The following is a 144,179-nucleotide window of genomic DNA, read 5'->3' on the forward strand; positions in this document are numbered from 1 at the left end:
AGTACAGGAGATGGTCAGAGACTGCAGACATAGTATAGGAGATGGTCAGAGACTGCAGACATACTACAGGAGATGGTCAGAGACTGCAGACATAGTACAGGAGACGGTCAGAGACTGCAGACATACTACAGGAGATGGCTAGAGACTGCAGACATGCTACAGGAGAAGGTCAGAGACTGCAGCCATACTATAGGAGACAGTCAGAGACTGCAGACATGCTACAGGAGACGGTCAGAGACTGCAGACATGCTACAGGAGAAGGTCAGAGACTGCAGCCATACTATAGGAGACAGTCAGAGACTGCAGACATGCTACAGGAGATGGTCAGAGACTGCAGACATAATACAGGAGATGGTCAGAGACTGCAGACATAATACAGGAGACGGTCAGAGACTGCAGACATAATACAGGAGACGGTCAGAGACTGCAGACATAGTACAGGAGACGGTCAGAGACTGCAGACATAGTACAGGAGACGGTCAGAGACTGCAGACATAATACAGGAGATGGTCAGAGACTGCAGACATAGTACAGGAGACGGTCAGAGACTGCAGACATAATACAGGAGACGGTCAGAGACTGCAGACATAGTACAGGAGACGGTCAGAGACTGCAGACATAATACAGGAGACGGTCAGAGACTGCAGACGTAGTACAGGAGACGGTCAGAGACTGCAGACATAATACAGGAGACGGTCAGAGACTGCAGACGTAGTACAGGAGACGGTCAGAGACTGCAGACATAATACAGGAGACGGTCAGAGACTGCAGACATAGTACAGGAGACGGTCAGAGACTGCAGACATAATACAGGAGACGGTCAGAGACTGCAGACATAATACAGGAGACGGTCAGAGACTGCAGACATAGTACAGGAGACGGTCAGAGACTGCAGACATAATACAGGAGATGGTCAGAGACTGCAGACATAGTACAGGAGACGGTCAGAGACTGCAGGCATACTACAGGAGACGATAAGAGACTGCGGACATAATACAGGAGATGGTCAGAGACTGCAGACATAGTACAGGAGACGGTCAGAGACTGCAGACATAATACAGGAGATGGTCAGAGACTGCAGACATAATACAGGAGACGGTCAGAGACTGCAGACATAGTACAGGAGACGGTCAGAGACTGCAGACATAGTACAGGAGACGGTCAGAGACTGCAGACATAGTACAGGAGACGGTCAGAGACTGCAGACATAGTACAGGAGACGGTCAGAGACTGCGGGCATACTACAGGAGACGATAAGAGACTGTGGACATACTATAGGAGATGGTGGTGTTCTCTACATGGTTAACCCTTTCACTTAGGATATCTTCTTTTTTGTTTTGCTATACAGTTCATCAGATCAGCCTGCATGGACACTCTAGGGGAGAGTAGCATATCTTTTAATACTGTATCTGACACTGGCTGGCCAGATGTGGGAAAAGCAGCTATAGGGTCTGAGAGAGGCCTGGATGCTGCAAAATCTGCTCCTACCTCATCCTGCATGGCATCCTGAGGGGGATGGATCCCTGATAAGTTTAGACTTTGCTGGGCTTGAGAAGGTAGGAGTGGATGTATCACTTGTGTCACCAGCGGCGGCCAGGCTGGCCAAGGGAGAAGCTGCAGAGGCATACACTAGAGGGCCGGCCGCAGACCGAGTAACATGCTGCCGCCATCTTGCCGAGGCTCTCAGGAGACTGGTGGAAAGAAGCCCGAGAGCTGACTGGGTTGCAGCGCTTGCTTCTTTCGTCAGGTGGACTCGGAGGCGCGCTGCTAAGCCGCAGGGTGCCCACTGCCCACGTGTCAGCTGACGTCACTGGTTCCTAGATGCGGGACGGCCCTACCGTAGCAACCAGTTCGGCAAATAATTATCAGGGTGGCGGACTGGCGGTGTGTTTTTTTTTTTCATTCCGGGACACTCTATTGTCCCGGAATGAAGGTGCCCGGGACACGGGACAAAAATCAGAATTAAGGGACAATCCTGGCAATCACGTGGGCACCCTAGGTGAGGAGCACTTTTCTTTTTCTTTCACTCCCTTAGCTTTTGTTGGTTAGTATCTTCTTTTTGAAGAAGGGCTGCATACATAATGGTATAATGGTGCGGGTTTGTTTCTTGACTTCGCAGGTTTGTCTGGTGTAGTGATGTGTGTTGTAGTGAGATCATAGGCGTGCGCACAGGGTGTGCCGGGTGTGCCCAGGCACACCCTAATCACCCCGTGCACGTTAGTGTTATTGTTCTGTATAGGAGCAGAAACAGGGGAAAGATCTCCCTCTTACCGGTCTGCCATAAGAATGTGTTTATGCTCTTCTCTTTCACTGTGTCGGCAGGGAGATAAATGTGCCAGGGTCATATATATGTAGACACCCGCACACGCATGTGTTTGAGCTTAAGGGTGCACACCCTAATGCAATAGGCTGCGCACACCTATGAGTGAGATTTATCTTCCCCAGTAATGACATGATTATTTGAGATATTTCGCTTTTGCTGTAAAGTCTTTCTTTGAGAGCAGATTTGCTATATTTATTTTAATCTTTATGTAAATATGTATATACTTATGTATTTTATATATATATTGTTTTTATGCTTATTGATTGCAAGACTTTTAATAAAGAAAAATTGGGTCTCGTTGTGGTGCGGTGACTTGCACTGTGTAAAAATCCAGCCATGCTGCAGCACATGTATGGTGAGAATTCCTCAGAGTAACATGAGATGTTAGCAGAGAATATGAAGTTGCAGTTAGCAGAATGCCCTGTAGGGGCGGTGTGCTGAGCTCTCGGATTGGCTCCCTATAGTCCGGACTCCGGCTCAGCCCAGACTACAAACAGATGTGAGATGTCTATCTGCTCCGCACATTATTCACACTCCGCACTGAGAACAAGCAGCTGTGGGAAAGGAAGCTCATTGACTTGTAGCTAAAGAATAACCCGCCGAGCACAGGAAATCCCAGACAGACACAACGTGTTACTCTCCAGTACCATGAGTGCCGAGTCCTCCCGGGACACTGTACGCTCGGCTCTCAGGACTCTCTATGGGGCTCTCTGTACATGATCTCCATCCAGAAGGAGGCTGCTCGCTGTGATCGGCATTAGAAAGTTCTTGGTGTCTTCCCATCTCTATCCTCATTGAGTGTCTTCTCATCTCTATCCTCATTGAGTGTCTTCTCATCTCTATCCTCATTGAGTGTCTTCTCATCTCTATCCTCATTGAGTGTCTTCCCATCTCTATCCTCATTGAGTGTCTTCCCATCTCTATCCTCATTGAGTGTCTTCTCATCTCTATCCTCATTGAGTGTCTTCTCATCTCTATCCTCATTGAGTGATCTGAAGATCTCATCTGTGGACTTGTATAGAGGAATGATGGATAGAAGCAGCCTGGTCACCCAGACACTGACCATCATCAGGACTGAACCCTTCAATGACAACTACAGAGTGGTGGGCAAGGAGCTGGGCAGGTAAGAAGGACATTGGGGGTCATATACACTTTATATACAGTCATGTGTCACTTTGTTCTGTATTTTCATGATCAATTTTGCCTAGTTGGTCACACCTGGACCATCGCAAATATTGGCCATACATAGAACGGTTTTATATAAAATCGGATGGTCATTTGAATTACTGTTCAGGAGAAGGGTAAGATCAGCAGATCCAAAAGATCCTTCCATGCACCATACACTTAACCATATTGATCATTCTATTCGATTTACCGATCAGAATGGTTTTGATGAAGACAATCGGCTTTGTGTCTTTTCCATAATTCAGAGATTTGATCACAGTGTCTGATTCTGTGAAGAATCGTTTGATAAGACTGTTATGTGTATGGCCACCTTAACAGGACATGTTAGATCTGCTCTCAGGAGGACAGATAACTCAGATCCTGCCTTTTCTTAACAGGGTTCATCCAAATGTTGCTCAGGATTTTTTGAGTAGTGGCTTTCACACCCACCATAGATGTTAGGGGCAGAATTTTCCCCTGACTTACAATGTAAAGGCTCGCTTTTGCATTGACCACCAAAGTAAAGGGTACAAAAATGACCATCAATGCAAGGGGGGCACTATAATGACCAAAAAAGTAAGGGGGCTCTTTAACAACCTCCAATGCAAGGGGCACTGTAATGACCACCAATGCATGGGCACGGGGGGGGGGGGGTCACTATAATGACCACCAAAGCAAGAAGATATTGTAATGACTACCAGTGCAAGGGGGTAATATAATGACCACAAGGAAAGGGGTTACTATAATGACCACCAAATCAAGAGAGACTATAATGACCTCCAAAGTAGAGGGGCACTATAATAGCCACCAAGGCAAGGGGGCACCATAATGACTACCAAGGCAAAGGGCACTTTTCTACTTATCCCCAATATAAGGGGCCCTTTTCCTATTGGCTGTAAGGGGCTATTCTACTGACCTCTGATTTTGAAGGACATTTTTCCACTGACCTCCAATGTAAGGAGACATTTCCTTACTCAATATTAGTGTAATGGGGGTATTCTTTATCTGACCTTGGTGTAAAAGGGGCATTTCTCTACCAATCACAAAGGTAAGGGAGCATTTCAAGTTTCTTTACTGGGTCTTTTTACCGTCTTTTACTCTTGTAATGAATATTACTGAAAATCATTTTGTCGTATAGAGCAAAGGGGTGTTAAATACTAATCAGTTCTGGGAGTCAAATACTCTACGGACCCCACATGCTTTATTATTTTCTGCATCTTACTGATTGCCCTAATGTGCCCTGAGCTACAGATATCATTTTCAGTAGGGGCTCCCTGAGACCAAAAAAAGGTTCCTCTGGGGTTAAAAAGATGGGAAAGGACACTATAATTATCTGGTTAGATCGGAGATTTTTTTCTTTCTATTATTGTGTTGGAGAAATCCCAAAACACGCAAAGTTGGGCTACAGGTCACACCTTCTTTGCCAATTATTAACAACACGCCATCAGGAGATCATAGTTTGCTTCATAAATGCTATTATTAAAGCGTTACTAAACCCAGTAATATGAAAATAGTTCATCTGCCCCCCACAGTGCCCACAGCTTATAAATCTTCTTTTTACATTAAAACATTGCCACTATACACCTTTTTGGCTGATCTGTGTACTACAGTCACTGATAAACTGCAGAGTTTCTCCAGTGCTGAGAGTTCAGATAGGAGGAGATTTCCACTGCAGCCTGTATAAACGCCCACATGTGTGATGTCACTATCATATGACCTGGCTTTCTCTGAGAACAAGTAACTGTTCTCTCCAGCATAAAAGACACAACTGAGAATGTGCAGGTCGGCTACTCTGCCTGTGCTAGCTGGCCTTCCCCAAATAGACAGTGCAGGAGGGGAAGGATCTGTGCATACAGGATAAAACAGCCTTTTTCCATATTGCAGAGGATTAACCCCATAAGTTCCACATTGAGTATAACAAGCATGCTATGCTGCATATACAGACTGATTTGACTGTTGTGAGTTTAGTAACACTTTCACACCAGCATGCATGCATTATGTTTTATAAAAATGAACCCCATCTGACTTTTTTTGGTGAACTGAAACAATAGGATAGGCGACGTGCTTTGTCTATGTGCTGGGATTGCACTGGGTGATACTGGCCAACAGAGGCCAACAGGGCTGGTATGAACAAAACCTAAATGAAAAATATCCCAATCTGAGAGTGCATAGATGACTGACTCCTATATGCAGAAAAGGAGTTGTCTGGATATACCTTTTAGTTATTCAGGCTTGGGAACAAACACTGGGGCAATGTTGTTAATATCTGGGAATGTATGTGTGGACATAGCCATGATCAAGGACTACTCTGTCCTTCCACACAAGTCCTCTAAGGGCCAGTTCACAGCATAGAAACGCAGTCCGGATGTGTTCCAGGTGCTTTTCTGCATGCGCGTTTTTGATGCAGTCCAGTGCTTTTTTTCCCCCTCTTTTTTCTCACCCTTAAATAAGGACAAGTGTGTTCCAGTTCATTTTTGATGCGTTTTACAGCGTTCCAGTACAGTCCAGTGCAGAAAAAATGCAGCATGTTCCAATTTTTTTTTCTGGAACTGCAAGCACTGGTGTAAACTATGCCATTGAAAACCATATAACCTACTTTCCATGTGTTTTTGATGCAGAAAAAAAAAACGCACTGGACTGAATGTGGTGTGAATTGGTTCTAAAAGTGATCAGTTTCTAAGATATAAGGCTTACTAGAAGTGTGAAGATATTTGATGATGAGAGTGTAGTTCTCAGCTGTCCCCGATGTCCACTCAGCTATTGTATGTGAGTGATGATGATGTTAGAAGGGATTACAGAGAACACAACACTATTTGTGGTGACTTATCACTTGGTTAATTCACATTGTTTACTGCTGCTTGATAGACGATGGCCATTTCTAAACAATGTTATTAAATTAAAGACTTCTATATGGAAATGCAGAAAAATAGTTTGATAGTACCCCTATAGACTCAACAAATTTCATATGAAAACCATGGGAACATTTTGCCCGATTGATTCCATTTGATTTTGCAATGCACATGGACATACAATATTTACTGTATGATTTTTCCAGAACAAAAAAACCCGCTCACACTTAATTTGCTTAGAAAAAATGTTTCATTCTTCTCTTTTGATTTTCCTCATCACCAGAAATGATCCTCGTTTGGTCCTATTAAATATTTGAGAATAGAACAAACATTCTGAAAATGAATTTTTCATACAAATTTGAATTCCATTTCTGGTGTATTGCTAGCTTAAGATTCTACTGGCATGGCTTCACTGCTGCTGGACAGATGTTTTATTCTGGTGATGCCAAGTTACAGATCCAGTTTAGCCAATTGTTTCAGTGATCATGGTGTTGGGGGAGCATGGGAAAAGTTTACCATTCTAGTTGTGTAGTTAAAAGCTGTTGCACATCCAGCAAACATTTTAGGACACATTTAAATATGTGGCAGCCCTTCTTGACCAGAGGCTGGGAGGCAACATGATACCTCTACACCACCTATTTTTTACTCTGAAAAGCCCCAATTGTGCCCCAAACGGGTGCATTGCTTGAGGTTGTGGAGTGGCCCATTTTCTGGAATAGGTCACATCTGGTGGTGGTGATGAACACGACACAGCGTATAATTTTTTCAGTGGCAACGGATTCAATGCATCGTGCTGTGGCATATGTACTACCACCTCCAGCCGCTGTGTAAGGTTGAGGGTACAGTCAGGTGGTAAAACTGCAAACCCAACCACCTATTTTTACCACCATCCCTTGTAAACGAGGCCTTAGCTAAGGTAACCCAAGCAGTTCAACTTTGACCACATAGTCTTCTATATATACAGTATCTCACAAAAGTGAGTACACCCCTCACATTTTTGTAAATATTTTATTATATCTTCCCATGTGACAACACTTAAGAAATGACAATTTGCTACAATGTAAAGTAGTGAGTGTACAGCTTGTATAACAGTGTAAACTTGCTGTCCTCTCAAAATAACTCAGCACACAACCATTAATGTCGAAACCGCTGGCAACAAAAGTGAGTAAACCCCAAGTGAAAATGTCCAAATTGGGCCCAATTAGCCATTTTCCCTCCCCGTTATCATGTCACTCATCAGTGTTACAAGGTTTCAGGTGTGAATGGGGAGCAGGTGTGTTAAATTTGATTAGATTTTTATCGCTCTCACTCTCTCATACTGGTCACTAGAAGTTCGACATGGCACCTCATGGCAAAGAACTCTCTGAAGATCTGAAAAAAAGAATTGTTGCTCTACATAAAGATGGCCTAGGCTATAAGAAGATTGCCAAGACCCTGAAACTGAGCTGCAGCTCGGGGGCCAAGACTATACAGCGGTTTAACAGGACAGGTTCCACTCAGAACAGGCCTTGCCATGGTCGACCAAAGAAGTTGAGTGCACGTGCTCAACGTCATATTCAGAGGTTGTCTATGGGAAATAAATGTATGATTGCTGTCAGCATTGCTGCAGAGGTTGAGGGGGTGGGGGGGTCAGCCTGTCAGTGCTCAAACCATACGCCGCACACTGCATCAAATTGGTCACCCTAGAAGGAAGCCTCTTCTAAAGATGAAAGCCCGCAAAAGGTTTGCTGAAGACAAGCAGACTAAGGACATGGATTACTGGAACCATGTCCTGTGGTCTGATGAGACCAAGATAAACTTATTTGGTTCAGATGGTGTCAAGCGTGTGTGGCGGCAACCAGGTGAGAAGTACAAAGACAAGTGTGTCTTTCCTACAGTCAAGCATGGTGGTGGGAGAGTCATGGTCTGGGGCTGCATGAGTCACTGGGGAGCTACAGTTCAGTGAGGGAACCATGAATCCCAACTGAAATACTGAAGCAGAGCATGATCCCCTCCCTTCGGAGACCGGGCCACAGGGCAGTATTCCAACATAACGACCCCAAACACACCTCCAAGACAACCACTGCCTTGCTAAAGAAGCTAAGGGTAAAGGTGATGGACTGGCCAATCCCTAAACCCTATTGAGCATCTGTGGGGCATCTTCAAATGGAAGGTGGAGGAGCGCAAGGTCTCTAACATCCACCAGCTCCGTGATGTGGTCATGGAGGCGTGGAAGAGGACTCCAGTGGCAACTTGTGAAGCTCTGGTGAACTCCATGCCCAAGAGGGTTAAGGCAGTGCTGGAAAATAATGGTGGCCACACAAAATATTAACACTTTGGGCCCAATTTGGACATTTTCACTTAGGGGTGTACTCACTGTTGCCAGCGGTTTAGACATTAATGGCTGTGTGTTGAGTTATTTCGAGGGGACAGCAAATTACAATGCAGCATATACAAGCTGTACACTCACTACTATACATTGTAGCAAAGTGTAATTTCTTCAGTGTTGTCACATGAAAAGATATAATAAAATATTTACAAAAACGTGAGGGGTGTACTTGCTTTCGTGAGATACTGAATACCAGGGGTGTGTCAAACAGAGGGGAACAGTGGACTGAAATATAGGGTGCATTAGACCTGTTGAGGGCTGCACTTCATCCCAAAAATGTTATAGCCCATTGATAATTGATATAAAACTGCAATACCAAAACCTGGGTGAAAACCTTAAAGCTGGCCAATTATCAGACAGTATATGGCCATTGGTTTCCCGTTAGACATCTTACTGGTAGCTGCTTCATCCCTGGCAACACTTTTTTAAAAACACATTAGACGTCCTAGTAAAATCATTAGAAGGAAGCTTTGAAAGACACATTAGTCCCGTAACATACAAACAAGCTAGATTATTCTGTGTCCCTCTGTGCTCCTGATTGCTGTTGCAAAGAGATAGGACTTTCGGGAGCTGTACCTATCCAGTCTAGGAGGTGTAACTCAGGACATTGCGATGAACAAGGACATCCTTGTTTGGCTGGGTTCTTCAGTTAATTATAAAATACACAATTTCACAAGACAATTTTATTTCCAATTTTGTGAAAAATAAAAAACATGTAGAGGGTGAGTACACCCAAAATCTGTATGTTATTTTTAGATGTATGAGGTGAGAATCAGCCACCGGCTTGTGTTATTTGGCTGGGTCTCTGGTGGTAAGGACTTCCTTAGACCTCCACATTTTATTCAGTATGCAAGAACAAACTGTTAATTTACCCTTCTGCTATCCACCCATAACCAGAATACCAGTTTTGGGTGGATTGAGCTTTTTTTTAGTAAAGAATTTTGAATCTGACTTAGCAGTTTTGTGTATCAAAACATTATTAACACCAACAAACACATCAAGTGTTTCTGGTGAATGCTATTTGGTTTGAGCAGATTGCCTGGCATGATACTTTAGCATATTGTTTAGAAAGGATGTGATATGGATGATTGGAAGTGGTATGTTGCATAAATCGACCAAAATTCTGAAAATGAATTTATCTTTAGTATGTGATCTGTTCAAGAAAGCAGCAAAATTGTGATTTTCTTGTTCTCCCCGCGGAGGTAAATGCAAGAAATTTGAAGCGTGTATGGCCAGTGGCCAGCTTCACAGTTGCTTTGAGAAGGTTCATTTTAACAGAGAAAATACCTGCCGGCTAGAATACACCACTCTATATGTGATTTAGCACTTTAAAATGACACTAAACTCTGGTTTAAAGCTGGCCATAGATGAACTGAAATTCAGCCAATTCAGCAGGAGCCAGCTGAATTTCAAGTCATCCACTGTGGGCAGCACAGTGGTTAAAGTAGTTGTATACCCATTTTTTTATTTTTACCTACAGGTAAGCCTATAATAAAGCTTACCTGTAAGTAAAATGAATATCTCCTAAACCTGTACAGTTTAGGAGATATTCACTTTGCATGCAGCCGCTGACGTCAGCGGCACATGCACTGTGAATGCCCGGCTGAAGGTCTGGCAGACGGGGTACTCTGGGTACTCTGGTTTCCTCTCACAATATAAAGACATGCTGGTAGGTTTGTTGGCTCCTGTCTAAATTGGCCATTGTATGTGTATGTATGAGCTAGGGACCTTAGATTGTAAGCTCCCTGAGGGCAGGGACTGATGTTAATGTATAATAAATATGTAAAGTGCTGCGACAAAATAACAGCCCTATATAATTACCTGCTATTAAAAGAAATCTATGGGCAGGCTGGTTGTACTGAAGTCGATCTATCGATTGACTTCAGTACAGCCAGACTGTCAGGTGTTTTTTTGCAGTCACTGCCGAAGCTAAAGCTGGCAGCCGTAATCATTGTATTCTGACAGTGGGGAAACCTCCCTCTGTCAGAATACAATGGTTTTGCAGGAGCGATTCCCCCATCAAAACTGACTGTGCTGGTGGGGAAATCAAGCGATTTTCTCTGCATCAACCAGCAATTGAAGGGGAAAAAATGCATAATCTACAGCCAGCCTTTAAAAAGGAAATAATTTTCAAGTATGTATTCTTAACTCAAAAAAGTGCCTTCTACTTCTAAATTAATTTTTTGGTATTGTGATCCAACTTCCTGTTAAAGGGTGGCTCTGTTTGTTCTCTGTGGTCTCAGTCTGTATTAATGTAGCCACCCTCTCTTGCTCGCTACCAAAATATACTAGGGACTATGGCGTATGGGATTTGTAATGTACATAGAGCAGTGCACATGACCACACAAACAAAAGTGAGCAGGATTAGGTGAGGCTTGGGAGCTCACAGTAAGAAAAAATTTCATGAAAAATAAAATACAGAGCCATTTACATTTACTAACCCCCTGTATTGGTATTAGGACAAGCCTGCACCCCATGTTGTGGAACACAGGGATATGCTTTCACCTCTACTTTGAGCGGTGACAAAAGCAATCAAACAGAGCCAATAAAGAGGTTGTAATCCCCCGTTGAGAAAAAAAAAACCTGCAGCACCTAGGCATAATGAAATGCTTACCTTACCTTAAAGAGAAAAGAGGTTTCCACTGTCTCAGAGAAATCAATGTAGTGGCCACATCCCTATGCTGTATACAACAAGAGAACTATTCCCCGTTGAATGGGACTTTGAAGGCCACAGACATTGATGTCCATAGAAAAATGATTTTTATTGTTACATAGAACAAGTAGATCAAACAGATGATCAAACATTAGAAGACATCTGATGTCCAAAGTTGAATGATAAAACAGACATAATACAAAACAAAGTGCAGCAGTACATATAAAATTACACTAGTATTCTCCAGTGGATGGTAATCCCTGGTACCCAACGCGTTTCCAGTTTAACACCTTCGTCAGCGGTAGAGAGTAGAGATAAGTATGGTCAAAAATAGTTTAACTCAATCAGAGTGACTTCATGTCATGAGCAAAGGAGGCAACTGTCAGGATGGGGGTGCAGGTATACGTCACCTTAAGATCAAAGTGGGTACAAAACATTGGATTCCCAGATCTGTTGAATAACATGAGCAGCAGCAGCTGAATTCCAGCGGTTAGGTGCGGACTAGCATGTTTTCGTTTCACCGCTGTGTGCTCTGACGATCAGCGGGAAAGGAGCTAGCCAAAACTTTAAAATAAGGCTCCCAAATCAGTGGGTAACCAGATAGTCCCTGTCTTCCTGCATACACCATGTATAATGGATCATACTCTCACTGCAATGCCAAAGGCTAGCTCCTTTCCCGCTGTTCGTCAGAGCACGTCTTCCAATGTTTGATCATCTGTTTGATCTACTTGTTCTATGTAACAATAAAAATCATTTTTCTATGCACATCAATGTCTGTGGCCTTCAAAGTCACCTTCAAGGGGGAATAGTTCTTTTGTTGCTTACCTTACCTTAGGTCGAAGCCCTGCAGTGGCGACACGGCCGACATCTTCCCCGGTGTTTCTTCTGGGTTCATGGGCTCCGGCGCTGTGATTGGCTGGAGCCGTGATGATGTCACTCCCGCACATGCGCGTGGGAGCCGCCAGTCATGGCACAGCCCCTGAAGAAACGGCACGCATGCGCCGATGACGTAATAGCCGGCGTATATAGTAAAAATCTCCTAAACAGCGCAAGTTTAGGAGATATTTACAGTACCTATAGGTAAGCCTTATAAGGTATAGGTATGTATGTGTAAGCTTACCTATAGGTATAAACAAACAAGGGGAGTTTTTTGGAGAATAAACATATCATTTTGTGTCCCTTAAAGCGGAATTTTAGTAATTTTTTTTATATTTCCATCTATTAAATCTTCTGCACTTGTTGTTTCAACTTTGGATAGTAAAACATTTTTTGTCTGCCAGTAAATACCTTATACAGCCCACTTCCTGTTTCTTGTTTGGTAAAAAGCCTAGGCTTATGACATCATGTACAGCTCTCTCTCTCACTCTCGTGAGAGTTTGCCAGGAGGGGAGGGGGATGAGTCAAAAGTTGGCCAATGATAGCTGCAGAGCTGGAGGTGTGCCTCTGTGTGTCTGTGTAAATCCAGGAAGTGAACAGGCAGCAGCTTCAGCTGCCCACAGTTAAAATGGCTGCAGCCAGACACAGTGGAGGGAGATTTCTGCAGCATATTTGGCAAGTACAGAATCACAGTATATATAAAATAATATGCAAAGTGGTTGGAGGGAAGCTTTAGAATGGCAAAGATGTTTTTATTACATATTATGTGAGCAGACTGCAGTTCCTCTTTAAGCATGACGGATAAAAGAAAAAAAAAAATTCACAACAAAATAAACACCCCTCCACAATACAAATCAAACTTGTCGGTCCTGCAGCTTTGCCAGTCATTACCCTCTGTGCCTCTACAGTGTAGTAATAGAGCCTTGTGTAATTTATTGTCACATACCTGCTGTGTGCATTTCTCAACTAATCATTAGTAACCATGATAACATGTTTACATAAGCTCTCTACCCAATTATAGCCTTTCTTCAAATAGGTTAAGATAATAGTGACACTGTCTTCCCAGGCATTCTTTTATGACTACCCTTGAAGCAGATGTATACTCTGGTTCCTCTGTAGAGATTCCTTGGAGTAACATTACTCTTACTGAAAACATCCTCCATAATTGGGACTTGTACAGAAAGGTGTGTCATCATCGATGTGTTATTCCTACATTAATATGCTTTGTGTATTTTCCAGTTCTCATGTGCTAATTACATTACTTATCCAGGCTAAAGCTGGTCATACAACATTTTTAGGATGTTCATTCAATTTTCTAATTGATCCTTCTCCACCATGGTGATGAGAAGGTTTTAAGGAGCAGAATGAAAAAATCTCCACAAATTCTAAAGCTGGCCATGCATGGATCGAAATTCAGCTGGTTCAGCAGGGACAGACGAATTTCAATCCATGTATGGCTACTCTGGTTGTACAGAAGTTGGTTTTGACTGGTATACAACCAGCCTGTTGGGTTTTTTCAGAATGATTAGTGCTGCCGGCTATAGCAAGGTTCCCTGCTGGCAGAACACAATAGCACTGTGGGGGGGATTCCCCAATCAACAATGACTGTGTTCAAGGGGGAATCAAGCAATTTGCTTTCCTTCCATCCATGGTGACAGGATAAAAATTGCATAATCTATGGCCTTCCTCAAGCCAGCCATACATTCGGAGGATACCAGCCAAAATTCGATCAATCTATGGGCAGGCTGATTGTACCCAAGTCAATCTATCGATCGACTTGGGTACAACCTGCCTGTCAGATTTTTTTACAGGCAATTACTGCATGTGGCAGTTATTATTGTGTTATGCCAGCTGGGAAGGCCCCTGCACCCACTCCCATCTTCTCACCAACAAAACACAATAGTGCTGTGGGAGGCATTTCCTCATTAACAATGAATGTGTTGATCGGGAAATCAAGCAATTTTTTCCCTTCCACCCGTGGAGGTAGGAAAGAAAATCAAATCATCTATGGGCCGCTTAACTGTGCAGCAGTTCAGCGATCAGTATGGCTTCCGGGACAGATCAGAGTGATTCTGATTGGTCAATGCGTTGTGGCCGTCTAAATAAAATAGCTGGCAGGGTAGATTCCTTCCTTTGCGCTGTTTAGCATGGGTAGGAAATCTAGTGATTTCTCTCATTCAGCCCCTAAAACATACTGTATATGGCTAGTCCATCTGACTGTTCATATTCATAAATGATATTCATGTTTATCTTCCAAAATCAGTTTTTCTTAACTTAAATTATAAATCCTTTATAGCACAGATGTTTATCCTAAATAAGCCATTCTGCGGATTTTGCTTATCTCAAATAATTCTTGGCATGTACATTATTATGTGTGTTTCCTGTTTGTGTATAAAGATTTTCAAATGAATCCCATCTGCTCTTACATAAGTACCATATATTAAATTGAAGTTGCCTTAAAATGTATATCCCAAAATGGACAATTCTTATCTCTATTACAAGTATAAGCATGTTAGGGCTAACACATACAGAGCCCTTGTATATCCTAACATGGACTTAGCAGCAATAAATCCATCACTAGTGCCATTTGCTTGAGTGAGATATTCAGTTATCACAAGATGCAGTCTTAGTTGTCCCACATTAAAGGGAAAACTTCAATAGTCTTCTGATAAAGATCTGGCTGCTGAGTGAGCAAGACCTGTGTCTCATGATGTCAGCAATCACAAGTACAGGCGGCAGGCCACAGAGCCCTGGAAGTGATAGGAATCAAGGGGTTAATTCCACTGGCCATCCTTCAGTCACACTGCTATGCTACTTCTCATGCACAGTAACTTAATGAGTAACACCAACCCTACAAATTCATCCCTAGGTTTAAATTACAAAACTAGGAGTTGTTAATGGGTGTTTGCCCAGCCGGGAGACCACACAACACAGTTCATGGGATGATTTCAGAATAGAAATACAGTTGCGGAAAGGGTATTAAAGGAGAAGTCCAGCCGAAGCTCATTTGGCTGGGCTTCTCCTATGGATCAGAGGAGTGCAATTAGTTTTGACCCATTTACAGCAAAGAGCGGGCTGAAGTCCGCTCTCTGCTGACGTCACAGAAATCAGTCCAGGCACCGCGTCATCCCGACAGTGGGAGTCTGGATTCGCCAGGTGCCTGGACTGACACCCCGCTCAGCCTCTCAGCGGGCCGCTGAGAGCCTGAGACAGCCACTCCCCGCCCCTCCACAGCTCAGCGCTCCAGTAAACGAGGAGGGAGCAGAGCGAAGGGCTGCTGAGTGACAGTCAGCACCTCTCTGCTTGGGGAGCTGAGAGAACCGAGCCATCGGCGATGTTTGATCGGTCAGTTCTCAGTGTAGATGTGCTGGGGGACAGATGTGGCATTGGACCAATGCTGCATCCACCTAGGTAGGTATGAACCTGAAAAAAAAAAAAACCCCTTTACTTCTCTTTTGAGTTCTTATAGTATACAATTTTTTGCGACTTGTAATACTTTGCAGTATAAGCAATGTATATTAAATCTTAAAAATATCTGCCTTGTTACATTGTCTTTATAGGCTAACTTCACCTTAAAAAAAAAACAATAAACGCACCCATATTTTAAGCAAAAAAAATCTGAATTCATTACTTTTGTGGTTTGCAACTGTGATCAGTGGATCACGGCTACAATGCAAGGCTCTTGCAGACTCTTCCTCCAGCTCCTATGTCCATCAAGAGGTACCAACTTTCAGTTACTGAGCTGGAAGAGGTGTCAATGGGTAGCGAGTGCGGTAATCACTGGAGGCGGGGTAGGAGGGGGGTACATGCAAATCATAGGTGTAACGTGGTCTAAAACCGTTTTTTTTCAAACTTTTTTGTCTTGCGGTGCACCAAAAAGATCTACAAATTTTCACGACACAAGTGAAAAGATTTAACAATTTTTGTGGTGAAGAACTGATTTATTTTTACATATATATTTCATTTTATATTTAACGTGAAGGATGTGCCGCATCGAGAGCAAATATAATTAGAGCGATCGAGTTCTCCCGAGATCTTGCACAAGTCTCGCATTACGAAAGGCACCAATGAATGACAGACTGACAGAGATTGCATTTTTATATATGTTACTTTTTTAACTTTTGCAACATTGATTTATCATAAAATTTTTCAATATGTTCAAGGTTTTAAATGCTAGCAATTTTCAATATTTTTCAATACTTCGATGGCACACAGTTTGAGAATCACTGGTCTGAAAGGTGGTTTCAGCCTTTAATAAACGTGTTACATGTCAGAACTTTAGCCTGATGCCAGTAGAATGACTGTTACATCACCCTGGTATCAGGAGGCCTACATTCTACATTCTGCATTCTTGCCAGCTCCGAGAGGGAGAGCTGAGTGGTACACAGACTTTGCTGCAAATTACAAACTGTAGATGCTACACTGCTTTGAAGTAAAAAATAATGCTAAATGTATGTGAGCGGGTATGATGTTGCTGTTAATGTGAAGTTGCCTCTGGGTGTAAAGTTATGCTTTAATAAGAATTAAGAATAAAAGGTTGATTTAGATGCGGTCTTTCACTCAGTTTGTGGATACATACAGTATGTGGCCCTTGGGCCTTGTTACCACTGACCTAGGGTATGCAATTGTAGCATCGGTTATACATACACTGCAAAACCAGCGTTTTAGAGCAGCCTGTATAATCAGGATCTATGCTAAATGATAATGAATGAACAGACACATTCCTAATACAGTTGATAAACATATTCAAACTGCCTTATGTGCATAGGATTTGTGATTCTGTCAGTTCAGTTTTGTAATTCATACACCTCTACCTGACAGCTCAGCCAGGAGGGTGATCTGACTTTCTCTGTTAGAATTTGTAGATCAGTGGTGTCACCACTTTGACTGTATACCACTGTGTGAACAATGAAAGGGCAACAACAAAAGTTACCAAATCTATTCACTTCGCTCTCTCCTACTATTTCTGTTTCCTGTCATATTCAAGCAGCGGAGTCTGTTAAGCTCCTAATGGACCTCTTCCGCTCTCAGGAGGCCCATATTAAAATGTAAAAATTCATTTAATTATTTTTAAAAGAACATCCAAATACCGGAAATTCAGCTAATTTGGTAAACTTCTTTTACTACCAATCCAGTGTGTGGGTCTTTACTGTAGACTAGGTGGATATTTGAGGAATATAATGATATTGTTTGTTATTCATTTTGCTTACTAGGTATTCTCATTAATGTTACAATGTGGTATTACTGATGCAAGCTAATCAAATCGGGACAGTTTGTGTTTAAAGTGGACCTGTACTTACACTAGACAGTACCAGGCATAGACAGCTGAGCAGACACCACAAGTTTCCTGTTCTTACATTTCCAGTACTCCCCAACTGCCAAATGTTGAGGCTCCAAAAAAAGGGGAGCACACATATATTATATTCCCATAATTAAGTGACAAGAGGCAGCAAGGAGCTCTCAGATCTTAGTGACAAGAGGCAGCAAGAAGCTTCTAGACCTAATAAGTGACAGGAGGCAGCAGCAAGCTCCCAGAATTATGTGACAAGAGGCATCAAGGAGCTTCTAGACCTAAGTGACAGGAGGCAGCATGGAACTCCCAGAATTTAGTGACAGGAAGTAGCAAGGAGCTTCTGGAACTAGGTGACAAGAGGCAATAGGGAGCTCCCAGAATTAAAGAGGAGCTCCATGCTCCCCAAAGAAATTAAAAGTCAGCAGCTACAAATAATGTAACTGCTGACTTTCAATATAAGGACACTTACCTGTCCAGGGATCCAGCGATGTCCTCACCTAAGCCGTTTCTTCAGGCTGGGTTCACACTGGTGCACATCACATGCGATGTCTGTGGGATACAAAATCAGCCGCACAGTTTGTATGGCTGAAATCACATCACATCGCATTCGCACCATAATGGTGCGGGACCCTTTTTTTAGTTTGCACTGGAGTTGGATCTCATGGGTGTTCAGACCCAATGCGTTCGTATTCCATCCCATTCTACAGTTTGTACTGTTTTCTGTGAACCAATTTGGCGGTGTCATTAACCTTATATTGACACCCGCAGCGGTTTGCAGAGAGCAGTGTGAACTGCCTGCGATTCAGATGCGATGCAGAAACCCGCACAGGAATCGCTGTGGTTCGCACTAGCGTGAACCCAGCCTCAATCAGCTTCAGGTCCAGGCACCAGCATCGTAAGTAAGGGAAACAGGCAGTAAAGCATTGCAGGTTCACAGACGGTTTCCTACTGCACATGAGCGAGTCACTGTACACTTTGTTAATGGTCCCGTAGTCTTCTGGAACCTGTGATGTGTCCCAGAACACTGCGGGGGGAGGAGGTTGGGCCAAACTTCCAGATCAGATTGTTGTGGTGCATCTGACCGGAAGTGGGGGCGAATGTACCCGTCAAAACCAGGTACCCGCTCCCCCCAAAAAAGTGTCAAACTTGGTGGGGGGGGGTGCAAACAAGCGGAACTTCCCCTTTTGAGTGAAGTTCTGCTTCAAGTTACAGAAGGTTAACCCCACTACCACCAAAAAAGTGCCAAATGTGGCAGTGGAGTTCCACTTTAAGTTACAGAAGGCATTAAGGAGTGCCCAGAATTATGTGACAAGTGGCAGCAAGTAGCTTTTTGACAATCCTGTTGATTCTGGGTAAAACAGTAGATTAAAGTGGAGCTTCAGCTAAACAACTCGGTATACAGCTTGAAACAAAGATGTGAACTGTTTTAACTGCCAAAATATTTGTATTCTCTTCAATGTAAGCTGTTTGGGCCCAGGGGCGATCATCTGTCTCTATTTAACAGGTAATTACTGGCTGCATGATTCCATCCAAATACTGCCTGTCAAACTGTCATTGCTTTGTAAAAGCTCAGCTCCATCCACCTGTACACCCAGCCACTGGATTCTTTCCTCAGATGGAGCATTTTTGCCCCAAATGAGGTTTAAAGTGGATGTAAAGCCATTCTCATCCTTTCTAAACTACTGCCATAGGGGTTATCTATAAGGATATACATGCCTCCTGCGTGTATCTTTACCTGTCAGATGTCTCCCCTATAAGCTGCTGCAGTTTTTTATTTTACACCGGTCATGTACGAGGCTTTAAGCTCTGACAATGTTTTCTGGTAGGAGAAGGATCGACAGGAAGCCTCTGACTTAAATGTGTTCATGAACAGTTTCTCATAGAATAGGATTTGTGACTGTAATTCTTGCCCCATGTTTACCCTTCCCATAAAAATAGAGCTGGACTTCCTCTCTCAAGGTCCCTGCGGTTTTGCTGGAGCCACAGTGAGCATATAAGTGAACCACATAATGAGAAAACATGACCTGCAGTCTGAGAATGCTAGCACGGGATCAGAGACTGGTCAGGTGCTGTGAGTGTGCCCTTGGATTTTTAGCTATACATTTACAGCTGCAATGATATCCTGGCCTGTTTATACCAGAGCTGTGAGCTGATAGATTGGAATTCCAAGCTGCCTGCCCAGGTCAGACAATGATTACATGACCTATCCTTGTTTACTGTTAGGAAGCAGCACTCCTACTTTGTGGTTGGGGTACCTCACTATAAAAGCTCTCAGAATGCTACGTTGATCCTCAGCGCACAAATGAATGGATACTCAGTAAAGGCAGTTGATGATGTTAAACCTTTGAATTAATTGATTAGCTGTATCAAACCACAGAGTGATCCAGTGTATACAGTAACAGTATGAAGTGCCACGTCCTGTAAATTTTAGATTATCAAAAAGAGAGATGGGGCTTGGACTTTTTAGGCACAGTCGACAAATATTTAATACAAAAAATACATTTTATTTGAATAGATCACATAAAAAATACATATTCTAAAAAAATCCACATTAGCAATAACATACAAGATATATACAATACCGCTACTGCATAGAACCAGATAGATCTACAAGAAGACAAAGGATGAAATAAAAATCATTCCATATGATATATATGTCCACGAGTATGGTTCAAAAGCAGATAAGGAGTGTGATGATGTAAAAAGTAGTTTGCTCTGCTCTACATGCTGCGCGCCATGTAGTGCTTCTTCAGGAGCATATGAATTAGTTGGTAATGTGGAGTGATTAAACGCATACAATTTTCAAAAACAACACGGTATAGCAACCACGGGGATGCAGCACTAATGTATATTCTCCTGAAGAAGCGCTACACAGCGTGCAACATGTAGAGCAGAACAAACTACTTTTTACACCATCACACCGCTTATCTGCCTTTGAACCATACTCGTGGACATATATATCATATGGAATGATTTTTATTTCATCCTTTTGTCTTCTTGTAGATCTACGTTCTATGCAGTAGCGATATTGTATATATCTTGTATGGTATTGCTAATGTGGATTTTTTAGAATATGTATTTTTTATGTGATCTATTAAAATAAAATGTATTTTTTGTATAAAATATTTGTCGACTGTGCCTAAAAAGTCCAAGCCCCATCTCTCTTTTTGATGTTAAACCTTTAATTCTGTGGCCTGCACATTCAATTGAAGTAAAACTTTTGCATGATATTCCCTGGACTATGAAAGGCCTCTGAACACATCAACACATTGGCTACTTCTGTACATTACTGGGAAAGTCTTGAGGTGAAGTGTATTTTTCTTGAACGCCATACTAGAATTGTCCAGGAATGGTTAAAAGGGTCCAGCAATAATTTCAGACTGCTCACGGTGCAAAACATGGGTAAGATATACGCTATATGCCTTCACATCAACTAGCTTGTTTCAATGCGCTAAGCTCTTTTTATTGTATGATAACGTAGAGAAGCAACATTTGAGGACCATGCAAGAGCCTTTTATCAGGCATATTAAAGGAAAAGTACAGCCAAAGCTTGTTTGTCTGTGCTTCTCCTATAGATCACAGGAGTGCTGTGCGTTCTGCACTCCTGTGAACCGTTTTCAGCAGACAGCAGGCTGAAGCCTGCTATCGGCTGACGCCACAGAGCTGGTTCAGGCCGGGGAAAGATCGTGACAATATGGTCTGGGTTCACCCATATATCTGGACCAGCACCCGGCTCAGCCTCTCAGCGAGCCTCTGAGAACCTGAGCCAGTTGCTTCCGCCCCCTCCACAAACCAATGCTCCAGTGAACGCGGGGGGGTTTTGCAGAGCGGACAGAGGTGATTGACAGTCACCCGCTCTCTGCTCAGGGAGCACAGAGAACCAAACAGTGGTGTTTGATCCCTCAGGTCTCAGTCTTTGAGCCAGCGGGGGACAGATGCAGCATCAACCTAGGTAAGTATGATTCTTAAAATTGTTTTCCCATACTTTTCTTTTAAGGGTAAAGTCCACTCAAAGCTGGATTGGAAGCCAGTATAAATTTGTAGGGTAAAGTTGCCTCTCTATACCCTCAGATTTTTTTTATTTTTTATTTTTTTATCTTAAATTGAGATATTTTTTTTTACCTTCAAAAACTCTGTCTGATTTCAGATGCACCTCTTTTTCATTGTTCTTCAGCTGTGCAAATACAGAACCAGAGTACACATGGCAATGCTAACAATTTTTGGTAAAGGTGGCTGTAGATGGATTGAAATTCAGCTATCGATCAAATTCTGTACAACCGTCTTGTCTGAGAAAAGCCGCTCAATCAGCGGCTGCAGCGCTGATCTGTGTATTCTAACAAAGGGGGAGTCTCCCCGCTGTCAGAATACAGTAGCACAGCAGGAAGGATTCAGTTCAGTTTTTTCATGCTCCCTGTTGTCTTTGTTGTGCAATGTGGCTTTGTTGAGTGACACTTTCGTTTAGTTGTTTGAAAATTAATATACTCAGATACCAATTTACAAGAATTTATAAGATAAAACACTAAAGCCAAAAACAAAAATCTTTAATACAGTGGTTCTCAACCTTTTGAGAACAAGGCCTTTCATGCCCCAACAGAAAAAATAGGTATGGGAAAGCAATAATGTATTGAAATACTGGTAATCTCAGGGTGGAGCTGGGTGTCACTTTGGGGAAGATGGAGGCTGTGGAGTAGCTTAGCAGAATCTGCAACAGATTTGGTGGCCCTGTAGGGGATGAAGTTTTTGTAGGGGCTGGGGGGCACTGTGGGACACAGTTGGGGGCACTATGGAGAGCTGGAGACTCTGCACCAGGCTGGGGGACACTGTGGGAGGCACTCTGGGAGGTTGAGGGGCAGTGTGGAGACTGAGGAATCTCATGGGGTCTTGGGGCACTGTGGGAGTTTGAGGGGCACAATGGAAGCTGGGAGACACTGTGAGGATGAGGGATCTGCAGCTGGCTAGAGGCCAGGGAGAAGGGAGGCCAGGCCCAGCAATAGGTCATATTCCTGTGCTTGAGAATGACAGTTCTAGTATATTGCTGCACAAGCACCCACTAATATTTATTGCTGGGTCATCTACAGTTATTTTTTTTTCTTTTCTTAAAAATGTAACTGTTTATTGTAACATCTTTCATATCTGTTTGATAAGTGCACAAAAATACCTGTTGATCCTCCCAGTGAGCTTATAACTTGATAATTCTGCCTTTAATGCCTGGTTAGATCTGCCCAGCTCACCTCTGTGAACCACAGAACACCTTCCTCGATGTAATAAGATGTTAGGAGTGAACAACCTAGAGTGAAAACCCTCCACAGATACAGTACAGTGAGTGGGTGTGGTCACCCTAGGACAGGAAATTTGTTAATAGTGGAATGCCAGGTAAAAATAAAGGAGGTGAAAGCCTGAAAAGGGGAAACTAATTCAGCTACTATATCTAAGGTGGAGTAAAATTACATTTCTGTTCCTTGTTTTAGGTACACTTTTTAAATTTAGTGGTGCACTGAAATTAAATTAAATTAAATTGGTGCCAGAGTGCTCTCCTCCTTCCTCCTCCTCCTCCTCCTCTCCATGTCCGTGTCGAGAGGCGGCTCTCCCCGCCAGTCGCCGCCACCGTGTTTCCCAAGCCCGTCTCCCCTCCCTCCTCCTGTCAGAGGAGGAGAGCGAAGCAGCCGGTGATCGGAGCGGCTGTCTCTGTGTGGAGAGAGACTATCCGCGCAGTGACGTCGCTGAGGGGGGCGGTCCGTGCCTGTAGTGAAATATGTTCTCCTCCTCCTCCTCTCTGTCTTAACTCCTGCCTGCTGCGATCTGCTGTGATCTGTTCTCCACCTGTTCTCCCATCTGTACTAATGGAGGGGGTGGTTTGTCCTGGGGTAGTATCGCTGGGTCAGGTGAGAGGGCCGATCAGCCATTATCTACTAACGTCAATAGGAACTACAGCCTCTGATCATCTCCTGTACTATGTCTGCAGTCTCTGATCATCTCCTGTATTATGTCTGCAGTCTCTGATCATCTCCTGTGCTATGTCTGCAGTCTCTGACCATCTCCTGTACCATGTCCCCAGTCTCTGACAATCTCCTGTACCATGTCCTCAGTCTCTGACAATCTCCTGTACCATGTCCCGGTCTCTGACAATCTCCTGTACCATGTCCCGGTCTCTGACAATCTCCTGTACCATGTCCCGGTCTCTGACAAGCTCCTGTACCGTGTCCCCAGTCTCTGACCATCTCCTGTACCGTGTCCCCAGTCTCTGACCATCTCCTGTACCGTGTCCCCAGTCTCTGACCATCTCCTGTACCGTGTCCCCAGTCTCTGACCATCTCCTGTACCGTGTCCCCAGTCTCTGACCATCTCCTGTACCGTGTCCCCAGTCTCTGACCATCTCCTGTACCGTGTCCCCAGTCTCTGACCATCTCCTGTACCGTGTCCCCAGTCTCTGACCATCTCCTGTACCGTGTCCCCAGTCTCTGACCATCTCCTGTACCGTGTCCCCAGTCTCTGACCATCTCCTGTCCTGTACCATGTCTGGTGTGTACCATTTTTTGAGTCACATGACCTATAAAAACCACGCCATAAGCAAGGCAAAATCGCTGGTGATTTCGGTAGCCAATATTGCCACTTTTTTTTTTTTCGGCACAACGATAAAAACCCTATTTTCGGGAGCCGAAATTTTCAGTGTATCACTACCTTAAATTGCTTATAAACAATTGCCAGTTTTTATCAGTGTGTCCCAAAGTGTGGTACATGTACCAGTAGTAGGAACGTTCTCATTCCAGGTGACATGAAGCAGAGCTGAATTGTTTATTATTGTCAAACTGTAACATCTAGGTCATAATTCTGTTAGTGTTAGGCTGGCCATATATTGATGTGTTTTTTTTTTTCAATCAGCCAGGGGACTGATAAAAAAAAAAATACAAAAAAAAAAGCATTCCCCAATCCATACAAGCGAGGTGGATGGAGGAATCCCCCCACTGTGCTATTGGTTTCTGACAGCAAGGACTCTCCGCTGTCAGAATACACTGATCAGCAGCTGCAGCCTATTGTTGGTTGCAGCCGCTGATCAAATTTTTTTTTACAACAGATTGCTCAACAAAAGTTTGTCATTCGATGGGCTGCTATTGAGCAGGAACAGCAACACATTGATCAAAATTTGGCCGGTCACTGCTGAACCAGCCACATTTTAATATATCTATAGCCAGTTGCCCTGCTTTGTTAGTAAAGATGAACTTCAGTGCATTGATCAACATTTTAATACAATGCACTGCACCTCAAGGCAGTGTTTTGGTGTGAACAGGGGGACACAGGCACATGGAAAACAATTTCTTTCTAAGTGCCCTGGCGTTGGACCTGTGTTGATCGATGCAGATTAACTGAAGAAGTGTGAACAAGCCCCTACTTTTTTTGTTTATTATGGCAGAGTTTGAACCGCTTCTTGTTTTTATTGGAGGCGACAACCTTGAAAGGAGAAAATAGTTTACTTTCTCTCCTGTCATGACAGGGCTCTGCACTAAATATCCTGCTTCCTCTTTGATGTGTAATCTCTATACATTCCTATGGAGAATGGTCAGTGACATATAGAGAATGTACTCCAGAGACCAGGACCTGTCTGCTAAGCTCTGGTTACCACAGCAGGATCAGCTAGTTCTTGAGAACCTACTGAACGTGTACAGGGAGCATAATCTATTTTCCATTATCCCTGGTCAGGCAGTCTGCCGACACGGACCAGGAGATATGAAAGATTAGAAGCTTGTTAAACATACCTGGCTAGATTTCTCTGGCTCAGCACGTAGGCTAGGAGCGAGAGATAATCAAACAATTCCCCAATCCATGCTAAACAGCATGGATGGTGGAATCTCCACTACCGGTTATTGTATTCAGGAAGCCATGTCACCCTTTCCTCTCCCTGCTTAGCACAAGACTTTATCACATAACGTAAGTAGTTACGTTTTATTATTTTAACTTTTTACTTTTACAAGTATGGATTAAGTATAAGGCTGGATTCACACCTCTGCATTTTTAGTGCTTTTTGCATTTTGCAGATTTGCACTACAGTCCATTTAACATGGTTTCCTATGGAACAGGGACCTTAGATTGTAAACTCCTTGAGGGTAGGGACTGATGTGAAAGTACAATGTATATGTAAAGCTCTGCGTAAATTGACAGCGCTATATAAGTACCTGAAATAAATAAATAAATAAATAAATAAACATGTTCTGTAGTGCAAATCTGCAAAATTCAAAAAGCACAAAAAATGCATAGGTGTGAATCCAGCTTTAGTGTGCTTAAAGTGTTTTTAATCCAGAAAAACCTGAGCTGCAATTTCTGAATAGAAAACAACTAAAATTTTCATTTTGGGTAGATGCTGTCCACTGCACATTTCTCTCCTGTTGTGCTTCCCCTTTAAATATGTGTATCAGCAAAAGTCCAGTAAAGAATCAAAATGTACCAAAACTCAATACATAATCTCCAACTAAATAGATAACAATGCACATGTATTCTAAAGTGGAAGTGCGCATTCGTCTAAGGCTTGCCAGTTCCTAAATGTCTTACAGGACATGGGTAAGATGGTAGACGCACCAACTAGAAACAAAGCGTTACTAGACCTACTGTTTACCAACAATACAGACTTGATCACGGATGTGGAAATATGGGGGCTATTTAGAAAACAGCGATCACAGGTCAATTAGCTTCAGTATAAATCACACAAATAAGAAACATAAGGGGAATACAAAGACACTGAATTTCAAAAGTCAACTTCCTTAAACCTTGCTAGAAAATATAAATTGCAATAAAATTTTAGAAACAAAGAAAACGGAGGAGAGATGGGTTTGCTTTAAGAGCATATTAAATAAGGACATTAGCCAGTGCATCTAATTGGGAAATAAATTTAAAAGAGCAAACAAAAGTCCTGGATGGCTTAACTGCAATGTAAAAATGCATATAAAAGCAAAGGAGAAGGCCTTCAAGAAATACAAGGCTGAGGGATCATCAGCAATCAGACTTTACAAAGAATGCAACAAGAAATGTAGGTGTATCTGGATTTTGCAAAAGCATTTGACACAGTTCCCCATAAACAGGTCTGTTGGCATGGACCATAGGGTGAGTATATGGATTGAAAACTGGCTACAAGGGCGAGTTCAGAGGGTGACGTAATGCTGACATATAATCACATACATAGGTTGGACTTGTGTCTTTTTTCAACCTCACCTACTATGTGATAAAGGAGGAGTAAAAGACATGGAGGAGGGGGTAAACGGTTCAATTTCTGAATTTGTGGATGATACTAAGCTGGGCAATAATTTATCCGCAGGATGTGGAAACCTTGCAAGAAGATCTGAACAAATTAATGGGGTGGGCAACTACATGGCAAATGAGGTTCAATGTAGAAAAATGTAAAATAATGTATTTGGGTGGCAAAAATATGAATGCAATCTATACACTAGGGGGAGAACCTCTGGGGGAATCAAGGATGGAAAAGCAGATGAGAGGCACCAGTCCTCAGGAAGGATGTACTGGAAATGGAGCGAGTACAGAGAAGGGCAACAAAGCTAATAAAGGGACTGGAGGATATTAGTTATGAGGAAAGGTTACGAGCACTGAACTTATTCTCTCTGGAGAAGAGACACTTGAGAGGGGATATGATTTCAATTTACAAATACCAAATTGGTTACCCCCCCTATAGGGATAAAACCTTTCTGCGGAAGGGAGTTTAATAAGACACGTGGCCACTCATTAAAATTAGTAGAAAAGAGGTTTAACCTTAAACTGCATAGAGGGTTCTTTACTGTAAGAGCGGCAAGGGTGTGGAATTCCCTTCCACAGGCGGTGGTTTCAGCGGGGAGCATCGATAGTTTCAAAAAATTAGATAAGCACCTGAATGACCGCAACATACAGGAAAATACAATGTAAGACTGACATATAATCACACACATAGGTTGGACTTGATGGACTTGTGTCTTTTTTCAGCCTCACCTACTATGTAACTATGTATATATACTTGTTAAAACAAACTACTCACAAGCATAGGTTGTAATAGTACTCATCAGGCCACTCTCTGTGACTTTTTTTTTTAACGCTTCTAAACGCACACGCGGTAAAACGCTGGTAAACGTGGCAAAACGCGACATTTTAAACGTGGGTTACTATCTGTCAAGTTAAATAGTTCAGGAGAGTTTGTAAAAACGTCCCGTGTACATGAAGACTTATACCTTTAAAACAATCCGTCTTTATTAAAAGTTTAAAAGAGAAGTATTTATTTTTTATTCATACTTACCTATGTGGATGCAGCATCAGACCGATGCTGCATGTCTCCCGGCATCTCTGCACTGATAACTGAGCCACCGAACATTGCCAATGGCTCCATTTTCACAGATCCCCGAAAGGAGAGCTGCTGACTGTCAGTCAGCGTCTCTCCTCTCTGGTTCTCCACGCTCATTGAAGCGTTGAGCTGTGGTGGGGCGGGGAGGGGCCGTCTCAGCGGCTCGCTGAGCCACTGAGACTGCCATCAATAAAGGCAGCTGGCAGATCCAGATTTGGGAAGTTGGGATGACGCGCTGCCTCTACTGATGGCAGTGACGTCAGCGGAGAGCAGCCTGTAGATCGCTCTCCGCTGAAAAACGGGTCACAGGAGTGTATAACTAATTGCACTCCTGTGACCCAGAGGAGATGCCCAGCCTAAAAAGCTCAGGCTGGATTTCTCCTTTAAGAACACATTTTTCAGGCGCTACCAGCGCACCGCTCTGTATACGCTAAAATATATATGATCTTGCTCTCCGCAAAAGGTTCCGGGCGCCGTGCCGTCCTGTTGCCCCTCCCCTACATGTTACATCACATCAGGGTCTCGTGACTTCCTCCGTGTTTAATTTGATTTATGGATATTTGTTTACTTTTGAAATTTTTTTTGCACACACATAATAAGGCAGTGTAGTCGTATGATTGGAAAAGGATTTATAGCGTGGCACATAGATTTAATGTAGGTCACCGTGGTGTGTTCTGGCGGGGCCATGTTTTTCCCCCTTATTTTCGTTCAGCCTACTAGGTTGAAGGTGGTGGGCATAATGCCATTCTTACAGACCACTAAACTGATAATTGGTGCCATGTTTCTGGCTTTGCCAAATTACACTGGTAATGGAGCTGTGCAGGCACCACAAAGAGGGAGGTCAGTTAGCCACAGCTCAAGGAACCCCAGTAAGGAGGTACCCTAGGATTTAATGGAACCCTGATGAGAATAGATACTCTAAAGTATATGCAGGGTCCTATGCCATGTTGATTCTGGATAATTGTGCTATTTGTTTTTATCAAGGCGTTACCGATGTCATTCAGACATCTAAATATTTGCATTGTTTAATTTGTGGAACCGCATTCATAATTAACTGGTAAACTTGTTTTAAAAAAAAAGAGAAGCCCTGAAGATAAAAGCATCCATGGTGCTGTGAGGAGAACACACAACTTTTCATTATCAGGCTAGAAGGAGGTTTGGTGTAGAGATGTGTGGGTTAAACCTTTTATGACCTAGAAAATGTCCACTTTATCAAGAAGTGGGGACATTTGTATACAAACAGTGTATCATGTAGCCAGCATCAAAGCAGAAAAGACAGACCTACTAAATATCAACTCACCACACTCCCTATGATTTGCTTACACAAGATAAAAATATATGTCTCACACAGTAGTAAAGGTCATTTTACACAAAGGACCCTGAGATCATTGTTAGTCCTTTCAGAATGCACATCCATGGGATATTGCTAGTTATACTAGCAAGTTAAAGTAGAATTCCAGTCAAATTCTACCTTAAGCCAGCCATAGACAGATCGAAATTCGGCCAGAGCAGCAAGAACAAATCAAATTTCGATCCATCTGTGGACAGGCTCGTTGTACTGAATGTGATCTATTGATCAACTTCAATACAACCAGCCTGACTTTTTTTGTGTGATCACTGCTAGCGGCTATAGCCAGAATACAAAAGTACAGCTGGAGGGATTCCCCCATCAACACTGACTATGTGGATGGAGAAATCGAGCGCTTTTCTTTCCATCAATCCGTGCTTGAGGGAAAGAAAATTCCATGATCTATGGCAAGCCTAAGGCTAAATCTACTTCCACCCCCATTCTAAGTCTATTCTATCTACCCTTTAAAAACATTATGCCTATACTTAAGCCTAGTACACACGGGCCAAATATTGGGCGGCATTAGAAACCGGACGACGTTTGGCCCGTGTGTACTGGAGTCGGCCCGACAGAATGACCAAAAAAGGTCTGTGGATCGGCTCCTGATCAGCGAATGGCTAAGAGGGCTGACCGGAGTGTACTGGCAGGGGGTCCGCCCCCCTGTCAGAACACAATAGAACAGCTGGAGAAATTGCTGTACTAACATCGGATAGTTAGCACAGCGGCTCCTCCTGAGCTGCCAGTTTATTTCATTCAGCCCTGCTGGGCTGAACGAAACAAAACTACTAGTGTGTACAAGGCTTTACCTAGTCTAAAGCTGCTTCGGTCTGGTCACATGATTGGGTCCCAGCACTGGCTTCAGTGTAAAGGAGAGGCAGCAACAATGGCTGTAGAGCCTGGGCGATGACGTCACCCACAGGCTTACTCTGTGGTCGCCGTGACTGGCGCTGAAAGCTGGTCATGTGTCCAGACCAGAGTGACTTCAGAATAGGTAAGTATACACATCTTTTCATTTTACAAAGTATTATTAATAATATTATACAGGATTTATATAGCGCCAACGGTTTGTGCAGCACTTCAAAATATAAAGGGAGACAGTACAAAAGGACAAGAGGGTAAGAGGGCCCTGGCCATAAGAGCTTACAATCTAATTGGGTAGATAGAATAGTCTTAGAAGGGGGGTGGGAGTAGATTTAGCCTAAGTTAGAATTTCCCTGGAATTACATTTTAAACTGGTTCTGGCCATCTGAGTAGATTGTTCTAAAAAGGGTTTGGATGTATTCCTAAATGCACAAAATACACCAGGGGTAGTTGATCCAGGGAATATGTCTCTTGGGGGATCAGGCAGGAATCCCCCCATGGAACCATGCTTTATTGTTTTGCTGTTTTTGCCTTTCCCTGGTTCAACTGTGGGTATAGGATTCTGTACATGGAGGTTTTCTTTGTATTCTTTTTATTTATTTTTTCTATTGGTTGAACTAAATTTACTTGTGTTTTTTTTTTTTTTTTTTTTCAATCTGACTAACTATGCAGCTGTTACATGATAAGCTCTCTACAACGTTGTACACATAGAAATGTGAAATGCTTTCAGTCCCTGCTGTGTGGTCACCCATAGATGGGCCTGGTTGGTTAGATGGGCCTAAACAGTTCAACCAGCCTCAGCAAGCTCCTAACTTCCTGTGTACTTTCCCTTTGCTGCAGTGAAATTCCAAGGTGTGTTATCAGCCCTGCCTTGTTCTCCCCTGTGAGTACAGAACATCTCCCCATATGTTATGATGACGAGGAGTAGGGGAGGTGTTCTGAAGTCTATATTGGGAGCTTTGGACAATTACCGGTCCCTCTGAAGGTACAGTACAGTGAAAAAGCATTGGCAGTCTAGGATAGGAAGTGTGTTACTGGAAGAATTGCCAATAAATGGAAAAAAGGCTCAAAACTGAAAACTAATGCAGCCACCACATCTAAGGTTTGGTGAGCTGCAATCTATGGCTTTTTTGTTCTTGAGTTTAGATACACTTAGGAACACTCCTGCTCGTGTAAATGTAAAGGGGAGAAACAAGATAAGGGGTACTGGCAGTTGCTAATGACCTCACTTTCCATAAACATAAAGTGTCCTTATCTCTAGTAGAGGATATTGAGAAATGAGTGTCAGGCTCAGAGGAGAGCACTTTAGCCAGTAATCAGTTTCTGTTGACTGAAGGTAAAGGTATCCATAAATATCAGTAGACAGACTATTTAATTAGTAGTTTGGCATTGCCTGGGATAGCTATGACTGCCAATGTCCCTCTTTTGGATTTTCTGGCAAATAGTTATTACTCCTGTGAAATGGCATTGGCACCAGGGTGTCTATTGAGGACATTAACACCTATCTGCTAAAAACACTGGATAAAATTGTTTGTGTGTCTCCATTTTTAACAAAACTCTAAAAATTAATTTATCTTATTTTCAAAGCGATGGAGGAGAGTAGAGAATGTGAGTATAGGTGGGTCGGCGGGTGCACTTGTTAAAGGCTCTGCCACTATGCCCTGAATAGTATGTTTAGACGTTAGCCAAATTTTCTCTCAAATCCTTTTTTTTTTTTACCTTGTTACTGTAGCAAGTATCACCTTTGTATGCTAATTGTGACCAGGCATGTAAAAGTCTTGCAGGGGATATTGCCAGGATGACATAAACACACAGGAGCTTTGTATTCCAGCACTCAGAGCTTACAATGCTGATTGGGAATTTATTGCTGAAAATGCACTGGGTTGTCATCCTAAAGTGAAAGTTTGGAGCACACTGGATTTCTAAAAGGTCGACAGGTACTTTCTGTACTTGCATCAACATAAAACTTTCTTTTTTTCTCTTATTTTTCCCTGACCTATACTTTAAGAATGATGGTATGATTTATTTAATCAAGCCCTTTCTATATAATGACTTGGAGAATTCTTTAAATGCTGAAGTTTGGAGATTAGATTTGTAACTGGAACGTCCCTGCTCCATGACACCTCATAAATACACAGTGGACTCATGAACTATATGGTATTTGCAGACATTTTGTACATTCCATCTGTAAAGTATGGATCAAAACTTCATAAAATAATCAAAATACGTTAGATTGATGCAGTGGTTTGGTACAGGCTGTGCTTTTTTACTGCTCTTTAATCCAGGCCAGGTTAGCAATGAAAGAATTGTGTGATCATTTCCAATTGATCGTGAGTTGTTGCAGTACTTGGTGAAAAGTAGGCAATATTAAAGTGAGCTGCAAAATCTGTTCACCGATTGGGCTGCCTAGAGACCTCAGATGGCAGCCAGATGTGCTTCCAAAATTTGCCTGAATGATCATTTTTAGGGAAGATCAGACCTGTTCACAGCAGGCGAAGTTTATGCTTGCCACGTTTGGAGAAGGAAGAGCTAAGACATCATTTAAAAACCAGAAGTAAAATGCAGTAGTGAAAATGGACTCTTATGCTTGTAGTATGAGTGTGCAGAGCTGCAGATTTCATTGTCCAGCACTTTACACTATCTATCTATCTATCTATCTATCTATCTATCTATCTATCTATCTATCTATCTATCTATCTATCTATCTATCTATCTATCTATCTATCTATCTATCGATTAGTGGTGCTGTTGAATACAATGAATACCAAAGTCAACAAAAACAGTATCAAGGGTGAACCATTTGGCAGATTACACTGTTTTGGCTGCATGCATCAGCGACTGTTCTATTGGTTTTCGGAATGCAAGCCTGTTCCGCATTTTTATACTTATATGTACAGGGTCTTAATGTTATTTTTTTTATTGCACTGCAATATATCTATGGATATATTTTGAGGTAATATTTAGATAACTCGCAATTCTCCTTTAAGATGTTTTTATCTGGTTAATATCCACTTTAACTCTGTCAGTAGGCACAGATAAAGTTAACCAGAATCATCTGTATCCAATATATGTCTTGGCTTGCTTCTTGCATTTGTAAACTACAAGTCTAGCAAGTGTCAGCAGCTGAATTTATTTTGCAGTCACATAAATCTGTCAAACTGGGTAGAACCTAAAGCTGTCTGTAACTGAATTATATCATTTATGTAACTGAAGTTCCAGGTACAAATAGAGGAGGGAATGTTTTGGTAATATAAATTGTTCCAGAACAAAAAAACCACAGCAGGTGAAAGGGTTGGAAGAATGCAAACTCAGTAACCAGCTTCTGTGTGCGTAATCGGACATTTTCGTTTGTGTTATAAATTTCACTGTTCTATTCTTGGCATGGGTTCAGATACAAGCCTGTTCCAAATATGAGACAATATGCCTGGCTCTCCACCTCTGCTAGGATGGAATTTGAGGAATCCCACCCTATTTGTGGAATACGTCTTCACTGTCCCTCTGACTGACCACCTTCCAGCTTCTAACAATGAACCTCTTGTCTTAGCATTTTTCTTTGTCTGAAAAAATCCTTCCCTCCACAACATTATTGAATTCCTATGTGAAGGAAAAGGTCTATAAAACAGCATGTCCAGTCTGTCATCTTGCATAGAAATGTGCTGGGGTTGATTAATAAAAAACGAGTGTAGTCAAATTGCCTGTAGCAGCCATTCGGGCACAATTCACAATATTTATGGTAGAATCTTTATTTATTGCGAGATAAAAAAAATGTTACAGATATATAAAAGATATGGTGACACTTTATCTGGAATAGTCATAATAGTCATCAATAATCAAACAAATGTTGTGGCAATAAACTCTTAGGAGGGAAACGCAAATAATGATTTTAGTCCACATTGTACATGGTAATTGGTATATCCTTCTGATGTAATGTTAAACGTCTTCTTCAAAATTAGGTTATTAAGGCATCATTTGTGTAGGAAATCCTTTATTGTCGCAACAAAAAAAAACAAAAAAAGTTTTATAACCATTTCTAGAAAAAGGTGAAAGGTTGGGGTGGGGGGGGAGAAGAATGGGTTACATAGAGAAAAAGGAAGACGATTAGAATAAGGGTTCCACCAAGGGCAAAGACTAAAAATATAAACATGGGAGGAGGAGATGTAGGGTAGAGTGCCATCTCGTAAAAATGCATTGGTTTGAGTTGTAAGATGAGGTTTAGAGAAAACCATCCAAGCAAACCATTGAGTATAAATATTTACAATCTAATATTTGTTTGTTTATAGCTAATAATTCCTCAATACAGTACACATAATGTCATCAACTGTACTGACCTACTGGGGACGGGAGTGTGGTAGTGGTGTCGTCATTAGATGGTTTGATGGGCCACTACCAGGAAAAACCTCAGTAAAGACTGTGTCTTGTATCTTCTAGAATTTAGGAGAATGGATAGAGCTATCTCTCGTGAGAGGTGATGGGGTTCTCCAGAGATTTCACTGTGTATATTGAATATCTGAGACCAAAATTTGCGTATTGAAGAACATTACCACCAGATATGTAGGTACGTTCCTATTTCCTCTCTTCATCTCCAACATGTTTCTGTTGTTGGAAACTATGTAGTTAGACTAGGTCTCTATACCATCTAGAGTAGATATCATTTTATAGTTTATTTCCTGTGAATAGCAGGAGATGTTGAACTTATGTGTGAAGAAGGCGGTATCCCAATATTCCTTAGTTAGGGTGCTGCCAAGATCTTTTTCTTCCCTATTCACCCTAGTTCAAGCAAACATATTTTAGTTTGCTTTTTTTGGTGACCTGTAGCAAGGTTTCTTTGTCAAAGAATACCTAAACAAATGAAAGCATGTGAAAACACAATTTTTGAATGTGTCAGTGGTAAAAAGTACTTGAGATTTGTACTGCTGTTTTTATACGGAGGAGCTGAAAATAAAAAAATAGCCAAAACATTTTTTTAGTCTTGGAAAATGTAGGGAAGGGGTAAGGCCTTCTTCACTCAGGGGATTATGACCATACACCAGATTCCAGCAGCAATTATCAGGGGATTCTTGTGGCTGGAATGACAGGTGTATGCAATCAGCTGCAATCACTCAACCTGTACAAATCAATGACAGGCCAAAAGGAGTCATCGCTGCTCATGTGTATCCACACAACCAGCGGTTACCTGCGGTTAGGGAAGAGTGGGTGACCCTTGATGCCAACAGATACTTACAGGGTCAGACATCTGTACCTAAGTGCAGGAAACTACTAGTTATAAGGTTATCTGCAGTATGCACATAATTGCCCATGAAAAGGAAGCTTAAAACCACTGCTAGTTTTTTTTTTTTGTTGCCCGTGTAGTATTGGAGACATTTCCTTGTCCCAGGGATGCAACAGTAAGTTAGAATCTCCCAAAGTAATTGGAATTCACCATCTAGTCAGTCGTCCTTGGAACAAGTGTTCCCATTGGAAGATGTATTTATTTATTACAGGTACTTGTATAGCACCAAAAAGGGGAAGCTCTACTTGTTTGCCTCCACGTTTGGCACCTTTCGGCGGGGGGGGGGGGGGGGGGGAGCGAGTACCTGGTTTTGACAGGTACCCACTCTCACTTCCGACTGACTTCGCAGTGGCGACCTCGGCCCTCTCTCCTCCTTCCCCCACTGCCGAGCTTCACTGCCGGTTTCCTGTTGGCGAGATGGCAGCAGCAGCATTGAAAAATCGGCTCTGGTGAAGACACCACTGGATTCGTGGACAGGTAACTGTCCTAATATTAAATGTCAGCAGCTGCAATATTTGTAGCTGCTGACTTTTAATTTTTTCTGAAGGAGCCTGAAGCTCTGCTTTAAGCACTTTACACATGTATTGTACATTCACATCAGTCCCTGCCCTCAAGGAGCTTACAATCTAAGTCTTTAACTCACATTCATGCATACACATACTAAGAGCCAATTACTCTACCAGCATGTCTTTGGTGTGTCGGAGAAAACCAGAGTACCCGGAGGAAACCCACACGTGCACAGCGAGAATATACAGACTCCCGGCAAATAGTGCCATGGTGGGATTTAAACCAGTGACCCCAGTGCTATTAGTTGGAAGTGCTAACCACTTAGCCAGTGTTGAAGATTGCCCTTTACCTCCATTTTCTTGGTCATTGTGTTTGTGGATGCTTGATCAATGAAATCCTGACATTGACAAAGTGTTATATCTCATTGAGGTTCCGATTACATATGTGTAGGAATGAAATTCTTGAACACATGGTTTGCACTTGTTGGGTATTACAAATGGCTCTTTCTGCGCATGGCCACAAAGCCAGTTCCTGAAAGAGGCTTCTGTTCTATCTAGTCAGCAGACATTAGCCTTGAATTATAAATACAGAGGTGAAGGGGCCTGAATCAGGTAGACTTCATCTTTTAAATTAAATTAGGAAAACAACGCTTTTTTCATGCTAATTTCCCTTATGTTTGCTTCTATTTCCATTGCATCAGAATTTGTAAATGAGACCCATTTTAGTACTGTCAGTGGCAGAAGAAATGAATTGATATATTATTGTCTCTGTAAATAGCCACATAAAAGAGCTTCAGGCTGATGGAAGTAAGCAGTTTTAGCATTTTCAGTTTCAGTATTATATTCCTTTTAGCAACAACTGAGACAGTTGTGTAATTCTGGTCATTTGTGTGATGAATTATGATAAGGGTGGTCATTGACAGGTTTTAGTGCTTCTGAGTGCTTGTACATTAAAGCACTTTAAAATACCTGATAATGATACTTAAGTAAAAGATAAGTATAAGAAGATGTCAAGCCAAAAAGAGACTTGTCCATCTCTCTTGTCCTGCTAAAAACAGCTTCTCCAGACAGGAAGTGAGGAAAAATCTGCAAGAAATTAAATTCTATCGGGGGTTCCTGCCTTCGTCTACTCTCCAACAGAAAATAGAGTCCCAGATAGCAGTAAAACCCTGGCAGGGGTTCTAACTTCCCCACTGTATTCTAATCTGGGGGAAAAAGTTTTGTCTGTACATACAAATGAGCCTTGATAAGAACTTTCAATGTATTTTTTGGAATCTGAAAGTATTTTATGAGCCTTTATGACTTTATGTTTTGAGGTGTATTATATGTCCTTTTCTGTGAAATCTGTTGTAGGATGGTTATCAGAATGCTACGGGAGTGGAAATCCTGTTGCAAATGCGTAAAATGTTTGTTAACCTAAAAAAAATTTGAAAAAATGGATCCTTTCCCTTTTAACCACTTCAGCCCTGGAAGAATTTACCCCCTTCCTGACCAGAGCACTTTTTGCGATTCAGCACTGCATCGTTTTAACTGACAATTGCACGGTCATGCGACATGGCTTCCAAACAAAATTGACGTCCTTTTTTTCCCCACAAATAGAGCTTTCTTTTGGTGGTATTTGATCGCCTCTGCGTTTTTTTATTTTTTGCGCTATAAACAAACAAATAGCGGCAATTTTGGAAAAAAAAAGCATTATTTTTTACTTTTTGCTATAATAAATGTCCCCAAAAAATATTTTAAAAAACATTTTTTTTCCTCAGTTTAAGCTGATACGTATTCTTTTACATTTTTTTGGTAAAAAAAAAATCGCAATAAGCGTTTTTTGAATTTTTTTTTTTTACTAGTAATGGCGGCGATCAGCGATTTTTATCATGACTGCGACATTATGGTGGACACATCGGACATTTTTGACACATTTTTGGGACCATTGTCATTTATACAGAAATCCGTGCTATACAAATGCACAGATTCCTGTGTAAATGACACTGGCAGTGAAGGGGTTAACCGCTAGGGGGCTAGGGAGGGGTTAAGTATGTCCTGGGGAGTGTTACTAACCGTGGGGGGGCGTGGCTACGTGTGACACGTCACTGATCTCTTGATCTCTGCTCCCGATCACAGGGAGCAGAGATCAGTGACACTGTCACTAGGCAGAACGAGGAGATGCTTGTTTACATTAGCATCTCCCCATTCGTCCTCTCCGTGAGGCGATCGCGGGTATCCCCGTGGCGATCGAGTCCGTGGGGCCTGCGACCCGACTTACGGAGCTCCCGGCCGGTGGCACGCACGCAATGGCACGGCGGCAAATTCAAAGGGACGTACAGGTATGCCCATTTGCCCAACCGTGCCATTCTGCCGACGTACATCGGCATGCACTGGTCGGGAACTGGTTAAAGCATGTTATACAGTGCTTGTGCTGTGTCATTTGGCCCCCAGTGTTACCCGAAATACCTGGTTGATCCGGCCAGTTTCTACCCTCCCCTCTGTAAACTGACCACGGTTCATCATGGCTGCTGAGCCCTGACACCGTGATCAGTTTACATGCCTCTGTCATCCGCAGCTCACCTCTCTGCTCTCCCCCCTCCCTCCCTACCTACTTGTCAGCTTGTGACAGTGTCCACCCCCGCCCCTCCTGCTGCTGAAATAACAATGTTATTTTTTTACCATTCCCTCTATGTTCTAATCCTGTGTCCCCCTGTGTGTGGTGTGTGATTTATAAAAAAAAAATGCTGATTATACCTCATTTCAGAGTGCCACTCGGCACTCACTAGAGCTGCGTGATTCTGGCCAAAATGAGAATCACGTTTTTTTGCTTAGAATAAAAAGATCACGATTCTGGTGGCATAACATCATCTTTCACATTATACAAAAAATTGGGCTAACTTTACTGTTTAGTTTTTTTAATTCATTAAAGTGTATTTTTTTCCAAAAAGATAGCATTTGAAAGACTGCTGCGCAAATGCAGTGTGACATAAAATATTGCAACAACCACCATTGTATTCTCTAGGGTCTCTGCTAAAAAAAAAAATATATAATGTTTGGGGGTTCTAAGTAATTTTCTAGCAAAAAATAATGATTTTAACTTGAAACCAACAAGTGTCAGAAAAAGGTTTAGTCTTTAAAGGAGAAGTATGTGTTTGTTTTTTTTTGTTTTTTTTTGTTTTTTTGCTGTTTTATACTTACCTAGGTGGATGCAGCATCGGACCAATGCTGCATCTGTCCCCCGCCGCCTCTGCACTGAGAACCGAGGCATTGAACACCGCTGATGGCTCGGTTCTCACTGATCCCCGATTGGAGAGCTGCTGACTGCCAATCGGCAGCTCTCCTGCTCTGCTCCTTCACGCTCACTGGAGCGCTGAGCTGTGGAGGGGTGGGAAGCGGGCGTCTCAGTGGCTCGTTGAGAGGCTGAGACTGCCATCAGTCCAGGCACCTGGCGGATCAAGACTTCCAGAATCGGGATGACGCGGTGCCTGGACTGATCTGTGTGACGTCAGCAGAGAGTGGACATCAGACTACTCTCTGCTGAAAACGGGTCACAGGAGCGCAAAACGAATTGCACTCCTGTGACCAATAGGAGAAGGCCAGCCAAATGAGCTCAGGCTGGACTTCTCCTTTTTAAGTGGTTAAACTTACCTCATTTACAGACTGAAGTTCATTTCTTTGATCTAAAGAACAAAACATTACAATGTTTATAGTTAGCTCCTGGGTTGAGGAATGTTGTGATACTTTATTTTTTTTTGACAGCTGTCGGCTTGAGCAGAGAATTCTCTGCATATAAAGAATCAGAAAAATGCTTTGTTAAGATCGCGAGGGGAAAAAATATTGCGATCTCAATTCTTAACTATTAATCATGCAGCTCTAGCGCTCACGTGATCAGCCGGCTCTCTCCTCCTCTCATCCCGCCTGACATCAGCGGGGGAATCTCGGCCCCTCCCACTGCAGCTGTCAGACGGGGAGAGTAGAGAGCTGGCCGGTCACGTGAAAGCCGATCTGCACTCTGAAATGAAGTATAATCAGCATATTTTTTTTTCATAAACCTCATACACAGGATTAGGGCACAGAGGGGATCGTATAAATGAGTCAGAGTGGCTTAAAAAACACTTTAAGCCCCATACGCATGATCAGAATATTGTACAAAAAAATACCGATTTCGAAGTGATCGTACGATAGTCCGATTGCTAGTACACAGCTGTCATCCGAAATTTTACAAAGGGACAAACACTACATTTTTTTCATTTTATTTAGTCCAAAAATACAATACAGATACATTACATCACTTCCAAATTTTTATTCTGTCGTACGAGAACTTTTGTACTTTAGTAACTTATTAGTTTTCCATATGAAGACGCATCCAAAAAAAAATAAAACGTACCATTATTCGTCAGATAATCTCATAGTGTGTACTATGCTTTAAACACATTTTTAAGCGCTCTTTGTGATAATATCTTCGTATCAATCAACGTAAAATAGAAGATAAAACCTTGCTTATATTGCGATCAAGGCTGTTTAGATTAGACCATACTTTATAGTATTTTTTTGCCTTTCTCTGAATCAACAACTAAGTAACTATTACAAGCAGAATATTTAAAAACACGGTGAAAAATCTATATGACAAGTAGTGGAATATTTCAATTTCCTTCTGCACTTTACTATAGAACTTGCCAGGGATTTCAGCAAGTAACAGCAATTTAAGAGAAGACGAGAAAACCGCTCATCTAAAAAGTTTGCATTCCCTTTCTGCAAACACAAAACAAACACCATGTTAAATATTGGACAACATGGGATTATTAGCCAGGACACCTTGTTAAAACAAAACTGCACTGCGGTGGTATGTTTTTGGAAATCAATTGTGGCAGGTTACTTTGAAGCCAGTATGTAAAGAACAAGGTCTATGTTTGACCTCTTATAGAGACATTAATAAGAAATACTGGCTTCTAATCTATTCAGAGAACTCAAGAGCGTCCTTGTCTTAGATGAGTAGAAAATGGCACATTAGAATGTTTCTTATCTACTCGGGTGCATTAGAGAGAGCAAACTTGGCTCTCTGCTATTCACTAATATCTCCAGAATTATGACCTCTAACCCCTTAGCCAATACTTATTCAGAGCATTCCCTCTCTAAGTGCTAAAGAAGAAATTCTGGTTTGCTAGCTAGATGCAATTAGGTAGTTCTCCTGTCAAATAATTACCTATGTATCTTCCAAACATGACATGACATTACCAAATCTACATGGACTTTTATTACCCAAGATATACTGTAGGTAGCAGAACTCTATACAAAATTCATAAAACAAATTAACAAGACGACCATTGCTGTTTTTCCACACACTACTTATCCCTATACCATGGCTGAGGCCTTGAAGCCATGACTGTCTATAAACCTGATCAGTTGGGGTTTGTACCTAAACACAATCTCAGCAATCTGCCTGCTGAACTAAACACAATCAAGACATTGTTATTCTACTACGTAGATTGTTTTTATCTTCTGAATATATATATTTTTTAATATTTCATTTCAAGAAAGATTTTCTAAATAAAAGTTTAAAGCCCAAAGTCTTCTCTTGCAGTGGACTACAGGGGATTAACTGCTCCTCTTTGTCTTGGGAATGGAAAAAGCGTAACTACACTACATCTGAGCACCACAAACCAAAAACGTTGTTTAACCGCTTCAGTCCCGGAAGATTTTACCTTCTTCCTGACCAGAGCACTTTTTGCAACTTGGCACTGCGTCACTTTAACTGACAATTGCGCGGTCGTGCGAGGTTGTACCCAAACAAAAATTGACATCCTTTTTTTCCCACAAATAGAGCGGTTTTCTGCGTTTTTATTTTTTGCGCTAAAAACAAAAAAAGAGCGACAATTTTGAAAAAAAACACAATATTTTGTACTTTTTTTCTACAATAAATATTCCCATTTTTTTAAAAAAAAGTAAATTAAGGGATAGATTTATGGCATTTTTATTATTATTTTTTTACTAGTAATGACGGCGATCTGCAATTTTTATCGTGATTGCAACATTATGGCGGATACATCGGACAATTTTGACACATTTTTGGGACCATTGGCATTAATACAGCGATCAGTACTATAAAAAATCATTGATTACTGTAAAAATGTCACTGGCAGTGAAGGGGTTAACACTAGGGGGTGATCAAGGGGTTAATTGCGTTCCCTAGTGTGTGTTCTAACTGAAGGGGGAGGGGACTGACTAGGGGAGATGACAGATCGCTGTTCATACTTTGTATGAACAGGCAATCTGTCACTTCTCCCCTCAGCGAACTGGGATCTCTGTGTTTACACACAGAGATCCCGGTTCTTGCCGTGTTACGAGCGATTGCGGGAGCCCGGCGGTCATCAAGACTGCCGGGCACTGGCAATGGCTCCGGGGGCGTTGCACGTGCGCCCCTAGTGGCCACCAGTGGGAGCGACGTAACATAACGGCGATTCGCTTGCCCGTGCAATTCTGCCACTGTACAACTGTGGTTGCTGGTCGGGAACAGGTTAACCCTTTCGCTGCCACGCCCTGTGCTCCATTTTTAGGCCCCTTGCACACTGGAACACAGTCGGCGTTAAAACGCCGCTATTGTTAGCGGTGCTTTACCGTCAGTATTCAGCCGCTAGCGGGGCAGTTTTACCCCCCGCTAGCGGCCGAGAAGGGGTTAAAAACCACCCAAAGCGCCTCTGCACTGTATTGCCGTGGTGTCCCATTGATTTCAATGGGCAGGAGCGGTGGAGGAGCGCTATACACACCGCTCCTTCACCGCTCCAAAGATGCTGCTAGCAGGACTTTTTTTACCGTCCTGCCAGCGCACCGCTCCAATATGAAAGCCCTCATGGGCTTTCACATTGGAGACAAAGCAGCGGCATTTTCAGGTCGGTTTGCAGGCGCTATTTTTAGCGCAATAGCGCCTGCAAACTGCCCCAGTGTGAAAGGGGCCTTACACTCAGGTGGCCAGACCATTTTTGCAATCTTTCCTTTGCTGTTTTATTTTTCACTTATAGCTTTCAGAGTTTGTAAAAGACCCCCCAAACCATATATTTCCTGAAAGCACTTGACCAGCAAAAAAGAAGGTGCTACTGATGTTTAAGGTCCCTTGATATTTGTGCAAATGTTTATCAAAACAACATTTTTGCAAAAAATCCACTAATATCATTAGCAGATAAAAACAGCAAATTTGACAAAATTCCTACTAAATATAAAAGCTTAACCTGTATTGAGTTAAAAAATAACAACATTTTTTAACTTTTAAATTGCGCCTTTTTGCAAAATGGTGAGAATCGAACAGACGCAAAAGTGTAAATATCCAAATTTCTCTAAAAATCTGAAAGTTTTCATTTTTCTCTTACAGCTTTCAGAAATTGTGCAAGTCCCCCAAAACTATATATTTTCTGAAAGCATATGACCTCTAGAATAAAAAGAAGGTGCTACTGATTTTTTAGACTCCGCGGTATTTGCGCAAATGTTTATCAAAACAATATTGTCGCTAAAAATACACTAAAACCATTATTAGCAGATAAAAACACAGCTAATTTTACAAAATTCCTGCTAAATTCCAACTAAATATAAAAGCTTAGCCTGTATGGAGTTAATAAATAACAAATATTTGTAATTTTTACATTGCGCCTTTTTGCAAAATGGTTAAAATTGAACGTACGCAAAAATGTAAATATCCAAATTTTTCTCAAAATCTGAAGGTTTGCATTTTTCCCTTGCAGCATTCAGAATTTGTGAAAAACTCTCCAAACCATATATTTTCTGAAAGCACATGACCAGTAGAATAAAAAGAAGGTGCTACTGATTTTTAAGGCCCCGCAATTTTTGCGCAAATGTTTATCAAATAATTATTTTCACAAAAAAAAAACCACAAAAATTCTTATTTGCACACATAAACACAATATAACTTACGTAATTCCTGCTAAATTCCTACTAAGGCCTCGTTCAGTGGGCTGTGCTAAAGCGTATGCCCATGGAGGGCCGCATTTACCTGCACGGGGATACACAGGTATTCTGTGCATCCCTGTGCAGGCAGTCTTTATGTCAAATGGGACACAGCAGCTGCAAGGACAGATCTAATATCCATGTGGGTGTAGGTGCATAGACCCAAACACAGACAGTGTGAGTTCAGGGACATGCACCCACACGGATGTCAAGTTGTAGCTGCTGAATCCCAATTGACATGAATGGGACTGCCTGCACAGGAATGCATGGAACACCTGTGCATCCCTCTGCAGCTAAACACGGCCCTGTAGTGGTATACCCTGTGTAAACAAGGCCTTAGGCTTTGTTTAGACTCATGGTTGGGGGGGGGGGGGGGGGACAACATGCAGTTGCAAAAATGAGATTAAAACAGGTGGTGAGGAGGCATCGCATCGCTCCTTCATCGCCTGTCAGTAGCCTCTGGAAGGTAGCCGTTGGCTTCAGAGGCAAGGGCGATTTAGACGCATGTCTAAATTCACCCTTAGGGCCCTTTCACATTGCGGCCAATTGCCCTGTATGGTACCTGCAGGATTTCAAATCCAAGGTGAAAAGGGATACTCCCTTGGGATAGATTAATTAATATTGATCTTCCCTGGTTTACTGGTATCACATTAATACTAAGGAAAGGAATACGGTTATCTTCAATGAAGGAAGTGTTTAGGTGGCACGGCCCCTCTGAAGCTTACTACCAGTATATGAAGTATACGTTTTAGGAGTGATATAATTTTCAACCTTTTGACTTCTTATCAATTTAGGGCTACTGTCCCCCCGTTTTGGCACACTGATACCTCATTGGACCACAGGCCTTGAGGGTCCTTTGGAACCTTGATCACGTTTGGGTGACATTTTATAAAGGTCCTACAAAAGCTCCAGAAGAAGCCATGATTATGGCGAAACATGTAGAGGCAACCAACGTTTGTATTGTGACCCTAATGTTCTGGTTTTAAGCTTTATTAATTTTTTAATGTTTGTTCAAATAAAATTATGAAATTTGTCATATCAATTTGATTTGATTTTCTGCACCTAAAAACTGCCAATTTTGTTTCTTGGACCCTTTCACACAGGCTGTCCAATTAGGTCCACCTGTCAGTTTTTCTGGCGGACTTGATCGGACCCTCCAGTCTCCCCTATTGAGCGACGGATGTCAGCGGTGACATGGCCGTTGACATCCGCTGCTATCCGATCTTGCCTTCAAAAAACAGTGGAGGTCCTATTTTCCATCTGTCTGATAGATCGGACGAAAATGGACAGGTGGTCTAATTTCACCCGATCTCCCCATAGAGGAGAGTGGGACTGTGTCTGTCTCTGCTCTGCACAGCGGAGTAGAGACTGACCTGTCATCCGTGGGGGATTAGCAGATCCATCCCCTGCTGAACAAGTAGATTCCGTCCCATGGCGGTGCCTGTGTGAAAGGGGCCTTGCTATGATTTTTTTTTTTACACTTTTCTTTTAATGGGGGGGGGGGGGGGGTGTCTTTGGAGAAACAACAGGGGTCTAAACAAACCTCTAATGTCTCTTTTTTTTTAGACTGAGAAAGGGACTGAAGAGTTCAGTCCCTTTGTCTGCAGGCTCAGCTGAAATACTTATGAATGGATGGAAGCCTCTGAATAGCGGCTCTCATTCATTCATAAACGGTGACATAGTAAACATTGTTTACTATGCCACAGTGACAGCTGAACATAGTGAGCGATCGGTACTGAATGCTTTTACCTATGAAAGGAAGGGGGCTAGTAAAAATATGCTTACCAACCCCCGCTCTCCATCCTGACACACTGTACTCGCCGATCTCCCGGGCAGCAGCCACCGAGAATGTTGGCTTGCTGAGCTGCATGGAGGGGCCGTTGGGGATCGGTGAGCAAGGGGGGCACTGAAGGGGGTGCCAGCGGGTGGGACATCATTTGAGATAAAAAAAAGTTTAACTCTGCAATTGCCGGCAGGAGTGGGAGTGGAGGGAGCCGCAAATTGCAATGGATCCATGGAGATCCAAGCTGACGGGGGGGAGCTGAAGCTGCGGGGTAAAAATTAGTGCTGGGGGACAGATGTAGTGGGCAGAGGACAGTGGGGGGGGGGGCGCAGAGCAGGCATTTGGAGGAGCTGCTTCCTCCTGCAGGCAGTGCAGGAAAGGAGGAAGCAGCAGGTGACAGGTATAGAGGCTGGGGAGGAGGGAGGTGTAATTTTAGCTGAATAACTCCGATCAGCGGCTTGTTAGCTGCTAATCAGAGCTTTTTTTTTCAGACTCCGCTGAACATTTCTGATATAAGTTTATGGTCACCGAAGTGACAATGAGCTTATAACAGAGCAGGAATGTAGGTCGGTACGGCGTACAGACTTGGCCACCTGCAGGCAGTTCTGTAGGTCCGTACGGCGTCTAGACCTGGCAGTGAAAGGGTTAATTCATTTTTACTATTGAAAGCTAACTCCCCCATCCATCCAGGTCTCCATGCTTTATTTTGCTGAGAAATCACTTTGAAAAACACCCTCTAGCGTTTCTGGCTGTGCCCATCTTCAGTAAGGGCTGAAGATTCATATATAATTTACTTCCTGGAATCCATCTGCCCTTAGTTCAGGCATGCAGACAGGAGGGTGTTTAGCTGATAAAACCCCTCCTCTCCTCTTGAAGACTCCTAGGATGTATGACATCATATGCCTAGGCATGGAAGCAAGTAAGTGAAGAAATCCTCTTCTCAGATCCCTTGCCGGAACTTTTGGCCCCTCCCACCTGCCCACTGAAGCAGGCTCATTCCCAAACCGCAGCTCTGCTTGTCCATTCACACACAGAGCCACGACTTGGAACCGCCCCCTCTCTCTCCTAAATGGCTCACTGGCTGTGCTTGACAGCAGCGGGATCCTATGAGGAGGGGGAGTACAAGTATTGGGGGGGCATAAAATTCATGATGGTAAAAAACCTTGAGCTTTTAGAACCACTTTAGGGAAAAGAGAACAAAGATATTAAAAGGTAAAGATTTTGATCTGCTGTTCAACGAGATTAAAACATATTTTAGTGAACATAGATTGTTGGAAAAATAACATTGTGCATTTTGAAAAAAACATTGGGAATCTAGAACTACTGCAGATAGTGAAAGGAAATATATTCTCACCTAAAAGAACTCTGCTCTGTAATTATACTGTGTTTCTATATTTTTTGTTTCAGGTTGGGTTTCAAAGTGCATAAAAACTAATATTATGAATGTGTCTTTTTGACCATTTCTGAAAATCTTTCAGACTGTTTCGATAATGAATTAAATACTCAAGACATTTTTGGACTTCTTCCCAAATGTGGTTTCCTGCTATTTTCAACATTTTAGATTCCCAGCATACCATAGACATCTCTATATCTATATGAGTACCTAGTGATATACAGACTGAATGATTTTAGACATTTCAAGAAATTTTTTATTTTTGGAAAGAGTAAAAAATGTTCGGAGCCTCTGGCAGGACTTTTTTTTTTCTGTCTGTGTGCAATTATGGAGTTTTCTTCTCACTTTCCACCCAGGATATATAACATATGTTGAAATCTCTCCAAAATGAGGGGAATTCCCCTCTTAGACAACTGTCAACAGAACAAGTCTCCACAATGGAAGATTTTGTGCCATATCCTTTTCTGGTGACAACTCTAAAATTGTGGATGTCTCTTTACTGACTTTCATAGCAACAATGGTTACTAGGCCCAATTGAGAGGCTGAATCTCCTCAGCGGGGACATACCCATGTAGAATTGGTGGGGGTGTCACGTCACATTCGGCTACCCATCACATTTTGCTACCCGCTGGAGTGCGCATGCGTGCTGCCGCCATATGCGTTTCAACACTGTTGTAAGACCACTTTGCCACAGGGCCCCTCGCGGGCTCGGAGCACTTCGGGCACGGCCTCGCTTCGTTCGGCATAATTATAATCTAACTCTATGTCCACTTGGATGGTGGGGCCTGAACCTGGACTCAGGGGTGTGGGCACAAAATTCTGCGCAAGCGCAGATCGCCACAGTGTTGGAACGCATATGGTGGCGTCGCGCATGCGCAGTCTATCGGGTAGCGAAATGTGATGTGTCACCATATGTGACGCTACACCGGCCTGATGGCTGTAGATGACTTTCTCTTTGTATAAAGAATGTCGAGGGAGATAGGGCAAGTATTACCAACTGGTCAATATGGCTTATAAGCACTGTAACTAAACAATGTAGATCCCCATCAAGGCCAACCTTTTCTAACCAGCAGTTTTAGAGAGCTGTTTAAATTTAACTGCCTACATGGTCACTTCACTTAACAACTGTAGCTCTCGGATGTTCAGCTAATTTCCCTGTATAGTGTGAAAGTTGTGAAGGAGATGTGGATCATCTTATGTCATTAAAGCCCACGTTAAGTCAAAGTAAAAAAAAAAAACAGCACAAGGGACGGTATATACAGTCAATGCAAAGTGTCCCTTGTGCTACTATCTGCATATTTGGTTGAAATCCTAAATCCTCTGATCCCCCCACCCCAATAGCCGTAATCTTCAGATGCTGTGGGGATTAATATCTGATGACCTCATCACAAGGTGCTAACTATGCTTGCTCTTTCTGACCCCTCCTAATTTATAAAAGCTGTACCATAGCTTCTACCATTAAAAAGCAATCTGACTAGAGGATGGGTGGATGAATGAAAGGTCCGCCTCCTTCATTTATAGTTTGCTTTTCATTCAGGGAAGCTATAGTACAGCTTCTATGAATGGAGGAGGGGTGGGGGTGCAGAAAGGGCAGGCCAATTATGGCTGTGGGGGTAGGAAGGGATCGTAGGATGTTGGTTTTCAACCAAAACTGCTGCCAGCAGCTCAAGAGACACCCTGCATAGAATGTAAGTACCGTCCTTGTGCTGATTTGTTTTTTTCAGTATTACCTTCTGAATATATACTTTTTGTAAATGTTATATTTTAAGAGAGATATTTTTAATAAAATTTTAAAGCCCAACTCCGCAAAGAGCCTTCCTTTGCAGTGGGGCTACGCCTACATTGCAAAGGGTTGACTGCTGGTTTTTGTCTTGGGGACGGAAAAATACTTTTACTTACCTGATCACATTTACTTACATCTGAGTAGATATTAAGCTTTAATGTATACTTTATTAATAGCTAGCTGTTGCAGTACATATTGGGCTGCCAGGGCTCCATTAGGAATCCCAGTCCATACACATAGGGCCATCCTACGGCTAACACTAGAGTTTGTATAAATGGATGTTTTGTTAAGTTAAAATTAACTTGCGTTCCATCAGGGAGCAGTGACCTTTGTGTACTGAAAAAGAATAGACCTATTATTCTAATAGAATTAAACGTGTTTGGTGTCTGCAGATAAAGTCTAGCCCGGTCTCAGCCGCGACATGGCTCAGTTACAGCTTAGTACCAGCACATAGTCACCTCTGGAGGGATATGCCGGGAGTTTGAGATTTCATTCTACATTCCTGTCTATCTGACCTTGAAGATGAAGTCCTCTGACTTGGCACTTAAAGGGCACAGGTGGAAAACATTAGCACTTGCTAGACATCCCTGCGATCCTTGAAGGTGTTTTCCTTGCTTTGTTAGTCTACAGATGGCTTCAGTTAACTTATAAGATCAATTTGTTTAGTTAGCAACCCCTTTCAGACAAACAGTTTTCTTTGTCTTTTGTATACAATAAAATGAAAGAAAGGCATGCAGGTTAGTCTCCCAGCTGAAATGGAGCTTTCAGTTGTCAAACACCTGGATGAAACTTGATTGCTCAAGGGTAACTGGTATGTGGGGGGAACATTATAGCTCTAAATAGGACCTTTCTTCCATTAAACTGATATTTGAGACATAAATAATGCAGGCATTGCCGGATCAAAATTCACCTGTTGGGAGTTAACAAAACATGACTGAATATGTTAATATGAGTATTGCCTTTTTGTATACCGGTAATTCAGTCAAAAGAATTAATAAAGAGTGTCTAAGGCCCGGTTCACACTGGTGCGACATACAGTCCGACTTTGGGAGCACATGTCGCATGACATGTCAATGTCATCAATGGTTTCCTATGGGAGCCATCTTAACTGGTCTGACACAAGTAGGTCTGACTTTGAAAAAGGTTCCTGCAGTACTTTGGTCCGACTTGGGCACAATTTCAGCCCATTGACTTGAATGTAAGTCGCAGCCAAGTCGGATCATCGTCTTAACTGATCCGACTTGTGGCATGCGACTACATGCTCTGACGATCTTGAGGGGAACCGCACTCCAAAAAAAACCATAGGGTTCCCCCCAAGATCAATAACAGAATCCCCCTGCTATGAGACAGGGGGATTCTGTGACCCCCACCTCAAAGCACCTTGTCCCCATGTTGTTATGGACAAGGGCCTCTTCCCGACAACCATGGGCAGTGGTTGTGGGGGTCTGCGGGCACGGGCTTTTCGGAATCTGGAAGCTCCCTTTAACAACATTATACCCCTACTCATTCAGCCAAAAAAGTGTCAAAAATAAATAAAACCAGTACACAGGTTTTTGACAAAGTTCTTTATTAAAGTAGCTCCACTATGTCTTCTCCCTCCGGTTCTTCTCTTTCCGGTGAGGTCTTCTTCCTCCGGTTCTTCTCCTTCTGCTGATGTCTTCTTCCTCTGGTTCTTCTCCCTCCGCTGATGTCTTCTTCCTCCGGTTTCTTCTCCCTCCGCTGATGTCTTCTTCCTCCGGTTTCTTCTCCCTCCGCTGATGTCTTCTTCCTCCGGTTCTTCTCCCTCCGCTGATGTCTTCTTCCTCCTGTTCTTCTTCCTCCTATTCTTCTCCCTCCTCTGTCTTTTTTTCCTTTGGCTCTTCTACCTGTTATTTTCCCTTCTGATGTCTTCTCCCGTTGTATTAGCTCCGGCATGTGTCATTACATATATAGCCATGGGATGTGGCCATCCGGTGACGTCATCCGGAGACCCTGCCCTTTTGTGACTTCACCACCTCGTCATGCATCCTCAGGATCATGCTGATCTCTGGTGTGTACAGGTTTAGGTGGCTGAGATGTGGAGCAGAGAACATGTTCTCGGCTTCTCATCACAGCACACAACAGTTCTGTCACAAACAGCCAGTCTATAAAAGTGAAATCTGAAGACCTCACTGGCTGTTACTCTGAAATATCTCATCCCAGATTCTCCAGCTCAGAGCTGGAGAACCTGGGAGAGAAGCTTGGGCGATTAGAGGAAGAAGACTTTTCTTCCTATGTATCAGCACCAGTGGGTTAAAAATTAATATAAATAATATATATATATACTGTGTACTATTACAATTTGGTACAAGAAGAATCGGAGGGCCCTGCTCGTTGGAGCTTACAATCTAAGAGGGAAGGTCAATTGATACAAAAGGGTAATAGCTGTGGGGGATGAGCTGATGAAGAAAGTAAAACAGTGTATAAGTTAGAAGCAGGATCATCTAAGAGAAGGTTTTTCAGGGATCGTCTAAAGATGGATAGATTAGGGGACAGTCGGACAGATTGGGGTAGGGAGTTCCAAAGGATGGGAGAAGCTCTGGAGGACGTCTAGATAGAGAAGAGGTCCAAGGACAGAATCACGGGGGACCCCAATGGTAAGAGGAGTTGGAGAGGAGGAAGTGGAGTTGTAAGTGACACTGAAGGTGCAGTGAGATGGGTAAGATTCAAACCAGTGGAGAGCGCAGCCATGGAGACCAAGCAAATTTAGTTTTTTGAGGAGGAGGGGGTGGTCAACTGTATCAAAGACAGCAGAGAGGTCCAAGAGTAAGACTACAGAATATTGGTTTTACCTGTTAGTAAGTTGTTTGTGAGTTTTAAGAGAGCAGTTCCTGTGGAGTGTTGAGTCCACCATGGGAGAGGGCAGCAGAAGGAAAGTGAGATTCTTGAAGCCAGGTCTCCGTAATTGTAAGCAGGCTGAAGGTTTGTGTTGAATAGGTCAGGGGCGGTGGTACGTTTGTTACAAACAGAGCGGGCATTCTAAAGGGCACAGGAGAAGGAGAGGCTGGTTCTAGGCAGAAGAGGAAGAGAAATTAGATTGTGTGGATTACTGCTGCTGTCAGAGGATAGGCGGTGCCGTGTATGTTGGCTAAAGGTAAATGATGGCGTTCCAGGATTTGGGGAAATATCTTTAGAAGTTAGGAGAATCAGAAGGGTAAGAGAGGTGAAATAGGAGTGTGACTTTTGAGGGGGGACACTTCCCAGGGTGTTGGAGGTTTTATTGGTATGTGGGTTCAGAATTAGCAAGAGCTGATGGGTGCAGTGATAAAGTGAAGACAGGAGTGAGGGTGATTATATATATATATATATATATATATATATATATATATATATATATATAGCTGTGGGGTGGAGAAGAGGGGTGAAGGAGAGAGAGTTTAAGGATATATTTATATTTATATTGTGTAAATATTGTATTATATCTTTTCATGTGACAACACTGAAGAATTGACACTTTGTTACAATGTTAAGTAGTGAGTGTACAGCTTGTATAACAGTGTAAATTTGATATCCCCTCAAAATAATTCAACACACAGCCATGTCTAAACCGCTGGGAACAAAAGTGAGTACACCCCTTAGTGAAAATGTCCAAATTGGGCCCAAAGTGTCAGTATTTTTTGTGGCCACCATGATTTTCCAGCACTGCCTTAAGCTTCTTGGGCATGGAGCTCACCAGAGCTTCACAGGTTGCCACTGGAGTCTTCTTCTACTCCTCCATGACGACATCACGAAGCTGGTGGATGTTAGAGACCTTGCGCTCCTCTACCTTACCTCTGAGGATGCCCCAAAGATGCTCAATAGAGTTTAGGTCTGGAGACATGCTTGGCTAGTCCATCACCTTTACCCTAAGCTTCTTTAGCAAGGCAGTGGTCATCTTGGAGGTGCGTTTGGGGTCGTTATCATGTTGGAATACTGCCCTGCGGCCCAGTCTCCGAAGGGAGGGGATCATGCTCTGCTTCAGTATGTCACATTACATGTTGGCATTGATGGTTCCCTCAATAAACTGTAGTTCCTCAGTGCCAGCCGCACTCATGCATCCCCAGACCATGACACTCCCCCCACCATGCTTGACTGTAGGCAAGACACACTTATCTTTGTACTGCTCACCCGGTTGGCGCCACACACGCTTGATACCATCTGAACCAAATAAGTTTATTTTGGTCTCATCAGACCACAGGACATGGTTCCAGTAATCTATGCCCTTAGTCTGCTTGTCTTCAGAAAACTGTTTGCGGGCTTTCTTCTGCCTCATCTTTAGAAGAGGCTTCCTTCTGGGATGACAGCCATGCAGACCAATTTGATATAGTGTGCGGAGTATGGTCTGAGCACTGACAGGCTGACCCCCCACCCCTTCAACCTCTGCAGCAATGCTGGCAGCACTCATTCGTCTATTTCCCAAAGATAACCTCTGGATATGACACTGAGCACGTGCATTCAACTTATCTTTGGTCAACCATGGTGAGGCCTGTTCTGAGTGGAACCTGTCCTGTTAAACCGCTGTATGGTCTTGGCCACCCTGCTGCAGCTCAGTTTCAGGGTCTTGGTAATCTTCTTATAGCCTACATCATCTTTATGTAGAGCAACAATTCTTTTTTTCAGATCCTCAGAGAGTTCTTTACCATGAGGTGCCATGTTGAACTTCCAGTGACCAGTATAAGAGAGTAAGAACGATAATACCAAATTTAACACACCTGCTCCGCATTCACATCTGAGACCTTGTAACACTAACGAGTCACATGACACCGGAGAGGGAAAATGGCTAATTGGGCCCAATTTGGACATTTTCACTTAGGGGTGTACTCACTTTTGTTGCCAGCGGTTTAGACATTAATGGCTGTGTGTTGAGTTATTTTGAGGGGACAGCAAATTTACACTGTTATACAAGCCGTACACTCACTTCTTTACATTGTAGCAAAGTGTCATTTCTTCAGTGTCGTCACATGAAAAGATATAATAAAATATTTACAAAACTGTGAGGGGTGAGAGAAGGAAAGGGAAGTGTCCCTATTTATTCTATACCTTATCTATATACAGTATATACAGGTACATAGATCTATATATAGAGAGGGAGGAAGAGTATTAGTTATCTGTGTGCATAATGCTGATTATTTTCGTGCAATTACATTACTTTTTAACTTCGGTTTCACTTTTTAAACTCGGTTGCACTGTAATCTCACAATATCTCACGAGATCAAAGGCAGCCCATCCCTTCTACTCAGATCTCAGGCTTTTTCAGAATAAACTTACACCCAGTTCCCTGACATATCTGCTTCCCTTGTGATCAACAACAGGCTGTGGGTAGATAAAGATATAGAATCTGCCCACTGCCTGCTGTCTGTTACAGCGAGAGAGTGGACCTAATGGGAAACTAGTGTCTCAGCTTCCCCATCAGGCTCCGCGCACTGCAGCATCACTGGTTTATAGGAGGCTGTCAGCTGTGAAACTGACAGCATCCATAACTACCAGTCACAGAGAGAGGGTAGCAGCAGCAAATATGCCACTCTTCTACATTCATACAGCAACAGGCACTCCGCCTGTCTCTGTACGCCAACTAAAAGTAGGTCTTAATTACTTCCAGTTTCATTATCTATGAACTAAAGGTAATTATTTTTGAATTTGGTACATTAACATAGCCACTTTGTAAAAGTGGTGCTATTAAGATCTACCTGAATCTACTGCACATGTCAGTAAAGTTACTGAAAGGGGTGGTAGGGATTTTTTTAATCTGAAACAGCACATTTTAAAGGAGTATACCACCAGAAAAAGTAGTGCTTTATTGAATTCCCCAATTATTCTCATAAATGTTATGTAAGTTTTATTGTAAATGCAGTGTATTTTTAAAGCAATCACTACTGAATCATGCATCAAAGAACTCCTCTATGGTCCAGCCATGTACCTGGGGTTCTCACCTTGGACAGTTGGCCGCTTGGAGCCAAGGAGTTGGGAGGCCCATCGTAGAAGAGAAAATTTGTTTCTTGAACCACTTTATACAAGCTAATTCTATGTTCATTAATCATTTAGCCCTTCATTGGTAAAGTATGTCAAAGATTTGGAGACCCCCTTAACCCCCTAGTGCTGGCCAAAACAAGTGTAGCCCTGGGGGTGTTTATCCAACCTGTTAGCCTTCTGCTGTTAATGGTCTGTTAATAAATAATGCAGAAAAACCCAGGTGCATAGACTGGCATTGGTTAGGATTTAACTTCAGCACAAATCACTGCAGTATGTGGCTTTTTGGGAAAGCAATGAATATTACATGGTACAGATTTGTACTAGAAATAAACAAGTAAAGTTTGCTCATCTGCTTGGTTTACTGCAGTTACTTATTTGCTTAGAAGCTTGGAAGGTCCTCCAACAGACTCAGCAGTGCTTTTGGGCAAAGGGCTCTAATAATGCATACTGTGACCATGAAGTAATCGTGCTCCAAAAATTTCCTGTGAATATACAGTAGTGGTGGCCATGGCATAATGTGCTATGTAGGGTAAAGATGGTGAAATAAGGAAGAGCTGAATTTTCTGACGGGATGTAAAATGTCCACCAGCCGCCAATATGTTGAATATATGCATGCTGCATTTCTTTTGCGCCTTCGCAAGGTGAACAGCTAAATGACCTAGAAAAGTGCAGGATTATTGATCCCTTCAGCCTCACAGAAATGTCCCGGCACAAGGGGCAGCCATACGTGACACAAGTATTTAGGCCATCCTCACAATAGTTTTATTTCTAATGTGATTCTTCTAGTTTGATCTGAGAAAAGTGAAGAAGAAACACATTCATCTTGGGAATGTTATGTCTCCATTGCCCATAGCAAGTAGTTGGGGCCTATTCTTAATTTCTAACTTTGTTTACTTAATTATACTTCTACAAGTCAACTTAGCTAAGGATCATGGATAAGGTCCTCCCTTTTATTCAACTTGAATCTGGTGTAAAAATATATTTGACGGAAATGGATGTTTGATGCATCTCCCAGCAGATGTATTTGATCGCAAGTTCTTCTCTCTGGGCCCCTTAAAGCGGAAGTAAACCACCAAAGTTAAAGCGGAGTGCCACCCAAAAATGGAACTTCCGCTTATCCGGTTCCCCCCCTCCGGTGTCACATTTGGCACCTTGGAGGGGGGAGGGGGGGAGCAGATACCTCTGTAATCCAGGTATTTGCTCCCACTTCCGGCGAAAGATTGCGCGATCTACGCCATGTCCGGTCCCCCCCGCTGTCTTCTGGGAGACACACAGGGGTCCCAGAAGACAGCAGGGACCAGTCAGAATATGCAGGGCGACTCGCGCATGCGCAGTAGGGAACCAGGCTGTGAGGCCGCAAGGCTTCACTTCCTGATTCCTTTACTGAAGATGCTGGTGCCTGCACCCGGACTTGAGGGACGAGTCAGCTTCGGGGGAGGACATCGAGTGTGCCCTGGACAGGTAAGTGTCCTTATTTTAAAAGTCAGCAGCTGCAGTGTTTGTAGCTGCTGACTAATTTTTTCTTTTTCTGGCAGAACTCCGCTTTAATAAAAATGCTTGAGTAAGTGTAGCATATTTGCAAACTATGGCACCCGTACCCAGCAGAATGATCCCTTCCAGTGCTGCAATATCCAATATCCTCTCCAAGTGCTGTGGAGTCTTTGGCCATCTTGATTAGCAAGGCTGGGATGATGTAACTCCTGTGAATGTGCACGGAAGGTAATTTGTACTCGGAGTCAATCTGTGGATAGTGTAGGAAAGAAACGAAGAGCAACAGAGATCATAGACCTGAAGTGTGCCTGGGTCACGTGGTCAGTATGCCTAAAAGGGGGCATACCCAAGGATGAAATGAAATAAAATGAAAAAGAGAAAGTGAATGGGTGGGTGGGACACGAGATCCTACGACCACAGGGAAGGAGGCAAAGGAGGGCAGGCTTTATGCAGCCTGACTCCTCCTACAATTACAGGCTGACCTGCGGTCAGCCTTACACTTGTACTCGGAGTCAATCTGTGGATAGTGTAGGAAAGAAACAAAGAGCAACAGAGAACATAGACCTGAAGTGTGCCTGGGTCACGTGGTCAGTATGCCTAAAAGGGGGCAAAAATAAACCCAGTAGGATGAAAGCTTTAACAGCCAGATTTATTACCCACTGAATTAGCGTACAATCTGCCAAATTGACAACCGCTTGTGGCCTCTTCAAAGTGGCTCTGGGACATACCCAGAGAAACAAGATGACCTCCACCTACCCCAAATACCAAATAAGGGCCAGGGCCCCCTGGCGCAAATTCAAAGAAGCTGCACCTATCTTGCATGAATGCCAAAGTATGCCTTAGGGTCCAGAACCTGATTGGCCAAAAAAGGGGCGGCAATGAAGTATGCATTGAGCTACGGAGAGGGGGGGTGCTAGGAAAAGGCAACCGAGGACCATCCCTGGCTTTATCAGATGTAGCACTGCCGAGCTGGTTTAAACCAACACCGGGCAAATATTCACATCTAATATTTACATACCCAAAAAGGCTTGCAGCTGTAATTGCAGTGAAAGGTGGTTCTACAAATTATTGACTCGTGGGGGCTGAATACAAATGCACGCCACATTTTTCAGATATTTATTTGTAAAAAGTTTCCAAAACCATTTATCATTTTCCTTCCACATCACAATTATGTGCCACGTTGTGTTGGTCTATCACATAAAATCCCAATAAAATACATTTATGTTTTTGATTGTAACATGACAAAATGTAGAAAATTGCAAGGGGTATGAATACTTTTTCACGGCACTGTAGGTATCTTTGCGATTGTCTCCAAATTGTATTTAAAGAGACCTATGGTATCTTTGCAGACTTTTTTAGGTCAATGTGAATGTGATTTTCTGCTCACTAAAAATATTTTCTATGAGTGTAAATTTTTTAAAAACGTGTTACTGTCTGTAGCTTTTAAAGATGTATGTGGGAGCAGCTGTGTTTGCTTATTACATACTGTATGTAGATTTTGTTTGCTCATTAGCATTACTGCTCCCTGATGGTGGGTCTGTGGCCTTCCTCTTATCTGTTTGGAAGTAACAGACTTCAAAGAAAGCTAATGGGGGAGAAAGATAAAATGTGAAGAAAGTGTTACATAACCCAGACACCAAAAAGACACCAAGTTCTGGGCCTCAAGGGAGCCTGTTAAATTTAAACCACAGATTCTAACTTCAAATAGTAAGAGAATAGGTATGGCCTATGCTGTTAAGCTGGGTACACACTATTATTTTTTTGTTTATTCATTCAACCATCGGATTCCTGAATCCACACAAGTTAGTCTCCTTTCACACGAATGGTCCAATTGGGTCTGCCTGTCCGTTTTTCAGGTGGACTCAATCGGAACCTCCATTCTCCTCTTTGGAGCGGCGGGTGTAAATGGACATGTGTCCGTTTACACCCGCCTCCATCCAACCCAAAAACAAACTAATAGGTGATCTGTTCCCCTCTGTCTGCCTGGATCAGATGGCCGACCCATTTACATTTGACTGCCCATAGAGGAGAGCGGGCTGTGTCTGTGTCCGCTCTGCATAAGTGGAGTGGGCACGGGCCTGTCATCTGCCTGCTCAGCGAGGATCAGCAAACACATCCTCTGCTGAGCAAGCGGATCGCAGACAGAGTCTGCCCTGTGTGAAAGAGGCCTAATGTGGACGGGGTAATCCTTCGCGCTGTGCTATTGTATTCTTGCAGCCGATTGGGATCAGGAATCCAAAATTGGTTATAAAATTTCCAAAATGTCTACTAGCATTCCAGGATAGTTAAAGCCCAACTGAACTTGGGCGCTTAATACATTCCAAGTGCATCAAGACAAAATATGTTCAAAGTCTTATGCCGTGTACACACGGGCTGACTTTTTGACCGGACTGGTCCGACGGGACGAATCCGTCGGACAATCTGACCGTGTGTGGGCGTCATCGGACCTGCAGGAGACTTTTTCGGTCGAAAATCAGATGGACTTTAGATTTGGAACATGTTTCAAATCCGAAAAATCCGCTCGTCTGTATGCTAGTCCGACGGACGAAAACTGACGCTAGGGCAGCTGTTGGCTACTGGCTAGCAACTTCCTTTTTTTAGTCCGGTCGTACGTCATCACGTACGAATCCGTCGGACTTTGGTGTGATCGTGTGTAGGCAAGTCCAGTCGCTCGAAAGTCTGTTGGAAAGACCGTCGGACCTTTGATGCCGAAAAGTCCGCCCATGTGTAAACGGCATTAGGCTTTATTTACAGAGCTGTAAAAAGACGGATTTATGAGTGTTTTTTATTTATGGATCTAAATGCAGATGCATTGTTTTCAATGGAGACATTAACACAGATGTGTAAACCATCCACTGAGTTTGGATCTGTAGCACAAAATCCAGCATCTGAGGACATACATATACACGTTGACCTGTTTCCTGCACTTGTGACACTTTTTTTCCACCAGATAAGGTAAAATCTAATCACATTCACTGTTATACTTGGTGCCACTAACGGGAGCATCTACAAGTTTGCGCACAAAATCAGCAATCAAATCTTAGAACAGCAAGATTATCAGGCAAATGTTCTGTAATAAGAAATGTACATTTACTGTAAAAGGAAACAAAACAATATAATTTTCCCTTAAGTGATCTTTATCTTGCTAATAGGATTATGGCAATAAAGGAAAGTGTTTTGTTGAAATCCTTTCCTCCTTCGGAGCACCTGTGTCTGTTCCTTAATGGAATTGGCTCTGTTTAAAGATAAAGTCTGTTGTCGAGTTGGTCTATGGTCTGCCTTGACACCTCAAGGTTATCTATAAGCACAGAGCCTGATTTTCAGCCAATAGCCAGGTAACCCAGGTAATCACTTTGAAGTGGAGGATTACAGCTAGAGCGTTGAGCCTGATAAAACCAGTTTTGTTCAATCTAATCCAACATCATCTTTTTGCAATCATTGTAATACCTGAAAATACATTCCCATATCTTATATGTTTACCTTATTGTTACCAAAAGCTTGAACTGTTAAAATAGGTCAAACGCTATAATTCATTGGAAGGATATAATATAAGAAGCATTTAATTCCTTTCATTTACTTAATTATAAAGCATTGATATGTTTCTGCGGTACTGCACTGAGAACGTTCGATACTAAAGGGACCATCAAAAGAGTTTACAATCCAACATCCCTATCAGAGTCTTCCTGTTGTAAACACAGTAGGTTCAGTGGGGGTTGAAGCTAAGTAACCTCCTGCTGCCTACGTAACGTATATGCCCGGTGCTAAAGGGGGTGGGCTTTAACATCTGCATGCTGTCCATATGCATCTTCGGGCAGCATAGGATTCTGTGCTTAGAGTGCACTCAGTACACACTTCCAGCACCGAGACCGAGCTGTCAAAGACAGCTCATGGTCTGTACTATATATTGTGACCGTCTCTCGATCTTGTGACCACTATGACAGCCAATCCCAGTGGTCACATGATTAGGCGGACCTTTTCGCCCCCCTGGGGGTTGTATCCAAGTTAATGGGAAGCCGGGATGGATGGGAAGGAGTTAAATGAGAAGGAAAGGCTAAAGTAACCCACATTTTAAACACTGCCTCCTAACTGATTTTATACTGGTTTGCAAGAAATTTTTAATGGAAATCCCTTTTTTTTAATAGTCTTTCAAGTAGTCATGTGACTGCAAAGCTGCAGTGGGTGTGTGTCTGATGGGCATTAACCCTTTCAGGTTCAACATTTTTTTTAGAATGGTAGAGTCAACTTGAAAGATATAGGGGGCCTCAACTCTAGCCCCTGACTTTACCAAAAGGCTGCGCATAATATTCAGTATATAAAATTCTACAGAAAGTTGTCAGAGACTGCACAATTACCCGAGGGAACAGTCAGAAACTATGGACATGCTACAGGTGTGGTTGGAGACATGCTGTAGGAGACAGGCAGAAATTAGAAACGTGTTACGTGAGACTGCTAGAGACTCCTTTTACATATCAACACTCCTACACTCCTACTGCTGGCTGATAAGTTCTAATGGTTGTAAGGAAAATATCAGAGGGCCACAGCTTGGGCAGAAGAGCCTTAGAGCAATGGACAACGGTGGGATGATGCCACCGGGCTGATTCAGCATCATTGTCAAACCCTGCACAAATGGACGCACTCGCCAGAGCTTTTTTGGGGACCTGAACTCTTTGCAGCAAATATAAAGAGATTTATTTTTATTTATTTATTTATTTTCAGGCTTTTTTTCCTTTTCTTTTACCTGGTAATGCTGCCATAAGGCCCCTTTCACACGAGAGGTCCAATTAAGTCCGGCTGAAAAACAGACAGCCAGACCCGATCGGACTCTCCATTCTCCTCTATGGGCAGTGGGAAGTAAATGGATTTGTGTCCGTTTTACACCCAGTTACCTCTGGGTCCAATCCAGCAAGCAAAAATGGAAGGGGATCCATTCCCCTCCATTTGTCCGGATCAGAGGGCAGTCAGGTGTAAATGGACAGCCAATCAGTTTAAATCTGTCTGCCCATAGAGCAGAGTGGGCTGTGTCCACATCCACTTTGCATCAACGGATGGATCCCTTGCTTAGCAAAACTGGACACAGCCTGTGTGAAAGGGGCCGAACACAATTCTTGTCCCTTCATTTCCACACTCACTTCTCTATGGTATCTATGGAGAGAGCCATGGTTGGCACTCAGGTTTAGACTTCAAACATGTCTGCCTTCATTCATCTCCATTTGTAGTTGTAGAGAGATAACATTGTTTGTGCTGTCTTTTGCGCTCACATGAAGTGATAAGAACTCTGCATTTCTGGTAAGATCAGCAGATATTTTTTGTAATTGCTAAAAATGTTCTTAGCTTGGAAAAAAAAACAACTAGTACAGCCACCACAACTATGAAATGGCAAGCTGCAGTATATTACATTTTGTTTTTTTGGGTTTGGATACACTTTAAATGACAATGCAGGGCAAATCAGCAGGTTCACTTAAAGCAAAACTAAAGTCCACTATACTTGCCTCCTATCCAGTGATGCAATGTCCGGAAGTCAACATCTTCCACCAATCTTCTGGGTACGGCATCTTTGGCCATCTTGAGTGGCTATCCCAGGAGGACTTACTTCCCCGGTTTGTGCACGGGAGTTTTGGCTCAAAAGGTATGCCGTGAATTTACACTGAGCTGTGCAAAATGCAGCTTAGTGTACATTTTGAAGAAAATTGCGAGATGGAAGGTAATAAGCATGGTAAAAGACTTTTTTGTCTTGTTTTGCAATAAAAAAAGTCTACCTTCGTGCACATTTTTTTTTGGAAAGATCTGCTTTAAATGTCAGTGTTGCCCTGAATATATTTTCCTTCTGGTCACTACTCCACTGCTTCATTTGCCCATCTGAAAAAAGAGTATCTGTGCTACCAGGTATAGGGAACATCTTACAATGCAGGCTGGATATCCTAAGAGCCCATCACCAGGCTCTAGCAATGTCACATGGAGTTGGGAAGGGAGTCAGCCCTGGGTGAGCTATGACCAAAGCAACGTGGAGCTTACACAGGACTCTAAGGGCTTTATCTTTGCTCCCATGGAGCAAAGAGAAGGTGAATATAATCAGGTGGTATCCTGGCATTCAAGTGAAGCATTTGCTTTTCCATGTTGTCATGACTGGTTTCCCTTTCTGGTAATGACACTGACTGGTGTACAGTGTAAGCAGTCCTTGTTTAGTTGACCTTTGACACTAAGGGGCAGATAAAGATGGATTTTTTGACAAAGTGGTCTTTCAGCATTGCTGTGTTGTCAGGTGATCATAGTCAAATTACAGTAATTATCAAATAGGGGTCATTGGGTTCCTCTTCCAGAATCTTCACTGAAATCTTGGCTCTTTGTGGTCAAGAATATAGTGTAAATGTGCAACTTTACCCCCTTTCCCAGAGGTATGCCTGCACATACTGTACAGATACACAGATCTTAATAACTTCATTTTAATTAATGAATAACTTAGTTTTCTATTGTCCTTAATGGGTCATTACATCAAACACTGATATTTCAGATTTTGGTAGATGATGCAGAGTTAAAACGCAAATTTCTCTTGTTCAGCCCCGTGGACTGATTAGTACCTGAACAGGGCTTGCATCTGATTGGATCCAAGTCCTGTTCATCCAATCATTTTTTGATCGGCTACTTCGACAAAAGTGCGGGGTTATTATGACATTTGGGCAGTATTTGGCCGTGGTGCATGAAGCGCTGGCATTTAGCTGTGGCTGTGGGTGATAGGTGTGCCGCCCAGCCCTGCTGACAGCAGCCTGTCAAACTTTAGGAAAGCCTGATAGCTGCTGCAGCTGGGCGGTTCAGCGGTATATACATTTAGGGCAGTATGCGGCCAGGGACAGATGGCAAGCAACCTGTGTTCCAGGCATTCGTCCCAGGCCATATATTGCCCTAAGCAGAAGTATTGCTGAGTGCACCACTCAACCCTATCCAGTCACATCACCTGTCAAACTATCAGAATTTGACAGGCTACCAGCAGTGGGGCTGGAGGATGCACGTGTGCCCTCCAGCTGCAGCTAAACACCATAACCCCGCGGTCTGGTGCCAAAGACCCAGTGTGCAAAAGGCCTTAGGGACTCTGTTGGTATGTGCACCATTGTGTTCAGACCACGCAGAGCAATAATCAGACATAATAACTTGCACAATATGCCTTCATACCATACCAGTTAGCTTGTGATGAGGTTATCCTTTGGATTTCTCATAAAATATTATTTTTATATGTAGGGATCAGTTTGGAAGCAGGCTCATCAGACAATATGAAGGGTCCAGGTTTAGGACTGCACATTCCAGTGTAGCCCTGTTATAGGGGGGTGGGGGGGGGGGGGGTCATATGAAGTTGCCCTCTCCACACAGGCTATGGAGCTAACCTACAGGTAACTAAATGAGCCAGAGCCTTCGCTCTGGAAGAGTGGACTATGAATATATAATTGTCTGTGCCTCCACCTAGAGCAGGGCTCCAGCATTTGTAGAGATGATCCCTTTCTAGGACAATAACTAGTAACTCACCCAAAATAACTGACAGCAGTAGTACTAATACACCCAGCATAGATTTCTACGAGTAAAGATATGCAGACATACCAGCAGGTGATTAGTGTAACTTTATGATAAAGTGATGACATTACATACAACCAAAACAATAACAGGGAGAAAGTACATATGTCTGAGAAGAACGTGTAAATACAGTATCTCACAAAAGTGAGTACACCCCTCACATTTTTGTAAATATTTTATTATATACGCACCTCCAAGACGACCACTGCCTTGCTAAAGAAGCTGAGGGTAAAGGTAATGGACTGGCCTAGCATGTATCCAGACCTAAACCCTATTGAACATCTGGGGGGCATCCTCAAATGGAAGGTGGAGGAGGGAAAGGTCTCTAACATCCACCAGCTCCGTGATGTCGTCATGGAGGAGGACTCCAGGGGCAACCTGTGAATCTCTGGTGAACGCCATGCCCAAGAGGGCAAGTATCAAGTACTTATTTGGTTCATTATACCCTCTACAGATGTACTACACACGCATCTACCCCGATGAAGCAAGCATGGTCTTGCGAAACGCATTGGGTTACTTTTCATGCCTGTGTGCTTTGCAATTTACATTTTATAACATGATACCTGTAATGACATTTTTTACTGTAGGTATCATTTCAGTGGCTTGGCTATGATTCATGTTGTTTATGTTTGCATGATAATTTTAATACATTTTGAAACTGTATTTACTCTGTCAGTCTTTGGATAACCGCATTTACCTCATTTAATATCCTGGGGCGATTTTCTGTATTAAGTTGCAGCTATGCACAGCTCGTAGTCAAAATGTAACGATTTTACCTAAAGTTCTATGGTCACAGCATACACTTTCATTTTTTAACATCAGCATTGTAATCACAATCCAAACAATAGTTCTATGTGACAATTCAGTATAAGCTTACTTAAAAATATTATTTCATGTTGTGAATGCTGCCCCTCTGCTGGCCATCTCTTCCTACAACACATTTTTTCCAACTTCTCCAGGGAAAGAGGTGTCACCAAAGCTGGTCATAGATTTATAAAAATTCAGCCAGTTCAACATGATTGCAGTTCCAAACAGGTTAATGACTCATTACTCCCATAGCTTGTAAACTGTTGTAATATTTCAAGCAAGATATTGGTTTCAGGGCGAAATTTAAAAAGAATTTGTCATGCTAAAAGCTCTGTGGCTATGGGAGACAATTAATTTGGGTCTCCCTGGGACCATATTAAGATATCCATGTTTGGCTTTTAAGCGTAAATAAATGAATGCCACAAAGCAAGAATACATACAGTATCTCTATCATATCTATCATATAACGCTGCGCTATCATGTGGTTTAAAGGGTTTTTCTATGTCTAAACATATGTGCAACTGATGGGTCACTCACATCTGATTGGGGTCAGCAACTGTACTAACTGTAATAAGTTGGTGGTTTATTGTTGTTTAACCACTTGCCGACCAGCTCACTCCAATATATGTCGGCAAAGTGGCACGGGTGCTCAAAACCCGTACGTCGCTGCGACACTCCCAGGGAACACACTTAACCCCTTGATCGCCCCATAGTGTTTAACCCCTTCCCTGCCAATGACATTTACACAGTAATCAGTGCATTTTTATAGCACTGATCACTGTATAAATGCCAGTGGTCCCAAAATAGTGTCAAAAGTGTCCGATCTATCCGCCGCAATGTCACAGTCACGATAAAAATCGCAGATCGCCGACATTACTAATAAAAAAAATTAATAATAAAAATGCCATAAATCTATCCCTTATTTTGTAGAAGCTATAACTTTTGCGCAAACCAATCAATATACGCTTATTGTGGTTTTTTTTTTTTTACCAAAAATATGTAGAAGAATACATATCGGCCTAAACTGAGGAAGAAATTCGTTTTTTATATATATATTTTTTTGGGATATTTATTATAGCAAAAAGTAAAAAATATTGCTTTTTTTCAAAATGTTCGCTCTTTTTTTGTTTATAGCGCAAAAAATAAAAACCGCAGAGGTGATCAAATACCACCAAAAGAACTCTATTTGTGGGAAAAAAAGGACATCAATTTTGTTAGGGTACAACGTCGCACGCTCAGTTAAAGTGCCGTATCGCAAAAAAAGGCCTGGTCAGGAAGGGGGTAAACCCTTCCAGGACTGAAGTGGTTAATGCGCACAAATCTAAAGATGAAGTGGGAGTTTTGTGTATCTGTCTGTACAAATCCTGGTGGTGAAGTGACTAGTAAGCTAACTCTAGACTTCTAGAGGAAGGAAAACCATATGTACTTGGATGGTATAGTGCCTTGAAAAAGTATTCATACCCCTAGAAATTTTTCACATTTTGTCATGTTACAATCAAAAACGTAAATGTGTTTTATTGGGATTTTATGTGATAGACATAAAGCGGCACGTAATTGTGTTCCCAAGCTTTGAACATCTCACAGAGCACTGTTCAATCCATCAACCCAAAATAGAGTATGACACAACTGCAAGCCTACCAAGACATGGCCATCCACCTAAACTGACAGGGCAGGCAAGGAGAGCATTAATCAGAGAACCAGCCAAGGGGCCCATGGCAACTCTGGAGGAGCTGAAGAGATCCACAGCTCAGGTGGGAGAATCTGTCCACAACTAGGACAACTATTAGTCGTGCACTCAACACATCTGGCCTTTATAGAAGAGTGTCAAGAAGAAAGCCATTGTTGAAGGAAAGCCATAAGTCTTGTTTGCAGTTTGCGAGAAGCCATGTGAGGGACACAGCAAATGTGGAAGAAGGTGCTCTAGTCACATGAGACCAGAATTTAACTTTTTGTCCTAAAGGTAAAAAACACTGTGTGGTGGAAAACTAACACTGAACATCACCCTTAACACACCATCCCCACTGTGAAACATGGTGGTGGCAGCAGGGACAGGGAAGCTGGTCAGAGTTGATGGGAAGATGAATGAAGCCAAATACAGGGCAATCTTAAAAGAAAACCTGTTAGAGTCTACAAAAGACTTGAGACTGGGGCGGAGGTTCACCTTTCAGCAGGACAATGACCCTAAACATACAGCCAGAGCTACAATGGAATGGTTTAGTTCAAAGCATATTCATGTGTTTGAATGGCCCAGTCAAAGTCCAGACCTAAATCCAATTGAGAATCTGTGGCAAGACTTAAAAATTGCTGTCCACAGATGCTCTCCATTCAACCTGACAGAACTTAAGTTATTTTGCAAAGAAGAATGGGCAAAATTTCCCTCTCTAGATGTGCAAAGCTGGTATCATGGTAGACATAACCCAAAAAGACTTGCAGCTGTAATAGCAGTGAAAGGGCTGAATACAAGTGCACGCCACACTTTTCAGATATTTATTTATTTGTAAAAAAAAAAAAAATGAAAAACCATTTATCAATTTCTTTCCACTTCACAATTATGTACCACTGTGTTGGTCTATCACATAAAATCCCAATAAAATACATTTTTGGTTGTAATATGACAAAATTTGTGAAATTTCAAGGGGTATGAATACTTTTTCAAGGCACTGTATATGCTGAAGAGCACAGATTTCTGGTAAGAAATGTCAGGAATGTAAATCTCTCATGAGACCTTAAAGTGGACCCTTCTATTTTTTCAGCCAAGGAAGCTGCCATCTTGACCTCTGTTTAATCTTCGACTGCCATTATGCTGCATGTGTGATCAGTTATGACACCATCCATTGGATTGTTTGATAGTTTGGTTGAGAGCACAATCAATGTGACAGTTACATTCCCAACACATTTACTGTTTTTTGAAACTGTTAAATTGATGGGTTTATTTCCGCTTTAAATTGTGCTTAGTGGCTGCTCCTGTATATGTGTGTTTTCCCATGTCCCGACACACCTATCTTATGCTAATATATAGCTCTAAATGGCAACCAACCTAACATGAATTACCAATTGTATTTATAATTATAACTTTTATATTTTTTTGCAGTCGTCTTGCATGTCACATGCTGGCCATGTACTAAGCATATTTGGGGGGCAGTTTCTGATAAAATGGTTAAAATTTGAGTTGTGGGTGATCCTCTGGGCTTCCTCCCACCGAAAATGCTTCAGCGTGAAAATCGAAGGAGCCAGGCAGAAGCCTTGAGTGCCAGCTGTCAGATTACAACTGGCAGAGATTCCTCCATCCATGCTGTTTAGCATAGATGGGAGGAAAGATAGTCTTCTCATATTCAGCCCTAGACACAATATTTCCAGAGAAATATTGCACATAAAGCCTCTGAATTGCTTGTCAAAAACCTTCTGAGCTGGGCTACCACAGTTGCCCTTCATTCAGTCCTCTGAAGACCTCATACTCCATGCTTGAGTTGGGCTGTGGGTAGGAGGAAGTACAATATAAGTATCAGATGGTGGAAGGGGCCACAGCCCACTGAATAGGAGCAGATATTCAGCAAACCTAGAGGTATCAGAAAACTGTAGTGACAAGACATCTGCAACACAGTGAGGTTTTAATACACAGGTTGCTGGAAAGGTAAGTATACATCCTCTTTTTTTATTATAGTATGGTTTTAGTTTTCTTTGGACCTTATGGTGACAGGGTCACTTTAGTTTAATTCATTTAGGGACATTACAAGTTCACTTTAAACTCTTTTTTCAGGCATGTTTTGATTTGTTGTCCACCATTTTTAAGTGCTGTATAGCTGTCTAAACACAATTTTGGTAGTAGAGCTGAAGGAAAGGAGATGTCTCCATGCAGGTATCCATCATTAAAAAAATCTTTACCCCAGAATTCTTTTAGAAGCACAGATTGAGGAAGATTCCATGTTATAATATAATATAAAATATATTGTCTTGATTGAGTAAATTTATATAGAAACTCTCATAACAAATAATACCATGCATATGTGCACTCTTCAGTGTTGGAAATCTTCTGGGCAGATCATTTATAGCACGTGTCAAATACAAGGCCCACGGGCTCCTACAGATCCTGTTCCTCTCTGTGCAGCCGCAACAACCCATTGTCACCGACTCTGCTGGTCTCAGCATTCAGCAGATTCCAGCAGCTGAATCCTACACACTCCTCTATTCCTCCTCCAGACTCTGCACTTTCTGCTTCCCAGCTCCATCCCCAGCTTCTTCCCAGCAGCAGCACAGTGTAAGGGGGTGCACTTTAATTATCAGGGAGGGTGGGGGACTCTTGACTTCTGATGGTGGGGGGTGCTTGACATCTGATGTGAGGTGGGGTGCTTTGGACATCAAGTCTTACAGATACAACCGGCCCTTTGTGTGCAACCATAATGCTGATGCAGCAATGAAATTGAATTTGACACCCCTGATCTATAGCATCACCAATACATTCCTAAAGAGTCAGATCTTTACTGAGTAGATAAAGCTTATTTTCTTAATTTTGCCTGGTTCCCTTTAGCATGCCACAGACATGATCCAGGTATTATGCCGCGTACACACGAGCGGACTTTACGGCAGACTTTGCCCGGCTGACTTTTCGACGGACTTTACGACGGACTTTCTGAATGAACGGACTTGCCTACACACAATCCACCAAAGTCCGTCGAATTCGTACGTGATGACGTACGACCGAACTAAAACAAGGAAGTTCATAGCCAGTGGCCAATAGCTGCCCTAGCGTGGCTTTTTGTCCGTCGAACTAGCATACAGACGAGCGGACTTTTCGACCGGACTCGAGTCCGTCGGATAGATTTGAAAAATGTTTCAAATCTAAGTCCGTCAAACTTTTGAGAAAACAAAGTCCGCTGGAGCCCACACACGATTGAATTGTCCGACGAAATCCCGTCCGCCGGGCAAAGTCTGCTGTAAAGTCCGCTCGTGTGTACGCGGCATTACCTTGCTGAGGAAACCTTACACCAGAGGTAAACCCATGAATCAGGATACCATTGGATCTGGTAGAGAACTGCAGGTTTCACGGTTCATTGGACAGCTGGGAGTTGTGGTTAGTAATTTGTAAGCTTTGGCTTAAGGTAAAGTCAAACATGGCTTCAGCATTACTGCTAATACCATTTAGTACAGAATTACAGGCTTACACGTATGGCCCTCTTATTTATCTGTAAGCGGAAATCGCTTATTTTTCCAAGGGGTAAAGATAAAGACTTAGCCATCATGCTAGGTTTTCTTGCAGATATCGTCAGCGAAGCATTCACAAGGACAAACAGCTAGGCTTAGCTCTAATTGTTTTCATTTATTGGTTGCAGACCCATATTTGTTGACAAGACACACAAGTATTTAAATGTAATATGGGCAAGTTTAATCCCACTATACTTCATTTAACTTTAACCTCATTTAAGCAATCCTTTTTGTTAAGACCCACAGCTCCTGGGGGTAGAGGACTGTCCCATAGAAGAGAGGAACAATGGGAGTGGGCCTGGGCCTAATCAACCAAGGACATTTGTTTTATTAGCTGACCACATTCCAGGACTGCAAAGGTACAACAATAAGAAATTCCAGTTTCAAGTAGAATACACTCATTGACATATTTTTTAATTCTGGATGGGACTGCTTCTTGTTTTGTGTTTTTTGTTCCTTTTTTTCCCAAACATGTGCTTAGATTTAGGCCTGGTTCACACCTATGTAGTTTGCTTTCGATCCGTTTCTGCAATGTGTTTTCTTTAAGCGTTTTTTCATTTTTTTTTTGGTTGGGTGGATTAAAAAAGTGCAAAACGCGTCAAAAATGCATGACATGCTTTTCTGCAACATCTCTATTGCAGCCTGTTGAACCAAAAACACACTGTTTTGCGTTTACGAAAGTCCCTGACACTTTCCAAAAGTGCAGAGATGTAAAAATGCCCCATTGGAAACCATATTAAATGGACTGTAGTGTGTTTCTGCAAAAAGCACCAAAAAAGGTGTGAACCAGGCCTTAGTTGTATGTTCAGACTGGAGCAGGACCAGGAAATATTTAAAGCCCAACAGCAAGTTGGGTACCCCCTTGCCCTATGTGTGTTCCTCTGGAGCTACCCAACTCCCTGCTTTAATTTTTTTTTAGCATACATGCCTTCTTTAGTTGTTTTCATTTCTCTGTTGGTAAAAAGTTCTAAATATCACATATGAAGCATGAGTGATGTTCTCTGCATCATAGTCCTCGGGGGCAAGTCCAGTCAAGTGGCCCATTGAACCAACGACCCACAGGCTAGCGGCCAGCAGGACCCACAGGCCAGTGGCCAGCAAGACCCACAGATCCGTGGCCAGCTCCCAGCATACATGCCATGGCCAGTTCCCAGCAGGACCGCTGGACGCACAGACCAAGGCCAGCTGGTCCCACAGGCCACCGCCAGCTGGTCCCACAGGCCACCGCCAGTAGGACCCACAGCCCATGGCCAGCTCCCAGCAGGACCCACAGGACATGGTCAGCAGGACCCGCAGGCCATGGCCAGTTCTCAGCTTGACCCACAGGTCATGACCAGCTCCCAGCAGGACTCACAGGCCATGGCCAGCAGGACCAACAGGCCATGGCCAGCTCCCAGCAGGACCCACAGGCCATGGTCAGCTCCAGCATGACCCACAAGCCATGGCCAGCTCCCATCTGCACCCACAGGCCATATCCAGCAGGACCCACAAGCTATGGCCAGCAGGACCAACAGGCCATGGCCAGCTCCCAGCAGGACCCACAGTTCATGGTCAGCAGGACCCACAGGCCATGGTCAGCTCCAGCAGGACCCACAAGCCATGGCCAGCTCCCAGCTGGACCCACAGGCCATGGCCAGCAGGACCAACAGGCCATGGACAGCTCCCAGCAGGACCCACAGTTCATGGTCAGCAGGACCCACAGGCCATGATCAGCTCCAGCAGGACCCACAAGCCATGGCCAGCCCCCAGCAGGACCCACAGTTCATGGTCAGCTCCCAGCAGGACCCACAAGCCATGGCCAGCTCCCAGCTGGACCCACAGACCATAGCCAGCAGGACCCACAGGTCATGGCCAGCAGGACATACAGGCCATGGCCAGCTCCCAGCTGGACCCACAGGTCATGGCCATCAGTACCCATGGCCAACTCCCAGCAGGACCAACAGGCCATGGCCAGCTCCCAGCAGGACCCACAGGCCGTGGCCAGCTCCCAGCAGGACCCACAGGCCGTGGCCAGCTCCCAGCAGGACCCACAGGCCGTGGCCAGCTCCCAGCAGGACCCACAGGCCGTGGCCAACTCCCAGCAGGACCCACAGGCCGTGGCCAGCTCCCAGCAGGACCCACAGGCCGTGGCCAGCTCCCAGCAGGACCACAGACCATGGCCAGCTCCCAGCAGGACCCACAGACCATGGCCAGCTCCCAGCAGGTCCCACAGGCCATGGCCAGCAGGACCCACAGGCCATGGCCAGCTCCCAGCAAGACCCCCAGGCCATGGCCAGCTCTCAGCAGGATCCCACAGGCCATGGCCAGCTCTCAGCAGGATCCCACAGGCCATGGACAGCTCTCAGCAGGACCCACAGGCCATGGCCAGCTCCCAGCAGAACCCACAGGCCACGGCCAGCTCCCAGCAGGACCCTCAGGCCATGGCCAGCACGGGACCTGACAGCCAGACAGTGTTGAGGGCTAATTCGTATTTTGTGGTTACTGGGTGGGCAGGGCACTGGGGCAGGGTAAATGGGGGGAGATTAGATGTGGGGGCCAGCTGGGGGTGTCAGGGTCTCTCACCTCAGCGATGCCGATGGCAGTTCAGCAGGTCCTTGCACGGCCTCCTGAAGGGGTGATGACAACTTCAAGTTGCAGCCAGCGCCCAGCCTAAACCAGTCACGTGCGTCCCCTGGCAGGCTGGCATGCCCTGCCTCTGCCTGCCTCCAGTTTAAAAACTCCAAGAGTTGTAGTGGAAAAGTAAACTGCTCTCACTGAAAGTAAGCTGTTCACAGTCAGTTAATTCTTCTCTCTGTGACTGTCTCTCTAAAAACTTGTTGCACTGTTGCAAGCTTGCAGCCACCCAACACCCAGCCCGAACCAGTCACGTGATGTGTGTGACCCATCCCTGACGTGCCGCACGCCCCACCTCTGCCTGCCTCTAAAGACTCCGTCTCTGGTGGGAGATGTAGTTTCTGGCTGCTGCGCATTGCGCACAGCTGCTCAGTTCTACCCACCCTCCAGAATTACCATGGGCCTCTTGGCTGCTTCTCTGATTAATGCTCTCCTTGCCCAGCCTATCAGTTTAGGTGGATGGCCATGTCTTGGTAGGTTTGCAGTTGTGCCATACTCTTTCCATTTTCGGATGATAGATTAAACAGTGCACCGTGAGATGTTCAAAGCTTGGGATATTTTTTTACAACCTAACCCTGCTTTAAACATCTTCACAACTTTATCCCTGACCTGTCTTGTGTGTTTTTTGGCCTTCATGATGTTGTTTGTTCACTAAGTTTCTCTAACAAACCTCTGAGGGCTTCACAGGACAGCTGTATTCATACTGAGATTAAATTACACACAGGTTGACTCTTATTTACTAATTAGGTGACTTCCGAAGGCAGTTGGGTTGCACTAGATTTTAGTTAGGGGTATCAGAGTAAAGAGGGCTGAATACAAATGCACGCCACACTTTCCAGATATTTATTTGTAAAAAAAATTTAAACCTATTTATCATTTCACTTACACTTCACAATTATGTGCACTTTGTGTTGGTCTATAACATAAAATCACAATAAAATACATTTACGCTTTTTGGTTGTCACATGACAAAATGTGGAAAATTTCAAGGGGTATGAATACTTTTTTAAGGCACTGTATATACACAATCTTCCTCTAAGTTTGGTTTCTCCCATTTAGTGAATGGGAGAAGCCCATTCAATTCACAAAAGTACCTGTTTCCTGTCTTCTGAATGTTCCTTCCTGTTACTAAGGCCACATAAACTAAACTGAAGCAGTCGCTATGGTTATTGACTGTTGATGGTTAAATATTATTATATTCATAGAGCTTGTACAGTTTGTGATTTCAATTGTCAATTTGGGGTCATGCAGACAGGACATTTTAAAAACGCCAGCGCTACAGCAGTGCTAAAAACACCTGTTTTTTCTCGTTTAGCTGCATTTTTACATCAGCGTTATTGCACGTTTTCCCTCATTTTTGCATGTTTTCCCGGGTTTTTTGGCATTGCCGTTTTTGGATGTTTTTTCATTAAAAGCACTCCCTATAATGTAAAAATGCCTAAAAACGTGAAACGCGGCTTGACGCGTTTTTTGCTTTTACAGCTTGTTTTTACTGCTCCTGGAAGCACAGGCTGTCGTTTTTTTCTACTGTCCCTAAACGCTTATGCCTCCAAACACCTCTGACAGTTTGTGTGCATGGACACATAGGCTAACATGGAGGGGTTTTTAGAGGCAGTTTAAAAAAAACGTTAAACGCCCCTAACAGCAGCTGTAAAAACGTCCATGAGCCCTAATTGATTTGTAGATTCTTTATTCACAAACTATTTTATTTGCAAATACACAATACAATAAAGGGAGCAAGCTCCACTGATACATCAACATAAAAAAAAAAAGTTTACTTTTTATAACAATATTGAAGCACAAAAAGATTAAATATCACTTTTAGAATATAGCGTAGTACAAAGAATCAGAGAGTCAAACACTATATGAGCCTGAACTAATGTGGATCAGCATATAGCAAAGCCATATAAAGATAAAAGATTCATCACCGTTATCTATAGAAAATGGTCACAGTGTCGTTTGGAAATCCATGTATTTATTTATTATTTATTTCAGGTACTTATATAGCACCGTCAATTTACGCAGCGCTTTTACATATACATTGTACATTCACATCAGTCCCTACCCTCAAGGAGCTTACAATCTAAGGTCCCTAACTCACATTCATACATACTAGGGACAATTTAGACAGGATCCAATTAACCTACCAGCATGTCTTTGGAGTGTGGGAGGAAACCGGAGTACCCGGAGGAAACCCATGCAGACACAGGGAGAACATGCAAACTCCAGGCAGGTAGTATCTTGGTTGGGATTCGAACCAGCGACCCTTCTTACTGCTAGGCGAGAGTGCTACCACTACACCACTGTGCCGCCCATGTATTTATTTCATTTAGCAGAGAAATTAGGCATTTTGCTGTGTAAAGTATAGAAAATTCTTTCCATTGATGTGATAGTATCTATCATATCAATAATACAAAGAAAGGGATAACTGAAGATATACTGTATATAATGGTAAGGCTGGTAATACACGTAAAGGTATAGCCAAATGACACAGGCATACATCAATCTCTGTGGGCGTAGAACATGAACAATTATATTGGAAGACAATTGTTGGAGTTTTTGCTGGTAGAACTAATACAGCTAAGAAAAGTCAATTTAAAACTGGCCATCCACTAGTAGAATTTTGTTCAGAATTTTTTATTGTAAAAACATTCGAGTTTCAAATGATTAGTGGGGTCAACCTGAAGCTCATTTTCAACATTTTTGGAAAACTTTTCTCGAATGAAAACATTTCTAACAATGAATGTGGTTTCTGTTCAAGAAAGTCCATTCATTTCAAAATTGATTGTTAGAAACAAATAAAATTTTGAGGTCCATATAAACGTCTTTTGTCAAGTCATTGAATGTGCTGAGAATGTTTGTAGAAATGTTCTTACAAATGTTTGTTGGAAAATCTACTAGCGACGGCCACAAATATTAATCAAACTATCATCCAACAGTGTGGTCATTATTGATTCCCCCAAGTTTAGTGGGATTAATGCATTGACCATGTGCAATCTACAACGTGCTGTACTGTGGTCTGATGGCACTCTCAGGTCACTATATACTGCTACTACCACAAATATAATTATAATTGTATAATAATTCTTAATGGAGGCACCAGTCCTCTTGCTGGTTCAGATTGTGGCCCTTCCTGCTTTAATGTACCTTTGTGATCCATGGTGAGGGATAATCACCAGACCTACATCCTGAGGAGAGCCTCCCTTCCACTGGCATTTGCTTTTAATGGAGTGGAGTTCCTGCTGAGCTCCTTGTGCTGTACACACTCATGGTTTAATATAGTAAATGCAAAAGTAGAAGAAAAGAAAGCCTAAAAAGACGTGTTTCTAGATGCTTATGGCAAGCGTGGGATGGGTATGCTTCACTGAAGACAACTTCACTTCCTCTCCGATTACGTGAGGGCTGTATAAAGACTTCCTGTGAGCCTTTGATATTATGGCTTGGTGTGCTGCAGTATCATTAATCTTAACCCTACAGCAGTAGGAAAGCTGGTTATAGATAGAACACTATGTTGTCAGAGATGACAATAGATCCAATATACTAGCCTTCTGCAAATCTTCTCAGACGTTTGCTTTATCGCACACGTATGTTTGTAATCGTTAGGGTCATCGATTCTAATACCAACAACAACATCTGCATGGAGTTTGCATGTTCTTTTTGTGCTTGTGTGAGTTTCCTCTGGGTACTCTGGTTGCTCCTCACAATCCAAAGACATGCTAGTAGGTTAATTGGCTCCTGTCTAAAGCCGGCCATACACCAGTAAAATGTTGTTCAAAAATTGTTTTCAGGCATTTGTTTGATCTTTCAATTATTAGTGGGTCAGTTCGATGTTCGTTTTTTTTACCTCAGCGATGAGAAAATGTGAAGGAGCAGGATGAAAATTTCTTCTTAAAGGAACACATTTCTAACACTGTGTGTGGTTTTTGTGCAGAAAAGTAAATTCGTTCCAAAATCATTCATTAAAGCATAGTCAATTTTGAAGAACTTTTGAATGACATTTTTCAAGTTATCGAATGTTCTGAGAACTTTTGTAGGAATGTTCATATAAATATTTGTTCAAATATTTGTAACTGCTCTATAGCTCCCGAAAAGCTGGGTACACACGTATCTAAATTTGATTGGTTCAGCAAGAACCGGATTCATTTTGATTTGTGTGTACCCTGTCTGTTCGACAGAAAGATTTAGAACATGTTCTATATCTGAGTCCGTCGGAAATGCCGACAGAAAAAGTCCGATGGGGCATACACACGGTCGGAATGGCCGACCAGAAGCTCCCATCGGACTTTTTCTATCGGGAAGTCTGGCCGTGTGTACGCGGCATAAGAACCCCCAAAACATAAAATGGTGATAGTTGCAGTATTTTATGTCACACGGTATTTGCACAGCGGTCTTTCAAACACAATTTTTGGGGAAAGAGACACTTTCATGAATTAAAACATAACTAAACAGTAAAGTTAGCCCAATTTTTATATTGCTTTCGTTCTAACAATTGCGGCGATACCTCACATTGCAAAAACGGAAAATAATTCTGATCACTTTTATTGCAGTCACAAGGAATGTAACCATCCCTTGTGACAGTAATAGGTGGTGACAGGTACTCTTTATGAAGGGGTTGGGGGTCTAAAAGACCCCCAATCCCTCCTTTGCACTTCAAAGTATTCAGATCAGCAAAAAACGGCGATTCTGAATACTGTATTTTTTTTTTTTTTTTAATTGGTGCCATTGGCAGCCAAGTAAACCGGAAGTGACGTCACTTCTGTTTCCGGCTTTGTTCCAGTTTCAGCCTAGCCGGCAGAAATGCCGGATTGTGTCTCCCAGTGAGACGGGAGACCTGGGAAGAGCGGCAGAAGGCGGCGGGAGGGGGGACGTCCCCTCCCTCTCCTTTAGGATAACAGCCGAGCGGCTTTTAGCCGCATCGATTGTTATCCCTAAAGATCCAACTGCCCGCTGCTTGCCATGGGGGCACCCCGACAGGAGGGAGGGGCCAGTAGAGCCGGCGAGGGACCCAAGAAGAGGAGGTTTTGGGTTGATCGGTGCAAAACCACTGCAACTGGGCAGGTAAGTATAACATGTTTGTTATTTTTAAAGAAAAAAAACAAGACTTTAGTATCACTTTAAAGTGGTTGTTCACCCTTACATATATCCAATGAAGTGACTGACCTCAGGTGATACAAAGAGATGAAAAAAAAAATCTTCCTACTTAACTTGTATCTGTTTATCTGCAGTCTTCTCTTCTCTACACCTGTTCAAAAGTTCAGAGTTTATAAAGCTTGTCTGAGAGTTCAGAAAAAAGGGGGTGAAGAGCTGAAGTCACACCCTGCAGAGCTCATTGAGAAGAGCGCTGAGAACTGATTGGGGGGAAGGGACACACTCCCCTTCACACAGCACAAAGGAGCAGAGCTGATGCTGTCAATCAGCTGGAGCTCCCTCCCCGTCACCTTTTTTCTCTTGGTGTCAGGAAAATTTGTCAGAAGTGATTCATGCTGATAGCAGAGGAATGAAGTGAAAGACAGAAATGACACTTAATTGAGACAAGTACATGCTATAGAGGGATATACTTTATTCATATTTGAAATCTGAAGTTTACAACCACTTTAAAGTGACCATTCCACAAAAATAAATAGCTGTGAAAGAAGACAGTACATACTCACCTTTCCCTAGTGTCTGTGCTACCAAAACACCACTATGTTCACTAGTCCTCCTCCCCCAAAAATCTGCTGCAAAAGTGACACCTCTGTTAGTGTCGATCTCTTTGGTCCCCCACAGCTCTCATTGGTTCCTCCTTCTGACCTCGATGTCACTATAGGACACAACGATGATGTGGGGGTCAGCAGGAGGAACTGTGGGGGGACCCAGAAGATCAACATTCCTGAAGGTGTTGATTTCCCAGTGGACCTCTATGGATGACAACCTGTGAACAGAGCAGCGTTTGAAGTTTTTATTATCCTTTTTTTACAGCATGACACCAGCGTTGTGGCGTTGTCTGTATAGTACACTAACAAGTATTCTATGTGCCTTTTGGTGGCTGAGATATTGTTTGCACGTTGGATTTGTACAGATTTTAGTCTGATACCTGTAGCCAGCTTTTAGACTTTCATAAAACAGAACAACTAATCTGCATATACAGAACGTTGTCTGAATTTACAAGGAGAATGCTCATTGCTCTGATCAGTATAACCTTAAATAAATTATTTTCTTTCATTTTCTTTTAGGGGGAAGTTTGCAGTGGTCAAAAAATGTGTAGAATTAGTGACCGGCAAAGAATACGCAGCAAAATTCCTGAGAAAGCGCAGGAAAGGGGAAGATTGCCGCATTGACATCATCAACGAGATCGCTGTATTGGAAATGGCCCGCTTCTCACCTTATGTGGTGGATCTTCATGAGGTCTATGAGACAAACAGTGAAATCATTCTGGTTATGGAATAGTAAGTGGAAACACAATACACTTTATCTGCTGTTTATATTGTAGATACTATAGAAAATCACTGGTCTGTGATGGAATTGAAAGTATAGTAAGCCACATCGACCAATCCATTTTACCAGTTTAGAGTGATCAGTGAATGGTTGCTATGGGTTACTGTATATAGTGTTTTCTGTTTTATTAAAAGTGAATGACAGACTTCCTTATAGCCAATAAAAAATATCCCTTGCAGTGGGGCTACAAGGGTTATTTGCTTGTTTATGTCCAGGTGAACAATAAAAGGAGATTTACTCACCCACCCACCACTCCACAGCTAGACCAATTGCCACAGCATTTGCAACCCCTCCCCTACGCTTCATTGATCTAGAGTCCTGGCATCATAGCTGGACGTCCAGGGGTCGAAACGTGAGGAAGCACTGCCTGCCAGGGGAGCCGAGGATTAGGTAAGTGGAACTCTCTCCTCTCCCCTACACAAAACAAGCAATTCAACTGTGCAGTGGAGACACAGCCCCCCTGCAAGTAGTATTTTATTCTTTGATTAGTGTTGGGCTTTAAAGTAAACCTGTCACTTTGCCCATATGCATTTCTGAGTGACAGAGCCGCAACTCACCCGGCCTGAGCACTGTCTCACTGAGCCAGCGGGAGGCTCATTAGTACTGTGTAAGCTCTGAAACAGACCAATACAGTCTGCCTATGTCAGGATGTAGGCACTATCTTTACAACAAGGGGGCAGATGTCTGACGGGTGTCACATAACTTATACTGTATGACTTACAAAGGAGGCCAATCACTAGTAGGCAATAGGGTCCAGACTGGTATAGTGACTAAAGCTGGCTTAGGTTTTTTTTTGACACTGATAGATTTTTGTTTTCATTCAGCCTGCTAATAGCACAGATGGACAGATTTCTTCTATTCTATCCTGCTACCTGTGTCAGTTGTTAGATTACACAAATAGCAGCTATTTCTGACTGAATGCAGCTAATCTGCAAACGACAGTTGTCCTAACTTTCTCCTCATCCCCCCTCATCAACATACTAATGACATTTTTAAATAAAACCTTTTTGTTTTCATTACTTACCATATTTTAGACCCAGTGACATCATCATTAGGTCTCTGTTGGTCTCTATGTAATTCAGACAGATCATGACTGGGAGGGATCAGCAGGGTGCTGTACATAGCTTCTTTAAAGTGTCACAGCAGCCTGCCTCAGTACTCTTCTCAAGAGCCCACAGTCCTGATACAAGCAGGAGGAGTTATGAAAACATCAAAATGCCTTGATGGGAGCTGATAAAAGCTTGGATCTGCACTTGCCAGCATACAGTTGCAGCCTGTCATTGATTTGTTCAGGCTGCTGTATGCAACACCTGTCATTCCCAGGCTCCCAGGAAATGTGTCCGCTTTACACAGTGTCAGGACCTCTGTGCCTGGGTGAATGCTGGCTATTTCTTGTAATTGAGCTATATCACAGTGTCACCATAAACTGATCATTCAAGCATTGGGAATATGGGTAAAGTGCTGGATGGATTGGACAGTTAGCTTGTTAAAATTGTCTGTGTCTGTCTGACAAGCTTCAGAACAATTGGCAAAGGGAAATTCTCTCATTGAGGAGGCACACAGCAATGAGCATAAAGTTTCCAGTACAATAAGGGAAGTATAGAACTGTCTCTGATAGTATTTAATTGCCATTACCATACACTGCAATGGCAGGCTTTGTGCTATTTGCGGCTAGGAAGAAATGATCCTGGCTGTACGCACTCTGTGTGATCATCGCAGGTAATCGTTGATTGTGCAAACAGTTACGCCAAGAGCCTACATTGCATTTTTTGGGCCGCAGCTCTTCACAAGCACCTGTTATTTCTGCCGCAGGGAGCCGCAAATTCTTTCTGCTGAAATTCGCAGGGTGTGCTAATCGCCCGTGTGAATGTAGCCTAAAGCGTTCAAAACTTTGTAGTTCAAAACTGTGTAGAAATTCCTAGTAAATCACCTTATTAAACCTGCGGTATCTTTCTGAGAATCTTGCATGTCAGTCTATGTAGATCGCACACAGGTGACCACATCCTAGCCAGCTGACAGACACAGTCTGTAAAATATGTTCTACATTGAAATGTCACCTTATAAGGGGATTGTGAAAGTATGTCAGCAAACCATGCAAATAAACCTTTACATTTGTGGTTTGTTCTTACAGAAAATCTTACCACTGCTGACAACTTCTCTGAGCTGTTTGTGTACCACATCAACCATAAAGAATCAATTTACATATCAGTCTTTGACAGAAATATATAGTTCATCATTTGTTGTTGCAGAGGAAGCTGTGAAGCCAAATTTAGGTTCATTGAAGTCATGACGGTTCAGGGATATTTTATTATTCTAGTGAATTTAGTGCCCATTTACACTAAAGCATTTTTTTGCGGTGTGTTAATGCACACATGATAACAGGCCACCCAACAGTCTTGTGTAAGAGGTTGTGGGTACGATTGCAGCAATACACTAACTTTCAGTGCTTAGAAATCAGTGCTGACAATTTTCAGTGCAGTGTCTCCAGTGTAGATCACATTGCCATTCTATAGGGAGATGTAATATGTACCTCTTCTGTTGGAAGGACAACAACATGTAATGTAAAGTACTGTGAACAATACTTTATGCATTATACCTATCTATACCAGTAGTTGGCACTGCAGTGTTATAATGTGTATTATATGGTAATGTATTTAGAGGAAGTACCTTTGTTTCTAAGTGTGTGTGTAGTTGTATCCTCCTGTTTGCTGTTCCATGATAAAGACATGCTTTGATATCCTCCATGAAAGTAAAGGTATACTCTGCATACAACAAGCTTCCAGCACATGATTTCAATACTCAGCTAACATCTTCTGCACCGGAATCTTCTACACCCATGATCCCAACCTTTTTTAATTTGGATACCTCACGGAAGCCTATCTGCATAAATTAATGCCTCAATGTTAGTGGGACATAGGGTGGAGTAGGGAGTCAGGCCAGTAATGGGAAAATATATACTAAATATATACGCTCGTGCTAATGGTGTATCCAACAAGTATATGAAAATAAAAAATACAAAATGCAGCTGCTACACACAAAGTGCTAATCACGTGAAAGACATATAAGTATAAATATAGTGCTCGAAAACACAGTGAGTGTAAATATGTTGACTAAAAAAGAAACAAAGTCCAAGTAAAGTGACTAAAGGTGCTCCAATCCAAAGTGAAGGTAATGTAAGGTGCTTTGGAAAAATTCAGGTGTGCAACACTCCCTCATGTATCCCCACTAACCAGATCAGAACGACCACCAGCCTTTCAGTCTGGTGGGTCATTTAAAGCTTGGTAAAGATATCCTGGGATGGTGATAGGTCATCAGGTCCAGAATTCCTTTGTGAAGTTTCTCGGCCAGAAAAAAACAGGTACCCAGAAATAAAAAAAGAAGGGAACTGATAGTAAAGTACCATTAAAAAAGGTTTTATTGTAAAAGGGAGTGAATAATTACAAAAAGTAAGATAAAACAAGCCTCAAACATGGAGCTGTGGGTCTAAAAATGCCGTTCCTGGCGTGTGTTCCACGGGACCGGAAGTGACGTCAGTGATACCGGAAATAGCGTCATCTGTAGGTAAAAGGGGTCTGTAATGGTTTACAACCACTTTAACCACTTAAGGACCAGCCTCGTTTTGGATTTTAGGTGTTTACATGTTTAAAACAGGTTTTTTTGCTAGAAAATTACTTAGAACCCCCAAACATTATATATGGTTTTTCTTCTAACACCCAAGAGAATAAAATGGCGGTTATTGCAATACTTTTTGCACCATATTTGCGCAGCGGTCTTAAAAGCGCACTTTTTTTGGAAAAAATTCACTTTTTTGAATAAAAAAATAAGACAACAGTAAAGTTAGCTTTTTTATATTGTGAAATATAATGTTACGCCAAGTAAATTGATACCCAACATGTCACGCTTCAAAATTGCGCCCGCTTGTGGAATGGCGTCAAACTTTTACCCTCGAAAATCTCCATAGGCGACGTTTAAAAAATTTTAAAGGTTGCATATTTTGCGGTACAGAGGAGGTCTAGGGCTAGAATTATTGCTCTCGCTCTACCGGTCGCGGCGATACCTCACATTTGTGGTTTGACCACCGTTTTCATATGCGGGCGCTACTCGCATATGCGTTCACTTCTGCACGCGAGCTGGTCGGGACGGGGGGTTTTAAAAAAAAAAAAAAAAAATTATTATTTATTTTACATTATTTAATTATTTTTACACTGTTTTTAAAAAAAAAAATGTGTCACTTTTATTCCTATTACAAGGAATGTAAACATCCCTTGTAATAGAAAAAAGCATGACAGGACCTCCTAAATATGAGATCTGGGGTCAAAAAGTCCTCAGATCTCATATTTACACTAAAATGCAATTAAAAAAAAAAAAAAAAAGTCATTTAAAAAAATGGCATTTGAAAAAATGTGCCTTTTAAGAGGCGTGGGCAGAAGTGACGTTTTGACGTCACTTCCACCCAGCAGTGTCATGGAGATGAGCGAGCGCCTTCTTAGCCTCACTCGTCTCCAGGCACAGGACGGAGACGGATGCGATCGCTATCGACGGCTCCGGTAAGCGGCGGAGGGCACCGGATCACAGCGGGAGGGGGGGCCCCTCTCCCGCCACCGATACAAGTGATCTTGCGGTGAATCCGCCGCAGGGACCACTTTTATCTGAAAGCCGGCCGCCGCACTAAAACGGGGATACCGGGGTTATGGCAGCTAGGTGCTGCCATAACAATGATATACCCCTTCAAAGTTTGGAAGTACATCGTCGTGCGGCGGTCGGCAAGTGGTTAAGTGCATTCATTTTGAATGGGCTCAAATTGCACCAAAGACGTACATGCAGCAATTTTGCCACTGCACTGCAACCGCGTTTGGGGTATCAGTAAGATTGCACTAACACCCACTGTGTTTCCCACACCACATTTCTGTGTACCTAGCCCAATAGAATTAGGAAACATAATACAGATACTCCTCGTTTAACGACTTACCTGTGTAACGACCACTCGGACTTACGATCAGCTCTCCCCACCTGAACAACGCGCTATACATCATTGTATTGTACAGTACAGAGTTTTTGTTTGTGTTCTGTACTTATGCAAATTCAAACAACGTTATTGAGATGGAGTTTTGTGTTTAGAGCTTTTTTTTCACAATACAGTACAGTAGTTAAGAATGCTTAAAATATTGATAACTTGTGGCTCCTCGTTTAACAACCAATTCGCTTAACGACCTGGTCATTGGAACAGAACCTGGTGGTTAAGTGAGGAGTACCTGTAAAGCAGTTTTAGATAGATACAAATGTAGAAGGAATATTTGTGAACCGTAAAGGCCATTTAGTTTGCACAGCACACTGGGAATGATAACCTAAAAAGAGAATAATGCCGCGTACACACGAGCGGACTTTCTATCCTACTTGGTCTGGCACACTTTCCGACGGACTTTGTCCGCCAGGTGCGCCGGACTTTAAAACGGACGGACTTGCCCACACACGCCGGGACTTTCCGGCGGGCTAAGTCCGCCCGTCTTTCCGACGGACTTTCGCCGGAGTTCCGGCGGACTTTCAGAATGAACGGACTTGCCCACACACGGACAAGTCCGTTCATTTTGAACGTGACTCAGGTGCGACGGGACTAGAAAAGGATGTCAATCTTGCCGCTTTTATCGGCGAGATTGACACCTTACTAGCCCCGTCGCGGGGCATACCAGGCCCTTAGGTCTGGTATGGATTATAAAGGGGAACCCCGCTACGCCGAAAAAACGGCGTGGGGTCCCCCTAAAATCCATACCAGACCCCGATCCGAGCACGCAGCCTGGCCGGTCAGGAAAGGGGGTGGGGACGAGCGAGCGCCCCCCCCCCTCCTGAACCGTACCAGGCCGCATGCCCTCAACATGGGGGTGGGTGCTTTGGGGGAGGGGGGCGCCCTGCGCCCCCCCCCCCAAAGCACCTTGTCCCCATGTTGATGAGGACAAGGGCCTCTTCCCGACAACCCTGGCCGTTGGTTGTCGGGGTCTGCGGGCGGGGGCTTATCGGAATCTGGGAGCCCCCTTTAATAAGGGGGCCCCCAGATCCCGGCCCCCCACCCTATGTAAATGAGTATGGGGTACATGGTACCCCTACCCATTTACCTAGGAAAAAAGTGTAAGTAATAAAACACACTACACAGGTTTTTAAAATATTTTATTAAACAGCTCCGGGGGGGGGGATCTTCCTCCGGCTTCGGGGGTCTTCTTCCGGCTTCGGGGGTCCCTCCGCTTCATCTTCTCCCGGCGTCCGGTTGGTTCTTCTCCGCTCTCTTCTCCCGGTGTTCCTGTTCTTCGGCCGGCTCCTCTGCTGTCTTCAATTAGCTCTCTTGCCAGCAGAGGTCCGGACTTCTGGGCTTCTGGGCTTCTTCTCTTCTCTTCTCCAGATGTTGACACGATGCTCTCTCCTGCTGGACTGCTCTCCGAGGGCTGCGTTGTGACTTATATAGGTGGAGACCCCGCCCCCTTTTGATGTCACAGTCCCTGGGCATGCTGGGACTGTGACGTTTTAGGGGGCGTGGTCAACATCACCCAGTGACCACGCCCCCTAAAACGTCACAGTCCCAGCATGCCCAGGGACTGTGACATCAAAAGGGGGCGGGGTCTCCGCCTATATAAGTCACAACGCAGCCCTCGGAGAGCAGTCCAGCAGGAGAGAGCGTCGTGTCAACATCTGGAGAAGAGAAGAGAAGAAGCCCAGAAGCCCAGAAGTCCGGACCTCTGCTGGCAAGAGAGCTAATTGAAGACAGCAGAGGAGCCGGCCGAAGAACAGGAACACCGGGAGAAGAGAGCGGAGAAGAACCAACCGGACGCCGGGAGAAGATGAAGCGGAGGGACCCCCGAAGCCGGAAGAAGACCCCCGAAGCCGGAGGAAGATCCCCCCCCCCGGAGCTGTTTAATAAAATATTTTAAAAACCTGTGTAGTGTGTTTTATTACTTACACTTTTTTCCTAGGTAAATGGGTAGGGGTACCATGTACCCCATACTCATTTACATAGGGTGGGGGGCCGGGATCTGGGGGCCCCCTTATTAAAGGGGGCTCCCAGATTCCGATAAGCCCCCGCCCGCAGACCCCGACAACCAACGGCCAGGGTTGTCGGGAAGAGGCCCTTGTCCTCATCAACATGGGGACAAGGTGCTTTGGGGGGGGGGGCGCAGGGCGCCCCCCTCCCCCAAAGCACCCACCCCCATGTTGAGGGCATGCGGCCTGGTACGGTTCAGGAGGGGGGGGGGCGCTCGCTCATCCCCACCCCCTTTCCTGACCGGCCAGGCTGCGTGCTCGGATCGGGGTCTGGTATGGATTTTAGGGGGGACCCCACGCCGTTTTTTTCGGCGTAGGGGCTTCCCTTTATAATCCATACCAGACCTAAGGGCCTGGTATGCCCCGCGCTCGCCGCAATAGGAAAATGTGTTTTTCCTATTGCAGCGAGCGTGAGATGCAATACCCTGCCCTCGTGTTGTATCTGGTCCGTCGGACCAGCCTACACACGAGCGGGCTTTCCGTCGGACCAGCACACACACGAGCGGACTTTCCGCCCGAAACTGAGTCCGGCGGAAAGATTTAGAACTTTCTTCAAATCTAGGTCCGGCGGGCTTTTGGGAAAAAGTCCGCCGGAAAAGTCCGCCGGTGCCTACACACGGGCGGATTGTCCGGCACACTCTGGTCCGCCGGACCAAGTATGCCGGAAAGTCCGACCGTGTGTACGCGGCATAACAGAAACAAAAGAAGAGAATGGTAGAAAACAAAATAGTTTTGGATAGATAAGGATGTGTAGAGAGGTAGATAACTGAAAGAAAAATCACCTGAAATAGAAAAATAATATTCAGGGAATTTCCTATCCCCATAAGCAGTGGTGTCAAACTGAAATAAATTGAGCTGACTTTAAAAGTATTTAGCTAAAAGTTATCATTTATTCTGGATGAGTAGACAATTATTAAGAATAATATACATCAGTTATTTTAGTAATCCTAAGTGTTCATTTTGGGTGGTTTTGGTTACAATAGATTACATTATTCTCCACCTGTCAAGTGATTTGGTTGAGACTGGGGAAAATAATCCATTTGGAATATTAGATAAGCAGGCCAGGGTTGTAGAGGGACAAGATTTAGTGCAGTCAGTGTATTCAATCGATAAAGGTTTTATTCATTATTATAATGCAGGATTTAAATAGCGCTAGCAGTTTATGTGGAACTACAAAACAAAGGGAGACAGTACATTTATAAAGCAATTGAAGAACGCACAACCTAGTTTACCTAATGTTTGGCAGCTTACACCAGCACACAAATTTTCACAGATGCCAAACTTTCTGGAAAATACCAGAATCATTATCCCTGGCCTGATTACATTGTTTAACAACTCTGAAAAGATATTTAAAATTGAACTCTAGGCCAGCAGTGAAAAACACACTATACAAATAGAGTATGTGTACTGCTTTACCTGCAAAATATATGTAAAATTCTATTCAACTAGTCTTGTGATCCAGGCACATCCAGAGAGAATAAACAGCTCCTGCACTACCGGATGCCAGGGGTGTAACTATAGGGGGCGCAGCAGTCGTGACCGAGCACTGTGCTGCAGGGGGCCCCCTCTACATATGGCCGTCGGCTCCTCTGAGGACATCATAGGCTTGTCTGCCAGCCCCCCTCCTCTCTCGTCATACAGATGATGACAGGTCTTTCTGGGAGATATGCTGATCGTCCAGAGTGCTGGAGGTAGCCCAGGCGACCATGGATGAGTGCCTAGCTTCAGCTAGGTCATGGTGAGTGAGATGACCCCATCCCCCACACACCATCGCATACCCCCCTCCATCTCCCCTGGGGACAGGGACCCCTTCTCATGTGGGGACAGGGACCCCTTCTCACGTGGGGACAGGGCCCCTTTCTCACTTGGGGACAGGGACTTCTTCTCACCTGGGGGGCAGGAACCTGCCCTGGAAAAAAGGACCCCATCTCTCCTGGAGACGAGGACCCCATCCTGCCTAGGGACAGAAATCCCAACTCCTCTGGCAACGGGGACTCCATCTTACCTAGAGACCCCACCTTCCCTGGGGACCAGAACCCCACCTCCCCTAAGAACAGGCACCCCATCTACAGACCATGCTGGTTGGCAGGGATCCATCCAGGGCACCCTAGGGTGCCAGGATGGAAGAGGGGCACAACACACAGAGGAAATCTGAATCTCCAGCCATTTGGGGCATGTACCAGCTGGGCTCACTGGACACCGGGGGGGGGGGTCACTGGAGATGGGGGTGGGTACAGCAGTACCAGCAAGGTGTGCTCTCCAGCCCCTGTGTGCTCTTTCCCGGGCACCTTTGTCGGCTCTGCCAGGTTTCCCAATGCCCTCTCCTTCTGGCTGCTGCTGGGGATCTGTCAGGATCTGTACCTATCACTGACTCTGTCCATTCATAACTGTGGTATATACTAGACAGCGTTTACTATGCTTCAGTTTATGAATGGACAGGAAGCTCTGTACAGAGCTATTCCTATCCATTCATTCTATGTAGTTGAGGCTGCAGAGAAGGAGATTGGGGGCTGTGTCCTCAGTCTTCCTCTTTGTCTCAAAGGTGGAACATCATAGGTCTGTTTAGACCTCTGATATCTCACCAAAGTCCCCCAACTAAAAAACTGTAAAAAATAATAAAAAAAACTACTGATACCAGACCGGGCCCTGGAGTTCCATCACCGGACTCAGAGGGAAGGGTTCTAGTCATGGTTTCTTGCACCGGGACCCTGAAAGTTCTAGTTACGCCACTGCCGGATGCTCCAGACTGCACCACAGATAGATGTATGTGTAAAGTGCTTCCCTATAAGCCAATTTAATGTGAAAACACAGTTTAAATCAGCTAAGTACATTCCAAGTGCATCACAGCAAAAGGTGTTTAACCACCTCAATACTGGGCACTTTCATTCCCTTCCTGCCCAGGCCATTTTTCAGCTTTCAGCGCTGTTACATTTTGAATGACAATTGCACAGTCATGCAGCACTGTACCCAGATGAAATTGTTATCATTTTTTCCCCCACAAATAGAGCTTTCTATTGGTATTTGATCACCTCTGCGGTTTTTATTTTTTGCGCTATAAACAAAAGAAGAGTGACAAGTTTGAAAAAAATCTTTTTGCTATAATAAATATCCAATTTTTTTTTTATTATTTTTTTTTTTTTTTTTTTACTAATAATGGCAGCGATCTGCAATTTTTATCATGACCGGACATATCGGACACTTCTGACACATTTTTGGGACCATTCACATTTATACAGCGATCCGTGCTATAAAAATGTATTGATTACTGTATAAATGTGACTGGCAGGGAAGGGGTTAACAATAGGGGGTGATCGAGGGGTTAATCATGTTCCTAGGGAGTGTTTCTAACTGTAGGGGACAGGGATTCACAAGGGGAGGAGACCGATCGGTGTTCCTCTGTACTGGGAACACACCATTGGTCTCCTCTCCTCTGACAGGACCATGGATCTGTGTGTTTACACACACAGATCCACGGTCCTGCTGTGTTAAGGGGCAATCGCGAGTGCCCGGCGGACATCGCGGCCGCCGGGCACGTGCACCGAGTCCCCAGTGACACGGCGGGCGCGCGCGAACGCCCCCTGGTGGGCAGAGAAGGCGAGGGTGTCATATGGCGCCCTCCCAGAATGAGAGCCGCTCCGCCTGGCCGTCATATGACAGCCGGCGGGTGGCAAGTGGTTAAAACCACTTGCCCACCAGGCCAATTCTGACACTTCTCTTATATGTAAAAAATTTTGTTTTTTTTGCTAGAAAATTACTTAGAATCCCCAAACATTGTATATTTTTTGTAGCAGAGACCCTACAGAATAAAATGGTGTAAAAAAAAAAAAAAAATTGATCTAGTGCTTTAAAAAAATGGCCTTGTTTACATTGGGCCCAGGACCCTTCATGACATCGCTCCGCTCTTCCTAGACCATGGAGATGAGCGTAGGCTATCTTTCCTCCGCTCATCTATGTTACCAGCCTCCACAACCGCCGGATCGGTTCTTGGGGCTACAGATCATCCAGGTAAGCCTGAGAAGCGGCGGGAGGGGCGATCCCTCAGGCCACTTCTAGAAGTGATCCAGTGGTGAATCTGCCGCTCGGACCACTTTAGTCGGTTAGAGTTTTCGCTGGCTGAAAAAACCAATACCGGGGTCATGACATATTGCTGCAGCCATAACCCCGGTATTCCACTTCCGACTGGAATGTCTTTTGTCTATGACCTGGTCGGCAAGTGGTTAAAGTCGTAAAGCTTATATATTTAATTAATTTAACATAAATTAGATAATAAAAAAAATATTTAGAAAGTAATTCATCAGGGTCTTTTACAAACTGTGTTTTGCTTTTGTAACAATGCAAAAAAGAGCCGGAGTAAAATTACGTGCAAATAGTGAGAGTATATTAGACATTTCAGAGAGATAAAATTAAGTAACCTCTGTCATTGAAATGAATGCAATGCAAAAAGAAAAAAAAAAAAAAGGGGGGGAAAGCAAAGCTGCTGAAAACAATCTGACGTTCTAATTTTAGCTGACAGGGCAGACAGGTAGAAAAGATTAAGTCTGAGATGAAAACAGAGATGTCTGGAAGACAATCAGTATGAACAAAATTTATCATGTTTGTCTGGAATGTTCCTTCAATAAAACAGAATAAAAAATGTATACAGTAATATGTGTGTAAAAGACAATCCTGTGGAAAATAACCGGAAACAAGAAGCTAAACTACTAAATAGGATTATAACATTCCTCCCCCAAAGCATATAATGGATTTTTAATGTAACATGCACAGGTGACTGGATGTTATAAATGAAAAGCCAGGTGCTGTTTAAATTATACTGCAGATTACCCACAAAGACTATTCTTGGCCTATTATTTGATTATTTTTTTTCCATGACGTCCATAAAGCAGCTGGAGTCACAGAAGAGCGCTGCTGTTTTCAGTCCTTTGTCTGTTGGCCTTGTTCTTCACTGCTCATTAGCCGCTCGTGTAGACAGCAAATGAGTCTTGCCGGCCCCTGAACATGGAATGCGCTGAGACAATAAATTCTTATAAAGGCATCTTATCGAAGCCAGGGAGCCAATTAACCCCTTCAGTTCATGTTTGATGGCCCTTATGTAAATGAGGGCAAAAAGTGTCCAACAATTTACGGGTGGACAATGGGAAATCGTTCTGAATGGGAACATTTCCCTCTGATATAAATCGTGACGTCAAACATTACACAAATTAAATGGCAAGCGTCTGCTGTGTTTCACGTGAAATTTATTGGCGAATGCCACACTTTTTTTGGTGCGGGGTTACAAAACATAATTGAAATCAAGATGTAACCGTTTTTCTACAAGAAGCTGTATAAAATAGCCGGTTCACACCAGATTTTGATCCTATTTCCTGATGATGCCCGCATGAGCGTGAAGTACCGTATATTGAAAGGGAGGCTCGACACGCAGTACACAAGTCCTCTGTTCCTGCACACAGCTGGGACGCACGCCGAGTGTCACACATACTCGCTAGTTGCTGGACAGGACTCTGCTTCCTTCCACAGCTGCAGCCCGTTTTACCTGTACCCTACACCATACGAACTTGGATTTGTAAGTGTGCTTTTAAAATCATTAAAAAGACGTTGTTACACTATCCATGCCTTTCTGTGGCTATGATGAGCCACTGTTTACAGATGTTGTGGAGGAATTGAATGCGAGCTAATTGTTATAAGGAGTCATATACACATATCCATTGCTGCTTGGATTGAGATCAGGGTGCCTACAAACAGCAGTCTTATGCTGCAACATCCTTAAAGGGAACATCGGATGACAGAAGTCTGCCTGGTTCATTACATGCCTGGGGGTCACTGGGTGGCCGATATTATCTGGTGAGTGCTTTGACATATCACTTCAGGTGAAGCACCTTATTTTGAAGCATTTGCACTTTAACATCACACAGTGATTGGAGCACTTATAAGAAGATTCATTGTTTTTGTCCTATAGCAATGTCGGATACAACATGAACTTTTATTTCATTAATTGCATTTTTATTCACTTTATATTTATTAAGTCTGTTTGTATTGCACTACTGTTGCGCCCTTCACTGTTTTATATTTTTGCCTATTAGTTAACACTGATTTTAGGAGCAGCATCAGAATATGATAGTGCTTGATTTTGTATTTGGCGCCGCACCCATTTTTTTCATTTTCATAGGTTCGCTATAGCTGATCATACCATAATAAGTTATCATAGACATATTGTAGAATGAATTAGACACCCATATTAAGTATCCAACACATGCAGGATAAGCTCAAAGCTGATGCTCCAGCTTTGGCAATGAAAAAGTGTCCTTGTATAGGCTGAAGGTGTTAAATATTTGCATATGATTGTCTTTAAAATGGAGTTTACCTTGGAGGTTTTTTGGTTTAGATAGCGCTGCTATTTACCTGTTCTTTATGGAGAAAACCTTGAGATAAAAATATATGTTGTGGTCTTCAACTGAGATTTGGTGAGTGAGGTTTAACGTGGAGAAGTACAAGCCAAGGGCCTTTAGGAAGGGAACAATTGAATACTGAGTATGTGGAAGCTTAAACACCTTGGTCCAAAATCTACCTAGTATGGGGCAGGTACACCAGATATGAAACGCATCACCAGCAACGTTGCAGCTCAACTCAAATTAGAATGAGCAGAATGAAAGTGTTCCTTAAGACGTTAAGTCCCATAACCTTGCTGGTATCCCCTCATATACAGTATAAAGTCATAAACTACAGTTTGGGTGTTTTTTAAAATGACAATGCTAAATACCTTTTCTCAGACCGCCGCTGTGTGGTCACATTATCCCCCTCTGCTCTCCATCCCTGACCTAAGGAGTGCAGCGGGAGGGGATGAGATTGACGTCAACCAGCCAGCAGAGGGAGATCAGATCACTGCACAGTAGTGCTGTGAGAAAGGGTATTTAGCATTATCATTAAAAAAAAAAAAAAAAAAACACACACTGTAGTTTATGTCTTTATAAACCAGAGGGGATACAAGTCTTTGTGCTAGATATTGCAGCGGAATAGGGGCGGGAGGGGCGGGAGGAGATTGACTCTCACACTGACTAGGAAATATCGGGCAGGGAGGGGAGAGGGAAGAGACTCAGTACACACAGCAGGATGACGAAGGCACGTAAACTGACCACAGTATCAGGGATCAGCAGCCATGATTACCATGGTCAGCACACACAGGGGGACACAGGAACAGGCAGGATCAACCAGGTATTTTACAGCATAGAATGGGACAAATGACACCCCAGAAACACTATGCTATAGATCATGCTTTAAAGGAACAGGATTTTTTTTTTTTTTTGGGGGGGTTACAACAACTTTAAAAGCTTTTTCAGTAATAAGGCGTACCTCAGTTTTCATTTATATATGTAAGGCCCCTTTCACATGAATGTTTTGATCAGGTCTGCCTGTCCGTCTTTCAGGCGAACCCGATCAGAACCTCTTGCATCCGATCTGATACGCTAAAAACAGGCCAGCGGATAGGATGGGATGGCAGTTTAGTGCAAATGGACAGGCAGTCCATTTACATTCGACCGCCCTTAGAGGAGGACGGGTTGTGTCTGTGTCTGCTCTGCATAAGCGGAGCAGACACAGACTCATCATCTGCCTGCTCAGCGGGGATCAGCGGACAGATTCCCTGCTGAGCAAGGGGATCGCAGGCGGGGCCTGCCACGACCCTTACTCGCCATGTCACATCCAGAAATAGAAAGGTGAATCCTCTTTACTGTTCAGTCATTTCTCCTTTGTGATATTATGATACCTGTTTGGGATCCTTCTAAACGGCAAACAGCTCTGTGTGAAAATACATAAACGTTAAAGGATTTTGTACAGTTAAACTGGTAACCACTTTCGTCAAGCTGTAAATTAAACTTACTATAGCGGCACAAGCATGTTAACTACTTTCCTCTGGCTATAATGCTGTCAGTTTGTAGCTGTAATGGGACAGCAGGAGGAGACCTTTGTGACCACAAACATAGAAATATCTGGTTGACCTTTAACCTTATATACAGCAAAGAGATTATCAGGACTGGTAAAGCCCAAAGTGCCTCAGGGATACCCTGATTACGTTCCAAATATTCTACACAAAACACCTTACACCCCACAAATCACCTACACAAACATCTTACAGATCTATCAACTGTTTCTGCCTACCTGACAATCTGCATACATTGATGACGTGGTAAGAGTCTCCCTACCATTTTGTAAAACAACCTTTGGACAGCAGGAATTTAAAGAGGAAGTAAAGTCCCATGCATATATTGTACCTATAGGTAAGCCTATAATAAGGCTTACCTATAGGTACTGTAAATATCTCCTAAACGTGCACCGTTTAGGAGATATTTACTGTATATGCAGCCGATTACGTCATGTGCACACACATGCGCGGGAGTGATGCCACGCGACTCCGGTCGGCCAGTCACAGAGCCGGAGTCCGCGGACCCGGAAGGAAGATGAGTGAAGATGGATGCAGCCTCCAGCAGGGAAGATGAGGGCTTTGTTTGCAGGTAAGTTTAACATAATGTGCTAGTATACAATGCATACTAGCACATTATACCTTTACTTTTGCAGGTCAGAAAAAAAAAAACGGGGCTTTACTTCCACAAAACAAAAGGATGTCTTATAGTGCGTTTTCCTTATAAAAGAGCCACATCCCGAGCAGAAAGGCCTATCTTTTGCCACCATGCTGCAGAGTGAGACTGTTGCTGTCTGTGTGGAAGCAGTGATCTCTTTGCAGAGGTCTGACACACCCCCTGTTAAAGCGGGGTTCCAGCCGGGAAAAAAAAAATTTAAAAGTCAGCAGCTACAAACACTGTAGCTGCTGACTTCGGCTCTCGGGTCCTGGCACCGCCATCCTAACTAAGGGAAACAGGCAATAGAGCCTTGCGGCTTCACTGCACGTTTCCTACTGCGCATGTGCGAGTCGCGCATGCGCTTTGTGAATGGGACGCGATGTGTTGTGGGACACACGCAGTTCCCATAACACACCGCGCCCCATTCCCCAGAAGACGACGCGGGGACGAGAAGACAGAACATCACCGCGGCATAGGAAGAGGCAGATTAGGAAGACTGCCTAGCAACAGCCATTGGTGCTTTTTTTTTTTTTTTTTTTTTGTGGTGGACCTCCACTTTAAGTCAGATCGAAAGCTTCTCAATCAGTAGGGAACATGAGTTTTGCTGATTGTAGAGCTATAGGTCTAATTCAGTAGGGGGTGTGTCGGACTTCTGTAGAGATACCACTGCTTCCCCACAGAAAGCAATGGCCCCACTCTGTAGCATGCTACAGGCCTTTCTTCTCAGGCTGTGGCAGCTTCACAAAGAAAAAGAATTGTTGAGACTAAACACTTTTTTTTTGTGCACTTGGAATGCATTTAGCTAATTTAAACTAAAGGTTTACCTAGATTGTAAGTAAATTCTTAACTTGCTCAAATGCTCATTATATATTTTTTAATAGATTTATTTGGAAGTAGTCTTATGACCGCTTCCTTTTTCTGCCCCCCTTTGCTGGGACTGTGGGTGGGGAGCAGCAGATCTCTGGTGTCATACCTCGCACTACAGACCCCAGGGAGCCTTGAGCTCTGCTGCTGCTGGGGGGCTATGGGCATTCACAACAGAGGAGGGACAGCATTGTCATGCTTTAGTTATTGCAGCTTCCTGAATGTAGTCCATGTGGTCTTATACTCACCTTCACCCTCGATCCAACATCTGTGTGGTCCAGTTGGAAGCACAGCTTTGCTGCACAGTATGCCCTTGCCAGGTCCTACTCAGTCTGCGCATGTGTACTGTGACCCCATTCATTCCTATAGGATAACTATAACTATCATTCCTATAGGGAATTATACTTGGTACGGCCTCCAGTGGTCCTGCAAACTCTACGCATAGGAATGGATGGGGCACACATGCTCAGGCTGAAGAAGGCAAAGATATTTGTGAAGCAGAACTATGTGGTTTTTCAAAAAAGATCAAAGCAATTATAAGACCAGGTGAAGGGGGCTGCGTTTGTTAATAGACGCCTTGGATCAATGGTCATTTGTCATTCTGCTTTAACAGTTTTTGAGACGCTGACCCAGAAAAAGTTTAGAGATAAAGAATTCTGATACTTAACTAATACCTATTTACAGGATTCTTGTTCTACATCTGTGAGTCAGAGATAGTCAGCCAATTAACATTATCAGAAGTAGACATCTACTACACTCCGCTCATGACAGGTGCACTTTAATATATTTGATTTAGTAGAAAAATAAAAACTGATCAGACCTACAAAAGCAAACAAATGATAAAGCATTAGGACACAAGTATGATAACGTTTGTATACTAAAACGTACGCTAGAAACCTTTCATGGTAAAAAAGCTAAAATCGCTGGGTCTTGCTATATCACAGATTGGGTTATCACCTCAAATACCCTTTGTATAATCCACCATGGATGGCAAGGATTATTACATTTGTTAGACTTGTCACAGAACACAGGAGCGCTCACCTTTTTAATACCATAGCAAATTGCAAAATGTAGCAACAAGATTGTACTTGTACATTTGGGATGGTTGGGAGTGACATGGAAACAAGTCATTCTGTACTCACCCTGAATAGGGAGAACTTGCTTACAATGTCATTTATGGTGAGTGAGTAAACTGTATTAATAGCCAGAAGCTACATGCTCTCAGCAAGGAGATTGTCAGGGTGTGTATTAGAAATAAGAACTGAATAGAACATCATGGTTTGTCTGCCCCTTCATGCTTCCTTCTCTTATGTATAACAGTCTTAAGGTTTGCTGTTAGGTCAAGCTTTGTAATATTTACTTGTTGAAACTTTGTAGTCCTGAAACCGTAGCTTAGAATTCCTTTACTGATCTCCTTATAAGGCTTGGGTTGGGGGGTGCAGAAAAATAGGCAGCTGAGCCTCATTTTTGTTATCCTACTTAAGTTGCAAAGGCAGCCGTATGGGGGTGTGCACATACCTTCTCCTTTGTGGCATGGCAAAAATGATCTTCCCTGTCACTTTCAGAAGGTACTACTGCCACCAAATGCAACATATTCATGTTAAGTTGCGAGCCAAATGCCAGACACATGGTAACAGCCAGGTATTCCCATTCAAACAGCCATTTTGGCTGTCAAAAAAAAAAGGCATTCAGGAGACAGTAATATCGCCTCCTGAATGCCTTTCAGCCATGTCTGCACTACTCTGAAAAGCATTCCACCACCTGATCGCTCTTCACAGAGAAACTGTTTGGGGTGATGTCTGTGACAGCTGTCAATCTCCAAAAACCAGGCAGGTAACAGGTGCCCTGCAAAGAGTCGGGTAGATCACTGGATGCATTTCATTGCTCTTTTCATTTTGAGGATTAAAAGGTAAGTATTGGTTTACACTTAGCCTGCACCTTCACTCTCCATTTAAAACAAGTCTTCTTAAAGCATATCTAAAAATCAGAAACAAAAATGGAATATATTGTTACCATTTCTTAGATATGATGGCTGCACTCATCTTCACTTTTCAGGTTAAGCACTTTTTCAGCATGTATAAATGCATTGTCTATGTCAATGGTTTTCAACTCCAGTCCTCAACTTCCCTCAACAAGTCATGTTTTCAGGGTTCCCCTCAGATAAAATGGCTGTGGTAATTACTAAGGCAGTGAAACTGATCAAATCACCTGTGCAAAATAGCCTGAAAACATGACCTGTTGGGGGTACTTGAGGACTGGAGTTGAGAAACATTAGTCTATGTCACTTCCTGTAAACTACTGATTCCATCGAACCCCCCCGGTAATGGAGATGAACAGAGGCAGACACATTAATTCCATGACTGCCTCCATAGATACAGTGTTGAAATTAGTGTAGACATAAAGGGACTGGATGTGTGTTATGTGCAGGAGAAAATAAAGGGGGGAAAAAAAAAAAAAAAGATTCAACCACGCCATGTGGTTGCAATATATAATTTTTGTTTGCGTTTATGTACATTTTAATTTGTTTTGTTCCACTTTTAGTGCGTGTTCGCATGTAGTGATGTGACGGGCTTTTTCTGCACAAGAACAACTCCAGGCACTGCTAAGACGCACAGAAAACTATTTTCTTTGTGTCCTGTTCACACTGCACCACAACCCCGAGGTGCAATGCAGTGAGCTGTGATAAAATACAGACATGCTGCGTTTTATCTCTGTACACAGGAAGGCACCACATGTCACTGTAGAGCAGCACAACACACATTGCTGCTGTACAGTGACATAAATGAAGTGTCACTTTGTAAACTAAATAAATAAATAAATAAATAAAAGAAGCTGTGTTATGCGGTAAAATGCACAGCACACCAACCCTTACCGCCAGCTCACTGCAGCTGGAATGGATAGCTGTCGCTGCAGTTTAGTGTGTGGGCCGTGTGAACTGGCTGTTAAGCCTAGTACACATTAATAGCTTTTTTTTTTTTTCAACCCGCTCCGGTTGAAGCCATTGTACTAAATACCCGTCCGTACACACCATACGAAAATCGGAAGTCAAATTTCGTCCGACGAATGAGCTGCCGATTTTTCAGATCATTGGTATGGTGCTTTCGACAGCCCAGTCTGATTTTTTGGATGACAAAACCTGGATGTGCAGACTATAAAATTTTGATCGCATGTGAACTCAGCGTCCGATTTTCGTATAATTAGTACCATTTTCGTACGAAAAAAATCGTAAGAGCAAGACTACGCATGCTCAGAAACGAAAGAATACATACAAATCTATTCAACACATTATGTCACTTCTGAAGTTGTATTCTGTCTTACGAGAATTTTCATATGTTGAGTAACCTCTTCACTTTCGATATGAGACTGGCATGCCACAAAAAACGGTCGTCCGAAAATCTGATTGTGTGTACGAGACTTTACAGTCCGACGTTAGTACAGCGATCTCCTCCGCTGAACTGTTGTGTTCTGACAGGGGGATGGCTCCCTCTCAGAACACTCCAATTAGCGATCTCTGCCAATGGCTGAGATCGCTGATTGGGAGCTGGTTGGCTGCTGGTTTTCCAGCATGCTCGTCCGACAGAAGCCGGCCAAACAGCTGACCTGTGTTGGACTGGCTGACATACACAAGGGCCGAATCTTGGCCGGTTCAATAAAAACTGTCTCCCTACATTCGGCCTGTGTGAACTAGGCATGAGATGACTTAGTAGAATGGGGGATGGGCAGAAAATCTGTCAGGGTTGTCCCATAGGATGCAGAAGGCAATAAAAGCTTGCCAGAGGTTCTACCCTTTCCCCACTCAGGTCTGATAAAATATTTTGAATGGAATTGATTTTCAAATAGCTGCATGTACAATCTTTCCTTATGGAATAAAAGATCATACTTTGATTTTTGTTTTTTGCAGTGCGGCCGGTGGTGAAATCTTCAATCAGTGTGTAGCAGACCAAGATGAAGCTTTTACAGAAAAGGATGTAATTCGGCTCATCTGCCAGATCCTGCAAGGCGTGTTTTACCTTCACCGAAATAACGTTGTCCACTTAGACTTAAAGGTAAAATTTGTGCTCGCTCTGAGAGATTATTATTTATACACCACCAAAATAGATTTAACAGTTCCATGTTTCCCAGGCACAGGCATCAAACTGTGATGTTCTTTCCCTACTACAAAGATCCAATGTCCCCTAACTCCAATCTACTTCTGCTGGACCCTCAGTAGGGGTGTCTGTCTACATTTGTATACTGTCATTTGGAAACATGTCAGCCCCTTAACAACAGTAGAAACGTTCATCAAAATAAGCCAACATTATAAGGGCTTGTTTACACATTAGGTGCCCTCAGAAAAGCAATTATCGGTGGATCGCTTTTCAGAAGGCATTTGACAGCCGGAGATAGTGTTATGTTGGTTCCTCACCACTAAAATCCCGCACCCTGCACACGGTTGCAGGATAATTATGGCCACATTCAGTTGACGTGATTTGTTACGTTTCAGTAGTCATTTTTGACCTGCCTCAAAGCATCACTGCCATCTACACCCACCTTTACTGCCTTTCTACCTTAAGATGGAGTGATTGAGGGGTCATAAAAACACACTGCTCAACTGTGTGTTTTTACTGCCCCAACCTGATAAACTCATCCAATAAAAATATTAAAATTCTGCATATGTTAAGGGTAAAATATTTATGCATCATTTTTGTTTAACTCTAAATTGATGAGTGGTAAAAAGTTTTTAATGTGCGGCCATTCACAATGTAGGTACACACGGGAATACAGTCAATTGTCCTCCAATGTTTGAAAAATAAAAACATTGTCCTAGCGGAGAAAAGATTAAAAGCCTGTAGCAATAACGGCAATAAAAATAGAATTCAGTTGGACTACACAATGTAAAACACATGTAAAATTCAACATCATTAGGGACCTGGTACAGTTAGAGCCCACTCACACAGAGGCAACACGACTTCCAGCACGACTTTGGGAGGCAACTTGGACACGACTTGAGTATGAATCACAGTGCGACTTGGGGCGATTTCAGCGCAATTTACAACACGACTTGAAGTCGCCTCCAGGACATGGAGCTGAACATACCAGGCTCTTAGGTCTGGTATGGATGTTAAGGGGAACCCCCTACGCCAAAAAAAAACGGCGTGGGGGCCCCCCCCAAAATCCTTACCAGACCCTTATCTGAGCACGCAGCCCGGCCGGTCAGGAAAGAGGGTGGGGACGAGCGAGCGCACCAGGCCGCATGCCCTCATCCCGCATGGGGGGTGGGTGCTTTAGGGAAGGGGGGTGCCCTGCGGCCCTCCCACCCCAAAGCACATTGTGCCCATGTTGATGAGGACAAGGGCCTCTTCCCGACAACCCTGGCCGTTGGTTGTCAGGGTCTGCGGGCGTTGGTCTTATCGGAATCCGGGAGCCCCCTTTAAAAAGGGGGGGCCCCAGATCCCAGGCCCCCTACCCTATGTGAATGAGTATGGGGTATATCGTACCCCTACCCATTCACCTGGGGGAAAAAAGTGTCAATAAAAAAACACATTACACAGGTTTTTAAAATAATTTATTAGGCAGCTTCGGGGGTCTTCTTCAAACTTCAGGGGTCTCTTCCGACTTCTCCGCTCTCTCCGGCCTCTTCTCCCGCTCTCCGGCCTCTTCTCCCGCTCTCCGGTTTTTCTCTCGCTCTCCGGTTCTTCTCTCGCTCTCCGGTTCTTCTCTCGCTCTCTGGTTCTTCTCCCGCTCTCTGGTTCTTCTGCCAGACTCCTCCGCTATCTTCTGCTCTTTTGCCGCTCTTTTGCTAGCGGTGGCCCGGTCTTCTCCGTCGTCTCTTTCCCTCTTCTCTTCTTCCAATGTTGACATGACACTCTCTCCCGCTGTAATGCCGTGTATGTGGTGCGCAATGACCTAATGTCACCCGGTGACCCCGCCCCTTATGATGTCACAGTCCCATCATGCCCCGGGACTGTGATGTCATAAGGGGCAGGGTCATCGGGTGACATCACCCGGTGACCACGCCCCATGCCTATATGTCGTTGCACACCGCATACATGGCATTACAGAGGCATACATGGCATTGAGAGAGAGCGTCGTGTCAACATCAGAAGTGTCAACATCAGAAGAAGACGACGAAGAAGACTGGGCCACTGCTAGCAAAAGAGCAGAAGATAGCAGAGGAGCCCGGCAGAAAAAACAAAGAGCGGGAGAGGAACCGGACACCGGGAGAAGAGGCCGGAGAGATCGGAGAAGAGGCCGGAGAGAGCGGAGAAGTCGGAAGAAGACCCCCGAAGCTGCCTAATAAATTACTTTAAAAACCTGTGTAGTGTGTTTTTTTTAATTGACACTTTTTTCCCCCAGGTGAATGGGTAGGGGTACGATATACCCCATACTTATTCATATAGGGTGGGGGGCCAGGATCTGGGGGCCCCTTTATTAAAGGGTGCTCCCGGATTCCGATAAGCCCCCCGCCCGCAGACCCCAGCAACCAATGGCCAGGGTTGTCGGGAAGAGGCCCTTGTCCTCATCAACATGGAGACAAGGTGCTTTGGGGTGGGGGGGCACTCGCTCGTCCCCACCCCCTTTCCTGATCGGCCGGGCTGCATGCTCGGATAAGGGTCTGGTATGGATTTTGGGGGGACCCCACGCCGTTTTTTTCGGCATAGGGGGTTCCCCTAAAATCCATACCAGACCTAAGGGCCTGGTATGCTCTTGGAGGGGAACCCATGCCGTTTTTTTTTATTTAAAATTTCCCCTTCATGATTCATACCAAACACATGTCAGTATTGCTTGTCACTCATTGGGAAAGGAAAAAACACATTTTTCCTTTCCTGATGAGCGAGCCAGCTGGCATATCGCGGCCGTTCTTCCTGGGTAAATTCTGTTCTTTTTCCTGTAAAGTAGCCTCACTATGAACGGGCATCCGACTTTGAGGCTACTTCCATTGAAATCAATGGGTACAAGTCGCCTAGAAGTCGGATTGAAGTAGTACAGGAACCTTTTCTGAAGCCGGAGCGACTGCAGTAGTGTGCATTAAGACGGATCCATTCACTTACGTTGATTTTTTCATGTAGCGCGACTAGGGGCAACTTGAAGTCGGATCCAAAGTTGCCCCTGTGTGAATGGGCTCTTAAAGTGGTTGTAAACTTTGCACTAGAAATATGAATAAAACATATCCTGCTATAGTGTGTTCTTGTCTCTAAGTGTCAGAGCACTAAGTGTCATTTCTGTCTGCTGCTTCTTTCCTCTGCTATCAGCATGAGTCACTTCTGACAAGCTTTCCTGACACCAAGAGAAAAAAGGTGACAGGGGAGGGACCTCCAGCTGATTGACAGCCTCAGCTCTGTTCCTGTGTGCTGTGTGAAGGGGGGCGACTTGTCCCTTCCTTCCAATCAGCTCTCAGAGCTCTCCTCACTGAGCTCTGCAGAGTGTAACTTCAGCTCTCCGCCCCCTTTTTTCCAAACTCTCAGACAAGCTTTATAAATTCTGCACTTTGAATGGATGTAGAGATAAACAGATACAACGTATGTAGGAGGATTTGTTACAGCTCTGTGTATCGCCTGAGGCCAGTCACTACACTGGGTATATGGAAAGGTTTACAATCATGTTCCGAACTCCATTTGTACTACTTTTATTTAAAGCGGAGTTCCACCCAAAAAGTGGAACTTCCACTTTAAGTACTCCTCACCCCATTACATGCCACATTTGGCATGTCTTTTTTTTTGGGGGGGGGGGAGTGGGTGCCTAGTTTTGAGTGGGACTCCCTGTCCCACTTCCTGCCTCTGACTACGGGCCACCTAGGTGACTCCTCCTCTCCCCCTAGAGGGCCCCTCCCTCTCAGCAATCTTCTGGGACACGTCACAGGTCCCAGAAGATTGCCTGTCCACTCCAGGAGTGCAGCGCAACTCGCACATGCGCAGTGCGTGCCCGTCCGTGAAGCCGCAAGCTGTCATGGCCAGGTGCCCACAGTTTCAATGCCGGTGCCGCGGAGAGGAGGGGGAGAGGAGCGAAGCTCTGTGCGGCCACATAGCTGGACCGTGGGACAGGTGAGTGTCTTTTTATTAAAAGTCAGCAGCTACACTCTTTGATCTCTTAGTCTTCTGCCCTTTACTTGGGTTTTATGAGTTTACCTAATGGTCTCTTTTCTTGGGTTCTGTCTGTTGCAGCCACAGAACATCTTACTTACCAGCAGCAATCCGCTGGGAGACATCCGTATTGTAGACTTTGGCCTCTCCAGGCACGTGGACACCATTAAGGAGGTTCGAGAGATTTTGGGCACACCGGAGTATGTAGGTAAGTGTAAAATTGGCTTCCATCTCTTACCAGTTGACATGACCAGTAAAGAATTATCATTTAAAGATTCTAGGAATAGACTCTTTCTAAACATAATAAGGATCAGATTGCTCCTTCAGTAACTAGCAGAAGAATGGATTTTCCACAATACCTGATTTTTTTTAATCTGTTCATTATTCGGTATTAGAGCCGTGGTTCACACCGAATGTGGCTTTGAAATCTCGCTACTTCAGCGCAATTTCAAAGCCATCGGTCAATGTGATTTCATGTGCGCCTTCCTACGCAGATGTCAATGCAAGTCACACATGAAATTGTCAAAAATAGTGCAGGAACTTTTTCAAAGTCAGTGCAAGCCAGAGTCACAGCGATTTGAGCGATTCCATAGCCAAAAATAGGGTGTGACTTGTCATGTGACTTTGATCTGTCAAATCGCATGACAAGTTGCACCAGTGTGAACGGGGGCAGAGGGTGTTGGTATGGTGGAGATCTCAGTGTTATTGTATGGAGTTGCCAGATTCTGTGATGAATCATCCTGTAAAAACCATTATACCTGAGAGAATGTCCCCAGCTGTAAGCTGACTTATATGCTTTCTTATTTGTTTTAGCTCCAGAAGTGCTCAGCTATGAACCGATCAGCACCGCAACTGATATGTGGTAAGTATCCCTTTGTCACAACCAATATCATAGAAAAATGACATGCAGAGAAACAAGTGCAATGCATTTTAAAAGAGAAGTAATGCTTCTTTTTCTTTCCTTTTCTCCACCTTACGATTAAAGCTCATTATCAGAATTTATTTGACCTATATACACTCTACTTGTAAACAATATGTATAGTAGGTATAAATCATTTAAATACCTACAAAAGTAACGAAGGAAATGATATATATCTTTAATTTAGGTTTACGTAAACCCAATGTTTAATATTTGAAATTTCATTATATTTACCTATAGAAACCCTACTGTAAAACAATGAGCTTACTTTATAGATCCTTGTAAACTTACTTTATGTATCTTTATAACATTGTATACTCAATAAACTTCTTTTGACAAGGAAAAGAGAAGTAAGGCTTTAAAAAAAATAAACACACTCACCTAGGTGGATGCAGCATTGATCCAGTGTTGCGTCTGTCCTCTGTCACCTCCAAGACCGAGAACTGAGCGATCAAAGTGACTGTTAGTCACTGCTCTCTGCTCTACTCCTCCAACATTCACTGGAGGACCGGGCTGTGGAGGGAACAGGAGCTGCTAGCTCAGGTTCTCTGCAGTGCGCTGAGAGCCTCTGCAGAGGCTGAGCCAGCTGCTGGTCAGGAATCTGGGTGGATCCTGACATTAAAATCAGGATCCCATCAGAGCCTGGACCTGCTCAGTGACATTAGCTGTCAGTGAGCTTTAACCCCGTCTGTACTGTGCTGGCAGATCTCATTATCAGTTCTACCAGAGGGTTAAAGATCCCAGCGCTTAAAATTGCATTGTTAAAAGAGAAGTATGTTTTAGTATGTATGTTTTTTTTTTGTTTTGTTTTTTTCCTATTCATACAGGCCTAGGTGAATGACGATGCTGCATCTGTCCCCTGGCGCCTCTACCCTGAGAACCGAGCCACCGAACATCACCGATTGCTCGGTTCTCACTCCTCCCCAAGCGGAGAGATGCTGGCTGTCAGTCAGCATCTCTCCTGCTCTGCTTTTTCACGTTCATTGGAGCGCTAAACTGTGGTGTGAGGGGGGGGAGCGGCTGTCTCAGTGGCTTGCTGAGATTACCATCAGTAAAGGCAGCTGGTGGATCCAGACTTAGGAATGGATGACGTGTTGCCTCGACTGATTGCAGTGACGTCAGTGGAGAGTGGATTTCAGACCTTTTTTGCGATACGGCACTACGTCGCTTTGACTGACAATTGCGCGGTCGTGCACAGCTGTACCCAAACAAAATTGACATCCTTTTTTTCCCCCCAAATAGAGCTTTCTTTTGGTGGTATTTGCTCACCTCTGCTATTTTTATTTTTTGCACTATAAACAAAAAAAGACCGACAATTTTTTACTTTTTGCTATATTAAATATCCCCAAAATATATATAAAAAAATTTTCTTCCTCAGTTTAGGCCAAAATATATATTACTACTACATATTTTTTGGTAAAAAATCGTAATAAGCGTAAATTGTTTGGTTTGCTCAAAAGTTATAGCGTCTACAAAAAATTTTTTTTTTTTTTTTTTAACTACTAATGGCAGTGATCTACGAATGTTATCAGGACTGCGACATTGCGGCAGACAGATCGGACACTTTTGACACTATTTTGGGACCATTGAAATTTATACAGTGATATACAGTTAAACACTAGGGGGCGATCAAGGGGTTAACTGTATTCCTTCAGTGTGTTCTAACTGTAGGGGGGATGGGCTACCCAGAACATAACAGAGATCACTGCTCCCGATGACAGGGAACAGAAGATCTCTGTCCTGTTACTAGGCAGAACAGGGAAATGCCTTGTTTACATAGGCATTTCCCTATTTCGCCTCTCCTCACTGCGATCGCGGGCCATCGGCAGACATCGAGTCCGCGGGCACGCTCCCACGGCGGCTAGGCGGCTTACACAGAGGGACGTACGGGTACGCCCATTTACCCACCCGTACCATTGTGCTGACGTGTATCTGTGTGCGGCGGTCGGGAAGGGGTTAATGAGAGGAAACTCAGTCTGTCCCTACACTATCACTTTCAAGTAGTTTTGCTTGCAGTCTACCCGTGGGCCTGTTCCAAGGAATCAGGTAGAAAGATTTGAAATATTGTTTTCATTATTTTTAGGTATACTGTGTAAATGGGAACACAACATCTATATAGTGGGGTTTTTTCAAATTTGAGTGCAAAAGTGGAAATGCCCTTCGAGTACTTAATGTGTCAAAGATGCATTCTAGCTGCAGTCTGATGCTGTTTTACTTTTATCTTTTAATATGCAGGAGTATAGGAGTGCTGACATATGTCATGCTTACTGGAATATCACCATTCTTGGGAGACAACAAGCAGGAGACATTCCTGAATATCTCAAAAGTGGCCATTGAGTATCCCCAGGAGGATTTTGAGGGGATCTCTGAACAAGCGATTGACTTCATTAAGTCTCTTCTAATCAAGAACCCAAGGTGAGCAGCTGTGAGACTAAATAGTATGACTCTTAAAAATGTTCCATTACTTTAGTCAGGTAAATCAGAATTATTGCAAATACGTATTACATAATCACTATTACTGCATAGCTGATCTATGTGCATCTTTACACAGGCTATGCTTAACTGCTTTGTTGGGAAAAAAAAACAAACCCTTCCCCATTAAATCATTTCTCTGTCTCGCTGTATATAGAGAAAGAATATGCAAGCACACAGATTTTGCTGTGCTGCCTCTTTAGAAAACACATTACTTACCAGAGCTCAATCTCCATCCAGCGAGGTGCATAAGGCCCCTTTCACACTGAGGCATATTTCAGGCGTTTTAGTGCTAAAATTACCACCTAAATACCGCATGAAAAACGCCCCCTATGTATCTCAGTGTAACCTTTCACACTGAGGCGTTGTGCTGGCTCTGCGTTGGAAAAAATCCTGCAAACAGCTTTTTGGAGCATCTTTGGGGCGCATAAAATAGCGCTGTAAAAAGGTCTATCCCAATTGAAATGAATGGGAAACGCTGTAATACTGCTTTAAAAACCCTCAGAAGCTGTGGGGAAGGTCACATGACCGCATGGTCACATGGTCAGGTTTGCTAACACTTAAAAAATGCTATAAAAAACGTGATTAAAACACATGGGCGTTAGCGGTAAAGCCGCGCTAATAACACTCATCGTTTTTACCACGGTTTTGCAACGCCTCAGTGTGAAAGCGCTCTTAGGGCCAAAACTCTGCCTGGTCTCTCCCTTTTCATTGGCTCAGATGAATGGCTCCTGCTGCTGCCAATTACAGCCAGTGAGATGGGAGCCGGGGCGGGGCTGAGCCACAGAGAGCTGGCTCGGGAGCGAGGGGGCACTCAGCAAGGGGAGGCCAGGAGCCCCAGCGGGGAACCCGAGAAGAGGAGGATCGGGGCTGTGCTGTACAAAACCATTACACAGAGCAGGTGATTAAAACATGTTTCTTATTAAAAAAAAATTTTTTCCTATACACACACTTTAGGGATTAGTTTAAACAAAGTGATATTTTAGATAAGTGAGTCAGCCTCAGGCTTCTTATATGTATTGAGTACTCCAACAGGGAGCTCTCTGTTCCATTATTTCCAACTCCATTCCTTTTTACCTGAACATTTTGGGTGTTCTTGCATACTCCTGCATCCCCTGGTGCATTCTGCATAATTTAAGATAAATGATAATTTAGGATGGAGAGTGGAACCTGCCCATAATGGCCACAGCAAGTGTACAGACCCAGAACTTGAATGCAGAGAGTCCCCCAGAGCCCTGAAAGGTTTTCAGATGGAATAGCTTTTCAACATCTATGAATGAATGTATCAACTTTGGGTGGATTGACCCTTTAAAAGTGCTTTCTCAATGAAAAGATATTAGCTCTGTTCTGAAAGCACAATCAGGATCTAGAGATTTTCTTTATATTCTGTATTTAGCTTGGAGCATCTGCTGCCGAGGGTTAGTCAGTGTTACATTTGTTGAGAGCCAGTCATCAAGCCAGAAAGGATTTTGTTAGAAGTAAAGGATGACAAAGTGTTTATAAGATTTTGGCTAAGTATATCTGTTTAGTGATCTAATGACAGATTTCCTTGCTGAAGCTTAATTTACATCTTGCTCATTGTTGACTTGTACAGCTGTAATCGGAACCCACAAACGTCATTCTCTACTACTTAGGCAGACCATAGACGGTGCAAATTTCTTTCCTGCAACCATGGGAAATTCACACGATTCCCCTATCAACACAGTGTTGGCAGGGGAATTCCTCTTGCTTGTCACAGTGGGGGGGTGGGGGGGGCAGAAACATGCGGGGGAAGCCATCCCCGCTAGAAGAAGACTGTGATTATCACTAGCAGCTATAGCAGCCACTTGCGTTAATCGCAATCGAATCCAGCAGGCTGGTTGTACCCAAGTTGATCGATAAACCATTTTGGTTCATTCAGCCTGCCCATTAATGGTTTGAATCTCAGGCCGGTTCCTGCTGAACTGGCTGAGATTTAAACTGTGTATGGCTGGCCTTAGGAAGAACTCGGATGAGAAGGCCCTGCTGTCTTATTGGACTTTAGGTGGGGAATGGTTTGATTTCAGGGCAAATATCTTGCTGCTATTGTACTGGAGAGATCAAGGCAATCAGTGGGTAATGTATGTTGGTGTCCACCTTAGAGATTTACCTATAAGGACTAAAATTCCTGGCATGAAAAGTACAACCCCTGACAAGTTCAGGCATCAGGAAGAAATGCAACCACATGTGAAGTAGATGGACAAACTAATTTTATTGAAATGCCTGTTAAAATGCTATGTCCAGAGTTGATGCAGATTTTTTGAATACCTTCTATGATCCCCTCTCTCCACAGAAAGCGAGCTCGTGCTGACCAGTGTCTTAAACATGCGTGGCTGATCTCATGTCAAGAACCAGAGTCGCAAAAAGACAAAACTTTTGAGCCAAATGAAAGCCAAGTAGAGACCCCTGAGACTACAGAGAAAATTATGCTGTTGGCCTCATATGCTGTGCACTGTCCATGTAGGGAAACCATAGAGGCTGACCTGAAAAGTGTGAGGAACCAGTTTACAGCTCTGAAGGAAATTCATCCAGAGGTTGTGTGTTAATGGAGAAATTGCACACCAAAAGTGGGACTAATCTCCAAGTTTGGAGAGCCACACGCACCAGTTTTCTGCTCTGCCATGAATGAAACGGGTACCTTTTGAAAAATAATCTGATCTGTCTGATTTTTAAAACTTGGACTTGACTCTTCAGTTTCTGTGGCCTTGTTACCTGTGGAAATACTGTGCATATATAGGATGGAGTCTGTGCAATGGCAATGCACATTCATCACTGGCTTTTTCAGGTGTTTTTTTAAGACTTGTTATATATTTGAAGGCTAAGACATTGCTCATGAAAGATTTTTCCAAATGGCTTGGACATGGCACAGAGACATAGTATTTTTACTGATCTACCTATACTAAGCTCATTTTAGGTCCATGATCCAGGACTGAACACAAAGACTGTCGCTTGCCAATATTTTATGACACCCAGTTATTTACAGATAATACTTTTATTGCACTTGGGAATATTTCTGTAACTGTGGGATAGGGAAAGCCTGTTTGTACTGTAAAAGAATAACTTTCTTTAAAAAGAATGAAATTTAGAGTATGCCTTGAAGCTATAATTATAACTTTTAGATGCCGATCTAGAATCACTGCTTTTGGTTTTCTGTATGATAATAATGAAATGTTTAAGGACATGTCTGTTTTCAGTATAAACCTATTCTGTATAATTGTTACTTGTCCTAGGTGTCAGGAAGTGGGAGATTATTGTATATCTAAAAGGCACACTTGTGCTTTGTTATTTATTTGCACAATGCAACCAAGATTGAAATGCATCTTGTGTTTTAGACAAATATATAGGAGACCGTGTCAGTGTCTAATTAGAATTTGCTGGGGACATCAACTGGCTGATAAACCGTGTTGCTTGGGATGCCTGGAGATATTTGTAAAGTGCATGTTTATTGGTTCCATGACTAGTTCCAGGTAATGAGACCCTATAAGATTATATTTTTAAATGCTAAATAGCTTTAGAATATTGGTTAATGGACCAGTAAACCTAAAACAAAAAGTGACCTTATGTAGAAGAGCTTCAGCTGCAGATATATATCTATAAATGTAAAAGTGTTCATAGTTGCACTGAAAATGTAAGTTTGACACTGTATGTAGCTAAATCTGTTACACTAAAAAGACTTTCATTCAGTGGTTCTGCCCATCATGTCAGTCAACAAATAGATAACGTGTGGTACTGTAATCCAACTGATGTGCATTTAATGTACATGCATCTGCTCTTTCAGTCTGGTCATTTGCACATATATTGCTGATTTGATCAACACTTGTGCAGCTCATGCATTCCCACTTGTGACCACCTTATGATCACTTATTTGTCAATTTAAGAAATCAATTAATTTCTCCAGATGGTTTTGGTGATTTTTTAAACTCCTCAATATTAATTCAATTATTTAATGATAATGAGTTGGGGCCATTCTAGTAAGTGATACTTGTTTATTAATGGATATGGTGTGTAAAACCACAGACTAAAGGTAATTTTAGTATAACAGTTTTGACGATAATCATGACCATGGCTGCAGCGTGTCAGATGACAGATTTTTTTTTCTGTAGTTTTATGTCATGATGCAGCACTATAGCTTCTTACATTGGATAGGAGAATCGGAGCCGGCATTTACACTGTAGTATGAGATGGAGCCATTAAGGCTTTGCTTATGTGAGCCTGTGCCTGGCTAGGATATCAGAATATCTTCAGTTCAATATTCCCTTCAGCAATGGAAGGCAAAGTGACAAGGCGCCACATTTTTCATAAGAAACAAAACCAAAAATGCAACTTTGTTCTGATATATTTGATTCATTTTTTAACAAAGATTCAGTTTATATGCTCTTTAGAGTAGAAAAAAAAAATCGTGGTTCATTTTTATTGCCCCTTAATTGTGTGGTGGTACTTGTACATTCTTGATAAAAAAACAAGGATTTGATCAATTCCATATTAGTGAGTCAGGCAACAAAATAATTGATATTTACATAAAATTCATAATCTATATTTTGGTATATTTTATCTTCTTATGTTTATTAAGGAGCAATCATGTTGGTTCTGACTATGCTGAATTGAATAAGGTTTGGCACCAGGTGACAATTCAGGGAAGTGGATTTGCTTAAGCCAAATACACCGTGCACTGCAAGTGAAGCTGATCTCAGGTGAAGCTCTGCTGATTTCCGATCAAGTGCAAACCTAAAATGCAATTTTTTGACTTCCCTTGCATGTAATTGAGTATTCACTGCAAAGTGAAGCTTTACCTCATTTACCAAGCTGTGGAGCACATGCACTTGCAGTGCAGAGTATATTTTCTTTAGTAAATCAACCCCAGTGACTTCCTAAGGCAGAAGGTCTACTTGGTCTTATGGAAGAATTGCAGCCCCTTGTCATTTGTGCAACCTGCTTGTCATATTGCAGAGACAGGGCGGTGTTGGAAGCGGAAACGCAACTACTTTTTTTTTCAGATCAGATTTAGGAACATTTCAGAAAATGAGGATACAAGCAGTATGGATTTTGACAAGGTGATATGATGATTTAAAATAAGTTTTCAATGCACGAGATTGCAGGCCACCCAGATTTTGAGAATATCTAGAAAGCTAGTAAAAACAAGTTAGTTTAGGTTGTTTTTTAAAGTCCAGGTCCACGGTGTGATGCCAGTCAGATACAGTATCACCTTATAATTTGGACAGTGCAATACAATCTAATTTTGTTTCATTGAGGTATTCACGAAAATCTAATGCTGGATATTATTTTTGGCGGTTTCCCTGTCGGCACTGACATCACATCAGTGCTTTTTGGTGCAATGGTTGTGAAAATACCTAAGTCTAACAAAACATATTGTAGAGGTTTATAATATTCAGCAGTCATGGAGGATGTATATTGTAGTTACATGAGATAACTGACACTGCCAGAATAATAAGCAAGTAAGCATGTGCCTGCCAGTAGCTTTGTCTTATCTATTGCCAGTAGCCTTGGCACATAAAGTATTCCAACTACATGGGTAAGCATAACCTCTAATTCATCTATGGGCAGTGGAGAAAAAAAAAAGTTACAACACACTAGGTGCACTGTCAAAGGATGCATGAAGAGTATGTATCGGCTACAATAAGTTTTTCTGTTTTATTAGAACCAGACTGATTGAGGTTGGTCAGTTCTAGAAGCTGCCAAATGGCTACTGTGGCCCCAGGCTTCCTGCCATATTACTGCTGTTGGTCTAAGTGTCTCAACAAAGGTATCAAATTCAATGTATACTGTATGTACAAAACATTGTGAATCTGACCATCACACCTGTATCAGCTTGTTGAACAACCAATTTTTAAAACTATGGGCATTAATATGGAGTCAGTTCTCCTTTTGTGGCTACAAGAGGCCTCCACTCTTCTAGGAAGGCTTTCCACATGATTTCTGGGACAAGGACCTTTAACACATGAGGCAAAAAGGCCAATGTTCACCTCCACAATGAACTGTGAGCTACTTCAGTAGCACAGGTAATAGGCCCTGCCCTTTTTGCTCCCCCTTCTGCTGAAGCACCCAAGGCAGCCACCTCTTTTGCCTACCTCTCAGCCCAGCCCTGGTTGGACAAGAAGACATGTTGGCAACCGTCTAAAAATGTTAAGTATGATTGCGGTTAATCCTTGCAGTCTATTTGAATTCCTTCACACCATCCTCTTTAGAGACCTGGCATAGAGCACGGGTTCACAGTTATGAAAGAACAGAAAGAGGCTTTTCCCAAATTGTTGCCAAAAGAATGGAGGTCCATAATTGTTAAAAATGTCACGATATGCTGTAGTGTTAACAGTACACTTACTGGAAATACCAGAACTCAGTAGGTTGGAGGTCTGTCCACATACTTTTTTTTACCACATAGTGATGTGATGGTCAGGTGCCCACAAACATTTTGCCATATAGAGTAATAAAGGGATCTTGTTGTGCATTTTCAGCACCATTTTGAGTTAGGGCTGCCATCGACAGTTCAAATCTTGGTTGGTTAATCAGGAACTTCCCAAGTACAGGCAATGTACATGTGTTATATAAGGCCAGCCAAGGATGTAAAAAAAAGTAGCTGTGCAAAAACATAATGTGTACAATATTATCACATGTACAGGTCATGTTAAATGGTGACGCTCTTCTATAAAAGACCTTGATGTACTATTGTTAGCCAACCATGTACCCACCCTGCTACAATGCTGCTCTGCTTGTACCAGATTTTTTTCACATTCTACCACTGAAAGAAGTATATTCTTAGAAACCTCCTGCTGTGTACTCCCTACTGTGAGCATGTTCACCATTAATAGTACACTATTCATAATTTGGAAAATGCTGCATGAAGGCAAAAACTGTGATAACTGAGACCCAAAAACACCCCACCCTATTCTAGTCATTCTACTATGGCTAAATGTACCCATAGTGCTGCTTCTCCATAACTGTGCACACTGCAACGCAACATTTCAATGCCCCTCCTCCGCCCATACCAAATCACAATGCTGGGACCTGGTGATTGGCCAATCAGTTCTACATTGTAATAAGGCTTGCGGTTTGCTCACCCATACCTAGAAGTACCAGGATTTTTAAATTAGCAGAGGTTGGATCAGAGCAACATTGAACAACGATAAAGGTAAGTTTAGACCCCAGAGAGTGCTTAGCACAGGGTGATGGAGTGGGCTTGGATTTTTGGATGTTTATTACAGCTTTGATTTAAAGAAAAGTTTGACTTTGACAGAAGTAGCATAGGATTGTTCTTACTATACAGTTGGAGGACAAGATATTACTTGTTGGTTGGACATCCCCACTAAATGGCATACCATAGTGTGTTCTGCCCTAATTTTTTGGCTTGTAACCCGCACAGTATTACTTTAATGTATTGTAAGATATTCACAGTACCCTATATTATCCATGCACTTGTAGAAAAGCTAGTTTCTTGTACAACAGAACTCAAAACCTCTGTCCTCGCCAGATGTACTGCTGTAAATGAGAGGAAATGGTACCAATGGAGTGCAGCAGACCTGTCATTTTGTGTTGTACTGTATCATAGAACTTTACTTTATAATGGTGTCACTGTTAATATGCATTTGTTTTGTAAATAAAGTCTTTCATATTTATGCACTGTCGGGCTTGATGATTACTAAAATTCCAAGGAATATTGAATACTACCAATATTATTAATAAAATGTGCAATTCTCATGAATGAAAGTAAAATCACTTTGCACCCGACATACCTGTTGACTCTCAGTTAAGCACCTTGCTCAGGACATTCCACCATTATGCATCTGCTTGCCTCCAGTCTTCCACTTGATCTCATTGTCCTTTCTAGTACATCACAGTGAAATGGATTGAAATTATTATACACAGGTTCCCACTGCACAACAGAAAAAAAACTAATATAAAAAAGACCAAAACAGCCAATGAGACAGTACAAAAAAAAAGTAACACACTTAAGTCTAATTAACTACAACTGTTAAGACATGGTAATAATAATCCACATTCAAATACAAACAATATTACAATCAAAATTGTAAATGAAACAGAGAATGCGCTGGCATTGTACAGGATCCTCAAAAAAATCTTTGTTGTTTAAAATAAACATGTACTCACAAATGTGGTATAAAGACATGCTTCTCACATAATTTCCATAAAGAAGATCTCATCCGTCCATTAGTGCTTAATTTGAAGACCGATCTCTAATATCCGGTCTAACACATTTCAAGGTAGCGCCTCTGAATCAAAGCCAACTCTGTACAATCAAAATTGTATTCATATAAAACAAAACAACTTAATGAAAGTGAATCCAAAAAAAGATGTGATGAACAACATAGTTCTAAATCGAATATTGATGTACACATCAAAAAAAGAGCGCCAAAACGGATAGAAACCCAGGAATCTGGAATCACCTTATCAGATATATGTAATTTATAGGATTCCGCACTTCGGTATAAGCTGGGCTGCTGCCTCCCCTAAGGGGCTCCACTAATGAAGCACTGATGAAAGTGGAAATTTAGTAAAGGGGTAGGTGGCGCTGCCCGTCATCTGAAGAGTGAACCTTCAGGGGTGAATTCACACTTCTCACTTGAAAGTGCAAGTGTTAGATTAAATACTTAGGACAAGGAGTCATGTGTACACATAACATAAAAAAATTCATATAAATAAAACGGTGTTCCCACCCTAATATACTTTGGCCATAGAAAATATTGGGTTTAGTGTACTTAATGGGTGTTTGAAGTGCTTAATCCCTAGAGTGTACATATATTCCAAAATATATGTGTTTATTTATATATATATATATATATATATATATATATATATATATACAGTGGGGACTGAAAGTATTTAGACCCCCTTAAATTTTTCACTCTCCATTTGCTAAGATCATTTAGGTTCATTTTTTTTCCTCATTAATGTACACACAGCACCCCATATTGACAGAAAAACACAGAATCGTTGACATTTTTGCAGATTTATTAAAAAAGAAAAACTGAAATATCACATGGTCCTAAGTATTCAGACCCTTTGCTGTGACACTCATATATTTAACTCAGGTGCTGTCAATTTCTTCTGATAAATCCTTGAGATGGTTCTACACCTTCATTTGAGTCCAGCTGTGTTTGATTATACTGATTGGACTTGATTAGGAAAGCCACACACCTGTCTATATAAGACCTTACAGCTCACAGTGCATGTCAGAGCAAATGAGTATCATAAGGTCAAAGTCCAATCTTTAGTGCAAATTTCAGAATTCCCAAGTGATCTGTGCAGGTATCCAAAGTGACCTGTGCGTACACATAGGGCTCTTTCACACAGGACGGATCCATGATGATCCGCCCCGTGAACATCTGCTTGCTCAGCGGGGATCGCTCCGCCGATCCCCGCTGAGCAGGAAGATGACAGGTCTGTCTCTGCACACTGTGCAGCGACGGACCTGTCAGAGCGCCGCTCTCCCCTATGGGGGATCGGATGATGACGGACTGCAGAGTCCGTCGTCACCTGATCCGATCACGGATGGAAAAGTAGGTTTTTCCTCCGTTACACTTTTTTGGATCGGAGCGGTTCAGATGTCAGCGGACATGTCACCGCTGACATCCGACGCTCCATAGAGGTCTATGGAGGGTCCGTTCAGGTCCGTCTAAAAAACTGACAGGCGGACCTGAACGGATCGTTCATGTGAAAGAGACCTTAATCACAAATCATGTGCAGAGGGTGAGGTGACATTCGTGCTCCCCTTCAGTTCCACACTCACCAAATCCTTATGCCCCTACAGGGGTAAAGCATATGTAGTGGGTATAGTTGCGATATCCAGACAATCCTCCTCCGTGGCGTATAAAATCCTGGGGTATCCAGAACCTTGTACCCCTACCGGGGTAAACCACATGCAGTAGATGTAGTTGCAGTAACCAGAGCAGTCACCTCCTCCATGGCACATCAAAACCATAGGGTATTCTTATGCATATAGAAGAGACGGGCACTCATAGCGTAATTGCGAATGGGTTGAATTTATTATGGTAATGCATTAAAAACGAGGCGTACCATAGCCAAATACCATAAAAAGTAGCATTAAAATTAGCAATGCAAGAGATCCAGGTCAGCGTGCGTTCCACCGGTCGGAACACCACAAACCGGAAGTGACGTGGTGCATACTAGGCTCCCTCTTACGCGTTTCGTCATAGGACGTCATCTGAGGCGGTGCCATCTTGGTACACCTCACGTCTAATATAGTGCGCGGTAGTGCAGGATCTGCCCTCCATAATTAGGTGTAGGAGGCTAATAGGCCAGAAGGTATACTTATTATATGGGTTCTCATGTATACCATACAGATCCCAATGGGAAATACAATTATTCTAGTACAATTCTATTAGGCAGGTGATTCACTACAAGGGATCCTGCTAATCCAGGTTGTGCGCCCTCGGTGGCCAGAGGCAGTGCCATCTTGGTACACCTCATGTCTAATATAGTGAGCGGTAGTGCAGGATCTGCCCCCCATTATTAGGTGTAGGAGGCTAATAGGCCAGAAGGTATACTTATTATATGGGTTCTCATGTATACCATACAGATCCCAATGGGAAATACAATTATTGTAGTACAATTCTATTAGGCAGGCGATTCACTACAAGGGATCCTGCTAATCCAGGTCATCCGCCCCCAGTGGCCAGAATATGACGTACTTCCTGCACACCTGCTCTCCATTGCACAATCCAGATATTACCTAGTAAAAATAAATCAACATTCTAAACTAGTTAAGACATATAATTCTCAGAGGGAGCACTCAGCTGCTGGAGGGGGAGACACAGACACAGGGCATTGTTCTGTAATTGTTCTTCTGTCCCACTGCCCCAGTCTTCCTTCCTGTGCTGCCCACATCTGATTCCCCCAATTACTCTTGTGTCCATTAATAACTGAGTATTGTAAACTGCATTTACGATGCTTCAGTTTATGAATGAACACGGGCCTCTGTCTCCTGTTCATTCATCTTCAGTCCAACTGAGGCTACAGAGAAAGGAATTGAAGAATTGGTGTCCTCAAATCTTTTCTAATTCTCAAAGGTGAGATGTCAGGGTTCTGTTAAGACCCCTAAAATTTCACCCAAGCCCAACAGCATTGTAAAAAAAATGTATTTAAAAAATGTAAGAAATAAATTGTAAAAAAAAATATGTTTTTCAATTTGTGAAAATTACTGTAAAAAAAGTGACAAATTATTTTTACAAAATTTAAATTTTTGTAATTCGAGTGGGGGCTGTCAGGTAGGCCCCGTGATTTTTGTGAACAGCAGCCCTGCAGGTAGGAATGCTCGGAAAGTACACTGAGAGGGGGAGGGAAAGCAAAACCTGTTTACAAAATTCTATAGACCAAGATAAAGGGAAAGTACAGTATAGTATATCTATAGTAAGCACATATTTTTGACTCATTTTAAAATGTTTACTGAAAAGTTTTTTACTCAAATTTTTACATTGTTCTTTCTTTTTGTGTTTGTTAATGTATCAAATGTAGAGATTTGTAGATTAGTAGAGGAAGATAATACACAAAACTGACTCTCCGCTAAATAATTGTGCAAAGCAAACTTAGGGTAGCACAAGTACAGATGGCCGAAAGGCTTCACAATACGGACACATAGACATCCTCCTCAGAGGCCAAGCGAGAAGGCACATGATACTCTGGGGCTCCCCTCTCAAGACTGTGTCTGTGATGTGCCCACATGGATCTTCAGCCTCAGCACCTTTCTCTTTCTCTATCCACTTAAGGACCAGCCTCGTTTTGAGATTTTGGTGTTTACATGTTTAAAACTGTTTTTTTTTTTTTTTTGCTAGAAAATTACTTAGAACCCCCAAACATTATATATTGGTTTTTTTTCTAACACCCTAGAGAATAAAATGGTGGTCATTGCAATACTTTTTTTCACACCGAATTTGCGCAGCGGTCTTACAAGCGCACTTTTTTGGGAAAAAATTCACTTTTTGAATAAAAAAATAAGACAACAGTAAAGTTAGCCCAATTTTTTTTTTTATAATGTGAAAGATAATGTTACGTCAAGTAAATTGATACCCGACATGTCACACTTCAAAATTGTGCCACTCATGGAATGGCGTCATACTTTTACCCTCAAAAATCTCCATAGGCGAGGTTTAAAAAATTCTACAGGTTGCATGTTTTGAGTTACAGAGGAGGTCTAGGGCTAGAATTATTGCTCTCGCTCTAACGATTGCAGCGATACCTCATATGTCTGGTTTGACCACCGTTTTCATATGCGGGCGCTACTCACGTATGCGTTCGCTTCTGCACGCCAGCTTGTCGGGACTGGGCGTTTTAAATTAAAAAAAAAAATCTTTTTTCTTATTTATTTTACTTGATTTTATTTATTTTTACTACACAGTTTTTTTTTTTAATTTGGGTCACTTTTATTCCTATTACAAGGAATGTAAATATCCCTTGTAAAAGAAAAAAGCATGACAGGTCCTCAGATCTCATATTTGGACTTAAATGCAATAAAAAAAAAACAAAAACAAACTTGTCATTTCAAAAAATGACATTGAAAAAATGTGCCTTTAAGACGTATGGGCGGAAGTGACGTTTTGACGTCGCTTCCGCCCTGCAGTGTCATGGAGACGGGTGGGGGCCATCTTTCCCTCACTCGTCTCCATGCACAGCAAGTGAAGGGACGCGATCGCCTCTGCCAACGGCTCCCTCTCCCGCCACCAATAAAAGGGATCTCACGGCAAATCCGCCGTAGAGACCACTTTTATCTTGTAGCTGACCGCCGGACGAACATGGGGATACTGGGGTTATGGCAGCTAGCTGCTGCCATAACAATGATATTCGTCCCCAAAGTAGGGACTTACATCGGTGTGCGGCGGTCAGCAAGTGGTTATACAGGTCCCCTGCTCTCCTTGCTGCTCGTTCTGAACACCGCAGTCTCCTATTCTCATTCTCGCTGCGTCTCTCTCTCTGCTGCCTGGCTTCTTATGTCCTCTCTCTCATCTGCCTTTCCTCCTTGAGTTGCTCCCAGGTCCGGCCAGAGTCGGTTGCTGATCCAGCCAATCCCCATCTTCCTCTTTTCTCTTTTTTGATTCCCCCTGTTTTACTGCCCAGTCCAGTGGTTGAGAACAGAAAATAAGCTTTGGTGTGGCCAAGAATGCTCAAGCTATGTGGCTCTGAGTTGGAGGGGCTGCCAGCCAGGGCTACACCATACATTGTTTTCAATAAATTGGTCAATGCTTAAGCCGGGTACACACTACAGTTTTTTTGGTTGCACGAAAAAAAGCTGACAGCTTCGGTCGGAGCCACTGTACTAACCATGCGAGGTTGGTTAAGCGATATCCCCCGCTGAGCTGTTGTGTTCTGGCAAGGGGACGCCCCCCCAGAACAATCCGATCAGCGCTCTCTGCCATTGGCTGAGTTTTCCAGACCAACATACACACGAACAGAATGTCGGCCGGTATTTTTTGTACCGGCAAATGTCTGCTTGTGTGTATAGGGCTTAAGAATTATGTTGTGAATAGGAGTTGTAATGCACAACCATGGCATAGTCATGCACAGCAGTAAGTAGCGCACCTAAATATGGCTGCCCCCCCATGTACACCAAGCTTAAAAAGATACTGTTAACTTTGCTGTGCAGAGCAAAGGGGTAGTTTCTGTGCAAAGAGTCCCCCTGCCCCCCATATGGTCACCTTACCTGCGCTCCCTTTCGGTTCTTTGTTTTCTCCACTGAAATTGGTTGTGTTGGTGACCTAGGAGAGCAAGGACATCATTCCCTGGTCACCTGCATGGGTAAGGTGACAGTTTCTCTTGAAGTATGTTGTCAGTTGATTATTCTCAATGTCTGCTAAAGTGTTCCTGCACTGAAGTTGGAACATCATGCATGTTACATAGTAAGGTTAAAAAAAAGACAAGTCAATCTAGTTCAACCAATAGAAAAAATAAATAAATACATGGAAAATCTCCATAAACACAATCCTATATTCACAGTTGATCCAGAGGAAAGCAGATGCCCCCCCCCTTAGTTTCGGCCCTGACTGCTACACTATCCTTCAATTTTTGAGAAGCAGTTTACTACAATTTGGTCAAAGCTGTTCCTAAATAAAGCCCCACAGATTCTACAGTAGAGAACAAGGTCTGCGGTAGCACATTACCTTACATCCCATATATTATCCATCATCCTGGTACAGCTTGTCCCGGAGCAGTGTACAGACCCTGGAGGGCAATCACACCTGTCATAGGTAATGTATGAGTATACAAAGAAAATGATAAAGACATGTCAGGTTTTGGATGACTATTCATATTCTGCAGGCAGTACAGCAGTCACTTCCCCAAAGGTATTATATCTCATTTCCTATCCTATTCTCTTAGCTTGTACCTATAATTAACCCTAATTATTACTGCATTTACTTAATGGAACAACATCAAAAATGATAAACAGCTTATGTAGGATGTAGACAGGAGAATAGCGACATCTAGTGGTAAAATGTTAAAATTAGTTTTGTGAATTATATCCTTCAAAGCTGAAGTTTAGATATAAAACAATGGTGTAGCACACATAGGGGTCAATTCACTAAGAGTTAAATGGTATGGTTCAGGATGAGGGGGGTCTCACTCACCCCCCCTCTTTTCCTAGCCTGCCAGGCTGCATGCTCGGATAAGGTTCTGGTATGGATTCTGGGGGAGCCACCCTTACCATTTTTTTTAAATGTTGGCGTGGGGGACCCCCACACTGTTTTTTTTTAGAGAATTTTTCATTGCTTGCATGTTTTTGTTTTTTTTTACATTCAGCTAGAGCCGCACGATTCTGGTTAAAATGAGAATCATCAACTTTACTGCTTAGTTTTTTAAATTCATTAAAGTGTATTTTTTTCCAAAAAAAGTGTGTTTGAAAGACCGCTGCGCAAATACAGCGTATCATAAAATATTGCAACAACCGCCATTTTATTCTCTAGGGTTCTCTAGGCAATCGCTAACAGTTTTTTTGGCAGCGTTTTGGTGAACTGGCAAGCACCAGCGGCCTAGTACACCCCGGTCGTAGTCAAACCAGCACTGCAGTAACACTTGGTGACGTGGCGAGTCCCATAAGTGCAGTTCAAGCTGGTGAGGTGGCAAGCACAAGTAGTGTCCCGCTGCCACCAAGAAGAAGACAAACATAGGCCCGTCGTGCCCATAGTGCCCTCCCTGCTGCATTCGCCAATCCTAATTGGGAACCCACCACTTCTGCAGCACCCGTACTTCCCCCATTCACATCCCCAACCAAATGCAGTCGGCTGCATGAGAGGCATTTTCTTTATGTCCTCCCGAGTACCCCTACCCAACAAACCCCTCTGGGCGGCACAGTGGTGTAGTGGATAGCAATTTTGCCTAGCAGTAAGAAGGGTCGCTGGTTCGAATCCCAACCACTGCACTACCTGCCTGGAGTTTGCATGTTCTCCCTGTGCCTGCGTGGGTTTCCTCTGGGTACTCCGGTTTCCTCCCACACTCCAAAGACATGCTGGTAGGTTAATTGGATCCTGTCTAAATTGTCCCTAGTATATATGAATGCGAGTTAGGGACCTTAGATTGTAAGCTCCTTGAGGGTAGGGACTGATGTGAATGTACAATGTATATGTAAAGTGCTGCGCAAATTGACGGCGCTATATAAGTAACTGAAATAAATAAATTAAAAAGATGTTGTCTGCAGCAAGCGCGGATATAGGCGTGACACCCGCTATTATTTTCCCTCCTGTCCTGACAATCCTGGTCTTTGCATTAGTGAATGTTTTGAACGCTACCATACACTAGTTAAGTATTAGCATAGCGTACAGCATTGCACAGACTAGGCACACTTTCACAGGGTCTCCCAAGATGCCATCGCATTTTGAGAGACCCAAACCTGGAACCGGTTACAGTTATAAAAGTTACAGTTAGAAAAAAAAGTGTAAAAAAAAAAAAATATATATATATATATATATATATATATATATATATATATAAAATAATTGGTGTTTTATTGTTCTCTCTCTCTCTCTATTGTTCTGCTCTTTTTTACTGTATTCTATTCTGCAATGTTTTATTGTTATTATGTTTTATCATGTTTGCTTTTCAGGTATGTAATTTTTTATACTTTACTGTTTACTGTGTTTTATTGTTAACCATTTTTTACGCCATTCACGACTTTGAGTGGTTATACCAGAATGATGCCTGCAGGTTTAGGTATCATCTTGGTATCATTCTTTTCAGCCAGCGGTCGGCTTTCATGTAGAAGCAATCCTAGCGGCTAATTAGCCTCTAGACTGCTTTTACAAGCAGGGGGAGGGAATGCCCCCCCCCCCCACTGTTTTCCGTGTTTTTCTCTGGCTCTCCTGTCTCAACAGGGAACCTGAGAATGCAGCCGGTGATTCAGCCAGCTGACCATAGAGCTGATCAGAGACCAGAGTGGCTCCAAACATCTCTATGGCCTAAGAAACCGGAAGCTACGAGCATTTCATGACTTAGATTTCGCCAGATGTAAACAGCGCCATTGGGAAATTGGGAAAGCATTTTATCACACCGATCTTGGTGTGGTCAGATGCTTTGAGGGCAGAGGAGAGATCTAGAGTCTAATAGACCCCAATTTTTTCAAAAAAGAGTACCTGTCACTACCTATTGCTATCATAGGGGATATTTACATTCCCTGAGATATCAATAAAAATGATTAAAAAAAAAAAAAAACAAATGAAAGGAACAGTTTGAAAATAAGATTAAAAAAAAATAAGATAAAAAGCTCTCGCGCAAAGGCGAACGCAAGCGTCGGTCTGGCGTCAAATGTAAACAGCAATTGCACCATGCATGTGAGGTATCACCGCGAAGGTCAGATCGAGGGCAGTAATTTTAGCAGTAGACCTCCTCTGTAAATCTAAAGTGGTAACCTGTAAAAGCTTTTAAAGGTTTTTAAAAATGTATTTAGTTTGTCACCACTGCACGTTTGTGCGCAATTTTAAAGCATGTCATGTTTCGTATCCATGTACTCGGCCTAAGATCATCTTTTTTATTTCATCAAACATTTGGGCAATATAGTGTGTTTTAGTGCATTAAAATTTTAAAAAGTGTGTTTTTTCCCAAAAAAATGCATTTGAAAAATCGCTGCCCAAATACTGTGTGAAAAAAAATGAAACACCCACCATTTTAATCTGTAGGGCATTTGCTTTCAAAAAATATATAATGTTTGGAGGTTCAAAGTAATTTTCTTGCAAAGAAAAATAATTTTTTCATGTAAACAAAAAGTGTCAGAAAGGGCTTTGTCTTCAAGTGGTTAGAAGAGTGGGTGATGTGTGACATAAGCTTCTAAATACTGTGCATAAAATGCCAGGACAGTTCAAACCCCCCCCCAAATGACCCCATTTTGGAAAGTAGACACCCCAAGCTATTTGCTGAGAGGCATGTCGAGTCCATGGAATATTTTATATTGTGACACAAGTTGCGGAAAAAAGACAATTTTTTTTTTGCACAAAGTTGTCACTAAATGATATATTGCTCAAACATGCCATAGGAATATGTGAAATTACACCCCAAAATACATTCAGCTGCTTCTCCTGAGTACGGGGATACCACGTGTGAGACTTTTTGGGAGCCTAGCCGCGTACGGGACCCCGAAAACCAAGCACCAAGGATTTCTAAGGGCGTAAATTTTTGATTTCACTCTTCACTGCCTATCACAGTTTCGGAGGCCATAAAATGCCCAGGTGGCACAAAACCCCCCAAATTACCCCATTTTGGAAAGTAGACACCCCAAGCTATTTGCTGAGAGGCATGTTGAGTCCATGTTGGGGGGGTCACCAGCATTGCATGACCGCGCAATTAGCAGTTAAAGCGACGCAGTGCCAAATTGTAAAAAGTGCTCTGGTCAGGAAGGGGGTAAATCCTTCCAGGGCTGAAGTGGCTAATGGATCAACATCAAAAATGATAAACAGCTTATGTGGGATGTAGACAGGAGAATAGCGACATCTAGTGGTAAAATGTTAAAATTAGTTTTGTGAATTATATCCTTCAAAGCTGAAGTTTAGATATAAAACAATGGTGTAGCACACATAGGGGTCAATTCACTAAGAGTTAAATGGTATGGTTCAGGATGAGGGGGGTCTCACTCACCCCCCCTCTTTTCCTAGCCTGCCAGGCTGCATGCTCGGATAAGGTTCTGGTATGGATTCTGGGGGAGCCACCCTTACCATTTTTTTTAAATGTTGGCGTGGGGGACCCCCACACTGTTTTTTTTTAGAGAATTTTTCATTGCTTGCATGTTTTTGTTTTTTTTTTACATTCAGCTAGAGCCGCACGATTCTGGTTAAAATGAGAATCATCAACTTTACTGCTTCGTTTTTTAAATTCATTAAAGTGTATTTTTTTCCAAAAAAAGTGTGTTTGAAAGACCGCTGCGCAAATACAGCGTATCATAAAATATTGCAATAACCGCCATTTTATTCTCTAGGGTTCTCTAGGCAATCGCTAACAGTTTTTTTGGCAGCGTTTTGGTGAACTGGCAAGCACCAGCGGCTTAGTACACCCCGGTCGTAGTCAAACCAGCACTGCAGTAACACTTGGTGACGTGGCGAGTTCCATAAGTGCAGTTCAAGCTGGTGAGGTGGCAAGCACAAGTAGTGTCCCGCTGCCACCAAGAAGAAGACAAACACAGGCCCGTCGTGCCCATAGTGCCCTCCCTGCTGCATTCGCCAATCCTAATTGGGAACCCACCACTTCTGCAGCGCCCGTACTTCCCCCATTCACATCCCCAACCAAATGCAGTCGGCTGCATGAGAGGCATTTTCTTTATGTCCTCCCGAGTACCCCTACCCAACAAACCCCTCTGGGCGGCACAGTGGTGTAGTGGATAGCAATTTTGCCTAGCAGTAAGAAGGGTCGCTGGTTCGAATCCCAACCACTGCACTACCTGCCTGGAGTTTGCATGTTCTCCCTGTGCCTGCGTGGGTTTCCTCTGGGTACTCCGGTTTCCTCCCACACTCCAAAGACATGCTGGTAGGTTAATTGGATCCTGTCTAAATTGTCCCTAGTATATATGAATGCGAGTTAGGGACCTTAGATTGTAAGCTCCTTGAGGGTAGGGACTGATGTGAATGTACAATGTATATATAAAGTGCTGCGCAAATTGACGGCGCTATATAAGTAACTGAAATAAATAAATTAAAAAGATGTTGTCTGCAGCAAGCGCGGATATAGGCGTGACACCCGCTATTATTTTCCCTCCTGTCCTGAAAATCCTGGTCTTTGCATTAGTGAATGTTTTGAACGCTACCATACACTAGTTAAGTATTAGCATAGCGTACAGCATGAATTATATCCTTCAAAGCTGAAGTTTAGATATAAAACAATGGTGTAGCACACATAGGGGTCAATTCACTAAGAGTTAAATGGTATGGTTCAGGATGAGGGGGGTCTCACTCACCCCCCCCCCCTTTTCCTAGCCTGCCAGGCTGCATGCTCAGATAAGGTTCTGGTATGGATTCTGGTGGAGACCCCATACCATTTTTTTTTAAATGTTGGCGTGGGGGACCCCCACACTGTTTTTTTAGAGAATTTTTCATTGCTGGTATGGTTTTTTTTTTTTTACATTCAGCTAGAGCCGCATGATTCTGGTTAAAATGAGAATCATCAACTTTACTGCTTCGTTTTTAAAATTCATTAAAGTGTATTTTTTTCCAAAAAAAGTGCGTTTGAAAGACCGCTGCGCAAATACAGCGTATCATAAAATATTGCAACAACCGCCATTTTATTCTCTAGGGTCTGTGCTAATATATATATATTATATATATATAAACAAAAAAAAGAGCGTCAATTTTGAAAAAAAAACAATATTTTTTATGAAAAAAAAAACATTTTATACGAAAAAAAAACACATTTTTTCCTCAGTTTAGGCCGCTATGTATTCTTTTACATATTTTTGGTAAAAAAAAAAATTGCAATAAGTGTATATTGATTGGTTTGCGCAAAAGTTATAGCGTCTACAATATAGGGGATAGTTTTATGGCATTTTTATTATTAATTTTTTTTATTAGTAATGGTGGCGATCTGCAACATTTTGGTGGACACTTTTGACACTATTTTGGGACCATTGTAATTTATACAGCGATCAGTGCTATAAAAATGCACTGATTACTATGTAAATGACACTGGCAGGGAAGAAGTTAACCACTAGGGGGCAATCAAGGGGTTAAGTGTGTCCTAGGGAGTGATTCTAACTGTGGGGGGGATTGGCTACAACTCACATGACAGCGATCACTGCTCCTGATGACAGGGAGCAGTAATTTCTGTCATGTCACTAGGCAGAATGGGGAAATGCCTTGTTTATATAGGCACTTACCCATTCTGCGGCTCCGTGACACGATCGCAGGGAGACCAGCGGACATCGAGTCTGCGGGTCCTGCGGGCACGGTCACGCAGTACACAGCGCCCCCGCAAACCCCACCAATTAAAGGGGATGTACAGGTACGCTCATTTGCCCACCGCTGCCATTGTGCCGACGTATATCGGCGTGCAGCGGTCAGCAAGTGGTTAAAGGGGTTGTAAACCCACATGTTTTTTCACCTTAATGCATCCTTCTGACAGTGACTAGCCCCCCAGCCCCCCGTTTTACTCACCTGAGCCCTTCAATCCCTCGGCAGTGAAACGCTGGACCCCTCTGCCTGGGGTTCTCGGCTCTTGACTGAATAGATTGATAGAAGCGGGAGCCAATGGCTGCGCAGCTGTCAATCAAATCCAATGAAGCGGGCGCCAGGGGGAGGGGCCGAGTCTGGCATTCTGTATCTATGCACGCAAATGCTGGACTCAGAGCGCACCCGCAAGGTAACCCCCCAGGAGAACGCTTCTCCTAGGGGGTTATACGATGTGTGGAGGAGCTGATAGCGCCGCTGGTTGACTCCAGAATTGGATGATCGGGGCCACTTTGTGCAAAATGAACTGCAATGTGGAGGTAAGTATGACATGTTTGTTATTTCTAAAAAAAGAGGCTTTACAATCACTTTAAGTTGTTACACTGATCTCATTTACGGACTGCAGTTCATTCTTTTGATCTGAAAGAACTAAATGTTACAATGTTTCTCTTCTTTTTTTTTTCCGCCTAAGTGATGTTGTGATAAAACTTGGCAGGCTGCCTGGATTTTTTTTTTGTCAGCTGTCAGAAGTGAGCAGAGAACTCTCTGCACTTGTTACAAAGAATCGGGAAAAAGCTATTTTAAGATCGTGAGGCGAGTTGAATCACAATCTCGATTCTTTAACGATTAATCGTGCAGCTCTACATTCAGCTGTCAGCAGGGAGCTGATGAGTCATCCATTGTTAGGGACGTGGCGGCAGGCTTCCTGGCCTGCTTCTTAACAACCAACTATTGGGGGGTCCACCATGCTGCATCTGAGCAACACCGCATGTGATACCGCCAGCTAAACCCTGGTGATAAATATTGTTATTTTTTATTTGTTTTGCTATATTTACCGGCACATTTTTCATTTTGTGTTAAATACTGCATAATCGTTTTTTTTTTTTTCTTGTGAATTGGACTTTTTTATTGCAGGCAATAATTTATGCAAATGAGTCATGTGACTGTGTTATCGCATGTGGTAATCTTTAGTGAATTGACCCTATAATGTGTAATTTAGTCTGTTCATGGTCTATAAGCTTTTCTCTGGATCCAGGATGATACAAAAGAACACAAGTTATGGAGGGTGCAGACATGGTCTAAAAAGCACACATTTAAAGTGATATTAAACCCTCAGTTTTTAAGCACTTTCAGCAGCTAATTTAATAATTTGCTGAGTATGCAGCTTCTTCATCCTTGCCTATGCTCCAGTTTAAGCTGCCCCAGGTTTCTTGTTTCCGGGTGGCTCCTTTCTCTTGCAGCATCCTATGGAGTCACCCTTACATGCAGGGACTAGTGTTGTGTCTCCCTATGCCATGTGCATCAATAGAACCACACAGCCCCATTGCCTAGGATGGCAAGGCACTCCCCTGCTTCTTTTTTCTCCAAGCTAACAGACTGACTTATAACTGCACTGTCCACTATTAACTCTTTCCTGTAAAGACTGGAAGTTCAGGGAAGCAGCACTAAGATTGAAAGTTAAAAACTGAAAGTACTGGGGTAATAATTTTAAGAAATAGTTTACTAGGTAATGTTTATTTTATTTTTATTTATTTTGTGCTCAATGCGTTAAGCTAACAAAAAAAATAAACCCTGTATCTCACTTACAGTAAGGTAGGAACCTTTGGGCACATTGAGTGTATCAGAAATGCAGTTCACAAAGTAACCCAGGGATTTGGTAATAGCTGTTGGGCTTGTGTGTCGAAATTCAAAGCAGCAAAAGTTACTTATTCATGGTTTTCCCTTTGATTTTTCAGCCTTAGTTATATTGTATCAATATCTCACAAACTTATCTTATTTATCTATCTCCCCCTACTGGCTCATCAGGGGATGTTTTAGCTTTTCTTTTGGATATACAGTGGGTATGGAAAATAATTGCCCCCTAATCACATTTTGTTGCTTTGCAGCCTAAAATGTAGACACAATTTTAGTTTTATCCAGCTGTATTTACTCAGTGCAACTTAAAAGATATAAAACATAAGATATACTGTAAGATAAACTTTATTGTCATTGTATGTATACTGTACAACAAAATGTATCAGGATACTCTTTAAAACTGCAATAAACGCTTCTCAACAAAACCGCACATACATACTCCTAGCACATGCCCACATATCTGTTTAACCGCTTCAGCCCCAGAAGGATTTACCCCCTTCCCGACCAGAGCACTTTTTGTGATACGGCACTGCGTCGCTTTAACTGACAATTATGCGGTCGTGCAACGCTGTACCCAAACAAAATTGACGTCCTTTTTTCCCCCCACAAATAGAGCTTTCTTTTGGTGGTATTTGATCACCTCTACAGTTGTTATTTTTTGCGCTGTAAACAAAAAAAAAGAGCGTCAATATTTTTTACTTTTTGCTATAATAAAATTCCCCCAATATATATATATATATATATATATATATATATATATATATATATACACATATATATATATTAGAAAATTCTCAGTTTAGGCCGATATGTATTCTACATATTTTTGGTAAAAAAAAAAAAATTGCAAGAAGCGTATATTGATTGGTTTGCGCAAAAGTTATAGTGTCTACAAAATAGGGGATAGATTTATAGCTTTTTTATTATAAATTTTTTTTATTAGTAATGGCGACGATCTGAGATTTTTATCATGACTGCGACATTATGGTGGACACATCGGACACTTTTGACACCATTTTGGGACCATTGTCATTTATACAGAGATCAGTGCTATAAAAATGCACTGATTACTGTGTAAATGACAATGGCAGGGAAGGGGTTAAACACTAGGGGGCGATCAAGGGGTTAAGTGTGTCCTAGGGAGGTGTTCTAACTGTGAGGGGGATGGGCTTCCACTGACATGACAGGGATCACTGCCCCCCATTGACAGGGAGCAGTGATCTCTGTCATGTCACTAGGCAGAACAGGGAAATGCCTTGTTTACAAAGGCAACTCCCTGTTCTTCTGCTCCGTGACACGATCGTGGGCCCCCGGCAGACATCGAGTCCGCGGGACCCACAGGTACGGTCATGGAGCATGCGGTGGCGCACGCGCACCCACAATGCTGCGTTTTAAGGGGGATGTACCTGTATGCCCATTTGCCCAGCCGTGCCATTGTGCTGACGTACATCGTCGTGCGCTGGTCGGCTAGTGGTTAAATATAACAAAATATAAAATGTTATTTAAAAAATTTCAATTCCACATATAAATTCTTAAAATGCTGTACCTGGTGGGGTTATGGACAAAACAGCCCTAGGGAAAAAACTATAAGCGATTAGTGTGCATTTTAAGTGTGTTATGGCAACAGGACAAACACACTGAACCTGGATGGGTGGGATCACTACTAAGACCCCTTTTACACTGGGGCCGCGGCCATGTTAACCCTAAAGCGCCGCTCGTTTTAGCAGCGCTTTAGCGCTGTTTAAACTGTGCTTTTTGGCCGATAGCGGAGGGGTTAAAAACTCACGTGTTGCGGTGCTTCCGAAGCGCTGCCCATTCATTCCAATGGGCAGGGCATTTTGGGAGCTCTAAATACACAGCGCTCCCAAACCGCCCCAAAGATGCTGCTTGCAGGACTTTTCAGAACGTCCCACAAGCACACCGCCCCAGTGTGAAAAGTCACACTTGAATGAATGGGAGGCGGTTTTCAGGCGCTTAGCAGAGGCTATTTCCGGCACTAAAGCACCAGAAAACCGTCCAAGTGTGAAAGGGGTCTAATAGCTTTTTTAATCTGCTGGTATATGCTGTGTCCAAATTTAGTAGCTCCGTACCTATGATCCGCTGTGCTGTTTTCACCATTTGAGACAGGCACTTCTTATCCTCCGCCCTACAGCTTGCATACCACACTGCAGCGCAGGGGAGAAGAATACTCTCAATGGTACAATAATAGAAATTGACCAGCAGCCTTATGGGTAATCCAGCCTGCTTCAGCCTCCGAAGAAAAAACAGTCTCTGTTGTGCTTTTTTCACTAGAAAAAATGTATTTTGAACCATGACAACTTCCCTAGTAATATGCACTCCCAAAAATGTAAGGCTTGATTCCCACCTATGCATTTTTAGTGCTTTTTGCATTTTGCAGATTTGCACTACAGAACGTGTACCATAGGAAACCATGTGGGATGGACTGTAGTTCAAATCTGCAAAATGCAAAAAACACTAAAAATGCATAGGTGTGAATCAATCCTAAAATAGTGTCCACCCTTTCCACCTCCTCTCCAGCTATATATATACCGGGCAATGATTGATCTTTCCTGATCTCCTATAATCCACTATTATTTCTTTTGTTTTTTGTCGTATTGAGTATTAAATCATTTTCTGTACACCACTCAACCAAATGTTGAATTTCCTGCCTATAATTTGTTTTATCATTCGTATGAGTCTCACTAAAGTGGTATCATCAGCAAATTTCACTATAGTTTTAGACGCAGAACATCCAAGTGAAATTTATAACACCAACATGTCAGAATTTTTATTTTTTTTATTCAAAAACAGAATCAAAAGGATCACCCCCCTCCTAAAATTGATGTGTAAACTCAATCAGGTGTAGCTAATCAATGGCACACAAAGCCATTTGACTTTCAACTATGATCAGCTGTGGTCATTTTGATTAGCTCAGCATGAAAAAAGCTTTCCTGGAACATTTCAATCCCTGATAATGCAACTGAAGCAAAGGTTCCTCCAACGGTTGCTAAGGGTTTCTTGAGCAATGAGCAATTTCTGTTCCTTAGATACGTTCCCACTGACACCATTGATCTTTTTAGTTATCTGTAATGAGCTAATAATTCCCAAGGATCACAAGTGTAAGGGGGTAATTCTTCCCAATGACCATCACACTAATGTATCATGAGTTAGCAGGGGTTCCCTGAGACTGGAAAGTTATTTGAAGGTTTCCTCTGTGTTGAAAAGGTTGGGGAAAGGCTGCTCTAGGTAATGCTCACAGGTAATGCTGAGCCTCCAAGATCAAACAAACTAAAAACCAATGAATGAGGTAGGCCAGGGACAGTCAGGCTAGGCAAAAAAAAAAAAAAAGCACTCAGTCACTTCCAGCGCTAATAGGTCTTTCAAGGTGTGGAGTAACAGATGTCAGATAAAATGGTGGTGTGAAAGGTATATACTGTATGGTATCCCAAAACTAGGTGGATGCTGCCTTCCTCAGATGGGGTAATCCGAAAGGAACTACAAGAAAAACAGAAATGGAAGGCGCGCACACCGAGTGCATTACCAGAGATAATTTAATAATAAGAAATTTTTGTATAAAAGTGGGTACTCACAAAATGCAACTGACAAAAGGCCATAAACACAGTGCATGGACATGCACAGAACACAGGGTACAGCTGATGCGTTTCGGGGGCGCACCCCCTTCCTCAGAGCTAGGCCTAGCTATACAACTTTGCAAGAGTGAATGTATGTCTGGAGTTCAACTTTAAAGAGAAACTATATTAGTTTTAGGTAAATTTTATAAAAATTACTGTAGTACACCTTTACCCCTGATGGTGGTTGGGACAATCAGGTGGCTTGTGGACTAAATTTCAACTCAGGGTGGAATCATTGACTCTTTGTGGGGTGGAAGAAAATGTATGCCAGTCTTCTTTAAGAAGCTTTAACAGAGTTTAATATTGGCAATAAGGCCCCTTTCTCACTGGCGGAGTCCACCAGCAGATCTGCCAGCTCAGCAAGGGATGTGTCCGTTGAGGAGACACAGACATAGCCCGTTATTCTCTATGGGCTGTCAAATCGAAATGGACTGCCTGTCCATTTCCATCTGACTGTCATCCGATCCGATCGACGGATGGGGAACTGTTTTTAGCAGACAGGAACCTATAGGCAGAGCATTCTGAAGCGCATAAAAAATTAAATATGTATTACAAGTTTCAAATACAGTGCCCCTTGAAATTTTTCACATTTTGTCATGTTACAGCCAAAAACATAAATGTATTTTGTTGGGATTTGTAAATGACCAACACAAAAGGGCACATAATTGTGAAGTGGAAGGAAAATGATAAATGGTTTTCAATTTTTTTTACAAATAAATATGTGAAAAGTGTGACGTGCATTTGTATTCAGCCCCCTTTACTCTGACACCCCTAACTAAAATCTAGTGGAACCAATTGCCTTCAGAAGTCACCAAATTAGTAAATAGAGCCCACCTGTGTGTAATTTAATTTCAGTATAAATACAGCTGTTCTGTGAAGCCCTTCGAGGTTGGTTAGATAACCTTAGTGAACAAACAGCATCATGAAGGCCAAGGAACACACCAAACAGGTCAGGGATAAAGTTGTGGAGACGTTTAAAGCAGGGTGAGGTTATGAAAAAAATATCCCAAGCTTTGAACATCTCACGGAGCACTGTTCAATTCATCATCCGAAAATGCAAATAGTATGGCACAACTGCAAACCTACCAAGACATGGCCGTCCACCTAAACTGACAGGCCGGGCAAGGAGAGCATTAATCAGAGCAGTAGCCAATTGGCCCATGGTAACTCTGGAGGAGCTGAAGAGATCCACAGCTCAGGTAGGAGAATCTGTCCACTGGTCTATTAGTCATGCATTCCACAAATCTGGCCTTTATGGAAGACTGGCAAGAAGAAAGTCATTGTTGAAAGAAAGCCATAAGAAGTCCCATTTGTAGTCTGCGAGAAGCCATGTGGGGGACACAGCAAACATGTGTAGCAATAACTCTCGGTGGAGCTGCTGGTTTAAAGCGGGCTGTTACCGTCACCTTCATTACCTCAATTTCACCAGAACCGGGTCTAGGGTCCCGTTGAGTTTAATACCAGACAATGTAGGCACCGGACACTTGAGTATCCTTTCCAATGCTTTAATAAACGGAATTAAAGTAAGTAGCAGGAAAGAGGCAGAAGAAGAGTTGCAGGGAAGTTCAAATACCTTTTCTTAGTGGATCATTATAACTTGGAATCTTGTAGTCGAATGTGCCCTCACTTTGGAGTTGAATCTTTGCCCGCCTGGATAGGTTTCTCTCACTAACCTAGCAGCCAGTACGCAGCACGAACAAAAGTCTCTGCCACAGACTTGAATGAACTAGAAACCCATACGATCCTCTGCCACAGGATGTAATGGTTTACGATGGATAGCAAACACAGCACTAGAACCTTTAAGCTGACCCGGCAGTACTATGCGATAGGTTAACTTTAGGATGCGTCCCCCAACTGATTCACCAGGCCCCTCTCCAGACCAGCACTCTGCATGATCCTCCCATGACGGGTCCTCCCCTGGGATCTTCTCAGTTGTCCAGCTTCTTCCCGTAGGACAAAGAGCCCAGGACCATTCCCTTGCCATTGTGGTAGGCCCCAGACAGGCTTCTGGGTCCACCCACACGCTGCAGCAACGTGGGCCTCCCGAACGGAGGACCACGAGGTAGTACTCCTAACACATACCTGTCGGCCAGGAGGGCCAGCAGGTGGAACAAAAGACCCCTAGAACATGGCGTCTGTCCCATAAATACCCTCTCCCAGAATGCAACTCGGAGGACCACCTCCCCCCGAGTTATCTCAGGGACAGTGGAGCACTCATACACTTCAACGTGTTGCCTTTCCAACATCGGCCCATAGTAACAACGACACCCACAGGCACAGTGCAAAATTACATACAACTCAGCTGAGCTGGAACAGAGGCAAATCTGACTATGTATGAACAGATAACCCACTAAATTTACCTATCAGCAGTAGATTAAAAATCTACCAGCGCTACACATGTGAAAGAAGGTGCTCTGGTAAGATGAGACCAAAATTGATCTTTTTGGCCTAAAAGCAAAACACTATGTCTGGTGGAAAACTAACACTGCACTACTCCCTGAACTCACCACCCCCATTGTGAAACATGGTGGTGGCAGCATCATTTTGTGGGCATGCTTTTCTTTAGTAGGGACAGGGAAGCTGGTCAGAGTTGATGGGAAGATGGATGGAGCCAAATACAGGGCAATCTTAACAGAAAACTTGTTAGAGTCTGCAAAAGACTTGTGACTGGGGCAGAGGTTCACCTTCCAGCAGGACAACGACCCTAGCCAGAGCTACAATGGAATGGTTTAGAATGATCAAAGCATATTCATGTGTTAGAATGGCCCAGTCAAAGTCCAGACCTAAATCCAATTGAAAATCTGTGGCAAGACTTGAAAATTGCTGTTTACAGACGCTCTCCATCCAATCTGACAGAGCTTGAGCTATTTGCAAAGAAGAATGGGCAAAAATGTCACTCTCTCTAAATGTGCAAAGTAGAAGAGACATCCCCAAAAAGACTTGCAGCTGTAATAGCAGTGAATGGTGGTTCTACAAAGTTTTGACTGAATACAAATGCATGCCATACTTTTCACATATTTATTTGTAAAAAAAATTGAAAACCATTTATCATTTTTCCTTCCACTTCACAATTATGTGCCACTTTCTGTTGGTCTATCACATAAAATCCCAATAAAATACATTTACGTTTTTGGTTGTAACATGACAAAATGTAAAAAATTTCAAGGGGTATGAAAACTTCTTCAAGACACTGTACATCACGGGACACAGAGCAGGTTATAATCATTACTATCTGACTTATGCGCCACCTATAGGTGAATAGACACTGGTGGATCAATTAAACAGGAAGCCCTCCCCTATATAACCCCTTCTATATAGGAAGTATTGTAGCAAGCAATAAATTCCCAGAAAAGAGGGGAGAGCCCTCTGTGTCCCGTGATATACTCCAAGAAATGGATTTTACAGTTAAGTATGTAGAGAAAATTTTCTTTATCGTACATCATGGGACTTAGAGCCGTTGGGAAGTGCTGACCACCACCGCTGCCCAGCTGGACTATAGGAGCCCAAGCTACTGCACATTATGTCTCACCAAAATGTGAGTTGATCTTACTTTTATTAAACATTGGATTTTAACTGACATACTGCACTCACAGTGGCGCCGCTCCTCTCTCTCTCACACCCATATTCACAGAGTAGCTTCTGCTCTCTACAGCTGGCTGTCCACACTGATACAGACCAGAACCCCTAAACCCTGGTCTTGTCTCAGCAGTAAATGAACTTACTACTGGCACACTTGGACCTTGGAACTATTTCCATATCGCACTAGCTGCGTTTCTAGCGCTCCATCTTTTTTATTTTAATCAGTGGTTACTATCTTCATATCACTGTAAGGAAACATTTTTCCTTCTCCAGATTCCAAACAATCAACCACCAATTCAAAACCATGTTGGTCTACAGCTATGCAACCATGTAGGTAGGTAAGCAGGCAGATATGCAGGTACACAGGTATGCCATTATGTAGGTACCCAGGTATGCAGTTAAATAAGTTTGTATTTTTGTATGCAGTTTATACAAGTATGCAGGTCAATACAAGTAAGCATATACGTATTCAGTTCAATACAACTAAACATATACGAATGCAGTTCAATGCAAGTAAACATATACATATGCAGATTAATGCAATTAAACATATAAGTATGCAGTTCAATGCAAATACTCATGTAGGGATGCAGTTCAATGCAAATACGCATGTAAATATGCAGTACAATGCAAATACACATGTAGGCATGCAAATACGCATGTACAGTAGGTATGCAGTCTATGGTGGGGTGGGTGGGGGTGCACTCTAGGACACATTAGTAGCTTCCCAGGATTACTATATCCTTCACTGTAATAATTTTTGACTCCACTGTGGGCCATTATCTGTTATTGGGAACGATTCTAATTTACCCTGTCTAGTTCCCTGGTCTCTAGGAAAATGTCCGACAATAGGTCTGCTCTATGCCTGTACTATGGAATAGGCAGACTAAAAGAAAATGGCAGCAGTGGGCTACAACATAATGGCGCCCGCATTGCTTCTTATTACCTTTCACTTTACAGACCACGGCAGGCTAAAACAAAATGGCACCTGCATTTTTTTCAATTACCATTCAGTATTATAAGCATGTAGGATGTTGTTGGGACCATTACTCCTTGAGAAAGTCACGTGACAAGTGACAAAACGCTTCAGGGCAGGGCCTAGTGACATCATCGCACACATACAGGAAGTTTATGTCCTGGTTGTTTTAATCCAAGGTGACAACATCCAAGTGATCCTTAAAGGGGTTGCACACCCTAAATGGGCCAAGTCTACTGTCTGAATGCACCAGTGTCAGTGCACTGAAAAATTAGAGTTTTTATTCTATATGTTTTTAATAACTGCTTGCCGACCAGCCGCAGCAGTTTCACTGCGGCAGAATGGCACGGCTGGGTGAAACAACGTTACCTTACATTGCTTCGCCTTTTGGCCACTAGGGCTGAGCGCATGCCCGCAGCCGATGCGAGTGCCTAGCAGGCGCGATGACCGCTGGGCACCTGCGATCGCTCGTGACAGAGCGAGAATCGGGATCTGTGTGTGTAAACACACAAATCCCGGTTCTTTCAGGGGAGCAGAGACGTATTAACACTGATCTCTCTCTCCTCCTAGACAGTCCCATCCCCCCTACAGTTACAACACACCTAAGGAACACAGTTAACCCCTTGATCGCCCCCTAGTGTTAACCCCTTCCCTGCCAGTGACATTTATACAGTAATCAGTGCATTTTAATAGCACTGATCGCTGTATAATTGTCAATGGTCCCAAAAATGTGTCAAAAGTGTTCAATTTGTCTGCTGCAATATCGCAGTCCCAATAAAAATCGCAGATCGCCCCCATTACTAGTAAAAAAAAAAAAAAATTATTAAAAATGCAATAAATCTTTCCCCTATTTTGTAGACGCTATAACTTTTGCGTAAACCAATTAATATATGCTTATTGCAATTTTTATTACCAAAAATATGTAGAGGAATACATATCGGCCTAAACTGAGGAAAAATTTTGCTTTTTTTAAAAAAAAATTGGGATATTTATTATAGCAAAAAGTACAAAATATTGTGTTTTTTTCAAAATTGTCGCTCTTTTTTTGTTTATAACGCAAAAAGAAAAACTGCAGAGGTGATCAAATACCACCAAAAGAAAGCTCTATTTGTGGGAAAAAAAGGACGCCAATTTAGTTTGGGTACAACGCCGCACGACCGCGCATTTGTCAGTTGAAGTGACGCAGTGCCATATCAGAAAAAATGGCCTGGTCATTGAGCAGCCAAATTTCCGGGGGCTGAAGTGGTTAAAGGTGTTGTTTAAAGGATTCAGCACCATGTCAATTTCTGATTTTTTATAAGCACCAACTTTATGGATTGCTATATGAAACAGGGGATGTACCAGGATAAGGATTTATTAATCTACCAGATGACGTAACTATCCCTTAAAGGGGAAGGCGCTTAGTGACCTGCGGAAGGTCAATACTGGAGGTTAGCGCATAGTTTGGAAGGTGGAGGGGCACCGGAGGTGATTTGCATTATTTGCATAAATTTCATGGAAGAGTTTATCTGCAATTGGACTTTATTATATTGTGTTTAATCATTGCATGAAACACTTTCACTGTGATCACAGTGGTGTGAAAACACATTTGGATGCATTCCTACTGTGATTTATTCTTTATAAGATTTATTTCAGCACATATTTGTCGCTATTATCTTATCACAGCATTTTTTTAAGGATTGTGTCTATTAGTGGTATATAGTGTGTATGTAGCATGTTTTTTTTATTGCATTTAGCATAGAGGAGTGCTTTACCATTTTTATTCATATTCACACATTTAGCTATGTAGTCTATGTCATACGCATGTAGGTATGTAGTCTATGCCATACGCATGTATGTGTGACGTCTATGCCATACACATGCAGGTATGTAGTCTATGCTATACGCATGTAGGTATGTAGTCTATGCTACACACATGTAGGTATGCAGTTTAAAATTATACAGGTATGCATGCAATACGGTCATATTATGCTGCACCTGCCCAACTGCACTGTGCCCATACTAGTTTTGCAGGACTAGCCAAGCACATATGCAACCTGAACACCTGAACATATCAAATGCATGCTACTCTGGAGACACAACTCCTTTAAGTGCACTGACACCCGTGCAGGCGTGTATCGAAAAAAGTTGTACAAGCCCCCAGATTAGGCAGCAAGTACCGTATGTCTTTATGCAGATTATGCACTAACGCAGTATATAATCCTATACTGTCTAGTCACTCAGCACTCCCATAGGTAGTACTCACACCTCATTATCCAGCCATAGGCTATTTTATGTCTCTAGGAGCCTCATTGATCCTTCAGCCCACGTGTAATTTCAAACATGAAAAATGTCCGCCCCTCTATTTCCTGCCTACACTGCACAAGAATAGGCTATTCGCGCCTTCTAATGGATGGATGAGAAAACTGCAGCCCAATACCCCTGAGACATACACAGAGCATGACCCAGCACCAAGAGCACATCAGTGACCACCAATTTACAGACACTGGCAAAAAAAGGGGGGTGAGGTACTTCCTGTATAGGAGGGGTTATATAGGGGAGGACTTTTGATTGATCGCGCCAGTGTTCATTCACCTATAGGTGGCGCATAACCCAGATAGTAATAATTATAACCTGCTCTGTGTCCCATGATGTACGATAAAGAAATGTATCAATGTCAGGATAAGGACCGGGAGATCGATGTCAGGATAGGGAGTGGGAGATCAATGTCAGGATAGGGAGCGGGAGATCAATGTCAGGATAGGGAGCGGGAGATCAATGTCAGGATAGGGAGCGGGAGATCAATGTCAGGATAGGGAGCGGGAGATCAATGTCAGGATAGGGAGTGGGAGATCCATGTCAGGATAGGGAGTGGGAGATCAATGTCAGGATAGGGATCGGGAGATCAATGTCAGGGTAGTTTACTTTTGTTTGTGTATGAATAGGAGGCTCTGTACATACAGTCAAGTCCATAAATATTGGGACATCGACACAATTCTAATCTTTTTGGCTCTATACACCACCACAATGGATTTGAAATGAAACAAACAAGATGTGCTTTAACTGCAGTCAGGATAGGGAGCAGGAGATCAACGTCAGGATAGGGAGCGGGAGATCAATGTCAGGATAAGGGCCGGGAGATCGATGTCAGGATAGGGAGCGGGAGATCGATGTCAGGATAGGGAGCGGGAGATCAATGTCAGGATAGGGAGCGGGAGATCAATGTCAGGATAGGGAACGGGAGATCAATGTCAGCATAGGGAGCGGGAGATCAATGTCAGGATAGGGAACGGGAGTTCGATGTCAGGATAGGGAACGGGAGATCGATGTCAGGATAGGGAGCGGGAGATCGATGTCAGGAAAGGGAACGGGAGTTCGATGTCAGGATAGGGAGCGGGAGTTCGATGTCAGGATAGGGAGCGGGAGTTCAATGTCAGGATAGGGAGCAGGAGATCAATGTCAGGATAGGGAGTGGGAGATCAATGTCAGGATAGGGAACGGGAGTTCGATGTCAGGATAGGGAGCGGGAGATCGATGCCAGGATAGGGAGCGGGAGATCGATGTCAGGAAAGGGAGCGGGAGACTAATGCCAGAATAGGGAACGGGAGTTCGATGTCAGGATAGGGAGCGGGAGTTCGATGTCAAGATAGGGAGCGGGAGATCGATGTCAGGATAGGGAGCGGGAGTTCGATGTCAGGATAGGGAGCGGGAGATCAATGTCAGGATAGGGAGTGGGAGATCAATGTCAGGATAGGGAGTGGGAGATCAATGTCAGGATAGGGAACGGGAGTTCAATGTCAGGATAGGGAATGGGAGATCGATGTCAGGATAGGGAGCGGGAGATCGATGTCAGGAAAGGGAACGGGAGTTCGATGTCAGGATAGGGAGCGGGAGTTCGATGTCAGGATAGGGAGCGGGAGTTCGATGTCAGGATAGAGAGCGGGAGATCAATGTCAGGATAGGGAGTGGGAGATCAATGTCAGGATAGGGAACGGGAGTTCGATGTCAGGATAGGGAGCGGGAGATCGATGCCAGGATAGGGAGCGGGAGATCGATGTCAGGAAAGGGAGCGGGAGACTAATGCCAGAATAGGGAACGGGAGTTCGATGTCAGGATAGGGAGCGGGAGTTCGATGTCAGGATAGGGAGCGGGAGATCGATGTCAGGATAGGGAGCGGGAGATCGATGTCAGGATAGGGAGCGGGAGATCGATGTCAGGAAAGGGAGCGCAAGACTAATGTCAGGATAGGGAACGGGAGTTTGATGTCAGGATTGGGAGCGGGAGATCGATGTCAGGGTAGGGAGCGGGAGATCGATGTCAGGATTGGGAGAGCGGGAGATCGATGTCAGGGTAGGGAGCGGGAGATCCACGTCAGGATAGGGAACGGGAGATCCATGTCAGGATAGGGAGCGGGAGATCAATGACAGGATAGTTTACTTCTGTTTGTGTATGAATAGGAGCCTCTGTACATACAGTCAGGTCCATAAATATTGGGACATCGACACAATTCTAATCTTTTTGGCTCTATACACCACCACAATGGATTTGAAATGATATAAACAAGATGTGCTTTAACTGCAGACTTTCAGCTTTAATTTGAGGGTATTTACATCCAAATCAGGTGAACGGTGTAGGAATTACAACAGTTTGTATATGTGCCTCCCACTTTTTAAGGGACCAAAAGTAATGGGACTGATTAATAATCATCCATCAAACTTTCACTTTTTAATACTTGGTTGCAAATCCTTTGCAGTCAATTACAGCCTGAAGTCTGGAACGCATAGACATCACCAGACGCTGGGTTTCATCCCTGGTGATGCTCTGCCAGGCCTCTACTGCAACTGTCTTCAGTTCCTGCTTGTTCTTGGGGCATTTTCCCTTCAGTTTTGTCTTCAGCAAGTGAAATGCATGCTCAATTGGATTTAGGTCAGGTGATTGACTTGGCCATTGCATAACATTCCACTTCTTTCCCTTGAAAAACTCTTTGGTTGCTTTCACAGTATGCTTCGGGTCATTGTCCATCTGCACTGTGAAACGCCGTCCAATGAGTTCTGAAGCATTTTGCTGAACATGAGCAGATAATATTGCCCGAAACACTTCAGAATTCATCCTGCTGCTTTTGTCAGCAGTCACATCATCAATAAATACAAGAGAACCAGTTCCATTGGCAGCCATACATGTCCACGCCATGACACTACCACCACCATGCTTCACTGATGAGGTGGTATGCTTTGGATCATGAGCAGTTCCTTTCCTTCTCCATACTCTTCTCTTCCCATCACTCTGGTACAAGTTGATCTGGGTCTCTTCTGTCCATAGGATGTTGTTCTAGAACTGTGAAGGCTTTTTTAGATGTTGTTTGGCAAACTCTAATCTGGCCTTCCTGTTTTTGAGGCTCACAAATGGTTTACATCTTGTGGTGAACCCTCTGTATTCACTCTGGTGAAGTCTTCTCTTGATTGTTGACTTTGGCACACATACACCTACCTCCTGGAGAGTGTTCATGATCTGGCCAACTGTTGTGAAGGGTGTTTTCTTCACCAGGGAAGGAAAGAATTCTTCGGTCATCCACCATAGTTGTTTTCCGTGGTCTTCCGGGTCTTTTGGTGTTGCTGAGCTCATCGGTGCGTTCTTTCTTTTTAAGGATGTTCCAAACATCCTTGATTTGGCTACACCTAATGTTTTTGCTATCTCTCTGATGGGTTTGTTTTGTTTTTTTCAGCCTAATTATGGCTTGCTTCACTGATAGTGACAGCTCTTTGGATCTCATATTGAGAGTTGACAGCAACAGATTCCAAATGCAAATAGCACACTTGAAATGGACTGCTCCTTCTAAACAGGATAATGAGGGAATAGGTCATAGGTTGGACTTGATGGACTTGTGTCTTTTTTCAACCTCGCCTACTATGTAATATGGAATAACACACACCTGGCCATGGAACAGCTAAGCAGCCAATTGTCACATTACGTTTGATCCCTTAAAAAGTGGGAGGCACATATACAAACTGTTGTAATTCCTACACCGTTCACCTGATTTGGATGTAAATACCCTCAAATTAAAGCTGAAAGTCTACAGTTAAAGTACATCTTGTTTGTTTCATTTCAAATCCATTGTGGTGGTGTATAGAGCCAAAAAGATTAGAATTGTGTCGATGTCCCAATATTAATGGACCTGACTGTATATTCATTCATCTGCAGTAAGGCTGCAGGGACACCGTCAGTTAGATACACATATCCAGATTCTCAGCATAGCAATTTATGTAAGGCATGATAAGAAAAGTAGTGTAAAATACTTTTAAAAATGTTTTTTCATTTAAGAGATATACTAACATAAGGTCAAAAGACATGCGCATGTGAAATACAATCACCAAGTTGGCATAGACATCCAGGCTTTAATTCTCCTGCCTACATGAATTGCTTTGCTGGGAATCTAGATATGTGTATCTAATGGACGGTGTCTCTGGTCAATACTGAGGCTGCTTGGAGGGTGACATTGATGTCCAAGGAGATTATATAAGCGCTTTATGACCTGTTCTGATTTAAAGGGGACATTGAAAGTTGGTAGGTTAATTCCCCCGTTATCACTGGGTGATAGTGTCTAGTGGTGGCACTTTATGATTGCAGGAAGAGACATTCTTTCACTTATCAGCACATCTTGGATGGGATACTTTATATGGACATTCATCCATATATATATATATATATATATATATATATATATATATATATATATATATATATATATATATATATATATATGTGTGTTTTTCCACAATTTATGTATTGCGTATTCTTTATTTATGCACTGTGAACATGTATTGCTTTATCATTTGCATATTTTTAGCGCAACGCATTTATTTCTTAATTGTATACAATATAAGGGATATCTTCTTTTTGTGTTTTGCTGCTTTAATTTTTTTTTTTTTTAACAAACAGGTGTGCTTTATTGTATCACATGGAAGAAGGTTACATAGTACCTCTTAACATAATTCAGAACATTACATGACAGATAAGCATGAGCA

At 42.9% G+C, this 144,179-nt stretch overlaps 1 protein-coding gene across 1 annotated transcript; it reads left to right on the forward strand.

Moving 5' to 3' along the window:
• Positions 1-2,820: 2,820 nt before the first annotated feature.
• Positions 2,821-114,372, forward strand: LOC141114592 (serine/threonine-protein kinase 17A-like). The gene is made up of 7 exons (XM_073608388.1): positions 2,821-3,446; positions 78,560-78,772; positions 99,177-99,321; positions 103,417-103,543; positions 104,149-104,197; positions 106,490-106,669; positions 109,038-114,372. The coding sequence occupies exons 1-7, from the start codon at positions 3,349-3,351 to the stop codon at positions 109,288-109,290; spliced, it is 1,065 nt and encodes a 354-aa protein (XP_073464489.1). The 5' UTR covers positions 2,821-3,348; the 3' UTR covers positions 109,291-114,372.
• Positions 114,373-144,179: the final 29,807 nt, after the last annotated feature.

This window comes from Aquarana catesbeiana, linkage group LG12 (assembly GCF_042186555.1).
Source record: "Aquarana catesbeiana isolate 2022-GZ linkage group LG12, ASM4218655v1, whole genome shotgun sequence".
NCBI lineage: Eukaryota > Metazoa > Chordata > Amphibia > Anura > Ranidae > Aquarana > Aquarana catesbeiana.

Coding starts and splice junctions, on each gene's coding strand:
- LOC141114592 (XM_073608388.1), top strand. CDS start 3,349: ATGATGGATAGAAGCAGCCTGGTCACCCAGACACTGACCATCATCAGG. Junction 3,447..78,559: donor GTGGGCAAGGAGCTGGGCAG/GTAAGAAGGACA, acceptor ATTTTCTTTTAG/GGGGAAGTTTGCAGTGGTCA. Junction 99,322..103,416: donor TTGTCCACTTAGACTTAAAG/GTAAAATTTGTG, acceptor TGTCTGTTGCAG/CCACAGAACATCTTACTTAC.